The following is a 143375-nucleotide window of genomic DNA, read 5'->3' on the forward strand; positions in this document are numbered from 1 at the left end:
AGAAAGAAAGAAAGAAAGAAAGAAAGAAAGAAAGAAAGAAAGAAAAGAAAAGGAAAAAAGAAAAAAAGAAAAATGTCCTTCTGTAGCACAGCACCATGTACAATGAGTCAATGAGTGTGTGCTGATGGGATAAAACCTTTTTTTTTTTTTTTTTTTTTGAGACAAGATGTCTACACAGCTTGGTCTGGAACTCACTAAGAGCTTCCCTGTCTCTGCTTCCTAAGTGCTCGGATGTTTTTTTCTATCTGTTTTAGGAAATTAGAATAATAACAAACAAATTCAAATATAGTGAAAGGAGTTAATAACTGTAAGACAAAAATTCATGAAATTGGAGGAAAAGTACAACAGAAAAAAAAAACAAAAAAAAAAAAAAACTAAGCCAGAGTCTATAAAGGTATTTAAACATACCCTTAGAGGCTCTGGGTTTTTTGTTTGTTTGGTTGGTTGGTTGGTTTTGTGGCAGTCATAAAACTGCGTATATCCTTCCTGTAAATCCTTCCCAGCCGCCAGCTATCAGAAAGTCACTGAAGTGAACAAGTGTGCGTGCCGTCGAGTAAGGGGCAGTCTCATTATAGAGCCAGGAGAAGTAGCCAGAGAAAGAGCAAGTCTATGTGGTTGATACATTGACGGTGTTAGTCTGAGTGTTTGCATTATGGTTAGTGGGGTCAGAGGGCACGGGGTGGCAGGGGACCACTCCTGGACTGTGCCTTGGCAGCTGGGGCTGGAAAAAGCTAGCTAGTGGACTCTGAAAGCCTTCAATCTCTCTCAAGATGAGATCTGCCCATACGTTGTAATAAAGCCCTTCAAAGCTCAGGGTCCTATTACTCCAGCGTCCTGTGACGCTGACAAACACCAACGTATTTCTCTGAAGGAACAACTCACTAAGAAAAACAAGATGGAGGCTGCATTATACACTACGATTTTGTCCAAGAGAGTAAAGGAGGCCAAGGAAAACTGCCAGGAACAGATTGCCAAGCGACACAGGCGGTCCTAGTTTAGAGCCTCGACTTGTAAATCCAGTCAGAAATAAGAATTCTTAAGAGCAACAAAGAAGCAGTCAGGTCTTGAAAACCCATAGAGGGACTGGAGGGATGGCTCAGAGGGGAAGTAGAGCTTGCAGTGCCACAGTGAGGACTTGAACTCAAATCCTCACTGTAAATCTGTAACCCAGTGCTTGAGAGTGCAGAGAGGAGGCTCCCTGGCTTTTTAGCCTAGCAAGCAAATCCAGCAAGCTCCAGGATCACTGGGAGGCCCTATCTCAAATCGGCAGTAGAGAAAGACATCCACTTTAGACCTCTGGCCTCTGCGTGTGGGTATACACACAAGGGGACACACCACACACATGGGCAAGTGAATGCTCCAATCCAATGCATGCATATAACACACAAACACACACACACACACACACACACACACACAATACCTTTCAATTCACAAATTTCAGGCACATTTATTAAAATGTATCAGATATTTTAAAATGAGAGGCTTTGTAAATTCTGTGCCAATAAATTTGAATATTAAAGCCATAATGAAAAACTCTGGAAATATAACAAAATTAGCTTTGAAAAAGATTTTAAAGATATTGAATCAATGGATTTTTTAAAAAAAATCTTTCCCCCAAATAAAATTCTAAGCACAGATGGCCTCATTGGCAGCTTCTACCAACCCGATGTGCAGGGGCGAAGATGAAAATCTGTGTGGGTTTGAGTTTTGTTTTTGGGGCGGGGGGAACGTTTTTTAATGTTTTGGAGAGCGAGTCTCTCTTCTCTGTAGCTTAGGCTGACCTAAATTTTACTGCTTCTGCTTCCTGAATACTAGGATTTTGAACGTATGCTACCATTTCCAGTTCAGAACTTATTGAATACAAAATGTTTACTAGTGTCAAAGCACATAACAATATCAAAAGGCATTACACAACCCTTCAGGGGCTCCTAGACAATGCGGGCAGTAAAAATGTTAAGCCAAGGGCTAGGGTTATATGAAACATGTGACTGATACTTTGAAAGTCAGAGATCACCACTTGCATGATCTGTGTAACAAGCATCTTTGGAATGAATCTGCTCTCTAAAGTACAACTCAGATCTACACAGCACATATATGAAGCACAAATAGTACTTTTCTAGGTTGTGTGTGTAAAATTATTAAAATGTCATGGGGCCTTTTATCAGTCATTTTTCTGTTGCTGTGATAGAATACTATTACAAAAGAAAAGCAATTTAAAGAAGAATTGGTTTTGGTTTATGGTTTCTGAGGACCTGAGTCTGTAACAGGCAGACATGGTGGCAGAAGCAGGGAGCTGAGAGATCACATCTTAACCTCACACAGGAAGCACAGGAAACTGAAAGTGGAATGAGGCTATACACGTTCCCTCAAAACAGAAACAAAAACAACAACAGTAACAAAACCTAACTAACCAAAACCAAGCCAAACAAAAAATTGAAACAACCAAAACAGAGAATAACATGAACATCTGCCCAGGTGGCAGTGGCCGTGCCTTTTAATCCCAGCGCTCCCACCGGGGAGGCAGAGACAGGTAAATCTCCGAGTTAGAAGCCAGCCTGGTCTTCAGAGTGAGTTCTAGGACAGTCAGGACTAAGCAGAGGAATCCTGTCTTGAAAAAACAAACAAACAAACAAAGAATTAAAAGAATGATAACACGAACAGTGAAGATTTTAAGTATTCTTGGAAACAATGTATACAATTATAAATATAAAACAGATCATATTCGAAACTATCTTTAAGAAGCTATCTAAAAGCGGGGCAGTGGTAGCACATGCCTATGATCCCAGCACTCTGGGAGGCAGAGGCAGGTGGATTTCTGAGTTCAAGGCCAGCCTGGTCTACAGAGTCAGCTCCAGGACAGCCAGGGCTATATAAAAACCAAATCCAAAAAACAAAAAACAAAAAACCAAAAACCAAAAAAATAAAGCTATCTAAAGAGAAGAACTATGACGTGGTACAACCATGACTGGATAAAAAGAGTACATGAGAAACATGAGAAAGCAACAGAAAAAGGCTGAGTGCCTGCCTAGCCTACAAGACCTTAGCATACGTTGGATGTGGTAGTGTGACTATACTTCTAGCACTGAGGAGGTAAAGGCTATGTATAGAGCTTGAGGCCAGCCTGGGATACTGGAGACCTTGTGTCCCAGTTTTGTTTCTGGATCAAATACCCTGTCAGAAACAATTTTGAGGGAGAAAGGATTTATTCAGCTCCAAGTTATGGTTCACCATTATTGGGACGCCAAGGCAGGAACTTGAGTGGCTAGTCACACCCACAGCTGAGAGCAGATGTGGAAACTAAGGCACCCACAGCCTGAACCAGTCCAAAGCTGAGCTTGCTAAAGCTGACTGGTGTGCTTGTGAATCTATGAACAGGACTGTGTGGATGGTGTGACATTTATGTGGGTGACTGAAGTCCTTGGAGAATCATCTCCCTTTAGGTTTGTTTGGGGTTGTAGTTGTTGTTGTTGTTGTTGTAGCAAGTACACTGTCACTGAGATGCCCCAGCATTTATTTTCCCCTGGGAATATTTCTGGTCCTCTGGTTTCTAATGTGTCTCTCTCCAACCTATTCTACTTGCTGCTTAAATTTGCTACAGAACTCAGTGCACTTAAGAACAGCTTTGTTTGCTGTTTACCTGTCACCCATCCCTCCACCTCTCCACCCCCTCCTTCTTCCCTCTCTCCCCTCCATCCCTACATCCTGTTAATCTTTTCATCTCTCAAAATCCCTTCCATCCCTCCATCCCCCATCCCTCCATCCTTCATCCCCCCATCCTTCATCCCTCCATCCTCCATCCTTCCATCCTTCATCCCCCCATCCTTCATCCCTCCATCCTTCATCCCTCCATCCCCCATCCCTCCATCCTTCATCCCCCCATCCTTCATCCCTCCATCCTTCATCCCTCCATCCTTCATCCCTCCATCCCCCATCCCTCCATCCTTCATCCCCCCATCCTTCATCCCCCCATCCTTCATCCCTCCATCCTTAATCCCTCCATCCTTAATCCCTCCATCCTTCATCCCCCCATCCTTCATCCCACCATCCTTCATCCCTCCATCCTTCATCCCCCCATCCTTCATCCCTCCATCCTTCATCCCCCATCCTTCATCCCTCCATCCTTCATCCCCCATCCTTCATCCCCCATCCTTCATCCCTCCATCCTTCATCCCTCCATCCTTAATCCCTCCATCCTTTATCCCTCCATCCCTCCATCCTCTATCCTTCATCCTTCATCCCTCCATCCTTCATCCCTCCATCCTTCATCCCTCCATCCTTTATCCCTCCATCCCTCCATCCTCTATCCTTCATCCTTCATCCCTCCATCCTTCATCCCCCATCCTTCATCCCTCCATCCTTCATCCCTCCATCCTTAATCCCTCCATCCTTTATCCCTCCATCCCTCCATCCTCTATCCTTCATCCTTCATCCCTCCATCCTTCATCCCTCCATCCTTCATCCCTCCATCCTTTATCCCTCCATCCCTCCATCCTCTATCCTTCATCCTTCATCCCTCCATCCTTCATCCCTCCATCCTTCATCCCTCCATCCCCCATCCCTCCATCCTTCATCCCCCCATCCTTCATCCCTCCATCCTTAATCCCTCCATCCTTCATCCCTCCATCCTTCATCCCTCCATCCTTCATCCCCCCATCCTTCATCCCCCCATCCTTCATCCCCCATCCTTCATCCCCCATCCTTCATCCCTCCATCCTTCATCCCTCCATCCTTAATCCCTCCATCCTTTATCCCTCCATCCCTCCATCCTCTATCCTTCATCCTTCATCCCTCCATCCTTCATCCCTCCATCCTTCATCCCTCCATCCCTCCTTCCTTCATCCCTCCATCCTTCATCCCTCCATCCTTCATCCCTCCATCCTTCATCCCCCCATCCTTCATCCCCCCATCCTTTATCCCTCCATCCTTCATCCCTCCATCCTTCATCCCTCCATCCTTCATCCCTCCATCCTTTATCCCTCCATCCTTCATCCCCCCATCCTTCATCCCCCCATCCTTCATCCCTCCATCCTTAATCCCTCCATCCTTCATCCCTCCATCCTTCATCCCCCCATCCTCCATCCCTCCATCCTTCATCCCCCCATCCTTCATCCCTCCATCCTTCATCCCCCATCCTTCATCCCTCCATCCTTCATCCCCCCATCCTTCATCCCCCCATCCTTCATCCCCCCATCCTTCATCCCTCCATCCTTCATCCCCCCATCCTTCATCCCCCCATCCTTCATCCCCCCATCCTTAATCCCTCCATCCTTCATCCCTCCATCCTTCATCCCTCCATCCTTCATCCCCCCATCCTTCATCCCTCCATCCTTCATCCCCCATCCTTCATCCCCCATCCTTCATCCCTCCATCCTTCATCCCTCCATCCTTAATCCCTCCATCCTTTATCCCTCCATCCCTCCATCCTCTATCCTTCATCCTTCATCCTTCATCCCTCCATCCTTCATCCCTCCATCCCTCCCTCCTTCATCCTCCATCCTTCATCCCTCCATCCTTAATCCCTCCATCCTTAATCCCCCCATCCCTCCATCCTCTATCCTTCATCCTTCATCCCTCCATCCTTCATCCCTCCATCCTTCATCCCTCCATCCCTCCCTCCTTCATCCTCCATCCTTCATCCCTCCATCCTTAATCCCTCCATCCTTAATCCCTCCATCCCTCCATCCTCTATCCTTCATCCTTCATCCCTCCATCCTTCATCCCTCCATCCCTCCCTCCTTCATCCTCCATCCTTCATCCCTCCATCCCCCCATCCTTCCATCCTTCCATCCTCCATCCTTCCATCCTCCATCCTTCATCTCTCCCTCCTTCATTCCTCCATCCCCTCATCCTTCCATCCTTCCATCCTCCATCTCTTCATCCTCCATCTCTCCATCCTTCCATCCTCCATCTCTCCATCCTTCATCCCTCCATCCTTCATCCTTCCATTCCTCTTTCCATCATCCCCTCCATTTCTATCATGACTTTCCCCTTGATTTGCTTTTATCATGGTATTTTATGGAAGAAGCAGAAAAATAAAATAAGACACTGGGGGTGTAGGTCAGTGTTCCAGAACTTCCGAGTATGTGTGAGGCCTTGACTTCAGTACGACACTAAAAAAATAAGCAAATAGAAAGTTTTTGAAAGATTTATTTAAATTTTTTAATTGATTTTGTGTGCATGGGTATTTTGCCTGCATGTATGACATGTGTGCCTGGTGCTGGTGGAGGCCAGAAGAGAGGGATCCTAGGAGACTTACAGATAGTTATGCTAGAATTGCCTAAATCCTCTGGAAGAGCAACCAATGCTTTTAACTGCTGAGCAATCTCTCTAGCCCCTTATTTTTGTTTGTTTGTTTGTTTGTTTTACATTTTTAGATTTATTTATTTATTGTTAGTGAGTGTCCAGAAGAGGGAGGGCATCAGATCCCATTACAGATGGTTGTGAGCCACCATCATGCTTCCTGGGAATTGAATTCAGAATCTCTAGAAGAACAGACAGTGTTCATAAACACTGAGCAATCTCTCCAGCCCGTTCATTTGTTTTAATTGTGTGTGTGTGTGTGTGTGTGTGTGTGTGTGTACACGCAAGAGGGAGCACACGTGCACGCATTGAGCACAAGTGCCTACAAAGGCCAGAAGCGCTGGATTCCTCCAGAGCTGGAGCTGTGAGCCACTTAAGGTGGGTGATAGGATTGGACTCTGGTCTTCTGTAAGAGCAGTACATGTTTTTAATGTCTGCAGTATATCAGGAGTGGTGACACACACTTTCAATCCCAACACTGAAGAGCCTGAGGCAGGAGAATTGAGGACAGCCCACCTGGGCCAAGGCAGCCTGAGAGATCAAACAGGATCCTGTGTATTGCTACTTCCCTTGTTGCTTTGACACAAAATCTGACCAAAGCAACTTAAGGGAGGGAAGATGGGTTTTGGCTCGCTGCTCAGAGGGAAGTCCATCCTGCTGAGGGAGGGAGGAAGGCACTGAAGCAGTAAGATGAAGCTATTGGCTGCGATGTGCCCATATCAGCAGACAGGGGCTGTTGGAAATCTGTGCTCAGCTCAGAAAAGAGCTCAGACATCTGTTTCTCCTTATCAGTCCTGGACCCCAGTCTATGGAAGGATATTGTTCACAATTATAGTAAATCTTCTCATCTCAGCTTAACTAACCTATATCACAGGCATACCCAGAGACTTGTCTTCTAGATGATTCTAGAGCCTGCCAAGTTAACTACATTAATCATCACACCATCTTAAACAAAACAAAACATAAATTTTCAATTTGTGATTGATTTTTCACCCCCAGAACTAGGGACTGGAGCCAGGCCTTACACCCACTGGGTAAGCTCTCTACCTCTGGGACTTGATTCTGTGGTTGACTGAATCCGTGGATGCAGAAGCAGCAGATGTGGAGAGCTGATGTGATCATGAACATGTCAAATGACTGCCTGTGTCTGTGGTTTGTTCTTATTTATGACTGGGAATTGTGGGTTGGACATAAACTGTCTCCAAAGGCTCGTGTCCTCGGTGGAGCTTGGTCCCAGGTGGTCAGAGGGCTGTAAGTTCACCAGCTGAGCAATCCAGCAGTCCACAGTAGGAGGGGCTCGTGAGGAAGTAGGTCACTGGGACCACAAAGGGTCTGTGTGGTTCTAGATCTCTCTGCTCTGCCTTTCCTCCTGACCCACTTGTGATGGGCATCTTTGCCCACCACACGCTTTGATGCTGTCCCTCTCTTCAAGGCCAAAGTGTTGGAGCAGGATGTTCAGGAGACAAAATAACTCCCCCTTCTCTGATATTTTGTTAAAGTGATGGAAAGCCCTGAGGCACTAGATGTGCCTCTTTTGTTTGCCTATTTTCCTTTGTAGGGACACCAAGAAACCCCCTAATTTGTGTCTGCTCTGAATAAAATGCAATGGACATTTTTGCACACAGCTTCCTGGGCACTTTTCTTGTGTTATTTTCAGGTTTCTGCATCTTGGACAGCAGGGGGTGGCAGTGAGCCAACAAATAGTCACCCAGAGAGCTCAGGGCTCAGATTTTCCCAGGAGGAAGCAGGTATCAGTGGTCCAACATCTTCTCAGTTCTGAAACTTAGGAAGAATTAACTACACAAATATGAAGGCATTTTTGACAACTATAAAATTTTTAAGTAATGTTCTTTTTTGTTATTGTTGTTTTTGGTTTTTTTTTTTTTTTTTTTTTTTTTTTTTTTGGTTTTAGTTTTTTGAGACAGGGTTTCTCTGTGTAGCACTGGCTGTCCTGGAACTCACTCCATAGACCAAGCTGGCTTCAAACTCAAAGATACACTTGCCTTTGCCTCCACAGTGCTGGGATTAAAGGCATGCACTACCATGCCTGGCTTAATTTATTCTTTGAAAATTCCAGCCGGGCGGTGGTGGCGCACGCCTGTAATCCCAGCACTCTGGGAGGCAGAGGCGGGCAGATTTCTGAATTCGAGGCCAGCCTGGTCTATAGAGTGAGTTCCAGGACAGCCAGGACAGCTAGGGCTACACAGAGAAACCCTGTCTCGAAAAAACCAAATCCAAAAAACCAAATATATATTATATATATATTTATATAATATATAATATATATATATATATAATACATATATATATATATAAAATAAAATAAAAAAGAAACTTCCATACATATATAGAACATATTTTGATTATATCCACCTACACTTCCTGATCCAACTCCTCCAAACAACCCCTTACCCTCATCATGCCTCCTCCCAACTTCATGTCGGTAATGTCATGTGTGTCATCCCTCCCCTCCCCCAACTTCCTCACCCCTATCTCTCACCCACTGAGTTTAGTAGTGCTACCTTTAAGCTCACTGAAGCTCACTCAGCATCCAACAAGCCAATAGCTCCTCAGTTCAGGGTGGGTCCTCAGGAGCGCCACCCCTGCTCATCCTATGCTGGGATGTTGAGCTGGTGGATCTTACACGGGTAATCACAGCTGCTGTGGGTCCATGTGTGCAAAAGCCATGACATGTCATAGCTCTTCTCTGCATTCTCCAGCACTGCACTTTTATTTTTCTGACCCCACTTTTGAGATGTTCCCCGAGGCCTGGATGTGGGGAGGTTGATATAAAGAAATGACCATTGACAACTGAACGCTCACAGTTACCATTGCTGGATACTTGGCCGTTTTCTTTATCTTTCATTTGCACTTATACTGAATCCCTCTCTGAGCTTTGTTTCTTCAGGCTGCCCTTCCTTTTGTCATGAGTCTGTGCAGCAGGAGAGCGCTCACGTGGGTAGATGCATGAGTTCTCTATGCAGGCCTCTGGATTCTCAAGTGCTTTGCCCACCTGGCTGTGTCTAACAATCAGAGAATAATCTATGCCTAAACCCGAAGGTCCACATTACTCTTGGATTTTTCTTTTCCTCTTGAGACAGAGTCTCCTTAGGTAGCCCTGGCTTGCCTGGAATTTGCTATGTAGAACAGGTTGGCCTTGAACTCATGGACATCACCCTGCCTCTGCTCCTCTGGAATGCTGGGACTAAAGACATGAACCACCATACCTGGCTACCCTTTGTATTTTTAAGCATATGCAGCCAAAAATTTTTTTTCCCAATGATCGAGTCTATCTCCAGTGTTTGGCCTGGGTACACCTACTCACACTACTGTTACACTTCCAGAATGGCACACCCTACAAAGTATCACCTTCGGAGACATCATGACTTTTCTGATGTGTGGACCCTTGATGGCTTGGGTAGCTCCATGGTTATTTTTAAAGAGAATAAGAGGAGCTGACCTCTTGATTTGCATAATTGTGTGTTGTTTCTGGCACAAGAGGGCAGTGAACCATTTACTTTCCAGGATCACAGAAAGTGCTTACAGAAAGACTAGCTGGTGGTGGGTAATAATTACCAGTGACTGTGCATGAAGTGTTTTGTCCTTGGTTGGAAGGACCCACCCCCAATCAGCCAGGACATGAGAACAGACAAGTGGATACCTGTGAAGTCCTCAGGTCCCAGAGCAGCACATTGTCCAGCTGGGCTCTGTGTAGCTCTGTGCCAGTGAGCACCTCCCTTACTTATAGAGGCTGCCCATGCACCCCTCTGGAGTTTTCAACTATGCTATACTGGGATTACTCAGATGAAAGGCCTGGGTTTGTTTGGGTTGCTCGGGTGTTTCTTACATCAGATCTTCTTCGGGGCTTTGTGTCCTGCCACTCCTGATGCCAGAGACTAAGAAGCTATTAAGATGGCTTCAAAAAAAAAAAAAGATGACTTCAGCTGCAGAGAAGAAGACCTGGAGCCAGTGGGTTTGACAGCAGGAGTGGAGCACAGCCTGTGGCCTCCAGAATCATCCCAACCTCAGAGTCTAGACTCCAGAAGACTTCTGAATCTAGGAGACCTGGGGATTTGCCATTTGAACATGTTCACCAGAAGGGGGTGCTGTGCAGCCAAGCTTGGAAGCAGCTGTTCTGTGTGCCTGGTCCTTGTGTTAGGGGCTCCCTAAAGGTGTCTTCAAGACTGGGGATTCAGGTGGTTCCCACAGAAATAGTCAGGAGATCATCCTGACTGATGTATTCTGGGGAGCTGCATCTAGGCTGAGAGGTGGTCTGGGGAAATGAAGCAGAGACAAAAACATCAGAGCTAGGGACACAACTGCCATTTGTTCTGACCCCCTCCCCCACTGTCCCTTCTACCTACTGTGTTCCTGCAGGAGTGCACAGCAGAGCACTTCCTTCCGTGCTCTCTCCACCCTTGAGCAAGGGCCTGTGCTGTGCTGTGCTGTACTGTGCTATGCTGTGCTGTGCTGTGCTGTACTGTACTGTGCTGTGCTGTGCTGTGCTGTGCTGTACTGTGCTGTGCTATGCTATACTGTGCTGTGCTGTGCTGTGCTGTGCTGTACTGTGCTGTGCTGTGCTGTGCTGTGCTATGGTGTACTGTGCTATGCTGTGCTGTGCTGTGCTATGGTGTACTGTGCTATGCTGTGCTGTGCTGTGCTGTGCTATCGTGTGCTGTGTTGTGCTGTGCTGTGCTGTGCTGTGCTGTGCTATGGTGTACTGTGCTGTGCTGTGCTGTGCTGTGCTGTGCTGTGCTGTGCTGTGCTGTGCTATGGTGTACTGTGCTGTGCTGTGCTGTGCTGTGCTGTGCTGTGCTATGGTGTACTGTGCTGTGCTGTGCTGTGCTGTGCTGTGCTGCTTTCCATCTGAGATCTGGCAGATCTTCCGCGGTGCAGCCTCCCTACCCACCCTAAATCCAGTGGGAACACCAACACTGGCAGCTTCTTCCTCTCAGCTGGACAGCAGCCCCAATGCCCAGGGTGAGAGGATGTGGCGGGTATGAGCTGGGGAAACCCTGTGGAGTTCTCTTCATCAGTCACAGCTGCTGTTATTAAAAGCAAAACAAAAACAATGTGGGGTATGGTGGTGCACACCTCTAATCTCAGCACTGAGGAGGCAGAGGCAGACAGATCTCTGAGTTCAAGGCCAGCCTGGTCTAAAGAGTGAGTTCTAGGACAGCCAGGGCTACACAGAGACATCCTGTTTCAAAATAACAACTAAACCCCTCCTGTAATACCTAAACATCAGAAACCATTACTTGTGTTTTTAAGATTTTTTTGGCCTGAGATTTGAAGACATCTGTCCTGTGAAGACTCCATCTTCTTAAGATAACACACGGTCAGAAATACAGTTAACAAGGAAACAGTGCCAAGGAGTCAGGAGACAATGCTTACTGCTGTCTGGGGCAAAGGGCCAGTCTGTGGCCTGGGCAGGGAGAGTCCTGTCAGGAGACTGGGGCAAGACTAGGTGGTAGCTGAGCAGGATAGACATGGGAGAGCTCAGAGGAAGGTCGGGTGAGGAAGACCAGAGGCTGCATCTCCATGAGGCAGAACCTCATGGAGGCCATGATGGTAACAGCCAAAGCTCGGAAGCACTGAGGTATCCTTCAGTAGGTGGTGAAGTATACATTCTGTTCCATCCAGACAATGGAAGGGTGTTCAATAATGAGCTACTGAGTCAGGAAAAGACATAGGAAACACATTACTGGAAAGCACCAGAGTTCTATTCCGAGTACCCACATGTCAGCTCACAACTTTCTATAACTTCAGCTCCAGGGGATCTGGTGTCTTCTTCTGGCTTCCTCTTCCATGCCCACTTCATGCATCTGAGGTACAGATGGACATACATGCAGGCATAACACCTACCCATACACATGAAAAAAAATCCTGAAAATAAAAGGATGAATACATTTCTAGGCAGAGCACAACGGCACACACCTTTAATTCTAGCACAGAGACAGGCCAGTCTTTGTGAGTTCAAGGCCAACCTGATCTACATAATGAGTTGTAAGCCAGGCAGGGAGGGCTATATAGTGAGACCCTTTCTAACATAAACAAACAAACAAACAAAACAAATACTGAGAGCAGCCAGACTGAAAATGTTATGCTGTAGGCTCCTATCCATGGCATTCTGGAAAAGCTAAGTCTGTGGAGACAGAAGGAAAAAAAACAGGTGATGTTGTCAGGGGATGGATGTTGAGAGAGAGGGCAGGGTCTTAAAATGGTCTTCCAGGCCATTCTGCATGTGTCAGGTCCAGACACTAGGCACCGAAAGCAACATAGGCTGTGGGCTGGCCATGGGTCCAATGGTGACTCCATAGGTTTGTGGTTTAACAAAGATACCGCTCTAGTGCCAATCCTGATAGAGGGACTTGTGTGTGTGTGTGTGTGTGTGGTGTACTAGGGGTGGGGAGCATTTGGGAAATCTTTCTACTTGATGCTTAGTTTTTCTGTGAGACTGAAAGGTTTGTTTTTGTAAACTAAGCCTATGACTGGGCTAGGAATGTGGTAGAGTGCTAGTAACCCAGCATCCACAAAGCCCTGCTTTGAACCCCTAGCACCACATACACCAGGAGTGCTCATACCCCTAGTCCCAGTACTCAAGAGGTAGAGGTAAGGGCATCAGAAGTTCAAAGCCATCCTCCACTATGTTGTGAATTCATGGCTAGGGCCAGCTTGGGATACAAGAGCTCCTGCCTCATTAAAGACAAACAGACAAACAAACAAACAAACAAACAAACGGGCAAATATTACTGAGCCAGGCATGGTGAGACATGACTGTGATCCTGGCACTCTGGGAGAGGAAGCAAGAAGACTGATTGCAGGGTCAAGATCCACTGGATTATATATCAATACTGCCACAAACAAACAAAAAAGTGAAACAAAAAAAAATCAAGCAAGCCAACAATAAGTGTAAAAAAGAACGACAGAATTTGCCTCAAGAGATCAAGGTCAATTGATCTTCACCACCTTCACCTTCAGCACCCACCTTCACTGGGGCTGGAGACTCCTGGCTCACAGCCACCTTGCTTCTACCCTTCCTCACTATAAAAGCCCTTTCTTTCTTTCCTTCTTTCTTTCTTTCTTTCTTTCCTTCCTTCCTTCCTTCTTTCTTTCTTTCTTTCTTCCTTCCTTTCTTTCTTTCCTTCCTTCCTTCCTTCCTTCCTTCCTTCCTTCCTTCCTTCCTTCCTTCCTTCCTTCCTTCTTTCTTTCTTTCTTTCTTTCTTTCTTTCTTCCTTTCCTTTCTTTCTTTCTTTTCTTTCTTGGATTTGGTTTTTTCGAGACAGGGCTTCTCTGTGTAGTCCTGGCTGTCCTGGAACTCACTCTGTAGACCAGGCTGGCCTCGAACTCAGAAATCCACCTGCCTCTGCCTCCCAGAGTGCTGGGATTAAAGGCTTGCGCCACCACCGCCCGGCTAAGCTCTTTCTTTCTTAAGATAGTGTCCTCCCATTTCCCCACCCCAAGACTACCAAGTGGCGATTCGAATATGGGTGTGAGCCCTGAGAGACTACATGACAGAGTGCTGTCAGGCACGTTTCGTCCTGAGACAGTTGTTGGCATGTTGGTCTCAGGCCACCTGACCTGTTACTCCACTTCTGCAATCTCCGTGAAGCCGGCCTGAAGCTATTGCCTCACTGACCAAGGACAAATAAACAGCAGCGGCCACTGCCCAGCACACCATGACAGGTCCTTGGGGATACTGTCCAACCTCAGCTCGGCTGTGCCTGACTCTCGGAGCCGCTTCCTGTTTTGAATATTTTCTGGCAAGTGTAGTCCAGGTTTTATCAAAGAGCACCCTTTCCTTCCCCAGGGACCTCACTTTGCAGCCAAGTGGTACACTGCATAAGTACGCTTGGGACCTAAAGCGGTGTGCATGTTGTTTACAATTCTGAATATTTCATCACGCCGGTTTCTAAAAATAACTTTGTGTGGCATAGGCGTCACTGTGAATTCCTGGAAAAGTGGGTGTTTTCCTGGAGGAGGGAAGGAGGCAGAACAGAGTGGTCAGTACAGACGCAGAAGGCTCCTGCCTGAAAGGCAGAAGCCTCTCTCAGAAGGCTCCTTGGAAAGGAACTGCCCTTCCTACCTCCATGTCAGGGGCAGGACTTCTGCTAGCAGCCAGCAGGGGCTGCAGTCATTTCGGTTTCTCACCTCTGATGTTTCACTGTGGAGAAGCACATCTTCTTTATAACCCCTTTCCCCCAATGCCCTGTGACTTCTCCCAGCTGGGTAAAAGCCACATCTGTCACTCCTGCCAACATTGGCTCACACACCATATCTTCTTCTTGCTTTGGTCCCTCACTATGGAAATTACTATGCCACAGCCAGTGTGGCCATCCAAACCCTCAATATTATTCTGGCTCTGTGCTCAGGAAAACTGCACTGTTTATCAGAGACGGCTACTGTGGTGGTTAAAGTTTTGTTTTGTTTTTTTTTTAATCTATTTTTAAATTACTTTTTTGTGTATATATGTCTACGTATGAGTCTGCCATGGGGGTGCAGGTAACTTTGGGTCCTTTTGAATTAGAGTTGGAGGTGGTTTATGATCTATCTGATGTGGTTCTGGGAACCAAACTGGAGTCTCCAGGAAGAGCAGCAAGTTTTCTAAACTGTTGAGCCATTTCTCCCAGACCCCCTCCCTTAAATTTTTTTATTTTATGTGTGTATGGGTGTTTTGCCTGTATGTATCTATGTATGCACATCACATACAGTGTTTCAGGAAATAATGAAAAAAAAAAAACGGTACCATCCCATAATATACTCAGCTCCTCTCTGCCTGGAGGGCTTGCCGCCTCTAGGCTAGCCCCAGGCAGTGGTCTTCCCAGCCTGCCTCAGAGCCTCTTGTACCTTCTTAGCCATCTACCCCCAGTGGCTAGTAGTCACAAGGCCCCTTAACCCAGTAAATCAAAACTCTAGAAGCTTATAATTAATCAGTCATATTTATATATCAGTACGTTTTCAATTCACAAGATGCCCACACAATAATTTCAGAGCCAGTTGATGATGATACAGCTGCCCACCTAGATTAGACAAGTTACCCTGATCATTCTATCCTTTTATGATATTCATAGCTCCCTGTGGTTATTTAAAGCCACGCGGAATCTGAATCCTCCTCCTCCTCCTCCTCCATCTTCCTTCCTTCTCCTCTCTGTCCTCTCTCTTCCATCTCTAAAAATCCTTGCCCACCTTCCTTTTCCAATGCCCAATCACAGGCTTCTGGTTGCATTAATATTTACATTAATGGGAGGTGGGAATTCTGCTATACTTATGGAGTCCAGAAGAAGGCATTGGATCTTTTGGAACTGGAGTTACAGATGGCCGTGAGCTGTCCCTGGGTACTGAACCCAGATCCTCGAAGATAGTCTAGTGTTCTTAACTCCTGAGTCACCTCTCTAGCCACAATGGTTAATCTTAATTGTCAACTTGACACAGCCTATAATCATCTGAGACCAGAGTCTCAATGAAGAATTTTCGAGGTGGGGCTTGGCTTGTGGGAATGTCTGTGAGGGATGGTCTTAATTGCCTTAGTTGGTATGGGAAGCCCCAGCCTGAAGGTGCAAAGCACAATTTCTTGGTTTGGAGCATTACATATGAATAGAGAAATCAAGCTGAGTGTTAGCCTCACACATCCATTGCTCTCTCCTCATGAGATGGTCTGACTAGATGCCAGAAGCTCATGCTTTGACTCCCTGGCAATGATAGACCATAACCTGAAATTATGAGGTAAAATAAACCATTTCTTTCAAATGCTTTTTGTTTGTTTTTTTAAATGTTTATTTATTTAATGTAAGTACTCTGTAGCTGTCTTCAGACACACCAGAAGAAAGCATCAGATCCCATTACAGAGGGTTGTAAGCCACCATGTGGGTGGTGGGATTTGAACTAGGGACCTTTAGAAGAGCAGTCAATGCTCTTACCCATTGAGCCATCTCTGCAGGCTTTCTTTCTTTCTTTCTTTCTTTCTTTCTTTCTTTCTTTCTTTCTTTCTTTCTTTCTTTCTTTCTTTCTTTCTTTCTTTTTGTTTATTTATTTATTTATTTTTGAGTCAGGGTTTCTCTGTGTAGCCCTGACTGTCCTGGAACTCACTTTGTAGACCAGGCTGGCCTCGAACTCTGAAATCCGCCTGCCTCTGCCTCCCAGAGTGCTGGGATTACAGGTATGTGCCACCACCGCCCGGCTCTGTTTGTTTTTCAAGACAGTTTCTCTCTGTAAGCCTAGGTGGCCTGGATTTACTCTGTAGACCAGGCTGGCTTTGAACTCATGGTCTCTGCCCCCCTACTGCTGGGATTAAAGGCATGCAGCACTACCACCCACCTAGTTTATAGATCTTAACTGGCATTGTTATTTTTGATTCTAGAGTAAGGCAACACTTCACGATAACATAGAACAAGTATGTTAATACTTGTTGGGCTGAAGAGTTGACTTTAAAAAGGGGCTAAAGGAAGCAGAAGAAACAAGACTGAACATGTCAGCTACTTTCCCTGTAATGTAGAGAAGAGAAAAGTTCCCAGGGGCCAGAGAGATGATCCAGCTGGTAAAAATTTTTAGCTGAGTTTGGTTTTGCCTACACCTATGTTTTTGCATCATGTGCTTGCCTGGTGCCCAGGGGGACAAGAAGAGGGTGTCAGATTCATGAACCTGGAGTTCCTGTGATGGGTCTATGTCAGTGGTTCTTGACTTGTGGGTCATGACCTCTTTGGGGGTTTGAAAGACTCTTTCACAGGGGTTACATATCAGATATCTTACATATCAGTATTTACATGATTCATAACTAGCAAAATCACAGTTATGAAGAAGCAAACATTTTATGGTTGGGGGTCACCACAAGATGAGGAACAGTATTAAAGTATCACAGCATTAGGAAGATGGAAAACCACTGCTCTGTGTGCTTCTGGAAATTGAATCTGGCTTCTTTGCAAGAGCATCCACTGCTCCAGTGGATGCTCCAGATCTATCTATCTCGCCAGATCCCCCCCTTTGGGTGCAGCAAACTTTTACTGATAGTATTCAAGAGAGTAGAGAGGGCTCCCTAGGCCCCTCCTATTATGGGGGGTCTGGGATGAAAATTGTGAGGGAGATGTTCAGTGTTGAGGGCAAAGTTGGGACAAGGACTCCTCGGCAACCGAGGGCCTCTCTCTTGCTCTCAGTGACCTTGCTGGGGTGGGAAGTCCAGGGTTTCTTACTCCTTGGAGGCCATGTAGGCCTTTAGGTCCACCACCCTGTTGCTGTAGCCATATTCATTGTCATATCAGGAAATAAACTTTACAAAGTTGTCATTGAGAGCAATGCCAGCCACAGCATCAAAGGTAGAAGAGTGGGAGTGGCTGTTGAAGTTGCAGGAGACAACCTGATCCTTAGTGTAGCCCAGGATGCCCTTTAGTGGGCCTTTGGATGCCTGCTTCACCACCTTCTTGATGTCATCATACTTGGCAAGTTTCTCCAAGAAGCATGTTAGATCTACAATGGATACACTGGTGGTAGGAATATGGAAGGCCATGCCAGTAAGCTAACCATTCAGTTCTGGGATGACCTTGTCCACAACTTTGGCAACACTAGTGGATACAGGGATGATGATCTGGGCAGCCCCACTGCCGTCACACCACAGCTTCCCAGAGGGGACATCCACAGTCTTCTGAGTAGCAGTGATGACATAAACGGTGGTCATGAGCCCTTCCATGATGGATGCCAAAGTTATCATGAATGACCTTGGCCAGAGAGGCTAAGCAGTTGGTGGTGCAGGATGCATTGTTTACAATCTTGAGTGAGTTGTCATATTTCTCATGGTTCACACCCATCACAAACATGGGGGCATCGGCAGAAGGGGTGCGGAGATGATGACCCTTTTGGCCCCACCCTTCAAATGGGCCCCGGGTCTTCTCTGTGGTGGTGAAGATACCAGTAGACTCCACGACATACTCAGCACCAACATCACCCCATTTGATGTTAGTGGGATCTCGCTCCTGGAAGATGGTGATGGGCTTCCCGTTGATGACAAGCTTCCCATCCTCAGCCTTGACTCTGCTGTTGAATTTGCCATGGGTGGAGTCATAGTGGAACATGTAGACCATGTAGTTGAGGTCAATGAAAGGGCTATTGATAGCAACAATCTCTACTTTGCCAAATGCAGGGCAGAAGGAAGCCCTGGTAACCAGGTGCCCAATATGTCTAAATCTGTTCACACTGACCATCACCATCTCGTCTACAGGATGAGGCTGGCACTGCACAAGAAGATGTGGCTGTCTCTGGAACAGGGAGGAGCAGAGAGCCTCTCTCCAGTCCTTTAACTATTTTTACACGTGTATTCCTAGGATAATGCCTTGTGAGCTGAGGTCCTAGGGAAGCAGAACCTACATTAAAGGTCCTGGTAGTGCCTAGCCTTGGTTGAGAACACTTTAGAGATGGAAAGCTGTGGGTCAGAGCCAAAATGACCTCGGGCTATCTTTAGCTCCTTCTAACAGACATTTACTAACCACCTCAAGATCTGTCCTAACATCCTCCTAATTAAAGATAAAACTCTATAGTATATAGAATAGGAATGTATAGATCACCTTGGCTGCCTAGCCTCCCTACCCTCAGGCTCAGAGATTTTAGCCCAACCCCCTCACACCTTACTCTCCACCCTTGTCTTTTGTAAACACATTTATTTATTTTTTTCTTTCTTTTTGGTGACTGTCAAAGTTCTGGTAACCTTGCTTTATCTGGGCACCATAGAGCCAGTAAAGCCATGACCCAGTGTCATGGAAGTCACCCATGAGTTAGGAGTCCAGCAGCAGGGTCACCCATGAGTTAGGAGTCCATATAGAAACCTTGCTTCAAAAACATAATTCATTAATAAACTCTTAATTTGTGGAGAATGTCATTTAGGATAACTCAGTTCTTGGTTTTGGGCTGTTAATGCTCTGCTCTCTTTGGGTTTTTCCAATGTTAGAGATTGAACCCAGATCCTGACACATTAAGGGAAGACATCCACACTGAGCCGCATCCTTAGTCTTTTTTTTTTTTAAGTCTCATGTAACTCAGACTTGAACAGTGGATTGTCCTGCCTCTGCTTTTTCACATCACGCTTCAATTACGTGCTTGAGCCATGACACTTCATTTTTTGTATTACATGCGTGAGCCACGGCACTTCATTTTTTTTATTACATGTATGAGCCATGACATTTCTTTATTCAGGGCTTCCTGCATGCTGGCCAAGCATCTACATTCTGAGCCCCCTAACCCTCCTTTTACTTTTTGACACAAAGCCTCACTAACTTCTGTATTCTGTCCTATTCTCAAACCTACTGAGCGGCTCGGGTACTCAAGATGGCTCCTCAGGTAAAAGCACCTGTCAGTAATGACTCACATTGTGAAAGGAATCAACTCCTTTAAGTCACCCTCCAATCTCAATCAATGAGCATGACATGAATATTCCTGAACATGTGTAATAGATAAATACATTTTAATGAAATGATGATCCTGTCCTGACCTCTAGAGTGTTAGGATTATAGGTGGAGTTGCCACATCCAGTTAACTTTTTAAAGATGTTATTAAGCAGGGTGGTGGTGGTGCAAGCCTGTAATCACAGCACTCTGGGAGGCAGAGGCAGGTGGATTTCTGAGTTTGAGGCCAGCCTGGTCTACAGAGTGAATTCCAGGACAGCCACAGCTATAGAGAAACCCTGTGTGTGTGTGGGGATGTTATTTATTTATTCATTTATTCATTCATTCATTTATTTATTTGTTTGTTTATTTAATGTATATGAGTATTCATGCACTCCATAAGAGGGCATCAGATCCCATTACAGATGTTTGTGAGCCACCATGTGGTTGCTGGGAATTGAACTCGACCTCTGGAAGAGCAGTCAGTGCTCTTAACCGCTGAGTCATCTCTCCAGCCCCAGTTAATTATTTTTTTAAAGAATAAATTACTAGCAGAGTGATGACACATATCTTTAGTCCCAGCACTCAAGAGGCAGGGAGATCTCTGAGTCTGAGGCCAGTCTGCTGTTAGGGAAGGAGGGAGAGGAGAGAGAGGAGGAGAGGAGAGAGGGAAGAGAGGGGGAGAAGGGGGAAAGAGAGAGAGAGAGAGAGAGAGAGAGTGAGTTTGTGTGTGTTCCAGGACAGTCAGGGCTAACAGAGGAACGCTGTTTCAAAAACTAAACCAAAAGAACATATTACTAGCCCGATGTGAACCATGCATATCTCCGAGTTCAAGTCTACATACTGAGTTCTAGGGCAGCCAGGGCTTTAGTGTGAATCCTATCTCAATCGATCAATCGCAACATTTTCTGAATTTTTTAAGCATTCTATTAATGTCTCTATGCGCATGCCCTTGGTACAGAGAAGGTCAGAGGATGACAGCTCATGGGAGCTCGTTCTTTCCTTTTACCATGGGGACTGAGTTTAGGTTGTCAGACTTAGTGACAAGCACCTTTACCTGCTGAGCCATCTCTGTTAAGGCCCGTTTTACTTATGTAATTTATTGAAACAGGGTTTCATGTAGTCCAGGCTAGCCTCAAACTCACTATGTGGGTATGTCTCAGCCTAGAACTGATGCTTCTGGTTCTACATCCCACGTGTGCCTGGCTAGAAGTTAATAGATTATTTGGCATTATTTGCTTACTCATGAATGGAATGTGTCTGAGGTATTGCAGCAGTTGAGGGGCAGATTCATTGAGACTTTCAATGGGGTTGCGGGTAAGTTGGGAAAGTCACTCGGGAACCTTAATTTTTTTTCCAGACTGCTTTCCAAAGACCAGGCAGACCTCAAACTCAGAAATCCACCTGCCTCTGCCTCCCAAATGCTGAGATTAAAGGCTTGTGCCACCACCTCCCATTCCTTTTATTTTTTCTGCCCTGTAACTCAGTTGGCATGCATCTCACCATGTGGACCAGGTTGGCCTCTAATTCAGAGACCCACCTGCCTCTGCCTCCAGAGGGCTGGGATTAAAGGCGTGCTCCACTACAAACAACTGACTCGCTTGACTATTTTTCATTGAATGATCTAAAGAGGTGGACAGCGTTTTTTCTTTAAAAAACAAGTATCTACAGCACCCAGGAGGCAGCCGCAGGGTGAACTCTGTGAGTTCCATGCCAGCCTGGTCTACATGGTGAGTTCCATGACTCCTAGAGCTACATGAACAAATAGTCTAAACCAGGCAGTGGTGGGACATGCCTTTGATCCCAGCACTTTGGAGACAGAGGCAGGTGGACAGCCAGGGCTATACAGAGAGACCCTGTCTCCAAAAAACCCCCAATAAATAAATAAATAAATAAATAAATAGCCTCATACATACATACATAGAAAAAAGGATAAATACAATTCTCTACCTATAACATTCCTAACCCCTTCAAATCCACATCTTTCTTTTTCCTTTTCTCTTTTCTTTCTCTTTCTTTCTTTCCTCTTTTTTTTTTTTTTTTTTTTTTTTTTTTTTTTTTTTTTGGTTGTTTGGAACAGGGTTTCTCTGTGTAGCCCTGGCTGTCCTGGAACTCACTCTGTAGACCAGGCTGGCCTTGAACTCAGAGATCCTCCTACCTCTGCCTCCCAAGGGCTAGGGATTAAAGGCATGCACCACCAACCCAATGCCCAGCAGCTTTTTTTCCTTTTCTTAGTAGACAGGAGTAGAGAATTTCCAGACCATTTTCTTTCCCTTTGTCATTCAGGCACATATGCTGGGTTTTGAACCCAGGACAAGGACTCTATCACCAAGGAGGATCACAGCTTGTTTCCTTCTTGCTAAGTGTGGTAGTATCCCTGTAATTGCAGCACCTGGGGGAGGTGGGGTAAAGGTTTAGTGCTGTAGCTCTGTAGCAAAGAATCTGTTTACTACTCTCAAGGCCCTAGGCTAATCTCTGAGCACTGTAAGAAAGCAAGCTTTCAGTTAAGAGTGATGGTGCAAAACAAAAACAAAAACAAAAACACACAGCAAAAGCTGGGCGGTGGTGGAGCATGCCTTAATCCCAGCACTTGGGAGGCAGAGGCAGGCAGATTTCTGAGTTCGAGGCCAGCCTGGTCTACAGAGTGAGTTCCTGGACAGCCAGGGCTATACAGAGAAACCCTGTCTGGGGGGGGGGGGGGGACAAAAACAAACAAACAAAAAGTGGAGGTGCACACCTTTAATCCCAGCACTTGGGAGGCAGAGGCAGGCAGATTTCTGAGTTCAAGGCCAGCCTGGTCTACAGAGTGAGTTCCAGGACAGCCAGGGCTACACAGAGAAACCTTGTCTCGGAAAACCAACTACCCACCCCCCTGCCCCCACTCTATCTCCCCCCAAAAGAAAAAAAAACATGAAAAAAAAAAGTGATAGAACCACTAGGAAGCTGTGGCAGGAAAATGAAAAGACCAGAGTAGGCTACAAAGTGAATCTGTCTAAAAAAGACGTCCGATTCGGTCTGGTGACATGGCTCAGTGGCAGTGAACTTGCCCAGCATGTACAAGGCCCTGATAGAACCTCAGCACTCCAAACAAAACAAAACGGAAATCAAGGCTGCACAGCTATAATCAAGGCTAGCTTTTGCTACACAGCCACTTCTAGGCCAGCCTAGGTTATGACAGTCTGGGAACTAACAAAACACCAAATGAAATTGACCTGACCCACTGCTGCTAAGATAGCTTCTTTTGAGGTTCACACGCCCTTCTCTATCCCAGAAATGTATTAAGAGGGAATTCCAATCTCCAAGTACAGAGGAGCTAATGGGTAGGACAGGGAGTAGGCACAATCCTCAACACTGGCCCTCCAAAGGTCTCTCCAGTTCCGTTCCTGTCCAAAAATGCCACATCCTTCCTCACATGCAGCCTACCATAGGACTCCCCAACTCGCCATTGGTGCTGCAGTGGAATGCTGGCAAATTTTTTGCTTTGATTTTTTTTTTTAAACAGTTTTATACCGTGCAGCCCAGCGGGGCCACGAAGCAGGGCTGGGACTAGAGTTATACATAAGCACTCTCGGACTGAATTTTTCTTAAAGATGCAACCAAAAAAAAAAAAAAAAAACTATCTGTAAGCGTGCGTAGAGACAGTGAGACCGTGCGTGCTCCCGTCGCTGGCGCTCGCAGGTTCCAGAAGGGATCGGGATACTGTAAGGGTCAACAGAGAGCAGGAGGGGCAAGCTCCACGCCCAAAGCCAGACGCCAGGAGAACCTTGCTGCACGTCCTCACGCCACGCCCACCTCAGAGCCCGCCCACGTCGGCCCACCTCAGCCGGGCTTCAAGACCCGCCCCTCGGCCTCCACATTGCGCCCTCCTCAGATTCCCAAGGCTCCGACTTCGAGCCCGGCCTCCAGCCTCTTCCCTCTCCACCTAGGTCCTAGCTACTCCAGCCTCAGGCACAGACCACGGTCCGCCTCTACACTAGACCTTAAAAACAGCCACCCTCGCGTGCACTCCAGCCTCAGGCCACGCCCCTGCCCCGCGCACGCGCCGCACGTGCCACACGCGCCCCGCGTTCCTCCCCCACCTGCAAGCCCCGCCCCCCAACCAATAGGCTCCGCCGCCGCGTGCGTCCCGCCCCGCCCCGCCCCTTGTCCCTCAGTACCCAGTCCCGTGTCGCCTGGCTTCAGAGCTGAGCGGCGCAGGCTGCCTTGCTACCTCTCAGTGACAGTCTCGCAGGCCTGTCGCAGTTGGGCTTGGACTCCTTTGCCGAGCCACCATGTCGCAGAGCGGGGAGGAGAACCTGCAGGGTGAGGCTGTGGGCCGAGAGGGGCCGCGGAGGCGGCAGGGTCGCGGGCTGGGGTGCGGTGAGTGGAGGCCTGTGTACAGTTCGGTGCGGCCGGCCGGGGCTGGGCGGCGAGCCTCGGTGCATCTTATAGACAAGTCCCTTCACAGGCAGGCCGGGTCTTTCTTTCGTGCTCTGTTGTTCACACTGTCGTAGTTTTGTAGTCTCACAGCCTCTGTAGGTCAGGGAAGCCTCGAACTCTGCGTTCCTCCTTCCTCAGCTTCCCGAGTAGCTCAGGTTTCAGGCCTTTGGCTTTCCCCACGCTTTGGTCAGAGTTGCTTAAGTGAGCTAGAGGTTGCAGGTTGGATTTACAGTGCTTTGATTGAAGTTATTAGTATTTATAACTGTAGTGTCTCTCACTTTTCCCACTTGGTACTGGGGACAGAACCAGACCTGAACGTGCTGGGTAAGTGCTCATTTCCTGAGCGACACTATCCGTTTTCATTTTATGCTTTAAGACATACTGGCTTTGAACTTGGGATCCTTCTGGTTCAGTTTCTAGAGTAGCTGGAATTTGGAATTAACTTTGCCGCCGCACTCCCTGCCTCCAATCTTTACCCCTGGCTTGCTTTGTCACCACTTCTTGATGGAAGAGGAGGATAGGGGGCTTCAGACCTCTGCCAAGTCTTAGAGTTAAAAGATGGGATAGCCACGCACTGGTGGCACAAGCCTTTAATCCTGGCAATCAGGAGGCAGAGGCAGGTGGATTTCTGTAAATTCGAGGCCGACCTGGTCTACAGAGTGAATTGCAGCCAAGTCTACAAAGAGAAAAACAAAGGGGGTGGGGCTGGTGGTGCAGCTCAGTGTGGAAGAGAGCTACAAACCTTCAAAAGGAGGGTAAAATGCTTATAATTCAGTTCAGTAGGCTCACTACAAGCAGTGAAGTGATTGTAGGTTAAAATGGAAGTGTGGCTGGGTGTGGTGACACACCTAAAATCCTATCTTAGGGTGGGGGAAGCTGAGTCTCACACATTCCAGGTTAGCCTGGACTACACAACACCACCAGGCTAGTTAGGGGCTCTGTAGCCAGACCCTGTCTCACAAATAACAAAAGGCTCTCCCCGCACCAGCCTTCACAGACCATTAGCACTGAGTAGACATCTGCTAGTTTTGCAAGGCCACCCTGGGTGCCAGGTGCCATTGCACATTTCTGAGAGCCACCTGGTGTGTCTGAGTGAGTCCTAATCCTAAGGAGCCTAGAACTGCAGGGGGTCCTGTTGACCTTTGGATTCTCTGAAGCAAGAGTTAATTAAGTTATACTAGCATGTAGTAAACATGAGAGGCTTTCTAAACCTTTAAAGCGAATGCTTTAGTGTTATTTTTTATTTCCCCCTGAGGCAGGGTCTCACTCTCAGTGAACTCCCAGAGATCTGCTTGCCTCTGCCTCCTAGTGCTAGTGGGCCACAGTACCCACTTTAGTATGAAGATTTGTTTTTAGATTTTTGCGACGTGGTCGTGGTTTTTCTGTATAGCTCTGGCTGTCCTAGAACTTGTGTAGACTAGGATGTCCAGACAGTAATGAGGTTCGCCTGCCTCTGTGTCCTGGAGTGCTAGACTGGTGTAACACAGAGCATTGTTTGTTGTGTTAACAGTTTTCAGAAAGCTTATATTAAGATGCACTGAGTGAGCTGCATTTATTACCCTAAACAAGATTTTAGTAGGCAGAATTTAATAAGCCTAACACATTACAGAATCTGTATTTTCAAACTACAGCCACATTAAAAAAAAAAAGAAATCTTGTAATTCAGGTTTTTCTCCCTAATGTCAAATGTCAAACAGTTGGAATTTTTTCTTGATAAGTTTTTTTGGTCTTTTCTCTTAAGAGATCAAGTGATGTTTTCTGTAAAGTCACTTTTGTAAAAGCTAGTTGAGATTTTATTTCTGACATTGTTATTAAGATTTCATCTATGGAAGTTTCTGAGTATTCCTGAGAGGTCTCAGTTAACATACAGTCAGTTGACATGCACACCAGACTGCTGAGTCACTGGCAAAATGAGGTTGTCGTTTGACGTTTCAAGGGTTAAGATTTGTGTTCTTCTGTTTTGCTTATTCTATAAAAAGATGGTTACAGTGTGGAAACTCAGGCTAAGGATTTGGGCCATTGTTTGGGGTGTACGTGCAGCTCGGCACTGGCTCACTGTCTAGCTCAGGGTAGGAGGGGTCACTTGAGTCACATGGGGTATCTCAGCTGCCCTATGAAATGTGAATCCCAGCTTGGAGTCCGAGCTGAGGCAGCTTCTCTGTTTGCCGCTTCTTGTTTACTTCTGAGGCAGAGAGCTGTGGAAGCCTTGTTGGTAGGTGGGGTGGCAAATACTCCCCATAGCAACCTCTGGGACCAGTTTTCCTGAAGGTGTTACCCACAGAACTGATTGGTTCTGTTTCCCTTTTACCTCTGATCCATCTTATTGAAAGGTGTTTAGGAGCAGGGCTGGCTTTCTTCTTATGTGGCTTCTGGCATGCAGGGGGAGAGATATGTGCTGTGATACTTCTGTGGAAGCCTTAGTTGCTGCCCTTACCCGAGAGCTCCACTGTATAGAATCAGGGAAGTCTTCACTCAGCTAGCTGTCCTGTCTGCAACTGGTTCTGATGAGTGATTCTTTTGGTATAGGCAAACTGTCAAGGACAGACTTACATGAAGAGAAAACATTGATACACTGCAAATAGTCTGTGAGATCCAGAGGTTGAGTGGAAATAAGAATGACTACTTCAGTTAAGGACATGCCACAGATTGCTCAGTACCAGAGGGATACCTGGAACCACCTGACTGAGGATGTATTAGGCACAGCCTGGTAATAGGCAGAGACAAGTTCACTAGTTGTAGAATCCATCAGGTACCAAGATGATGCAAGCCTGTAATCTCTGTGTTTGGGAGATGGAGGCAGGGAGATCAGGAGTTTAACACCAGCCTGGCTACATGAGACACTGTCAATAAAATGCACATGTGTGTGACTGAAAAGGAAGCCAGTAGTCTGGGTTATGTGCCAGGCAGATTCTATTGAGAACCATTTGCCAACCAAATCTCTTGTTCTCCTAAGTTAACCCAAGAGGCCTTTTAGGTGTTGCCGCAGCAAAGGCTGCTTCTGGAGAAGGCCTGTGTGGTTTGGGGCAGTGCTTCCCTCAGACTTGGTGCCCCTTTGCTTGGCTTTCTTGGACTGTTGCAGCAAGTGCATCATTCTCTGTGACATTATGTTCCTGTTTGGAGGTTGTGTGGGTGCCTGCTCCTTTCTGAGGACTGTAGCTCTTGCTGGATGCTGTCCCTGCTTGAGCTTATCAGCATAATTGCTTGACCCTCTAAGAAGGTGATTCTCCTTCCACAGCCATGATTGAGATGTGGTCTTGAGAATAAGGACCCTGTGTTTCCTCTGCATGGGGTTCTTTCTTTTGGGTGTAGTTATTGTTAGGCATTGACAATCTACAAGTTTGCCTTGGGATATAGAGGGTGATACAGAGAAGGGACTCACCCCCAAGGATGTCTTTATATCAGCAGTTTGGAAAGCAGGCTGGTAGAGCAATCCTCCAATCTCTGTACTCCAGAGTCTGGCTGAGGTAAAAATAACCTCTTTTTAATTAAAACAATTTTTTGAGGTGGTCTTATATATCCTAGGCTGGACTATAACCTAGTAAGTAGCCAAGGATGATGTTAAACTTTTATTCTCAACATCTAGAGCACTAGAATTACAGGCATGCACCATCACACCATTTATGTGGTTCCATAAACCTAAGCCATAAATTAGCATGCTATCCGAACTCCCTAATCAACTGAACTACACTCAGCCCCAAAGATCCAACTTGGATGGATGTCCTAGTTTCACTTCTGACCAACAACAGTTTATGAGAGGAAGGGTTAGGCTTACACTTGTCATTGAGAGGAAGTTGAGGGACCAATTCATTGAAGTTAGGTACATCACATCCACAATCAAGAGCAGAGAGAGCTGAGTGCACCCATGTTGCCTGCTTACTAGTTTTCTGTTTAACAGTATCTGATTTTATTTTATTTTTTTCAATTTTTGGTTTTTTGAGATGGGGTTTCTCTGTGTAATCCTGGCTGTCCTGGAACTCAACTCTGTAGAGCAGGCTGGTCTGGAACAAATTTCACCTGCCTCTGCCTGTCAAGTGCTGGGATTAAAGGAGTGTGTCACCTGACTGCATTATCTGATTTTTAAACTATTTAGAACACCTTGACTAGGGAATGGTACTTCCTTTAAGAGGTTGGATCTTCCAATATCAGTTAACAATCAAGATATGCTCCTATGGATAAACCCATAGGCCAACCTCATCTAAATCATTCCTCTGTAAGACTCACTTCCCTTTTTTTTCTTTTTCTTTTTTGGTTTTATTTTTGGTTTTTTGGAGATGGGGTTTCTCTGTGTAGCCCTGGCTGTCCTGGAACTCACTCTGTAGACTAGGCTGGTCTGGAATTCAGAAATCCGCCTGCCTCTGCCTCCCAAGTGCTGGGATTAAAGGAGTGCTCTACCACCACCTGGTCTCTTGGTTTTTCAATACAGGGTTCTGTGTAGCCTAACTGTCCTGGAACTCACTCTTTGTAGACCTGGCTGGCCTTGAACTCAGAAATCCACCTGCCTCTGCCTCCCAAGTGCTGGGATTAAAGGCGTGCCACCACTGCCTGGAGAAGACTCACTTCCTATAGGCTTGGCAAGATAGCTAAGCAGGCAAAGGTTCTTGCTGCTGAACCTGTTGATCTGAGCTTGGTCCCTAGATATCAACATGGTAGAAGGAGAGAACCAGTTTTGCAACTTCAAATCAAATACTTCAAAAAGCCCTCTTTTCTCAGTTGTTTCTAAGTTGTATTAAGTTGACAAAATCAAGTAGCACAATTACCAACCTGATTTATGGCATGAGATTTTGTCTCCAAAACCAAATGAAGGATTAGAGATAACTCAACAGTTAAGAATACTTGTTCACAACTGTCTGTAACTTCATTTCTAGGGGAGCTGATAGTCTTCTGTCTAACATGGGTACTACGTACATACATGGTACACAAACATATGCTGGGAAAACACTTATGCACATAAAATAAGAGTGAGTTCTGCTTCTGAGGGAACCTGAGTTTCTAGCCGCTCTACACTCAGGGAGACTTGATTTGTATCTTGTTGGTATAACTCAGAAGTGGGAGAGTGGGCTGGAAAACAGAAATGAGAGCTTTGGGGGCCAGCAGCACTGCTTGTTGTCTTGAGGCCTAAATGTATTAAATTACATGAATAAGTTGACTGAGGAAATTCTTTGATGTTAAGTTTTTTTGTTCTTTTTTTTTTTTAATTTTTTTTATTTTTTGGTTTTTGGTTTTTTCAAGACAGGGTTTCTCTGTATAGCCCTGGCTGTCCTGGAACACACTCTAGACCAGGCTGGCCTCGAACTCAGAAATCTGCCTGCCTCTGCCTCCCAGAGTGCTGGGATTACAGGCGTGCACTACCACCGCCCGGCTTTGTTGTTCTTTTAAAAACATTAAAAACATTTAAAAAAAAATTTTTTTTTGAGACAAGGGTACACTCATGTAGCCCAGGCTGGCCTTAAAGTTGCCTTCGACTTCTAAATATTCTATTAGCATTGTAGGTTCATGCTCCCACCATTCTTGCTCGTTTAAAAAGATGGAAGCTTCTACTAAGTAACTGCAGGATGTATGTAAATGAATAGAGTCTTCTCTGTTTTCTAGAACTTACAGTTCCTATTCAGACACTGGTTAATGATAAAGCTTGTTCCCTAGTAAATCATTCCTGGAGCTTTTGGACTCAAGGTTTTTGCACCAGATCATTCTGAATGAGATTGTTTTTCTCTAAGGTGCTTGGGCCTTTTGCAGATTTTGCTGCAAATCTGTGCCCTCTACTCCCCCAAAGATAAGAGTTTCTCTGTAGCTTTTGTTGTCCTGGAACTTACTCTGTAGATTAGGCTGGCCTCAAAATCACAGATCTGCGTAACTCTGCCTCCTGAGTGTGTGCCACCACTGCCAGGATCCCCTGATGATTTTTGAAAGCACTGCTATGACATGAATGCGTCTCTTCAACAATGCTGCCAGTGTGAGAAAAGCAGTCAGGACCCTGCTGTACTGTTAGCCCAGGTGAAGGGTCTGGTGAGGGGAACTGGCCCCTTTACACACAGCATAGAGTTTGGATTTGTCAGCTTCCACAAGTTCGAGAAATAACTTCTCTATAAATTACCCAGCCCGTGGCTTACTGTTACAGCGGTATAGATCAGGACAGATAGTAAGCTCCCTTCATTTTTGGTTGCCCCTTGTACAGTAAGTACAGACACACTGCCTGTTGGCTTAGTTTCTTATACAAGCTCCCAAACTTGGGATTTCCTGAGTGTCTTTTATTAATTAATTAATGTCTTACTTTAATATACTATTGTGTCTGAAATCCTGGTACTCCCAAGTGCTAGAACTGATGGGGTGTATGTATGTATAAGTGAAACATATCTCTTAGCTAGGAGTTTTATCCTGTTACTGAGGTCCATTTTATCCTTAAGGAGCCCCCAAGAATGAGATGACTTACTTGAGACCCAGAATAGCCTCAGACTAGAGTTTGGTAACTAGTAAGTTGTCAGAGGTTAGAAACTTAAGGCACCAGGGAGGGGAGGGATTTGGAGGTTGGGCTATTAGAATATAAGAAAATGTCACCATAGCCCAGCTTTGACCAGAACATCCATGGAGTTTTGGAGTTGGCAACAGGAAGGTGGTGTGTATGCTTTCGTGTGGCAGCTTCTGAACTGTTTTAGAAACTAAGACGCATGTTTTCTTGAGTTCTGAACTCTAGCAAAGTATTAAATCAGAGGGGCTGCAGAGACTTGAACTTGCCTTTCTTGTTTCTGTTTAAGTTTGAAATGGAGCAGACTTGGATAGCCTGTGTACTCTGCTTGTGGCTGGTGTGTGGGGTGCAGCATCCTTGTGGGTTTGGCCTTGAATTTATGGGATTTGGTACTAACCTTAGGAGATATTGTGGGAATATTGAATTCTTGGACTCCCCTGATTTGAGTTTGGAAAATTGGTAGTTAGTGTAGGAAAAACTCTACACTTGGTATTAGGACTCAGTACTGGGAAGAAGACGACATGACCTCAAACTGTGTAAGACACCAGAAAAGATATGGGTAACATTAAGCTTCTTCATAGACTCAAATCTGAACACAAGATTGGCCTAGACAAAGGGGACTGCCATAGCTGGGCCTATACTCTTTAGTAGGCTAGGTTTAGGAGCTCACACTGTTGCCCAGGCTTGTCTTGAACTCACATCATTCCTGCCTTAGTGACTTGGAACGATAGGGATTCTAGGTGAGAGCCATTATCCCTGGCTTCTGGGTATCATCAGACAGTGAAGGGAGGTGCAGCAAAAGACATTAGGCTGGAACTGAAATGGGTGCAGGATTTGCAGATCCCAGAGGGTACTGGGGCTGGTGTGCAGAACAGAGGGGCCCTGGGCTCTGCCCTACCTTCTGAGTCGGTGGTTTGCTTCCTGTGGGCTAGGCCTGTTTCTCTGTGAGGTAGTCTTAGAGGCTAATGAGGAAAATCATGTTTATTTCAAAGTTTGTGTTGTATAATCATGCTTGCTAGCTTAGTGAGAGGTTGTTGGCGGCATAAACTATAAATCCATGATTAATTTCTGGGCCTTTTTTGTCTGATTAATGTGCACATTCTGCATTGAGTACATAGTTGAGGACAGGCTTATTTGTAGTGCTCTGGAAAGCTGTATAGCTGCTTTTGCTTCTAGAGAATATGTGTGTGTTATTTTGCTTTTGAGACTCACTGTGTAACTTTGGCTGACCAGGAACTCTATCTGAGGCTGGCCTCTCAAACTTGGCAACAGTTCTGTTTCTGCCTACTGAATTCTGGGATTGCAGGTATGCCCCATCATACCTGGCTTTTCAAAGTGGGTATTGTTGGTTTTAGAGAAGTTGCACATAGCACATAGAACAGAGTGCAGGCTTTCTGGAACTGTAGCTGAAGGTGGCCCTGAACTCCCGCCTCTACTAGATTATAGGTATGTACCACCATGCACAGCTCCTTTTTCTTTTTTGGGATATGCGTGTGAGGTAGTTTATAAATAGAGATTAAGTGTAGCCCAACTGGCCTTGAACTTGAAACAATCTGGAGATTGGAACTGGGCCCTCTTATACTCTACTTCAACTCTGAATGAAGATCATAAGTGATTCCATTTCTTCCTTAGTTGCATCATCAAATAGTACCGTGTTAGCTGGAATACAGAACAACTCAGTAATTATTACTGTACTTAGTAAAATTATAGTGGCTACAAGATTTGTTTCTTCAGCTTCTCTGGCATGTTCTTTCCAGTCATTTGTCATCTTCACCCTCTTTCTGTTCTGTGTACTATCAATTATTTCATTTTTTTCTTAGTCCTGGCTGCCCTCCGATTTGTATAGAACAGGTTAACTCAAAAGGATTTTTTTCTTTTTCTTTTTCTTTTCTTTTCTTCTTTTTTCTTTTCTTTTCTTTTCTTCTTTTTTCTTTTCTTTTTTCTTTTTTCTTTTCTTTTCTTTTCTCTTCTCTTCTCTTCTCTTCTCTTCCTTTTTTTGGTTTTTTTGAGACAGGGTTTCTCTGTATAGCCTTGGCTGTCCTAGAACTCACTCTGTAGACCAGGCTGGCCTGGAACTCAGAAATCCGCCTGCCTCTGCCTCTGCCTCCCAAGTGCTGGGATTACAGGCTTGCGCCACCACTGCCTGGCTTCAAAAGGATTTTCTATAGGCAAATGGACCTGTAAGTCAAAATAGAGAAGTGATCTTGAGCCAAGAATGAGGCCCATACACACTCTCTTACTCTGCCAAAGAAAGCACCATGGGCCAGTGAGATGGGAGGGGCTTGCTGCCAAGCCTGGCAACTTGAGATCAATCCCCAGGGCCCAAATGATAGGAAGAACCCAACTATTGCAAATTGTTCTGACTTCCATATGTATACTGTGTGTGCATAGGTGCCCACACAAACATTGGATAAATAGAAAGCAAGTAAGCACCACGGGGTAGGAAGCAGAGGCAGTCTGCAGTAATGGCATTCAAATTAGATCCAGGAGAGTGAAAAAGTCAGACTAATAATTGAGGGTTGGCACAGTTAGAACAAACTCATGTTGGGGTTACTTGCAGTCTGTCTGCATGGTTCTTACTTTGTAGCACAAACTGACCTTCAACTTGTCCTCCTGCCTCAGCCTCCTAAATAACTGGGATTATGGGTGTGTACTACCATGCCCTGCTGAAAAATACACATGTATACATACAAACATTTGGCAGTATTGGGGATTGAACCTAGAGCTTTATGATTTTATAAGGCAAGCACACTTTCACTGAGCTATAGCACAAGCCCTTAAATATTTTGATAGACCAAACTAAAAGCAAGCCACAGATGTAACAGTACAAAGAGTTAATTTATTTTTGTGGTGTTGGAGAACCACAAGTGTACTCTGAGAGTTCATTTTTAATGTGTGTTAATGCTGTACTTCTATAGCATAAAGATTTGTGTGAGTACTTGAAAGGTAGATCCCTTTAGAGAATGAAATGTAACCAGAAATTAACTATTTTGTTTTCAAAATTTGCTAATCTGGTTTCTGGTATAAATGCAGAGCAGTAATCAGAAATGTGAATTTTACAGAATCCCAGGGCCATGCGATCCTAAATGTGGGAAGAGCTTGAGTTTAAATCTTTAGGGAGGCATATTAGCCCATGACTGTAGCACCCAGAAGGCTGAGGCAGGGATTGGGCCTCCAGTTTTGGGCTCTGGTAATCACAGGCTTATAGAATACCTGCATGGATGGAATAAAGAGCAAGAGATACTGTAGTGTTTTCGGCCTCAGGAACCTTGCCTATGGGACCTAAAAGACACTAGCAGACCAGAAATGCAGGTGTTTGAAGTGGCATTAAAGTAGGGCCTAGAGCGATGGCTCATATGCCATGTTTGGTGTTTCCTGGGAATGTGAGTGGGCAGGTCTGTCTGTCTGTCTATCTATCTATCTTTGTTTATTGATTGGTATAAGTACTTACTGTGTAGTTCTGGCTAGCCTTGAACTCAGTACTGGGATTAAGTGATCAAGCCCTATGAGTGGACAGATTTCTAACTGCCTGCCCTTTTTGTTCTCTTCAGGTTCCTGGGTAGAACTGCACTTCAGCAATGGGAATGGGAGCAGCATTCCAGCCTCCGTCTCTATTTATAATGGTGACATGGAAAAAATACTGTTGGATGCCCAGCATGAATCTGGGCGAAGTAGCTCCAAGAGTTCTCACTGTGACAGGTAGGTTTTCTGGGTATCTCTTAACAGTGTCGATGTTCCTAATAGATGAATAGTCACAGTGTGCATGTTTTTGTGGGTGGGTTTCCAAGTCTGAGGTGAGACCACAATTGGGAGTAACTCCATTATACAAGGAACCCTGGAGTCTGCCAGGAGGAAGTGATCTAGGGTTCAAGTCTGGAGCGACTATATTAAACTTAGAGACAAATAACAAAGTCGTCCCCCTTTTGAAACTGTTCACTGTGAACACCAAGTCTGAGTAGTTTTGTTCATGCCCCTGTTCATGCTTCTGTTCCTAGGCAGCACTACTAGGGAGAGAATCCAAGGTGTGTGGCTGAGAGTCAGTAGTCAAAGGTCAGATGCTTCCAAGGGCTGTGCTGCCAGTCATGCAGGAGGGTGGGACTTCCCTAGGGAACTGTCTAGCTGGCTCCTAAGTGCTCAGCTCAAAAGGAGGAATTGTTTGGCACTGATCTAGTGATAGGCAAAAGGGAAGAGACATGCTTTGAAGAGTTCTCTCCCCTTAATAAGGTAAGAGCCCCTGCTTGGAATTTATGCTTCTTGTGACACAATTGACATGCTGCTCCATTTTATCCGTTTCTTAATCAAGCCCACCTCGCTCCCAGACACCACAAGATACCAACAGAGCTGAACTAGACACCCACAGCTTTGGCGAGAAAAACAGCACTCTGGTAAGCCATAGATAGGAACATGCTATGAGGTTCAGTACATCATGAGTCTGGTAACTGACTCATACTTGCAACATATGTGAGTCATTGTTCTTAGTTTCTGAGGAAGGGTGTCTCATTAAACATGTAGCTTACCAATTTGGATAGATAACTGGCTAGTGAGCTCCAATGATCCTCCTACCTTTCTTCCAGGCCTGGGATTACAGAAGTGACCCACTGTGCCTGGCATTTTATATGAGAGTTGGATCTGTGTGTTTTATAAGTTTTTATTTATGTTTATGTGTGTGTGTGTTTGTTTGAGAGAATGCCATATGTATGGAGGCATTTTAAACCCCATTTTTTGTATTTTATTTAGACGGGGAATTCCTATTCACCCTGTCTAGCCTGGAACTTTATACAGACTGGTCTTGAACTCACAGAAAGCCACCTGCCTCTGCCCCCTGAGTACCGTGATTAAAGATGTGTGCCAACTTGTCCACTGGTGTTGGGATACTAATGCTTGTGCAGCAAGCACTTTATTTACTGAGCCATCTTCCTACCCACCACTTTCCCTTTTTAATAGAATTTTTAAAAATTTAATTTGTGTGTCTGTATGCTGTGTGCACATGAGTCCAGGTGTCCAGAAGCCAAAGGCATTGGGTCCCCTGGAACTAGAATTTTGGGTAGCAGTCCACCAACAGGTCTGGGTTCTGAGAACTAATCTGAGTCCTCTGAAAGAGCAGCAAGTACTCTTAATCCCTGGTCCATCTCTCCAGCCCCAGACAGGTCATTAAACAAAAAAACAAACTTGTAGACATTAATTCACTGAGGAATCTACTTTGCTAGTGCTAAGGTGGTTACAAATATGTACAGCTATATCTGGCTTATAGTGAGCGTGGGGTTGGGCAAGTATTCTGTAAACTGAGCTTATACCCCAGTCTATGAGCTCACTTTTCTAATATTAACTCAGTAGAAACTAAAGAGCACCTTTAGCATTGTTGTGAGATAAGAGCCTGCTTTAGTCAGTGTTCTATTGCTGTGAAGAGATACCATGACCATAGTAACTCTTAAAGAAAATATTTAACTGGAACTTGTTTATATAGTTTCAGAGGTTTAATCCATTCTAATCATGGTAAGAAACAGAAATGATACTGGGGATGTAGATAAAAGTCCTACGTCTGAATTTGTAGGCAGCAGGAAGAGGGAAAGCTTGGTTTATGCTTTTGAAACCTCTAAGCCTATATATATGCACTGAGACACTCCTCCAACAAGGCCACACCTCCTAATTAATCCCTCCTAAGTAGTAGCATTCCTAGGTGACTAAGCATCGAGATGGTTAAGTCTATGGCTGCCATTCTGTGATTTATCTATAGGGACCTGCCAAGGGCTCCAAACAGCATCCCTATCTGCCACTGATACCGCAAGTACCATCAGTCTTCTGGATCATATTGTCCAAATGGTAGAGCAGCCTGCTCTTTTGAAGAGCTTTCTCCTGCTGCAGCCTTCACTCAAAGCTGGGCCTGGGTAACCAAGGGAGGAATGTGCTATTTCCAGAATTCTAATAGGCTTGCTGCTAAACATTGTGTTCTTGGTGCGGTTTCATCTGAGAAGGAATATTTCAAATGCCTCATACCACTGGACTTATACTTCACTGAGGCAGAAAGCTATTTATTTATTTATTTATTTATTTATTTATTTATTTATTTATTTATTTATTTATTTAGGTTTTTTGAGACAGGGTTTCTCTGTGTAGCCCTGGTTGACCTATAACTCACTCTGTAGACCAGGCTGGCTATTTATTTATTTATTTATTTAGGTTTTTTGAGACAGGGTTTCTCTGTGTAGCCCTGGTTGTCCTATAACTCACTCTGTAGACCAGGCTGGCCTCGAACTCAGAAATCCACCTGCCGCTGCCTCTGCCTCCCAAGTGCTGGGATTAAAGGCGTGTGGCACCATTGCCCGGCTTAAGTAGAAAGCTCTTGAATTTTAGATTTGTTTCCCATTCTCTGTACACATACATGTTACATGTCTAAAGTAGTTAGTTACTACCTCCTGCTCACTTCAGTCAGTAGAACGCCATCAATATAGGGAGTCAGTGTGCTATTTTGTAGAAGAGATAGATGATCAAGATCTCTTCAAATAGAGTCTGTTATTGGGCCTTAGTGGAAACTGAACATTTAACAATGGGCCACCAAGTTACCATGTGACCCGAGCTGCCTACCATGAGCTGGGGGTTATCTGACCCACCTAGTGATTGTGCACAGCAACAATCCACTATTAAATGAAAGTACTCTCTATATATGTGATCAGTTCCACGTAGGTCCTGAAGGCACAAGCAAATTACATGAAGAAGCTGCCAAATGCCCATGGTTTCTACTCCTATTACAATACCATCTGCTGTCAAGTATGCACCTATAGCCTCATGGGGTGATCATTATGATTGGTTGATGGAGGAAGAGTAGGCCCTGGTTTCCCGATGGTTCTACACATTATACAGGCACTATCCAGAAGTGGACAGCTGTGGCATTATATCCACTTTCTGAGACAAACCTGAAAGACACACCAATGAAGAAAAATCTTCATAGTGAGCAGAACTTTGGGCAGTACATGCGGTCATAACATTTTGTTTTGAAGGAAAAATGGTCAGAGAATGTGGGATTGTTCACAGATTCATGAGTCGTAGCTAATAGATTGTCTGGATAGTCAGGGATTTGGAAATCATGACTTGAAGACTGTTGAGAAAGAAATCTGGGGAAGAACTATGTGTATTGATCTCTCCAAATGGACAAAGGATACAAAGATACTTGTGCCATGTAAATACCAAAAGGTTATTTCTACTGAGGAGTATAGTGGATAGGATGACTCATTTTGTGAAGAGTCAGCCTCTTTTCTCAGCCATCTGTGTCATTGCCCACTGGGGCCATGAACAAAATGACCATGGCAGAAGAGATAGGAGTTATGTGTGAACTCAGCAACATGAATTCTATTCATCAAGGCTGATCTGGCTACACCTGCTGCTGGATTCCAGATCTTCCAACAGCAGAGACTAACACTGAGCCCCCAGATATCAGAACTGTTCTCTGGGGTGGCCATTCAGTGACCTAGTGGCAGGTTGACTATACTGAACCACTTTCTCCATGGAAAGGACAATGCTTTGTTCTTAGTGGAGTAGATATTTATTCTAATTGTTGATTTGTCTTAATTGCACATAACGCTTCTGCCAAAATCACCATCTATGGACTTATGGACTTCCTTATCCATTGTATTCTACATAGTATTGTTTCTGATTATGAAACTCACTTCACAGCCAGACAAGTGACAAGTGTGACAGTAGATCCATGAACATGTGTTACCATGTTTCCAACCATCAGGAAGCAGCCAACAAAAAGATGGAATAAACTTTTGAAGACACAGTGCCAATTAGGCATCAGTAGCTGGAGGGCTGGTACAAGGTTCCCTAAAAATGGTATACTCTTTAAATCAGCATCCAATATATGGTACAGTTTCTCTCATAACCAGGATCCATAGGTGTAGAATCAAGGGGTAGAGAAAACAATAGTTCTCCCGATCACCCTTAGTCACCCACTAGGAAATTATTTGCTTCTTGTTCCTAAGACCTTTTCTGCTCTATATGTGCGTGTGCGTGTGCGAGAGAGAGAGAGAGAGAGAGAGAGAGAGAGAGAGAGAGAGAGAGAGAGAGAGAGAGAGAGTGAGTGTTTGTTTTTGGGGGGGGTCAGATGATGCCAAGAGACAAAACAACCATCCATTGGAAATGGAAGCTCAGTTTCTGCCTTAAGTGAACAGGCCAAGAAAGGAATGACAGTTTTAAGAGGGTGATTGATCCAGATTACCAAGGGGAAACATTACCAAGGGGAAATTGGGTTGATTTTTCCACAATGGAGGTAAGAAAGATTATGTCTGGGGTCCAGGAGATCCTTTAGTGATCAGGAGATCTTGGTGTTACCATGTCCTGTGATTAAAGTCGGTGGAAAACTCCAACAATCTAATCTAGGTAGGATGACAAAGGGCAAAGATTGTTCAGGAATGAAGGTATGGGTCACTTCCCTCAGGAAAGGAACTAAGACCTACTGAAGTGCTTGCTGAAAGTGGAGGAAATATATACAAAATGGGTAGTAGATGGAGGTAGTTATAAATATTAGCTACTAGGGTCATGTGACCAGTTGTACAAATGAGGATTGTAATTGTTAAGTGTTTCTGTTGCATTTGTTAAAAATGTGTTTATACAGATTTATGTTTCCTTTACCCAGTTTATCATGTAATGGACTGTCAGTTAAGAGAATATTAATGGTTATCATATCTTAGTTTGAGATATTAAAAGAATATCTGAAGAAGCATTACCACCTAAATGTCTTCATTTATAATGCATTTACAGTTAGTTGTGGGATAGTTAATACCATGTCAGCTGGGGTTCTCTGTTGAGCTTACTGACCTTATCTCTAGTGTGGATGTGGAAAGCTCACCTACTTTAGTTAATATTACTTTTCCATAGTCTGAGGAAGATTATATTGAGAGAAGAAGAGAAGTTGAAAGTATTTTGAAGAAAAACTCAGATTGGATATGGGATTGGTCAAGTCGGCCAGAAAATATTCCCCCCAAGTAAGTGTGTTTTTTAATATTCTCGGTCAAGGTTTTTCCTTTGACAAGGGGACACTGATTGGCAGTTTCTTTCTACCCTAGGGAGTTCCTTTTTAAACACCCAAAGCGCACAGCTACCCTCAGTATGAGAAACACAAGCGTTATGAAGAAAGGGGGCATTTTCTCAGCCGACTTTCTGAAGGTTTTCCTTCCATCTCTGTTACTGTCTCATCTGCTGGCCATTGGCTTGGGGTAAGTGATGTTTCTATGAGTATGGACACCCTATGACAGGGTGGACCTTGGTGATTCTAGGCCCCAGCAATTTATTTCTACATTGTTTATGGAAAGAGAGATGATTTTAGGTTGGTGCATTTTAACAAACTAATTCACAAGTCACTGTTGGGTCAAGTAAAAATCGTGTGCCTTAATGCGTGCATAGGGGTTCTAATGCCGGGCCTCTTTGTGCCACCTCTACAGTGGGTGGGTGATCCTGTGTCTTGGCAGTAATGGAATAATTAAGGCCTTCAGGTTTCTGCTTTTGTATCTAGTTTAGACTAAAACAGACCAGGGAGTACAGCTGTGCATTCTCTAGATGGGACCAGGGCTAAAGAGCAGGTCACCAAAGGGACACTAGGGACTAGGACTCATGTCCTATTCTGTGCTGGCCTCACAGGGATGAGGCTGTGTTTCAGAGCTTCCTGTGTCTACCTCCCGAGTGCTGAGAATACAGATGTCTGCCCACCCAGAGATACATGGTCAAGCACTCTGCCAGCTGAGCTACATCCCTTACTCTTCTCTATGCCTATCCATACTCCCTGTCCACGTTTGGGTGAGAGCACCAGCTATATGAAGACCCTCCATATGAAGACAGTGTTGTGTGGCTGCAGTCTGTTGGAATGATTGGAATGGCTGCCACTGTGGGCTTCTGGACTATGTTAGTTGGGTAGCTGTTCATGTGGTTGATCCCCAGTCTGTTTCATGTTAGATTCTTCCCAGGCTTAGAACTTGATAATGCCATCCCACCTAAGATCTCTTGGCAACTTCCCTTCTTTCATGAACAGTATTTTACTTCAGATAGCTCACTGCCCAGGCTTATTCCTTCCTAGTCCACACAGACCTGGCCAGATAGACTTTCCTGTTTCCTTTCCTAGAGATTGTCATTTCCCACCTTAACTGATTGCAGAGAAGGGAGGCTTCATTACTTATTCGTTGTTTGGACTTTTGAGTTTAGTGGTAATGGACTAACTGGATATGAAGCCAATCTATCCTGCAGCTGTGGCTCATTTGATACACAGAAGGCAATGCAAAATTGTATAGTGATAGAACGTGGGTTTGGTTTGTACTTAGATTTGAACCTGGGACCTTGCACATGGCAGACAGGTACTCCATAATTGAATTTCAACTCCTGTTGTTAATTAATATATTAGTTTCTTTCTTTCTTTCTTTCTTTCTTCTTAACACATTCAGTTTCTTGCACCATTAGGATAATTGAAACAATTAGAATTAAATTTTAAGTAAGAAAAATTAGACCAATATGAAATACATATTAGATCACTAAGAATACTTGATAAAGATTGCAGTCAGTCAGGCTGGAAAGATGGCTCAGTGGTTAGGAACACTGCTTGCTCTTCTGGAGGACTTGGGTTTAATTCCCAGCACATAGACGTAGCTTACAACTGTGTAACTCCAGTTCAAGAGGATCTGACACCCTCACACAGACATACATATAGGCAAACCACCAATGGACATAAAAATAATAAAATCATAAAGAAAATAGAACATTACAGTCATACTTCATCAAGTATAAAGGTGGCTAGTTCCCCTCCAAAAGCTGAAGCCATGGTGGTCTGGCCTTTTGGAGCTGTGTAAAGTCACCTGAGAACTGAGAGACCTGACTGACTGCCATTCCTTTTCTGTCTAGGATCTACATTGGAAGGCGTCTGACAACTTCCACTAGCACCTTCTGATGAAGATTTGGATCTGACTGTTCTCACAGTGAGGATTCATGTCTGCGCTGTGATAATTAACTGAAGAGCTAGCATGATCCTTGGGTGTTTGCACTATGTGTGTTTATTTGTTCTGTAAATGTGGTGTTCCCGATTTAGTGAGACAGAATAGACTCTTATCATGACCTATAATTATACCTATGGGATCAATTAATAAGCATGTCAGACTGATGCCTATTGTAGCATTTACTACTAGTAAATTTCTTTGATTAGATATAAATAGTATAAATAATTTGAATATAGTAGCAATGGTGTATTTAAAGATGAATGATCTGTAATTGTAATCCAGTTAAGACACTATACACTTCAAAAGAATAAGTGATATTAAAATCATTAAAGGGTTTTCCCCAAAGGAAAATTGTGGCCTTATAAATCTATTAGATAGTAGAAAATTAAAGGGTGTGGGTTATCTGTAATGGCCTCTAACTTTGTGAATTAAGTAGCAAGTAGAAGCTAAGGTTACCCACAAACCCCACTTTGCAGTCCCCTCTTCCTGCTTTGCAGGATGAAGGTTCTAGCCTTGCTGTCCACCATTACTGTGGGCAGTCGGTTTTGTTGCAGGCACCTTTGTCACTCTGTTGGATTAAATTCCACTGTTTGTACTTAAATTTTTTGTGCTTTTAAAATCAGCTGTATTGTAAGCAAATCTGTCTACTTTAAAAGACTGGAAATGAAAAACAAAATCTTTGCCAAACCCTTTGAAGAATACTGTATTTGCGTATGCATTAATCAGTATCCAAAGCTTCTGTTAAATCAGGCGTCATCCCAGTCTTCTCTTCTATAGCATGGTTTTAAAGCCTGCCTCCTTGAAATGCTGTATATATTCTGTTGTATTTGTTTCACTGTCCCACACTTAACTCAGGTGTGCTAAAATAAAAGTAACATTTTAACAGTCTTTTGTTTATATTTACGTGATTACTGGATATAGTGTATATCCTTTTCATTTGGAGCAAGATCCTACAAGATGTAATAGTGAAAAACGGGTGTTTTCTTGCTTCAGTAAAGTGTTTTTTGTAAAGGAATGCCCTTTGAAATTAAGTTACATATATTGATACTGATCAATAAAGCAAGTTAAGGGTACTAAAAGCCCAGTCCTTTACCTGATATTCAAAGTCAGTCTGGAGTAGGCTGCTTGAAGCTTAATGGTGGAAACTGCATGTTTGAAAGTAGGTGATAACCGGGCAGTGGTGGCGCATGCTTTTAATCCCAGCACTTGGGAGACAGAGGCAGGCGGATTTCTGACTTCGAGGCCAGCCTGGTCTACAGAGTGAGTTCCAGGACAGCCAGGACTATACAGAGAAACCCTGTCTCTAAAAAACAAAAAACAAACAAACAAACAAAAAAAACAAAAAAGTAGGTGATGAAATTAATGCAGCTAGCTGTGCTCCAGGCAGCCCAGACACAGACACTAAACACTAGATTCCACACTTAGTATTGTACTCTGATGAGTAAAAAAAATAGATGTTCTCATTTTTTCCCCATCAAATGCTCAGTCAGAAATAGCTGTATCCTAAAGAAACTTGGTAGGTATGTCGACTAACAGATTGATGTGATGCTGAGGCCACCTCAGGTTTTTGTTTTTTGTTTTAATGTTTTTTGCCCCAACATGCATAATTGTAATTTAATCATTAAACAAAATTAGACAGGGCTAAATTGTCTATTAAACAGTTGTCCAGGGCTGGAGAGATGGCTCAGGTAGGTTAAGAGCACTGACTGATCTTCTGAAGGTCCTGAGTTCAAATCCCAGCAACCACATGGTAGCTCAAAACCATTTGTAATGAGATCTGATGCCCTCTTCTGGGGTGTCTGAAGACAGCTACAATATACTCATTTACATACAAAATAAAAAATAAATCTTCAAAAAAAAAAAAAAACAGCAGTTGTCCATAGTCTTCAAAGTTGTCAAGCTCATGAGGGACAGACTGGCAAACAAGAGGAGAGAATGCAGTGTGCTTCTAGACACAGGACATAAGAACCAGTAAGGCCAAAAGCTGTGGTTTGAGTGAGACAGTGTTCCACTGACACCATGGAAGCTGAATGTCCTCTGACGCCTGTTTAAGACAAAGTAAACGAAGCCTTTTACTCTCAGTGGTCCTGGGATGTTCAGCAGCAGCAGAACTGCCAGGGACATTTCTGGAAATGTAGGATCTGGTGTATGCTCTGGCCTGAGCTGTGTCCTGAGCTGCTATGGAGAGTGGAGAAGCTCTATGAAGTGATGGGTAGAGAGCTACTTTCTACATAAAACTAGGTTGTCTTAAAAAATCCAAAGCACATTTAAGAAACAATTACATGGGTCAGAAGTAGGACAAGATCTTACCAAACTCCTTTGAAGACCTCCAAAGTCTGTACAGTATTTACTGCCAGTTTAAAATATAAAAACTGTCAGGTGGTAGTGACTGACACCTTTAATCCCAACACCTACCTAGGAGGCAGGGGCAGGCTGGTCTACACAGTTCTAATACAGTAAGAGTTATACAGAGAACCCTGTCTCAAACAAACTTCCCCTCCTGACCCCCCACCCAAACAACAACCAACTAACCAAGCAAAAAGCACATCTTTGCCAGCTGTAGTGGCACCTGCCTGTAATCCCAGTACTTGGAATGTCTAGGTAGCAGGATTGCAAGTTGAAGCCAGCTGTGGGAAACACACCAAGGTCTGGGCGTGTGGCTTGGCTAGCAGATTGTACAGTCACAAAGCCCTGCCTTAGATTCCCAGCATTGCATAAACCATGTGTTCGTTCACACTCAAGAGGTTCAGAGTCATGCTTGTTTTACATAGTTTGAGGCTGGCCTAGGATAAAGAGACTGTAAAAGGGCTTGAGACAGGGACTCCCTATAGCCCTGGCTGTCTTGGAACTTACCATGTAGACAAGGCTAACCTCAAATTCAGAGATCTGCTTGCATCAGGATCGTTGGGATTAAAGGTCTGTGTCACAATGTCCAGCCTTCCTATTCCCCCACCCTCCATTTTTTGAGACAAGCTTTTATTGTAGAGGATCAAACAAACTGATCCTCTCTGAGTTCGAGGCCAGCCTGGTCTACAGAGTGAGTTCCAGGACAGCCAGGGCTACACAGAGAAACCCTGTCTTGAAAAAAAAAAAAAAAAAAAAAAACAAATCCAAAAAACCAAAGGGGGGAAAAAAAAACCTCAAACTGTGATCCTCTTGCCTCAGCCTACAAGTAGAGCATGTATTACAATACTCAATTCAGCCAATACCTGAAAATAAGCACCATAGTAATAGTAGAATTGGGTCAAATGATGGAACATCTGGTCTATATCAATGCCACTACCCCTCAGTCCTGGTTGTGTTCCTCCCAGGGTGGCATCTGGTGTAGGCCCATTGTATGGTGCCCTCCAGTCACAAGAGCCAGGAGTTATGTTCCTCAAGTCATGTCCTGAGGTCTGAGTGGTAGGACAGAGTTCTGTGCCTACACACCTTTGCACCTGAAATACATAAGACTCAAAGTCAGAATATAAGCTTTGCAAAATCAAAAACTTTGAGAAAGTATGTGTAAACTGAACAAGCTGCCTTCAGTCACTCATCAGCTCAGGATTGCTACCAAAGTTTCAATCACTTATTTAGCATATCAAAACAGCCACAAAACTGAAGAGTTAAGAAGCTTTCTTAAGAATAATGCCCCTGTACACCAAGACTTCGATTTTTCACATAACACTTTTCATTACATGACACCACTATTAAGAGTTGTATCCCATCAGTCTGATAGTGCAGGCTCCTGTCTGCTGTGGGCAAATTTAGGTACTAGTTTCCATTTTTGAAGTGTTAGTTTTTTACTTAAAATTTACATAAAATCATTGCGTAGGAGTTGGAGAGATGGCTCAGTGGTTAAGAGCACTGACTGCTCTTCCAAAGGTCCTTAGTTCAAATTCCAGCAACCACATGGTGGCTCACAACTATCTGTAATGAGATCTGAAGCCTTCTGGTGTATCTGAAGACAGATACAGTGTACTTACATATAATAAATACATCTTTAAAAATAAATCATTGTACAAAACCACTTTGGGGAGAACTCCAGACCACATTGACTCTTCCCTGGAGAGATCACCACCCTTTTAACCATTTCCTTGCTGCTTTGTCTCAAAATCTTTCTCTGGGTCTTCTGAGTGACACCTGAGTTTACTCAGAAAATGTGGGTCTTGATGACAGGCCGGGAGCAGGCAGACTGGGTAGGAATGTCAGGAGTATTTTTTTTGTTTTTGAGATAGTCTCTATGTAGTCCAGGCTGTCTTAGAACTTGCTATGTAGACCTAGTTGGCCTCTTAACTGCCTGCACGCCAGTCCATACAAATGCTGCCGAACCCCTAGAACTGCAGCTACCTACACTAACCATGTCCCAGCGTGGCCTGGCAGACGGCCTCCCTCACCCCTAGAATGGAACTTGCCCTTCTGCTTCCCTTGCCAGCACCCTGTGGTGCTACATGCAGAGAACAGCTGCAGTGCAGCACCCTTGGTATTCTCCATCTGCCATGTTCAAGGACAGCTACTGGTCACATTAGCCTGCATAAGAACTTTGACTCTTTAGATTTAAAAGCATGGCGGCTGGGCCAGGGTCTAACAGTACTGGCCTAAAATGGGCGTCAGGCACATAGCAGGTACGTATGTACCATTCGTCCAGTGGGTCACACTGTGGGCAGGGCTCCCACCTGAGGCCCTCAGCTAAGAGCAGTGTGTGACTTCTGGCTAAAAGGCAGTTGTTACACTCAGCTCTGCACAGGAAGACTTTCCAAGTATGGCAGCTGGGCCAGGACCCAAGAACAGCAGAGAACAGCCTCAAGTACCCATCTTCCCACCACTTTGAACAGCAGGGACGACTGTCCCAGGACCATAGGGATCATTTCCACTTGGCATCTGTTTTACTGCAACTGATGAACACAACTCTCAATGGCTTGTCAAATGGCAGACTGATGCATAACTGCGGCAGAAGCACAACTTTAATTTTTTTTTCAAGACAGGGTTTCCCTGGCTGGCCTCATCCAGAGATTCAATTACTTACCTCTCTGCCTTCCAAGTGCTGGGATTAAAGGGGTGTGACACCACTGGGCAGAAAAAATGTAATTAAAAACCTTTGTAAAGACATTTCTTATGTATGATTAGCTTGAGTTTATGTATGTGTATATGTATGCCTAGTACATGCAGGGCACTGAATTCCCTGGAACTGGGAGTTACAGCAGGCTGTGAGCCACACGTGGGTTCTGACAGGTAAATCAGGGTCCTCTGCGAGAGGTGCTCTTAACTGCTGACTCATGACTTCAGCCCTTCTTCTAATTTTTTAATTAATAAAACCTGAGACAGGGTCTCACTTTGTAGTCCTGACTGGAACTCAGGTGATCCAGCAGTCTCTGCCTCTTTTGTGCCGGGACCAAAGGTGTCACCAGGCTTAGGTCCCCCAAACCACAGGGTCTCAAGTAGCCAAAGTTGGCTAAACTTGTGGGAAAGCTAGTACTTCTCCTCCCAAGTATGTGAACTGCATGTAATCAGGCAAAAATACATGTTTAAGTTCTAATGTATAAGGTAGTTGTGGTGACACACACCTTTGATCCCAGTACTCTGGAGGTAGAGGCAGGAGAATCCGGGTTTGAGGCCGACCTAGACTAAATAGAATGCCAAGCTAGCTAGGGCTAGGCCTAGTGAGACCCTGTATCAAAATAAAAAATGCCACATGTATTCCAAACTCAGTGGTGCACTTGGGAGGCGGGAACAGTTAAGATTGCTGTAGTTGACGTTAGCCTCTCCACAGTAATGAGCTCTAGGCCAGTGCCACAGTTAAGACCCGTCTTCCACTCCAGAACAAAATTCACACGCTTTTTTGTCTAGGTTCTCAGCCCAGAAGCAGAGCAATATAAAACATGTGACAGAAACTGGTATCTTAAATGGAACATTCTGGAGAAAGAAATGCTACCAATTCTAAGTTTGAATATAAAAAACAAGACCAATCTAAAATTCACAACTGTAGGATTCTTACCTTACGCTAAACATGGTGGCATGTGCCTGTGAAGAAGGTGCCAGCCTGGGCTATGAAGCCAGCCTTCAGAGTGTCTTGTCAGAAGCAAGCCTTTTTAGCCAACACTGGTGACTGCCATGAGAAGCACCTGTTATGTACACCGCAGCAATGCACAGCCGGCTCTGACAAGACCCTGCAGGCTCAGTCCTGTGATGGAGACAGTGATGCTGTGATCCAAGGGGGCAGCTGAGCTCACAGGACAAACCTACATGCTCCCCTCCTCTCCTGCAGGCTTTGTTGGGAAAAAAATGTGAAGATGGAAAAAGTTGTCTAAATAACGTAAAGTCAGTTAAACATATAAACGTATTGAACTTTTTGGGCAGAACAGATGCACAGGACCAGTCCTGCTGCATTAGGTATCAGAGCTGATGCTTGTATAACTTGGCTTCATCTCTGACACTATAAGCTGCCACAAACAAGAGCCAAGACATTTTTTTTTTTGACTATGTAGTCCTGACTGTCCTCGAACTGTGACCAGGCTGGTCTCAAACTCAAGAGATCCGTCTGCCTTAGCTTCCCTAGTGCTGGTATTAAAGGCATGGGATTAAAAGCTACTTTTCTTTTTAGCAGAATCTCACTTTGTAACCTTGGCTGGCCTGGAAACCACAAAGATGTGTCTGCTCTTGCCTCCTGCCTGTTAGGATTAGGGGCATGTGCAGCCATGCCTGGCAGAGTGCACGTCCTCCGTTTCTAATCAGCGTGAGCCGAGGTGGGTGGCCTCAGTTAGTTCCTGTGTTGGTGAGGCATGCTGCCCTTGCAGATGCCTTGGCAGTCATCAGTGCACCTTCCCATTTCAGCAGACACAGGCCCTGCAGCAGCTCATTAGCTGAATCCCATGGAAACATTAAGTGCTGGTACTTTTTTTTTTTGAGCCAGTTTCTCTGTGTAGCCCAGGCTGGCCTCAAAGTCACAGATCCATCTGCCTACTAAGGCTCAACCAAGTGTTGGTACTTTCACCTTTTTTCCTTTCTCTTTTTAAATTTTCATATTTCTTAAATCTTGATCCCTGATATCCAAAGTGTTTTAAACTCAGCCATAGGTACAGGTGGTATCATCTAGCCCAAGTACAGTGATTTGAGTTCTCTTGATTGAGGTACAGTATAAAATCCAGCACACATATAACTTTAGCAGAATTTTAAAAGTATTTTTAAAAAAGGAAGTGCGTACACCTTAGTTGTGGCAACCCTGGGCCTGCTGTAAGCTAGGCATCAATCTGAGAGCGGCACTTCTGCTGCTCTTTCATGTACTTTTCTTTTTCAGAGGTGGACTCAATTTCGGCTTTTCCAGATGGAGTTTCTACAGAAACCAAGTGGTGATTTGGGATAATTACATTTAGAATCTTAAGTTCTGTACAAACTAGACTATTCTGCTAAAGGAAAAAAAAATTTTAATTTATTCCAAAGTATAAACATCCTGAATAATTTCATTATGTGCAACTGAAACAAATAAAGACCGCAGTGGCATTTGGGTTTAAAAACACTTGACAGTGTGTTGTGTTTATTAAGTAGCTCCACAGAGGGTGTGATGCAGTGGGTGAATAGAGCTGCCTGAGCCTGCTCGGGCATATCCACGCACCATGCATCCATCAGCAGTGGGAGATACAGCCCACTGGGGCTCCAGGACCAGAGAGGAACGTGGGTGGTGGCCACACCACGTCCAGGATAAGGCCCAGGGATGGATGGCAGAGACAGAAGGAAGAGCTGGAGAGAGATTTGATGAGATTTTTGTTTCTCAGATGTTAAGATTGTTTGGTCTATAAACTGGAAAGGAAGGCTCAGACTTAAATAAATACATTTGAGTAATGGCCTTTATTGAGCAGAGTCCACCAATTCAGCTCCAAGTAGCTTTCCCTTCAGCAGGCACTGATCTCTCCTAAGACTCCAGCTGAGACCCTTCTTCTCCTGTGTCTATGAGGGAAGTAGAAGTGCGTCACGTTTCTCAATGGAGAGGACAATGCCTTTTTTTTTTTTGACAGGAAAACAACCGGCTTACGTTTGCAAGACAACACTTGGTCCTCCAGTCAGTTTCCTTAATTAATTTTGTCCTGGAATATATACAAGTTATTGGTGGCAGCTACAGCAATAATGCTCTCCATGGGGTGCCAGGCTGTGTGAAGAATCTTCTTATTGAAGTCCAAACTGTCCACGCTAATCTCATCTTTCTTTCTCTTACCCCCTGTACATACTTTCCGGGGCTTCAAGCTGGCTCGGGGTTTGCTGTTCTCTCTTGAGGCTTCCAGTGTAACATCCCTCCGAGTGTTTCTATCAAACATTCTAAAGAAGTTGTTGTAGGACCCCGTCATAATGGCACTGTTCAGGAGAAAAAAGAGGGGACATTGAGTACTCAGCAGAACTGTGGCAATGGCATGAAGTTTGGACCCTCTACAGGCCCCAATTCCTATAGTATCAGGAAAGAAATGTAGTACAGATTCTCCAGTCAACTTCACTTACTCCAGTGAACTTTCACTGTCTGAGAAAGGAAAGTCATGACTCCATAATTTACATACTTGCTCATCAAGGCTAGAGGGCATGTCGGATCTCCTGCAATGTGACTTACAGGTGATAGTGAGCTGTCTGACATGGGCGTTATAGACGAAGGAAGAGAGAGAAAGTAGAGGCTGACAGGGATGGAGAAGTAGAAAGTAGAAGCAGGGTAGGGGGAAGAAAGGAGGGACGAGGAAGAATGAAGAAAACTCTGTCCAAGTCACTTTTAGTCTAACACTTGGGAGGCAGAGGTAGGCAGATCTCTGCGAGTTTGAGGCCAGCCTGATCTACATAGTGAATTCCAAGACATCCAGGTCTATGTAATAGAGATCTTGTTTCAAAAATACACCCCCCCAAAAAAACCCTTAGTCATAAACTGAGAGTTTACCATAAGCCCTACCTCATTAACAATTAAGTCAAAACTGGTTAATATTCTAGTCACATTTCCCAATGGAGGTTAAGTCAGTTATTAAATGATGTGATTAATTTAATTTCTAAGTTTCTTTCAAAGTTAGGTATGGTGGAGGTGCATATCTGTAATTCCAACATCAAGACATCTGAGGCAGGAGGCTATCATAATTTGATCCATGACTTTGGAAGGGGTCATTTTTATTTTCTATATTTTGGGATGTGTATGTGGTTTGCAAGTTGATCCTAAAATTGGGATTACAGGCATCTGCCATAAACTGAGGATCCCTGCCCCATTCTGTTTTGTGTTTAGGAACAAGATTTCTATAACATAGGCTGGCCTCAAGCTTATATACCAGAGGATGACCCCAAACTCCTGATTTTCCTATAAGTACAGGGAACACAGTTGTGTGTCAACATGCCTATTTATACAGCAAGTTACAGGTCAGCTTGGTTTACAAAATACACAATGCTGTTTCAAAAACAAACAGAAACAATACAAAGGACAGTATATGTGGTCCTTTGACTTCTCTGGCAAGTAAAGACCAACCAACCTCTTCTGTCCTCTCCTTGGAAACCCTCACCCTTTCCTGCTCCTATCCTGACCTTCATGGTCTTGTTGTCTTATAGCTGCATGGCTAGTGGTCTTTACACTACCTAAGTCCTTCAAGCTACTACTTTACTAGGTAGCTGCCTGTAAATATTTTAGCATCTGGTTAACCCTACCTCAAACTCCATACCAAATAAAACTTAGAAAAACCCTGTTACAGCTATTCTTGTTCATTCAAATCTGTTTAAACAAGTGGCTCTAGGGAGAGTGGAGATGAGAACCATGGTTTGGTACACTCTAGAGATAGCACCTAGAATGAGTATGCAGAACCCTGCTTGCAGGAGAGGACTCACTGTTACAGTCCTCTCTGTCTGATTTATCTCCATATGGAATGCAATGCCTATGGGGGCGGGGATGGAGCCAATAGCAAATGCATCAAGAATGGAAAGCAGTGACAAAAAACCGTTTCTCAGGAACAAGTGTTGTGCCATCAGCATGGGTGTGAACTACTGGTGCACTGTAACAATAACAGCAGGTGCCTGCACTGAGATGGGTATCTCCTCAGCTACCCAGCACATGAGCGCAGCAAGAGAATCACGGTAGCACCGGTCAGGTCTGCCTCATCCTCCCAGGGACAGAACAAAACATGGAGCAGGTGCTGTTATTTTTTGCTAAAAAAAAAAAAAAAAAAAAAAAAAGGAGAACACTTATACGCAGAGCTTCATAACAGCAGGCTACCTGGCATTGACAGAGATTGCACCAAAGATGATATTCTACTTCACTGGCACATAAGGGAGAAGCTTATGGGCAAGAAGACGGAGGAAAGGACTGCAGGAAATGAATGGACGTAGCAAACATTCCTAGGAGAACTTTACATATTCTTGGGGATATGCTGCAGTATTTCAGATACAATAAAGACCATTAGCTATAAGTCACCTCTTGAGGTTACATTCGTTATATTCTACAAAGTACCTTCTAGAAAGACAACTCCCACTGTTCCCAAAAAGGCAATCTCTTATCACAGCAGATGGATGTAGCCTCTATGCAGCTGTATTTTGAATAGTAAGATCTTTTTTTGTGTTGCTGGGATTTCAATGTCAAGACCTTTACTGGTTTAGTTGATGCTTTATCACTTAGCTTTCCCTCAGTCCTGTTACTAATCCTGTGATCCTGCTGGTTTAGTTCACTGACACCCAGAGCCTTCTATTACACACATAAACAATTTAGCTGTGCGCTCCCCAGTGGCCAATAAGCAGGTTGGTTGATGTTTCAGTTTTCTGTTTTCTTATCTTTATGTGCAAGATCTTCCCAATATACTGATGTTATCAGAGTGCCATAGGAGGCCGGGCAGTAGCACTGGCCTCACTGCTCCTGTCACTGTATTTCCCATTGTTCATTCCCACTTGTGGTCTTTGTCCTTTTAAAAGTGAACTAGCAGTTGTCATCATTTGTCTTCTTTCCTGAGGCAGGTTCTTATTGTGTGTAAGTCTAACAGAACAGGAGCTCACCTTGTACACCAGGGTGACCTTGAACTCGAGAGACCCTCCTTCTTTGTCTCTTAATTGGTAAGATTTAAAGTATGCACACACCTGGTAGCCATTCTCTCTTAAACTTGTAATTCATATATTATGGGCCATATATATATTATCTCCATGGCCACTACTGTTGTATGTATATATACACTTGTGTGTTGGTACATGTGTCACTAGTTGATCTCATCCTTTTCTCAATCACTCCATTAAAAAAATCTATCACACGTGGGGGTGTTTTGCCTTTTGAGTACACCTGTGCACCAACTTAGGCCAAAGGAGGGCTTCATTCAGCTCTCCCTAGAATCAAACCTCGTTCTTCTGGAAAAACAAAGTGTTTTTAACTGCTGTGTAATTCCTCCAGTTCCTCCACCTTATATTTCTTTCCCCTCAGGCAGGGTCTCTCATTAATGTGGCTGGGCCTGCAGGAAGCCAATGAAGACTAGTAATCTTCCCAGTGTTGGGATTACAGCTGTGCACTGCCAAGCCTGGCTTTTAGGTGGATGCTGGGGCTACAAACTTAGGTCTCATGCTTGCATGGAAAGCACTTTACTGTGCTATCTCCACAGCATGTTTTTTCCTATTCTCTTCAGAGTCAGGGTTTCTCTATGTAGCCCTGGCTGTCCCTCCGCCTCCTCGGTACTGGGACTAAACATGTGTGGGAGAGCTATTCTTTTTATTCTAAAAGTGTTTTATTATTTTGTGTGTGGGCGTGCCTGCACACCATACACAAGCAGGAGCCTAAGGAGAGCATTAGCTCTCAGTGGGGGATGGGAAGTGAACCGGACCCTTGTGCAGGAATGCTGAGTGCTCTTACCTGCTTGCTGAACTATTTTTCCAGTCTCACCACTATTATTTTTAATGTAGTTAAGTTCTGCAATGTTCTTCCTGGTTTCTGAGGCCTTGTGTCAGAAGCTCTTCCATCTCCAGACATTGCAAAGGTGCTCCCCTGGATTTTCCCCATTATTTACTGCAGTGTGGGGAGGACTGTTTTTTTTTTTTTTTTTTGCCTGCCTAGGACAAGTTAAGTTTTGTCTATGGGGTGACAGGCATCAGCTTTACCTGTACTTGGCAGCCATGCGCTTACCTAGACCCCTGTCCTGCTGCATGGCATCCCAGGGTGACTTTCTTCAGCTCTTACTTCAAAGCTTTCACTAGGTGGACTAGGGTTTCCTAGCCCTTGGCATGCATTAGTTCTGTGGGAGCAGGAATAAGCCTGGCTTTGCTTGCTTTCTCTTTCCTCTTGCTATGTGATCTCTCTGACATCTGTCATATCAGCTCATAGATAAAGAGGCTGAATAGATAAAGCTACCTCATCTAGGCCTTCCAGTCTCTAAAACTGTGACCCAAACCAGAGAATAAACCTTTTCTTTATAAAATCACCAGCCTCTAGGATTCTGGTGTTACACAGAACAGTCAGGCAGTTCTTGTGGAGAAATATACTCTCAGCCTCAACACCCACTCTGCAGAGAATATGTTTTCTTTTACTGACCACTTTTAAGATCTATTTTTTGATGTTCTGTAATTTTATGATGATGTGGACAGGTTACCTTTGTACTTATTTTGCTGTGGAGTTCTGTGCTTCCTGGATAAGCTGCTGAAAACATCTGGCCATCACATGTTTGAATTAGGATGTACTAACCACATAGTGGAATATTTAACATAAGTTTAATACAACCTTTCCACAGTCCTAGATTTTTGGGGACTCCTCTCTACTTGGCTGTATCTTCTCTGTACTTTAGATTGTTTTCTTCTTTAAATTTAAAAAATTAATTTATGTGCTAGGGATGTTCTTTCTGCTTGCATGTATGTATATGCGCTATGTACTTGCCTATGGCTCAAGAAAGCCACAAGACCGGTCTTTGATCTCCTAGAACTAGTTCAGATGGTTGTGAACTGCCTGGGAATGGAACTGGGATCCTCTGGAAGAGCAAGCAGCCAGTGGCTCTTAACTATTGCTTCAGACTCAGTACACTGTTGTCATTTTAAGGACAGTCTCTTGGTGTGTAGCTCAGGTCTCAGAGCCCACCGTTGGTGTTACAAACATATGCCAGCATGCCTCCATATTTCTTGACTTTCATGTTCCCCAGCTCTTTAGGCTGTATTCTGGGTAATGTCTCATCTTCCTTGCAGTTCATTAATTCCTAGTAAGACTTGGAGCTGCTGTTTCTTTCATTTCTAAAGTTGTTTGTGCTAGGATTTCTTACAGCATTGCATCAGTCTTATGGTTCTCTGCTCAGCTTTTTGGTCTGTTCTTTAATTTGTAACTATTCCACATATTCTTGTTTTATAATCCGTACTTACTCTTACTACATCTGAACTTTTAAGATGTTATGCCAGGTGTGGTAGTGCACACCTCTAATCCCAGCACTCAAGAAGCTGAGGTAAAAGGATTTTGAGTTCAAGTCCTTCCCAAGCTACAAAACCAAGAATCTGCCAAAAATAAAAGGGGCTAAGGATATAGAACTCTGTTGGTAAAATGTTTTCCTAGAATGCATGAAATCCTGGGCTGGATTCCCTGTACCACATAAATTGGATGAAGTAACACATCAATAATCTTAGCACATGGAAAGTTTAGGCAGGGGTTTAGGTGTTCAAAGCCACCCTCAACTAAATCTTGACTTTGAGGCTAGCCTGGGATATACCAGACTCTGGCAACCCAAGTAAAAATAAACAAAAAGATTCTTAGAAATGTGATTGTTACTATTGCTCGTGAAAGTATTTTCCTGAATATACACGATAAATTCCTTTTGTGAGCATCTTAACTGATTTCACACTGAAGAGAGCTGAGAGCTGGGGAGGGGAAATGGTGATTGAGGCAGTCTTGCATGTTTAACTAGCATGCCAGTTTAGACTTTCAGGACAAACACTGCTGTGCTTGGGCTGCAGTGAGAATCAAGGGCTTCAGGCTGGCAGTAGCTCTGAGGGACTTGTGGGCTTGCCATAAACCTTGAGGCAATGAGTCTGGCATCACTGCCAACTTATCCTGAGACTGGAGGATCCTCTGCTTTTATAGTAGGCAGCCTATATTCCATACCTTCTAAAGGTTCCCAGGTAGAAAGCATTCATGGATCTTTTAAAACTCAATGAAAAACATGAAAGGTTTATCTAAGGGTGCTCAGCTTTATCTCTGAGAGGAAGCATTTAGCTCTTCACTGTGAGGTTTCTCACATCATGCAGCTAGGACAGACCTCAAAGTTCTGCAAGCATTGAAACAGACACACTGTAGGAATGAGCATTTGAGACTGAGGCAGCAATTTTAGTTTGTGCTCAACTATTACTTAAAGAAGCTAATGTAGTTTTTAGGTAGTTCTGAGACAGGGTCATGCTATACAGCCCGAGCTAGATCTCACCTGGTGGTTCTCTTGCCTTATCACCCAAATGCTGTGGTTAAAACTGTGTGTGCTACCATATCCCTAGCTATTTATATTTAAGTGTTTGACAGTGTCTAGTCACTTAAATTCTCAACAGAAATTCTACAAAAAGATGATCTAAGAGAATTTGTTTATATCATCTGAAACATGTCTTCTTATGGGAAGATTTCAAAGAATCTCAGCACCACTAAAAAAACCAATGTGATCTGTACAGGAGATAATGATGCAGCCTGTGGGAAGGCTGTATCCTGTGCGTGCCTTAAACCTCTCTAAACACAGAGGCAAACCGAATGGTAACCTTTTGGACTAGTAAATGACTTGCTGCTTCCTTTTCTTTCACTCATCCGTGTTATCACTCTCTGAGTACTCCATATGTATCATGAAGCACAGTGCACTGTTAGTGAGGAAAGGTATGCTCAGATACCTGGTTTTCTCTGAGATACCTCATGGGACAAATAAAAGGCCTGGAAAACACAGCCCTGTCTGCATCTTGCAACTGACTGAGATCCCTCCCAGTCTGAGGGACCTGCTGGAGATCCTAAGGGAACCAGCACTTCTGGATGCCACGATGCGGTGACACCAACAGCCTCACCTGTCTGAGCCATTCCAGCAGCACTCAAACTTGTCGAAGATGCAGTCATTCTCATACAAGGAGCAGAGCTTGCTTCGTAGGTACTCATGTACCTGGTGGGTCTCAACAGGCCTGCCCTCCATGTTGAGGTCCCATACTTTCACCGACAGATAGTCTCTGGTCATCATGTATCGACCACTGTGACTGAACTTGACATCAGATATAGATGAGATTATTTCTGAGAAAAAGGATCTACTGCTGGGATCTTCTGGCTCTTCAAAAACTGAAAAACAAAGTGAGCACTTTCAGCTACTGTGCTAAATCAGAAGACCACCATCCTAAAATCAGCAGGGGCTTCTCTTTCAGAGACCTCAAAGGGCTCAGTGTCACCCTCACTTCCTTAGCTTTCTGGTTGTCTTCTTCTACCATCAGTATCCATGCAGACTTTGAACCATGTGGGGGCACCCAGTACCTTAGGATGCATGGGAACACGACTGCAACCGCTTGTACCCTCAAGACACTGGGTTGGGAACATGATGTGCTACCTATTTGTCCACATTGCAGTATATGTGGCACAGGAGCACAGTGCTTTGGGCACCTAGGGAAGAGCCTGCTCATCGGTAGGCACAAAGTTTACAGGACTACTAGACTGCTAACAATACAGTGGCCAGTTACACAATGGGACTACTGGACAAGACCAGGCAGCAAAGAAGTTTGCCTTTTGTAGTGAGTGGTCATGTCATGTTGCTCAATGACTTGAGTGACAGAGTGTCACTGCTTCTTCCACAGAACTAGCTGTCTGCAGCTTAACAGCTCAGCCCCCTCCCTTCATCCGGGATCCAGGGCAGAGGGAGGGCTCCACCCAAGGACATTGGATCCCCCAGCTCAGAGCCATGCCCACGTCCTATCATGCTTTAGGCTGGGAGATACATTTCCTTTTCTTAAATCTTCTCTAGGGTTTCTAAAATTCTCCTCTGTGTAGGAGCTTGTGATGGTTGTTGGCTTACATGGGACAGACTATAAGCAAGCTAGAGCCAATATGAAGCATTTACTCAATTAAATTAGTGCTAAGGACAGCTCCTCTTGAAACCTAATGTTGTTTACTGAGGAACACTATCTGGAAGACACAGCTACATAACATGACAGCACTTCATTGCAGAAACTATAACAGAACATTATTCTATGACACGCTTTGGCCTTAGGAGGAGCATTTTCCAGTTGAAGCTCTCCTAGACAGTTGCACATGGTAGCTTTCTAAGATGATTACCAGGACAACATAGACCATGGTATGCTTTGAAGTTGGGTCCCCCATTTTTTTTAACAAACATTTATTTTATGTATGTGAGTACACTGTTGCTGTCTTCAGACATCAGAAGAGGGCATTGGATTCCATTACAGATGTTTGTGAGCCACCATGTGGTTGCTGGGAATTGAACCCGGGACCTCTGGAAGAGCAGTCAGTCTCTTAACCACTGAGCCATTTCTCCACCCCCTTTGAAAAATGCATTTGTTTATTTGGTTTAGGGAGAGAGCTTGCATGTCAAAGTCAGAGGACAATTTTCAAGAGTCAGTTTTCTTCCACCATGTAGGTCCTGGGGATCAAACAAACTCAGGTCACCTGTCTTGGTAGAGACTACCTTTACTGGCTGGGCCATCTCATTGGCCCTAAAAGTTTATTTTTATAATTTTAGGTGTGCACTTGTATGTGGAAGGGGGAATCTCCTGGAACTGGAGAGTTTTTTGCTGTTGAAGCAGTATCTCACTCACTATGTAGCCCTGGCTGAATGTCACTATAAAGACAGTTTGCCTAGAAATCTGCCTGCCTCTGTTTCCAGAGCACTAGGATTAAGGGAGTGGTTTTGCTTGTTTTTGCCATAAAGTTGGCATTATAGACAGTTTGAAGCCACATGAAATGGGTAGTGGAAACCAAACTCAGGTCCTCTGCAAGAGCAGTACACACTTACAGCAGTTGAACCATCTCCCTCCAACCTTTTATCCCCAACCTCTTTTTAAGATGAAGTCTCCTTCTGGCCCTCATATGGTCTTGCCTCAGTTTCCCGAGTAGCTTGACTCCAGGCACATAGCACTGTTTCTGTTTGATACAGACAACAAACGTGGACTGCACTCTGATGGCTATGGCCCAGGTCCTACCACACAAAAGGCTACGATGACAGTGCTCCACTGGATGGACCCAGATCTCAGCTCAGGGTAGAAGAAAGCTGCTGTATCTCAGACTTCTTTATTAGTATAGCCCATGGGGAGCCTCCCATGCTCCAAGCCTGCAGAGGACATGGAGGGCCTCTATCCATACGAACAGGAAATCAAGGGTATTCCCAGAAGACTTACACTTGGCATGCCTGTCACATAGGGCAGAGGAACGCATGTCGCACAGCCTGATAGTCCCCTTGCTGCTGCTGTAGACAAATACATTGCACTGATGTGGGTGGAACTCTGCGGCAGTGATGACTTCTGTCAGCTCCTCCATATTAGCTGGCTTGATGTCCACAATGTCTGGAGCATGATGTTAAGGCACAGTGCTTAGCTGTCCAAGGGAAATTTGATAGAAAACTGTGCAGTGAGGCATAAGGGAGGAGCTGCAGGAGACTGACCATACACATTGCCAGAGAGGAGCCCATAGCGAGGGGCTTCAGGTAGATGCAGGACAGCGGGTAAGATAGAACACACAGAATAACATCGACAATGAAGCCAAGAAGTACCACCTACACATACTTCTATCTATATATCTGTTTAAAAAAACACGGACAGTATCAAATTATAAAATTATTCTGCCTTCCTAATGATTTGACTTTCAGAGCTTGGGTTGCTAGAATAATACATCCACAGCAGGAAGTCAACCATTAATCAGCCAGTGGAAACAAAAGGAAGGGACATTGTAGAAAGTCAACAGACAGATTATCTATCAAGAGAAACAACTAAGAAAAAAAAACAACTATACAACATATGAGTTGTATATCTCATCACTGGATGCCACAATGGAGGAACAGGGACCCATCGGAACTAGAGCCAGCATGAGTCTTAAGCTGCCCAATCAGTGCCAGGGTGCAGTAGAGAGGGAACCCAGCCTAACTCTCATACCCTCAGGTTAAGTAGATGAAAGCTGCTGGGGTTACAGGGTAAATCATCACAGAAATAGTGGAGCCAAGGCTGAGACCTCACAGAAGTAGGTGACAACTGAACACAAGGACAGCAAGGTAGCCTGGGGGCAAGAACAAGTACTGTGACCTATATGGTGACAAGAACCACAGTACCTAGAGTTCCAGTCAGGTAGGAAATGAATAGTTCACTGGAGGGCAAGAGGTGGGAACATATGGCAGTATTAGGAGCTAGAGGTAAGGCAGTGACTGATCCAAGGAGACTCGAGGTTTCTCACAGGAACTTTCAGGCAGAGGTTTGTATCTTTAGGGACACTCAATCGCAAAGAACTTCTGTTGCCACTACTCTAGAAAATACTGCATTCAAAAGGTCAGTGTCTGAGGGACCAGGGTAAAGCTGCTCATGAGAAGTAATTACATAGTAACCAAAGAAACAAGCAGAGACAGCACTTGGTAAAGGATACTGAAGCTTCTATCTGTGATTTCTAAATGCCATAGGTTAATTCTCAGATCATCTGCAGAGAGATATGTTTCATGATCACTATTTACTGAAATGGAATTTATGTGATATGTATGAGCATTTGCAAAAATTCGTCGTGGACTTGCTTCTACCATAAGGTCCATGGGCTTCAATATTGGAACCTAAAAATGGAATGAGAAAGGAATTTAAAACAAAGATCATAATAGCATAAGCGTCCGGTATTTAAACAAGAAAAGGGATAGGTTTTCTATAGCTGCAATACCTCAAACCAAAGGAGAGCTGTCACAGAGTACAGAGTGGAAAGCTGTCTGTTCCCAGCTATTCCTCCTTGATGCCATTACAGAAGTACTATGGTCTTCTTGTTGGAAAAAAGAAGGTAAACTGCTCTAACTAATGTTCTCTAGGTCACCAAAGCATCATGCTCTTGGGTGTTCTCTGGTGGCTACAGTTGAGATTAGACAGTAACTCCTTGTCTTTGTAGCTGAGTTCACAAATCTCTGCTCTCATAGCACTGATTTGATTCATAGCGTCAACTTGTGGGCCACCAACTGGTGGTGGGGTATATGCACATGAAGGGATCAACAGACAGTAATGCAGAGTGTCCTTTGGGCTGAGAAGCATTTACTGAAGCATTTATCTGTGATTCTTAAATGCTGTAGGTTAATTCTCAGAGCATCTGCTGAGATCTGAGATGCAGAGCTGGCTATACAGTCTGAACTGAAGTGCACCTAGTAACCTGGATGGTGTACAGGCCTTGGTGCTACAGTCCCACAGGCTTCTGGGGTATCAGTTGCTAGGTGTGGAGAAAGTGTGGGGAGGGATGGAGGGAAGGAGGGAGGAAGGAAAGGAGGGAGGGAGGGAAGGAGAAACAGAAACAGACAGGGAGAAGGACCTGGACAGAGCACCTGTGCCTGACACAGGCATTAGAGTCAGTCTAAAGGAGCAACACCATGAGACAGAAGAGGAAAAGGCTCCCCATCTCTCTATTATTCAGAGAAGGGAAGCCCAAGGTTCTAGAGAAAGCTAAATAGTACAGTAAATTTTATTGCTGTAATTAGACACCAAGGAACTGAAGGTTTAGAAGAATTTTTCAAATGAGTCTTCTCTAGCCAAATTCTGTAAAAGTGTACCTGGGTAAATGTGTAGTGATGCTGTTCTTATTTTAGCCTAGGTGTAGGTGCTGACTATACCCTGGGGTTTCATAGACCAGAAATGCCAGTTCCACAATATGCAGGTCTAAGATACACACCTGCCATGACCCTCTACTGTTTCCAGCTAACCAAGGTAGCAATCCTAACTGAAAGAGCCCTTTTAATTACATCCCTTTTCATAGAATTAAAATAACAGAAAAAACAATCCTTAAAAGAAGCAGAGACTCCAGTTTGGACTTAGAATATCAGATTGGTGGCCAGTGATTCTGTCCTTACTCTATGCCAACACACTAACCACCTCTCTCACTTGCTTCACTCTGGCCACCATACAGGTTGGTTTTATTCCGGTTAATTCTGTCAACGAGGCCTGGTAAGACCTAAGTTTTCCCAAATAAGCACATGAGCTTATGGTATATGCAGGGGTCTGAATGAGAGAGTCTCAGTGTCTGGGAAGGTTGTGTGTGCAAGTAGGATGAAGTTGGTGGCAGCAGAGGTAAGTAGGAGGTTTCAGAGAACTTGGCAACAACACCTTACAACATGGGAGATTTTAAAATGTGTTCACACTAAATCACAGATGCAATCAAAGTCACTAACTATGCCAGAACTGACCTATGGTATGGAAGAGAACATCTGAGTTCCTATGACTCAGGCATGAACAAGCAGCATCTCTTCCCTGGGCCCAGTAAGAAGTGGTGGAGGAGGAAGGCTGCCTTTGGATCGTTAGCCCAACTCTGCCCACTGTCTTTACAAAGACTTGGCTGTCACCACTATCTAGCTTTTTCAAGAGAATGGGTCAGACTATACATACTCCAACTGCTGGGCCTGAGACATCCTAAAGAAGGCATATCAAAAAGGCTGCCACACTTCAGCAGCACCAGAGAAGGCTATTTTTGAATAACAATACCACATCTTCACTTGGTTAACAGTGTAACAAAGGGTTATATTTCACTGAAAAACCTGTTAGCCACTTCTCAAAACACAGCTGTGCTCTGTTCCTACCCAGGTGCTTTTGTTTGCACTGAGCCCACCACTGAAAGTATCAATGATCAATCCAACAGGTGAAGAATTAAAAAAGACATTAGTGTGCTTAAGAAGAAATGTACTCAAGGGGAATCCTCACCGGGTCCATTGCTAGCGTCTCACCAGTTTACCAGTCATCCTACCTACACTGTGTTACTATACCAGCAAATACTCTGGATTCTACCACAAAAGCTCAACTGGCCTGGGCACTTCTCAACAAAAGCTCTACCAGGAAACCAAAAGTGAGCTTTTCCCTCAGCACCATCTTATGACCTTGGTGACAGTGAAGAATCCCATTTTCAACAAGTACACAGCAACTAAGGTCACTACTATCATTATACATGAGTTAGGAAGGTAAAGCCTGTTACAGTATTCTCAACAGCTGATAGAACTGTTCTCGATTATTTCTGAAAAGTGCTGGAAGGGTTAAAGAAAATGCAGCATATACCCGTAGTGCCGTAATTCTAAATGGGTCTCGAAGTCGTCCATCTTCATCTTTCAAGTTATAACCTTCTGCTCTTTTATCCCGTTCACTTATTTTCCATAATTTAATAGTTTTATCTGAAAATAAAAACCTTATTCTTTATATTAAAAGAAAAAAATCATAAATAACATGTATCACTATTACTTAGCCATTCTAGGAAACTACTGCCTGCCTAAGTTGGTGTCTAAGCTTAGGAGGCTGGGGAGGTGGCTCACTGGGTAAGCGCAGTTGCTTAACAAGCATGAGACTCCATGTTCACATCCCTAGCCATGTCCCTAAAACCTCAGTGCTGTCTGGGGTTATTCAAAGGAATAAGAGACTGATGGTAGAGGACATCCAATGGCTTCCTCTGGCCTTCAGAAGCATGCGTACGTTAAGTATTCACTACATATATGCATATACACCATATACACACATACAAAAACTAAAGATGTAAACAGATATAAAGTAATACTGGTTTTCTATGCAGAATTTGAATTTTCTAGCTATTGTTTTCACTCTAGCTGACAATTCACCTTCTCTAAAGTTTAAAGCAGAAACAACCTCTAGTTATTTTAAAATAAGAATCCATCAAACTAAAATTAAAAATAAATCAAATAGTCATTTACAATTCTCACCATTTGTAGAGAGTAGAAAATGAGCAGCATTCTGTTGCGGTAACCACCTGATTTTATTAATTTTTTCTTCAATTTCTAGACTTTTCAAATAGTCAAACTCTGGCTCATGACTCTGAAAGGTACTGTAAACATTGTACTCTCCCCTAGAGTGAGCGCGGCCTTTATTCTGCAAGGAAACATGATAGCTTCTTTAATGAACTTAAAGCACAAGGCAGATAGGTTTTGACTACTATCAACATGAGCATTAAATGATTACACATTTTTAAGTTAAAAAGGTCTCGACTCAAAAAACTCTTGACGAAGCTGGCATTAATGCACTTGGAAGAATAAAGAACGCGCAAGCCTTTTCTGCACACTTAAAGCTTCTCTGCAGTGGACAAGCAGTTTTGTGGGACATGACTAAGGCTGTCTGTGAATGTGCTCCCCTCTTCCTCCTTTTTGTTTTTAATTGTCAAACTTGTCCCAAGTCCTCTATGCTTACAGTGTAACAAAAGTTTGATGGCCCAAGTCCTACCTCTGGAAGCGCTGCCAGTTAACCTTGGCTACCAGTTCCAGTATGCCAGTACGAAAGAAAATGAGGCAAGACACACAGAGATTTAATGAGGCCATATCAGGGGAAGCAGAGAAGTCTAATGGCTAAAAGCTTATTTTTGGTACTGGTACAAGTTTTAAATTTTAATAGAGGGGGAAAAGCCTGAATCAAAGCGCAAGAGGTATGTGCAGTCTGGCTGTCTTAGTCAGGGTGTTTTTATCTAGTAATTTCCATTCTGGTTCCTACTGCTTCAAGAGACGGACTGGCTCTCAGGAGATGCTGGATTCTGCTCCATGGTGCTGCCTTGCTTGCCCTGTGGATGATTGCACATGTCGGGGTATAGTACTGCTAGCTCTGCTGTTCCCGGAATCCAAGGATAAAGACAATGACTTATCACTGTGATTTAAACTTTACTGTGTGTATGTACACATGGAAGCAGATAAACCAAAGGAAAGTAGTCAAATACAAGTGACCCAGAGATGCTATATTCTCACTCTTTACACCTGCCTTATGGACCCACATAAGACAGGAATGCTTTTTAACAAAAAAATTTTTCTAATTGTCTACTGCAATAAATAGGATAAAGGCATCGTCAGCTTAGGAATACTCACAGGGAGAAGATTTCTTCCTTATCTACCAAGGTAGTTCTTGAAAAAATATTCTACCTAATTACTGCAACAGGACTGAGTGCTAAAGAAAATTGGATACTGAAACTATGCTTCCTTTCTGGTAAGTAGTGTGTGCAGCATGTAGTGATGACATTTGACTGTGGACTGTAAAGCACTGACCTCTTGTTCCCGTTGGAAAATAACAACTCTGCCACCTTTGTCTCCTGTTGCAAGAAGGTCTCCAGAGTAGTTAAACTCAACGGTGGAGATGATGTCGGCTGTCAATAGAAGATAGAGTCAATCATAACTGATGTTTTTGTGAGGAGCAAAAGATGAACACATAAACTTTCTCTCCAGATAAACATTCCATGAAAAATGCATATACTTCTTATCTGCTTTATGGATCTAAGAACCCACCAGTACATGGGAATTCTGAGAGTCTGATTTCACTGATTCAATCAATTTACCTCATGTTCCTGTCATATATAAGTTATCTAGACTTGGATACTTTAATTTGCAAAGTAGGATAAGAATTTAGAAAAATAATTTTTAAAGGAAAACAACACAAAACACCCTAGTTGGCTTTAGAAGAATGTTACCTAACTTTAAGCTGCATATGTCAACTTTTAAAATAAATGATATTTTTTAATATGTACGAATGTTTGCCTGTGGGCATGTTTGTGTGCCACATGTACCCTAAAACAGCAAAAAAGGGCACCACATCCTCTGGGACTGGAATTAAAATAGTTGTGAACCTCCACGGAGGTACTAGAAACTGAGCCTAGGTTTTCTGCAAGAGAAGTTAGTATTCTTTAACCATTGATTCACCTCTCCAGTTCCCTAAATTTGATTCTTACACAGAAGTAATAATAGGACTATAGAAATATGAATAATATTCATATAGAAACTTTTGCTAGCCTCTGTACAACACTACAGACCATGGTCACCCTGTTCAAGATTGACAAACTGCAAGGCTTAGGGCTCTTTCTCAGCCCCAAGGTGTAGGAATAGCCTTTGCAGAAAATAAATGATGTGCATGCCACCCCAGGGAAAGACAATGGGGGGGAGGGGGTGTCAGGGTGGTATGCTCCATGCCTGTGAGTGGGAAAAGCTGCCATATTTCCAGATAAAAATCTAGGATAAACTCTGGAGGATAGCGTTATGCATTTCAACTCTGCCACCTGCTGCCTGAATAAGAACAAGGCTCAGATACTCTGAGGCACTATGGCATATCCTATGGACTAAAGCTGCAGTTAATTTGCCAATAAGGTCAGCTGATTCTACTGTGAGAATGGATGATAACTCTGCACTTAGGTGGACACTGTAAACAAACACCATCTGTCTTGCACCATCCCCCCCTACATTCCCCCACCCCCGCCATAGAGCTAAGGTGATAAGCAATTATTCTTCAAAGTAAAAAGGGTGTTGTCCTGTAAATTTATTAGAGTAAATGAGCACAACTGTATATTAAAGTCATTGCCAGGAAAGCCAAGTCTGGTATAGTTGCCATGAGGCCAGCGAGGTTGCAGACTAATTTCTGTGCTTCCTATACTAGCCACTGAAGTTGGATGTTTGGAAAGAGAAATACTATACAGCTTTTCAGGTCAGAATCATCTGTCAACTTGACAAAAAACTAGAATTACCAGACAAAAGAGGACCTCAAACTAAAATCACTCAACAGACTGTCCTGTGGCCATTCTTTGCAGTATTTTCTATCTCTTTTTTTTGGGGGGGGGGCAGGGAGGTAAGGCCAAAGAGGTTGGATTAGAGAGGTGGGTGTTTGACAAGGTCTCTTTATGTAGACCAGGCTGACCTTGAGATCTGCCAGACTCTGGCTCCCAAGTGCTGGGATTAAAGGTTTGTGCCACTACCTGCTGAAGCATTTTCTTAATTGCTAATTGATATTCAAGGACACAGCTCACAGTTGGCCTAGGCTGTATAAGAAAGGTAGCAGAGCAAGCTAGAGGGAGTAAACAAATAAGCAGCTTCCTTCCAAGGTCTCAGTCATTTCTAGCCCTCCTTGTTCCCACCCTGGTTTCTTTCAATAACCTGTAAGCTGAAATGAGCCCTTTCTTCAAGTTTCATTTGGTCACGGTGTTTATCACAACATCTGAAAGGCAGACTAGAACACAATTATAAGCACTTTCTCTACCAGTTAAGTTTCTCTGTGTAGCCCTGGCTATCCTGGAGCTCACTCTGTAGACCAGACAGGTTTCTAACTCAGATCCATATGCCTCTGCCTCCCTAGTGCTGGGACTAAAGGTGTGCACCATCATCACCCAGCAACTAGATGCAATTCTTAAGGGATCTTAAGGGCTGTGATGTTTGATGATGAGATCAAACTGTGCTCTGCTGCAACAAATTCCATTTTATAAGCAGCATTTTATTCTACTGTGAGAATGGATGATGACTGCACTTAGGTGGACACTGTAAACAAACACCATCTGTCTGGCACCATTACCCCCTCTTCCTCTCACACACACACAGAGCTAGGGTGATAAGAAATTATTCTTCAAAGTAAAATCCTTCAAAATCTTCAAAGTCCTGTAAATTTATTAAAGCGAATGAGCACAAGTGTATATTAAAGTCACTGTCAGAAAGTCTGATATGTCTAGACTGGGAAAAAGGTGTAGCTCCCTCAAATGAAACCTTACTGAGGTAGGCACCTAACACTGATATGATGGCCCTACCAACCTGCTATCTGACCACCTGAGGTATGATTCAAGGCACCAAACAGAAAACTCCTGAGTGTCTCAGGGATTTCAGCTTGGTTTGATCTGTGGTGTAACCTGCTCTGGCTGCTACCTGTTCTCAAGCTAGTACTCTTGTCTGGACCTGATACTCTTCCCATACATTTATCTGGATCTGGTCTTGTCCTTAGTCCCTCCAGCTCCCCACACCTCACTTCTGCAGCTAAACTGGCAGCATCTCCAGGAGGCTCCCCATTGGCTTTGCCCTCCTCTCCACTTGCTTTTGTTTCTCAGGCTTCTTTTAATTCCTTTAGTTCTACTGGGGCCTCTTTAACCCCTGTAGCCATTCTGTAACCTACATATATGTACAGTTATTACTAGATGATCTGTAATGCATGATTTGAGCAATAGTATTAGTAACTAATGACACAAACTAAAGAACCAGTGTTTGCCTTAGTTGGCTGACAAGGAAAGGACTACCTGGCAAATTGCAACCAATGAAACTACTATGCCTTGTGAATTTGTTATTCAATAAACTCTGACACAGTGGAAAGGCAGAAATGCATCTGCCTGTGTTTCTGACAGAGCCACTCTTAACAATGCACAAGAACACTAATCAAATAGTTGCCAGAAGATTTCTGAAGACAGCTCAGAGTTGGCACGACTGTCTTTGGTATTGCTTGCCCCATTAAGGGGTCTCCTTTCCTCAAAAGGCCTCAGTTGGATGTGGCATATGGACTAGACTATGTCCCCCGACACTTTTTTGAGAGAGGGTCTCATGTAGTTCAGACTGTCTGTGAATTCCTGATCTTCTTGCCTCCACTAAGAGCTGGGATTAAAGGCGTGAGCTTCCATGCCCAGCTGAGCTACTTTTACTAGCAACACCTACCCACCCCCCACCCTGAAACCTCATGTGTATTAGACAAGTGCTATTTAGCCACACTCCAATCTATCACCCTAGAATTACCCAAAATAACTAAATATGCTTGGATGAAACTAAAACTTTCTTTACTGGCACCAAGAGACTAGATCTATGTTATTTATACTCAGAGGATATACAATATTATATAATTAATAGTGTTTTAGCTGTCACTGATTTTCAGATTAATTAAACTGAATCTTTTGAAAGAGGAACTCCTAGGCCTATCAGTGCTGAGAAATAATCTTCATTAAGTCACAAATTATGTTTCACTCTAAAGTTGGAAATGTTCTTTAACTGTTTAAATGTGAACAAACTGTTAAATCAGTAAAATTTAAATGATTGACATCAATTCATTATGATACCTTTTTACAATGGTAGACTGAAACTAAAAGCATAAAAATGGGTGTTAATGTGAGGTAGTGGTTTGGCTGACACAGAAAGACTTGCTGGATATTTAGATGACTTTATTGCAGACAATTCCAGTTAATTTTGAGCAACTTCAGACTTGAAGCCACTTCTCTGCCCTAAGGCCAAATAGCTCCAATTAGGGGAACATTCCCTGGGTCCATCCCATTTCACGTTCCTGTGAAGCTGGGTGATGGGCTAACACCCCCACCCTGACTCCAGGATACCTCTCAGAGATGCCAAAGCAAGAATGCAGAAGATATACAGTTCTCCAAGACCACTTGCTCACAGAACGGTCTTCACAGTGGCCCTACTTTTAAAACAAAAGCCACAACTCAGGATCTACAGATGTAAGAAAAGTCAACTAAACAGACACTTAGAAGAAAACAAATGTCCACTAATAAAGGATCAATAGTGACCACTAACATCTTTAGCCCTGTTGTCTACTAACAGCACTTATTGTGCTAGTGTTATGGTAAGGTCTGCCTGAGAGGCAGCTATTGTTATCCCTACCTGACTGAGAAGGCACTTTTACCTGAAATGTAAGCAGCCTAAAAACAGCAAGGCGCAAGGGCAGAACAGCTGGAAGATGGGTTTCAGTGGCCCATGGCCCAGTTGACAGTTCTAAGGTAAGAGAGAAAAGAAGAGTATCAGAGGGTGAGGACCAGAGTCTCCTAGGTGCAAAGGTCTGCAGGCCAAAGGGCTGATGAGCCTGCTACAACCCAGGCACAGGTGCAGGACAAGGACATGTACACAGAGCAAGAAAGACTCCAACCACACACAAGAAAGCAGAGCTAATAGTCACACAAAGTTTGAGGGAGATGGATGAATGCTAACCATCCTTAAAACTTTAAGAAAAGGGGCTGGAGAGATGGCTCAGTGGTTAAGAGCACTGACTGCTCTTCCAGAAGTCCTGAGTTCAAATCCCAGTAACCACATGGTGGCTCACAACCATCTACAGTGTGATCTGATGCCCTCTTCTGGTGTGTCTGAAGATAGCTACAGTGTACTCATATAAATAAGATAAATAAATCTTTAAAAAAAAAACTTTAAGAAAAAAACAATTTCAACTTAAGATTCTATACCAAGTCAAGTTTTAATTAAGGATGAAGAAGGTATAAACAAATGCTAACCAAGTACCCTGAGGGCAACTTAAATGTCCACTCAGGACAACAGATATACAAGTTATGTAATCATTACAAAAAAACCCCCCAAACCAACAAAAAACACAGGCCAATGAAAATGACCAAGTAACTAGTATCCAAAATCAGGATGAAAAGCAGAAGCACATACTAATAGTGCTAACATCATTTATATCAAATTCAAAACCAGGATGATTGATTATGTAGGGTGTGGGGCTGGAGAGATAGCTCAGTGGTTAAGAACACTAACTGCTCTTCCAGAGGTCCCGAGTTAAATTCCCAGCAACCACATGGTGGCTCACAACTATCTGTAATGGGATCTGATGTCCTCTTCTGATGTGTCTGAAGACAGCTACAGTGTACTCATATACATAAAATAAATCTTAAAAAAAAAAAAAAAAGAAAATCCTATTAGCGAGGCCAGAGCTGGGGTGGAGCCATGATGGAGAGAGGAAAGTCTTGTTTGTGGTCACTCTGTAGCATGGCTATACTGCAGATGCTCCTGCTGTATGGTCACTGCTGCATGCCTGGGCCTAAGCCACTGTGCACATCTATCATGCTCCTGAGACCTGTTTACCCCAGCTGGCAATCTAGATTCTTCAGCCCATTAGTTGTACTCATCCAATGAGACTTCACTCCCCACATTGCAACCTCCACCTTCTCCAAGGTTCTCTGTACCTCTTTATTCTGAAACTGAGCAACACCTGGAAGCCATTAACCTAGCTTCTCCAGCCCTACTCACCTATGCTCAGATTTCCTTCAACCCTTGGATGTTCTTCCACAACTGCTCCTACTTCCTCTGTCACTGACTACATTATACCTTTGCTGACTTCAAACTACCACTGGCACACTAGCCATCCACTGTGTTGCAGATTCACTTAAAAAATGTTGCCCCTGCAACTTTCCCCTAATCTTCTGCAGCAATATTCTTATCCTGCTCAAGAACTTGGTCCTATGATGACCCATGAAGGACCAAACATACCCTCTCTTGTTTTTCATTGATCTTTGAAACTCCAGTGGAGAATGCTTAATTAGACAGGTGCCTGATCTCTACTGGATTTGCCAGATATCATGGCCAAGAATTTCTTAATTCCTTCTCATCTGAAGGCCCTTTACTCTCAAGTCTTTCCTGAGCAGCTCTTGACTATACTGCTCAGAGCTTGCTCACTAAAGTCCAGTCAAGCCTTGTCAACCATCAGCAGATAAACTGTCTCTGACTTGTGAACATGCAAGCAGCAGGCCGAGGAGAGGACACTCACTTCATACTCCACAGCATGTATCGAGGCAAACACATGATGCAGAGACTTATAGGACAGATAATTATAATAAAGAATCCCTAGGAAAAAAAGTCATCTGAACATTGGCACTTCTTCACATGCAAACATTTGTAAGACAAAAATCACTACAGATCCACAATGCAGAATATTAGCTGCTTTTCAGTGATGCAGAGTTTATTGGGGGTATTAGGTAAGCCAGGAAATGCCTACATATTCTGGGATAGTCATAGAAGACTGGGACTGGGACAGAACATTGCACAGAAAAATAAAAATATTCTACTAACAGATGCGTGTACACAGAGTTCCTATGTGGTATTTATTTGGGGTAAAGGGCAGGGAATCTCATATTACCCTGCCTCAGCCTCCCAAATGCTGGGATTACAAGAGTACATCAGCCAGGCTAATTTTGTCTTTTTTAAATAAAAAAGTTATTTTATTGTATGTATAGGTGTTCTGCTTGCATGTATGTACTATGTGCATGCTTGAGGAGTCCACAAGAAGGTGTTGGAAACCCTGGAACTGAAGTTAAAGGCAGTTGTGAGCTGCCATGTGGATGCTGGGAATTGAAACGAGGTCCTTTGGAAGGTCTATGCTCTGAATCACTGAATCATCTCTCCCAGACAATTCTAAGTTTGCCTTTTGATCATCCAAAGGCAAATGTTATCTTTGCTCAAAAGCCAGACATAAACGGAGACAATAGCTGGTCAAGGTGATGCTTACAAGTAATCCTGTAAACAGGACTGAGGAGGGTTCAATATAAACCTTGGCTCCATGAGACCTTGACTCAAAGAACAAAAGAAAACAACCCCTAACACAAAACAACAGAAGTATAATCCTCCATCAAGTAATTTTAAAAGGCAAACCAACTAGGTGAGACATGTTTATAGGAACACTGTAATCTCAAAGCACCCAAAATCGAGTTTCTTTAAATTGTGACTAGACTATATTAAAAACAAAAACAAAGAGCTCTAGAGATGATGTTCTGCGACACTACAATCAGTTTTGAATTATATTCTATCAGTTGACAGAAGAAATGCTTGAGCTATATTACTGTAAAACAGGAAAGTAACAAGGGACTACATTTTAGTTTTTGTTATAGGAACAAATAAAATTTTAAGGAAATTATACCAGAGGAGGGCAAAGGTAGCTTAACAAATAGAAACGACTCAATGTAACATTATATTATGAAAGTTAAAGGACAAAAGCCAGTCATGACCAATGCAGACAGCACACCTGACAAATCCAGAACCTTTTCATAGTAACAATAAACTGAAAATAGAAGGAAACTTCTCCAAACTGTTAAACAACTTCTACAAAACCACAGAAGAGGTTAAAGTCTGAAGACTCTTCTAAGATCAGAAACAAGGATGTGTAGGTACTCTGGTCATGTCTAGTACATATTTTCCCAAAGATGCGGGCCAAGGCCAACTAGGCAAGAAAAAGAAACTGTTCGCAGATGAGACTGTAGTGTTTACAATCTTAAAACCATCAGGGCTAATAATTCAGCTAAGATTCAGGACGCCAAGCCAATGCAAAGTCCACTTCATGTCTATAAAGTAGTAATGAGCAATCCCAAAACAACAATGACAAAAAATTTCTATTTACTATACGATTAACAAAGAAATGTAAGACGTATACACTGAAATATAATGGTATTGTAAGATAACAATAAAGAACAAAATTAAAAGACTCAAGTGTTATTTCAAAATTCACTAAAAAAAGTACAAAAATCAACATGAGACTTGCACAAAGACAGACATATAGTCTTATATTTTGGACAACCAAAATGATGAATTTGGACACATAATATAGAAGTCATGCATATTATAAAACAATTTTATATGAAATAAATTTATATTTATATTTATTTATCTGTCTTTTTTAAAGACAGGGTTTCTCTGTGTAGCTGACTGCCCTGAAACTTGCCCTGTAGGCTAGGCTGGCCTTGAACTCAAGAGATCCACCTGCGCAAGCCCCCAGAGTGTTGGGAGAGGCAAACGCGTATGCCACCACCACCCAGCTTAAAACAAATTCTTAAAATATCTCAAAGCCTTAAAAACCAAAGTTATAAAATTCATTGAAGAAAACAAGCTAGCTAAGAGGACGTCTCATTGGATAAAATGCTTGCCTTGTAACCATGACAGTCTGGGTTCAAGTCCCAGAACCCAGATAAAGCTGAAGAGAACTGACTCCACAAAATTGCCTTAGCATGTGTACTCCCACCATACCCAAACACACACACACAAATACCCCCCCCCCCCCAAAAAAAGGGGCTGGAGAGATGGTTCAGTGGTTAAGAGTACTAGCTGCTGTTCAGAGGACCTGGGTTCAATTCCCAGCACAAACATGGCAGCTTACAACTGTCTCTAGTTTCAGGGGATCTAACACCCTCACATAGACATAGATGCAGGCAAAACACCAACCAATGCACATAAAATAGATGAATAGATAAATAAATCAGAAAAGAAAAATGAATGAAGCCAGGTGTGGCGGCACACACCTTTAATCCCAGCACATGAGAGGCAGAGGCTGGTGGATCTCTGCATATTGGAGGTCATCCTCATCTACCTGATCTACGTAAGTTCCAGGATAGCCAGGCTACTTGGTGATAAACTGTCTCAAAAAACAAACAAACAAAACACTAGGAAGAAACCTCAGTCCTAACACAACACACCCGGGAGATAAAGGATCAGGAGATGGGGAGATCGGAAGATCGGGAGATCGGGAGAGAGGTCATTAAAACTAGGCAAAGTATTTGAACACATAATTTTCAAAGTTATGCCAGTGCTTAATAAACATAGGAAACAGCACTCAATAAATGATCACTAGGGAACTACAAATCAAAACCATGAAATACTTCACAACAATCAAAATAGTTAAAATTAGACAATTAACAAAGACTGGTGAGATGTTGAGAGAAATTGGAACCAATACATATTCACGACGAGAAGTAAACAATTGTTTTAGAAAACAGTTGGGCAAATAATAAAAAACGTCGAACATAGTCAACGACCAAACAAGTCCATGTCTAGGTATATGTCAAGAGAGTTAAAAATACATGTCTAACTGGGTGGTGGTGGCGCATGCCTGTAATCCCAGCACTCTGGGAGGCAGAGGCAGGTGGATTTCTGAGTTCGAGGCCAGCCTGGTCTACAGAGTGAGTTCCAGGACAGCCAGGGCTACACAGAGAAACCCTGTCTTGGAAAAAACCAACTCTAAGGAAAAAGAAAAGAAATATAAACTATATACATAAAATCTTTCCCTGTATAGAGTTTGTAGCCATCATAGCCATCTTTTGTGTGTTTATTTGTTTGAAATGTGTTTTCTCTATGTAGCCCTGGCTATGCTGGAACATTCTTTGTAGACCAACCAGGTAGGCCTGGAACTAAGAGTACCGAGATTAAAGATGCACACAACTGACCTAGCTGAAACTAAATGATACCTTTTGGGGGAGTAGTCCTCACTACTGGCTTTGAACACTCATTACTCGTTCCCTCTTCTCCCTCCACCCCAGCTATATAACTCATTGTATATTTTATGCTTAGAAATTCCCATTTCTGTAGGTTTTCCTGTTCTTTAATACATAAAATCATGTGAGATGTAGCTTTTCACATCTGTCTCCTTTTGCTTAGTAGTATTCTCAAGGTTCATCCCTATTCTAGGGTACATCCCTTTTCTAGTAAACAGTAGTCAAATGTTTTGTCCCTTCTCTCCTTCCACCATGTAGGGCCTGGAGATTGAACTAAGGTTATCCAAAACTTGGTAGCAAATGCCCCTACCTACTGAATCATCTTACTATCTCCTTAGAAATTCTTTCAGTAAGTTTGACACCAGTCATGGCAAATCTATCTACTTTGCTAGCCAGCAAAGGAATGGTACTGCCTCCTAACACCTGTGGTCTTAAGATGTGAGTAGTTATAAGCTGGCTAATGGATGCCAAATTACTTTGGAATCATGAAGTTCAGTGTGGACAATGACATCAACATTCTTACTATACTCTTGAACATTAAGCATGTATTTTCTACATATGTAACATCCTGCCAGAGCAGATCCCAGCCCATGTAGGATTACTTCAGCCAGAGTAATCTCTGCTTTTTAAACATGTTTCACCATACAACTTTGAACTCTCACTGTTTTTGTACTGACCTATACCTTCATTTTCTTCTCCCATTTACTTTCTCTGACCTATCACCCAGGCCATGCTCAAATGTTCCTGCTACAAGTCTTCCCATGTTTTCTACTTTGCCTTGCTCCTCTCACACATCAACTGTGCCATGTCACCCACACTCACAACTCAGTACAGGAAGTCTGTACTGAGTCAGTCTAGGAAGACTCATAACTGACTCCCTGCAAGCCCCCCTCAACATAGTATCCAATTAGCTACCTAGTAAGTGCTCACAATTTAGGACCACATGTTTGTAGGGCAATGCCACTGCTCCTATGCTAGCTAACAATATTTGTAGTTGAGGAGTCATATACATCACTCACTTTTCTTCAGGAAAGTCTATCTGTAGGTGCTGGGATAGTAAGTAGTTTAGATCTGTAATCCTAGCACCAGGAAGGTGGGGGCAAGATCTCAAAATGGAAGCCAGTCTGGGTTCCTTGTCCCAAAACATCAAGGTCCTGTATTCAGTTTCAAGCACATTGAAATTAAAAATTCAAGTCCTCTTCACTCTCTCTTTGCTGTACTTTGGACACAGCCAGATTACCATAATGATCCTGTGATTTTCTTATCTATATAATAAAGTCATCATTTTGAGAACCAAAGAGAAACATCTCAGAATTTCAGGATGGACCTTTAAACCGGATTATATTAGCAACACAAGGCTGCTCATCTTTCCCAACTGCTTGTTTCTTATTCTTCATCTTTATTAACATTCACTAGGAATATATCTAACCTGGAAAGACTCATCTGTACATTACATGTTGAAGTATGTTTAAACATACATGCAGGAACTCAAAGCTCTGTTGAAACTGAAGAAATTGTACAAGAGGTAAGTTTGCCAACTGATATCAATTATACAAAACACATTAGTTTTTATCAAACTTCAGGTAAAAAAATTACCAATCTTCATTTATCATTTACCTTAGAAAGAAGTTACTTTTAACTAGTACATTCAGTATATCAACATCTCAATCTCAAACTGCTTTTAAGTAATATATCTATTTGAAAACAAAATTTTAACAAGAATAACAAGTTCTAAAAAACAGTGTAACAAAAAGTATGTTGAGAGCTCATACTTTCAAAGCCCTCATCTGATTCTGCCATAAAATGGTTAAGTCTGAAGGAAGCACTGATACTGCAAGCAGGGACAGTGGATGAACAGTATACTCCTACTTTATACACGGAATCCCTAGACTGAGCAGAGTATGCCTGGCAGGAGTGCAGCAGGGGGAGAAGAGAATGCTCACCGGCACAAGGGTCTGACTGGGGATAATGAAAACCTATGAGGTGAAGGGAGCCGAAATGAGTACACACGCTCGAGATCCAGCAACTCACCAGGCAGACTTGAGACCGGCCTGGTCTATACAGTGAGAGCTTGATTTGGGAAAAACAAACCACCACCACCCACCAAAGTGATAATTTAGCTCAAGACAGAGGCACACACCCACAGTTCCAGCTTCTTGGGTGGCTGAGGCAAGATCATTGGCTAACAACATCTGTAGTGAGGAGACCTGAGGCCAACTTGGGCAATCAGCAAGAGCTTTCTCAAAATAAAAAAAAGCCTAAGGATATAGCTCAGTAGAATGTTTGCCTTTTATGTCTAAGGCCCTGTGTTCAATCTCTACTATCTGAAGAAAATAAATGAAATGACAATGTATACAGTGCTTATTTTCTCACCCACAATTCTCCCCCTTTACAGAAGGGGTCAAGGTCTATTACCCAGACCACAGAAAGCTAATCAAAAACATTTTCATGATGTATACTGATTAAAAAAAAAAAACTGTTAAATTTTGACTTTTTAAAAAGTGATTTTATTTATTTATTTATTTATTTATTTATTTATTTATTTATTTATTTATTTATTTATTTATTGTAAAACTCAGAAATCCACCTGCCCCTGCCTCCCAAGTGCTGGGATTAAAGGCGTGCGCCACCACTACCCGCTAGATTTATTTTTATTTCATGTACATTAGTGTTTAGCATGGATATCTCTGTGAGGGTATTGGAGCCCTTGGAACTGAAGTTACAGACAGTCGTGAGCTGCCATGTGAGTGCTGGGAATTGAACCCTGGTCCTTTGGAAGAGCAGCCAGTGCTCTTAACCACTGAGCCATCTCTCCAGCCCTGATTTTTTTTTTAAATAAAATGTAAGTAAACTGAAAACAGGCTAAACATTTTCTTAGTGTCTGTTTCAAATGAATGTCATCATTTTAATACCTGAATTCACCAGGATTCTAAGCAGAGGGGACACTATTTCAAGAATCATCTCAGACATCTTAATGCTTTTGACAACTGCCTCACATCCTTTCTGATACAATACACAGTGGCACAGTCCATGTGGGGAAACATTTGGCACTGAATGGGGCCAAAGTTAACAAGATAGGAGATATGGGGAAAATGCAGGGAAAGGTACAGAGAAGGTGATCCTAGACAGTCTGCTCAAACAGAAACTGTGCACTGACTGACCAACTCAGGCAGGGGCAAGCTCCGCACCATTGTATGACAAATTGCTGCTGTGGACAAGGATTTACAGGCATGCTACTGAAAAATTACACAGAGACTTCAACTCTTAACTGTTAGCTTTTATTTCTTAAAGAAATCCAAACAAGACCAAATGTTGAATTAATTAGGTATTAATATGGGGACCTGCATTATTCCTATCACTACATTGCTACTAGTGTTTTTACTGTCAAATCCATAAGGTATATCAAGATGTGACAAATGACCAGGACTTTAATACAGGTTCCTACATACAACAGCAACAGAACTGAGAGGTTCTGTTTATATTTAAGTGTTTATGGTAGGTGTTTATGATTGTACAGACTCATAGGTGTGTTATTATCTTGCTTCAATAATGACTGTTATTTGGGGTTTTAAATCTAGACCTCTGTACTAAATGAGCTTTTATAAACAGCTATTTTATTCTAGATACCCAGAGCAGGCCAATTAAAAATAAAATCTTATTTTAAACAGGCCAAAGAACCAGTCTAAAGAGTTTACAAAAGCCACTATGCCTTGGAAGAGTAGACTGTTAACACCCAAGAGCTTCACTAAGAGTTCACCAGAGATCTGCCACCTTTTGGCTATTACAAACAATCTCTGATTCTTCTGGCTGGTCTTTTCCTCCTTATTATAAAACAAAAGGCACCTTGGTGTGCAACAAAATGAAAGAGATATAGAATAAAAGCAAAAGACCTCTTCAATGGGAACCCCATCATCATCACCACAGGTTAAAACTGCAGTAGCTTCCTGACCTTGGCATTTACCACCATTCACACTGCCCACTGCTTGGCAAGTGCTGTCACTCAGCATATCATGCTGCTTTCACCAGGTAGGAAGCATGACTCAGCTCTCGGCTTCACTGCCCTCAGAGGCAATTAGGTTTCCTTGTTCTATAATTGCAAAGCATCTCTTGGTGAAATGCTGGCACATTTCTGTAGGCTTCTTACATATGGAATCACGGGGTCTCATGCATTTTACTTATTTGCTCCTCTATTATTTTATTATTATTACTTTATAATAATAATAAATAAATACATACATACATACACACAAACAAACAACAGGGTAAAGTATAGTCCTGGTTGTCCTGAGCTCTCTGTGTAGATCAGGCCGACCTTGAACTCAGTGAACTGTCTGCCTTTGCTCCCCTAAAGTTCTGGGATTAAAGACATGTGCTACCCGAGCCTGACTAGGGACTCATTTCTTCAGATAGATGTCAAACTGCCCTCTAAAACATAAGTGAAGAGAGACTCTAGAATGCTAAGTGAAATGAATTCTTACCATTTGTACAGCTACTGATATGTGACTACTTCTCAGTGATGGATGTCTAAAGGCTGGCAGATGGATAGACAAGTCTGTACTATGGCCATCACTTGTAGCACCAAGTATAGTCAGTTTGATGGATGAGGTCACCTATATACAAAATTCTATGCAGCTACCAAGGATGGACTGGAACAGATGAAGGTGACCAAGCACATCTGAGTCAGATCATGGGTATAACATTACCTGGACAGAATTCCTGACTGGAACACCTACAGCTCTACAGTATTCACAAGTGACCCACTCACTCTTCCTGGGAATCAAGTTCCTCACATGTGAAAATGACATTAAGACAGCAGTTTTAGTTCAACTGTTGTGACCAGGTGCTAAGAAGCCATACACAAAGCTTCCTGGTAAGGAACATCAAATCATATAGTAACAGGCAAACCACAAACAGAATTTAGGAGTTCATGAGAGGAGCTGATGTTTGGGAAAAAAGAATAAAATCATACAATATTAACAGACAAATACAAAGGCTGGCCGAGAACACACACTGTTAATTACAAGTGGGGCCTAGGAGGGATTCCAGGACCGTCAGAGAACCAGGAGAGTCTTTGTTTTTCAGCTTCCCTGCAGCTCTACCATTTGGTTTTCTATTAATAACACTGTATTTTTGTGTTCTGGGACAAAAACAATAAAATCTAGCCAGACAAAAGGGTGTGGCTGGTCTTTAAACTTGCCTTCTCCTGGTTATTCCACTGTTAGTAGCTTCCTGCACAGCCATGGTCTTCAATGCTTGGTTTGCGGGACCTTCAGGAACCCTTGGAGGACCCCAGGGTCAAAGCTGTGTTGACAGTGTCACATATATGCAATCTACTGTATCAGTATTGTCCTCTGTGTGTAGAGGTCACAAGCAGCCCAGCACCATGGTGTAGCAGCACCCCTCAAGTCCTGCAGAACATCCATGTGGCAAAGAGTCAGTTTTCCTTGGAACTGTCCTTGATAAACACTGGAATCACTGACTTTCACTGACTTGCTCCTCATTCTGTAGCTAGGCCTTTCTGTGTCCTCACAAAGCCTGTCTGTTGTTTCTCTGCACACAGCTGTCTCCAGGAAGGCACTTCAATGCCACTGTCTTCACAGAACACTATCTTCTTTTGGAATGGCTTACCATACTGGTCATTCAGACTTTGACATGTTGTAGAGGCGTCTTTCTTTTCTTTTCTCTTTCTTTTCTTTTCTCTTTTCCTTTCCTTTCCTTTTTCCTTTCCTTTCCTTTTTCCTTTCCTTTCCTTTTTCCTTTCCCCTTTCCTTTTTCCTTTCCTTTTTTCTTTCTTTTCTTTTCTTTTCTTTTCTTTTCTTTTCTTTTCTTTTCTTTCTTTCTTTCTTTCTTTCTTTCTTTCTTTCTTTCTTTCTTTCTTTCTTTCTTTCTTTCTTTCTTTCAAATGAGAAGAGGAGCGAGTTTCTTACTTAAGAGGAAATTATGAATAAAATATGTTGTCAATAAGATGAACCGGGGGTTGGAGAGATGGCTCAGTGGCTACGAACACTGACTGCTCTTCCAGAAGTCCTGAGTTCAATTCTCAGCAACCACCTGATGGCTCACAACCATCTGTAATGGGAACTGACGCCCTCTTCTGGTGTCTGAAGACAGCTACAGTGTACTCATATACATAGAATCCGGGTTTTTAAGAACACATTAGACCTTGGGGAGCCTACATCTACTGCTGCTGTTGAACAGTTATCCACTAAGAAATTTCTGAGGAGATCAATGGTGGCATTAACAAACACAATTTTCTTGAGTCAAACAACGATCTTTAAAAATCAGAACAGCTCTATCCACAGATACTACCACAAGAGTAAGAACTACTAAGCCTGTCCTCACATGGCATAAGAGTTGTCTGACAGGAGGGAGGGGGTGGTGCATACCTTTAATACCTGTACCCAAGAGGCAGAGCCAGCAAAAATATTACAAAAAGAGAATATCCCTCATGAGAATGGATAAAAAAAATTGATTATATGGGGACATATTAAAGAAGGAAAATAGGTTAAATATTTTTAAGTGAATCCAATTTATCACTATATTAATATACTAAAAAAAAAAAAATCCCAAAAGATGCAGAAGTGTCTGAAAACATTCCAAATATATCCACAGTAGAAAATTTCAGCAAAGGCTGGGTAGTGGCGGCAAATGCCTTTAAATCCCCCAACTAGCAAGGCAGAGGCAGGCTGATCTCTTTGAGGTCAAGGCTAGTCCAGTCTACAGAGCTAGTTTCACAACAGCCCAGGCTACACAAAGACACACCCCTAACCCCACCAAATACCTGATGGCCCAGATTCCAAGGAGCATTTAAAGAACCCTTGACTAAGGAGCAAGCATCCATCCTTCCCTGGAAAGAGTAATAATGGCTTCTGCTTGAGGCCAAATTTGCTTTATTCATTTCAACAAAGCAAGAGACCCAAACTAGGAACAGATCTAAAGATCAGCTTCATCTTAATAAGCCGTTTAAAGGAACTGCTAAGTGTAAGGCAATAGCACTCTTCACCAAACCTGTTTCAGAAAAAAAAAAAGTTTTCATTAAAAGAGCAGTATATAGAATAAGTTAAAGTAAAAAAATTGAAAATTAAGCTGTACTAATTTCAAATAAAATAAGTAGTGATAGGTCTAAGTCACACAGACAGAAGTTCTAAAGTTCTAAAAGTCCTTAGGTAGGACTACTGAGAGTCAGGATTTACAGTGTGGCTAGCAGAGTACACCGTAAAGGTGACTACAGCAGCAGCAGGCCTGCTCATTTTGATGAGCTACAGCTGCTATCCTTCCACCAAGTAGGTCTGAGGTCAGCAGATATAGGTTGGCTCACATCTCTGCACAATGCCTTCCTATGTGTCCTGCTTTTCTGTACTCTGACTGGCATTAATCTGAAGAAACAGGCATGACACAGGACCTTAGCAAACAATGTCACACCAAATGAAAAGGCAGTGTAGAGGCAAAGCCTGAATTATTTACCATTTGGCCCTTTGTTGAAAAGTGTACAAATTCCTTAGAGTTTGACTTTTTCCCTAGAACCTGTGCTCCCCTACCTGTAGCCATTCTGTAAAGGCCAGAGTGACCTTCACATAGTTCCAATGTTGCCGCCACTAAGGCTCATAATCACTAAGCACAACTCAAAGCCTTTGGCATGAGATTCAAAGGCTCTAGCATTTTTACTAGCTGGGCTGGCCTCTTGCTTCTCAGCACATCCCTGCCTGCCAAAGTTGTGTTCTCTTTTCAGAAAGCCATACTTCTTATACCTCTCTTCAAACCACCCTTTACCTCAAATGTTCCCCCTTCCCTTCTTGTTATGTCCTGACTTTCTCCTCTCCATCCCTACCCTCCTCTGTGCAGTGATCATTCCTCTCCAGTTCTTCATACATCCTAGACTTAGCAGGGATGCAATGCAACACCTTACCCACTGACTGAATTTCATTTCTTCAGTGAACTGTGGTACTTCTTTAGCCCCACAGCACTCTTCCTTTTCTCTGCCTACCACAGCAGCACAGGGTCTGCTCCTCTATGTTATACCCTAGGTACCAGATCCTGTGTCCCTGCTTGCCAAAACTTTTCAGCTTCTCTGGAATTTCATCAACTCTCTAATGGTTATATAGATGAAGTGCTCACTTTCTGGACAGGGAAACAGAAGTAATCTATTCAGTTGATACAAAGCTAGTAAGAAGGTGAAACACGGTTTGTATCCACATCTCTGCACAATGTCTTTCCATGTATCCTGCCTACTCTGATCGGCATCAACCTAAAGACACAAGCTTAACACAAGACATAGACAGTCCAGAGTCCAAGGCCAAGTGAAGAGCAGCTAGACTAAAGATCTACCAACAAGCTGCAATGTGATGGAACAAGAAGGATCGGTGGAGTGTTGAGAATAGACAGGAAACGAAAAGAATAATCTAGAACAGGAAGAAATAGGAGCAATGATGCAAAGATGGCGACACTCACAGGTTAACAGTGAAAAAAATCAAGATGCCAGGCCCAGAAGACAGGATTCACTAACTGCAGAGGTAAAGATGAATCTATACTTAAACATAGCTAAAATCAAACATTTCAAGTTGGTTATTTAACATTCAGATCAGTACTTTAATTGGTAACAAGAGTACTATTACCACCCCTCCCCCATCACAAATTTTTTAATGTGATTTCTAGACAATCAAGGCTCAGAAAGGGCCTTTGTAACTGGTAATTGCTAGATACAGTCTGAACCCACGATCTCCGTTCAAAAAAAAAATCTTCACATCAAGGACTAAAACCAGTATTCAATTCATGCTATGGACAATCTTATGAACAACACAATTATGTAACTGTGACCTTGGTCATAGACCCAACTTTAAAGATGCAAGTAGCTGACTCAGTAAAGATGAAGAACTACAGGGATCTTGGGAGAGGCAATGTCTGATCCCTCCTTCCAAGCTGAGTTCCATTGCAAACTTTTATGACTGGATTACTTGCTTCATCCATGGATTAAAGTATCTCATTGCTTCCCTGAGATACTTTCCTCCAGGCTTTTTATCAATGAAAATGCTGCAACAGAGTGGAGAACTCATATTGGAAATAATTCAACTAACCAAACAGGTTGTGCCGGTGAGACTTCTAAAAAGGGGGATGGGATGTGGAGAAAGACCCATGATAAGCACCAAAGTCCATTTTTTGTTATGTGGAATCAATCCTGACACATATAGACTGATTAAGTGTTCCTTCCCTGATACCTTATTCTCTACATTTTACTGTCTCTGAAATGAGATATTATCTTATGCTCAATGAAACAGTTACCTCTTGACTTCAGCCCAACTTCCCTTCATTTTGTTACCTTTTGGGGTTTGTTTCTTTGAAAACACCATGTGACCCCTAAGGAGAGATTACAGATTGAACTTTTTATTTATGCCAGATCACCCAGCCTGCTAGGTCACTTTTATAACCCTGAAGATTCACTATGGAGTTAAGCACATAGACTGTTAGTCTATTTCCTTTGTATTGGAGAAAAAGATTAAAGTTGAATTCAAAGCAATAAACTACTTCATGGATTAAAAGTATTATGTTAGGGCTGGCAAGATGGCTCAGTGGAGAGGCACTTGCTACCAAACCTGGTGAACCAAGGTCAATCCTTGGAAGCCATGTGGACCATTCCCCTAAATTGTCTTTGATACCTGTTCTCCAAATATAAAGGCAAAAAAAAAAAAAAAAAAAAAAAAAAAAAAAGGAAAAACATGAAACAAAGAAAACAGGTTATCCAATCCCATGTGATCAATCCTAAACACAAATACATGGGCGACATTACTAAAGAAAAAGAGGTCTGAGAGATTGTCGGGGATTGGAATTGGAAGGGGATGAAGGTGTTAGAAATAATGTAAATTGCCGGGCAGTGGTGGCACATGCCTTTGATCCCAGCACCTGGGAGGCAGAGGCAGGTGGACCTCTGAGTTCGAGGCCAGCCTGGTCTACAGAGTGAGTTCCTGGACAGCCAGGGCTATACAGAGAAACCCTGTCTCGAAAAACAACAACAACAACAACAACAACAAAAAGAGTAAACGAAGAAAAAATTACTACAACAAAATAATTAAACAAAAGGATGAGGCATTTAAAATTTCAAGGTCTGAAATGAAGGAAGCAGATGTTATCCCCCTGGTTGATCTTTTGATTAAAACCACCAAGATCAACACAAGACTCTCTTTTACTAGTTTCCCCATTTCTTCTGGGGGGTTGGGGGGAACCAAAACCAATAAACACAAAAAAGAGGATCTGAGGTTCCCTGCCAGTGAGCTGACTATAAGTTATTGTTACACAGGGCTCCAGTTTGAGTTTTCTATGATGCCTACTTTTTAAGTTTCAAAAAATGACAGAACACTTGAACTCTTATTACTGCCCTTATTTTATCTGATACACCCCCCCCCCCCCCTTTTTAAAAAGAGAGTGGGCCTTAGGAATTTTTTTTTTAAAAGATTTACTTATTTTATTTATATGAGTACATTGTAGCTTTCTTCAGACATACCAGAAGAGGGCATCAGATCTTATTATGGATGGTTGTGAGCCACCATGTGGTTGCTGGGAATTGAGCTCAGGACCTTTGGAAGAGCAGTCAGTGATCTTCACCACTGAGCCATTTCTCCAGCTCCGGAATTTTTTTTTAAAAGATTTATCTATGTATATGAGTACACTGTTGCTGTCTTCGGACACACCAGAGGAGGGCATCAGATCTTATTACAGATGGCTGTGAGCCACCATGTGGTTGCTGGAAACTGAACTCAGGACCTCTGGAAAAGCAGACAATGTTTTTAACCACTGTGCCATCTTTCTAGCCCAAACATTCCTTTTATTTATTTTTTTTTTTTTTGGTTTTTTCAAGTCAGGATTTCTCTGTATAGCCCTGGCTGTCCTGGAAATCACTCTGTAGACCAGGCTGGCCTCGAACTCAAGTCCGCCTGCCTCTGCCTCCCAAGTGCTGGGATTAAAGGCATGCACCATCACCACCTGGACCAGACATTCCTTTTTAAGGCATGCCATTTTCCTATGTTTTCAAAGTGTTAAGTCCAATTGCTAGTGGTACAATCTCTCCTAACTGACAGCTGGCTCCTACAAGGTGCTTCCCCAGGGCTGGCTAAAACTGGTTACTAGAGCAGTAAAGCATGCAGAGACAGGGAGCATAATTTCACACACTCTCTCCTCTAGTGTAACTATAGAGCTGAGCTGACCACTCTCTGGTACCTTGTTTATGCATCTGAAACTGGGATGAACAGCCTTTCAGATGGGTAAAGACTGAATTAACTGGCACAGGTAGTGAGTGCCTCTGCACAATTTCTGGAACATAAAGTACCCAGTAATGTTAAGTATCACTGCTTTTTGGCTTTTGGCTGTCCAAGGCCTAGGAAAGGGAGGTGACAGTCAGCTTTAAGGACTCAGTCTACCAAGCACAAACATACAAAAGGTTGTAATGTCAAGCAATGTTCATTAGCAGAAAGCATGTTCAGGGACAGAGAGCAGAGGCTGGTTGGCAGGTCACTGCACATCACAAAATCTTCCAAAATAAAGCAGTGAGTGAACATTCTTAAGCCCAGTACTTGTAAGTCTCCTGGCTTTGCCATTTTTATTCTTGAGTCTTTGTCTACTTTCCAACAGGGGATAGAGAGCCAATCACTACAGTCAGTCAGCCACCTGTACATCTGGGCATCAGCAGAACAATTACTAATCTTCCTGGGAGCCCAGCTTGCCCCATTTGCAGGTATATAGGACTCACCGACCACACAATGAAACCACGACTTTCAGCAGAAGAGCTGACCAGACTCAGAGCAAAATCTAATTCTTATATACACAAAAATAATGCATCAAACTGTACATAGTTCAATATTGCATCAGGGGTTATTAGATTAAAAACATGAAACTCAAATAGAAACAAAGGCCCTTTCCATCCTGCTCTGCCTGCCCCATCTATCTGCACCCTGCCTTCTGTCCCCTAGGCTCTCCAAGTAGTGCTTGCCAGGTCAGAAGACCCCAGACTCAATCTCTAGGACACATCTGACTGCCTATGCCCAGGACTGCAGAAAGACAAAACAGGAGTAGGGCTGCATGGAATTTTGCAGAGCTGAACAAAAAGCCTCACAAGCTACAAGTTTCAACACATAAATTTTGCCATACCTTAAGATCTCAAATCCAAGCATCAGCACATGAAATAAACCCATTGAAATGCCACCTCCTAATTATCTCTCACCAACATTTCTTCTTCAAGTTTGAGTTTGAGTAAGACTGGTGTAGTGATTCTTGTTGGTACAAGTCCTAGTTGCCAATGACTGCCTTTGCATTTTTAAACCATTATTGATAAATCAAACAATATCACAACTCTATCTGACAAAATGATGGACTAATAAATAATGGATTAAGAAGTATGTGAGTTAAAACAGAAAGCTGTGAATGCATACAGTTAAAAAGAAAAATACAGGTAATCACATAATATATTATACATACACATACAAAAGACTTGTGAAATAAAATTTTAAATGTACTCAAAGTTTTACTTAAAACGGGTTTAAAAAAAAAAAAAACGACAAAAAGCCTGGGCAGTGATGGAGCATGCATTTAATTCCAGCACCCAGGGAAGCAGAGGCAGGCAGGATCTCTGAGTTCAAGGCCAGCCTGGTCTACAGAGCCAGGGCTACACAGAGAAACCTTATCTTGAAACAAAACAAAAACAGATAAAAACAAAACAAAAAAATGCAACACAACAACAACAACAACAATAAAATCCCACAAGAAGTTCTAATCAGTTTGCCACAAGCAACAAAATATTTCTGTTGTGGTTTTAAGGGAAAGAATGGTATTTTCCGAAGTATAAAGTTGGTTTGAATTCATTTAATTGATCAATAAAACACAGACCAAATCACAAAGAAACCGAAATTAAGGCAGACTAACCTTCCTACCACTATTATCACAAGGAGGGTGAATCAGAGGAGTAAGGCTGACCTGTCACCTACTTGGCACAAGAAAAATGAAACACAGTAATACATTTTATGCCAATACAGAAGAAATAAAATCAATAAACTACACCACATAAAAGTCACCTGGCTTCAATCCCAAACCATGTACCTCTGCAAATTTTGGAGAGCAGTTTCACAGGCCAAGAAGACCTGGTTTTGTCTCCTGGGACCACAGACCTCCAGATGTTCTCAAGGGTCATGAGTCAAACCAGACACTTCCAGAAGAGACAGGGTGAAGGAGGGAACAAGAAGCAGAAACAAGACATCTGGGAGAGACTGCTGGTAATGAAGAAGGTGGGTGAGTGAACAGACTTCTTTTAAAAGAAAGTGAAAGGCCCACGATTATCAGACTCACAAATTACAATGGCTCTAATATAATATGCTAATGTCAAATCTCTAAGACTAAATTCCACAGTCTTCAGGCTCTCCTAGTGCCTTGTCTACTTACCCACAGCCATGACACATTTAAACTGTGATTAGGGGAAAGACAAAGCAAAAGACTGAAGTTTCGAGGTTCAGAAATAGTCTTACGGAAAGCAGGGTTTTAATGCAGTGCTTGCCAATAAGTTCAGAATTTGGGAGGTGGAAGCAGCAGGATCAAGAATTTGAGGCATAGCAGCTCAAGCTTTTAATCAGACCTGTTCTATAGAAAAACCCTAACTCAGAAATAAATAGTTCAAGGCCAGCCTCAGCTACATAGTCTGTGGCCAATCTGAGCTACATGAAACTCTTGTCTCAAAAAACCAAAAATAAATGAGTAAAATTTAAGGGGGGTGATGAGAGGCTTATCAGGCAAAGTCATTTGCTGTCAAGCCTGATGACCCAAGTTCCATCCCTGTGACTCACAGGGTAAAAAGAATCAACTTGGACAAGTTGTCCTCTAACCTCTACGTGTAAGGGGGCCATGAACAGGCCTATGCTTGCACACACACACACACACAAAGTGTTTGAAATCTCAGCACTTAACTGGATGGGGCAGAGAGAATTTAATGCCTGGGCTACAACACCAAGAACCTTTTGCAACCAACCAATAAGTCTAAAACAAAACAAAAAAGTAAGACTACAGTCTGGAAAAGTGACTTTAAAGAGCAGCGAGTGGAGTTGGAGAAAACAGTCAGTAAAAACAACAGCTTCTGGACAAAGTAGGTTCCTCTTGCTCAACACCAAGAGGTGGAGATCTAGGGCTGTCCGACGTCTACCTGGCCAAAGACAGCACCCCTAGGCCCACAAGCAGGGCACCCAGGAGCACTCAGCACTCTATCCCATCCCGAGTCCAGTCTCACACAGCATGGGCCCCCAGAGACTGATAACCCTGCATGGTTCTCCTTCCTCCTTATACAGGGGCTGGGAAATGAAAACCCATGAGCCCCTTTTATACTGCATGGGACCCCACATTAGTGTCTGGGACCTGATCTGCCCACAGGGCCTCAAGACCAACTGCCATGACCCCCCCTTCCACAACAAATGGACCTCACCTCACTCTGTGGTACCAACTCCTAGCGGAATCCCGGGGTCACTGCCGGAGACCAGTATCTCCAGTCTGTCTCACTCCGTACAGACTCTGGTGAGATTTGCACTTAAGACAGTTGTACACTCCAGACGCCAAAGACCTGTGGCCACATCTTCCTTACATGGCTTGACACCTTTGCCCCGGCTTACCTTCTTACAGACCCTCGAGGCCAGCGTCCATAGTCGTCTCCCCACATCCTCCCGAGGCTGGCCTCCACGGCCATCTGCCTACCGACCCCCGAGGCCGGCGTCCATGGCCATCTCCCCACAGCCTCCCCAGGCTAGCGTCCACCGCCGTCTCCCCAACAGACCCCCGAAGCGGGACTCAGCCGCAGTCTCTCCCCATGCCGGCGTCCACAGCCGGCTCCCTACGGACGCCCCTCCCTCTCTTCAGTGGCTGACCGAGGGTCTCACGGGACAACGCCGGTCAGGCGGGCAAAGGCGGCCGCGTCCGGACCGGCGGCTGAGCGTGACCTTGCGCCCGGGGCTCGGGGGTCGGTCGGGCCTCACCTTCCGCCACGTCCTCGTCGACAGCGCCCTTCACCTGCGAGAAGCACCACTGGAAGTCGTTGCCGCCCGCCGGGCAGCCGCCGCCTCCGGCTCCTGCAACAGAGCGCGCCGTCAGGCCGGCCCCGCCCCGCCCCACCACCGTCCGTCCGCCCGCCCGCTCGCGCACGGCCCTCACCTGCCATGGCGCGGGCGGGACGCGCCCAGCTGAGCGCGGCCGACCGAGGCGCTCCGAGCGCTCAGCCCCGGCCGCCACCGCCGCTGCCGCCACCGCCGCCGCCGCCGGGGAGGGAATTTTTTCCCTTTTCAAAATGGCGCCCAATGCCCGTCGCCCCGCCGGATGACGTCATCCCCCTCCGCCTCCTCCGACGGTCAGTGCCGCGGGGGCTGCCGGGGGCGCACCGTGCGCCGACTGCGTCTGCGCGAGCTGTCTCGAGGTTGGACCTGCGTAGCCGCTCTGGTCCGTGAAAGAGTGTCTTGGAATAGTCCTCCAGCTGCTATAGGCGGCCTTCTCGAGTCGTGTAAGGGTTAGGACGCGACGCCCTCTGCGTTCTTAAGGCCTCAGACTCTCTTCTGCGTCCGGCTCGACTGGATGCTCGAAGGCCTGGACCCTTCCTACAGCTGGGCCAACGGGAACACGGAACCTCTGTGGATCTGCCAATAGAGAGCTCTCGGCCGTGGGCAGGCGGGGTCTCTGAACCCCGGAGCACCTGGACCCCAGCACCTGCGTGCGTAATTTTGCCCATCATCCAGGCTTGCTTGCCCCCAGTCTCTTTGACCTTAGCTTCTGAGCACTGATCTCATCAGAGTGCTACTTTAGCCCTAGGGAACCGTTCTCGACGTTTGCTTTATTTGTGGGTGTGTTTTTCTAGCGTGAAGAGGAATTATTCGTTCGTAGGCTTGACGTATCCGAAATCACTATGAAGTTGGCAGTGAGCGTACTGCACCGCTAGAGGGCAGTTATTCCAAGCCAGAGCGCTCTCCACTTCACAAATGCTGTTCTGCCTGTTAGCAAGTGCCGTTTCTGTTCTCAGTCTTGGTTGAAATGTTGCTTGTATAGAGGTGATGCGTCCTGGTGGAGTTCACTCTTCGGTGGAGAAGAGACAATAAGAAAAACCTGGGGAGAGTCAAGAGGAGTAAAGTTAAATACAGCATAGAAGCAGGGGAAGGAGATTGGAGCAGTTGGTATCTTAAGGAGAGCAATCGAAGGAGATAAGTCTCATGCTGAAGTCATGGGCGGCTGCTAGAAGTGGGAACAGCCAGTGCACACGCAGGTCCACCCTGACCTTTTCTTTTCGATGTTTTAATTTATTTTTGATTCAATTGCACACACTCCTTTACAAGCATGGAGCACACCTAGCTTACTAACGTGTTTAAAGAGCAGCAAGAAGCTGTGGGGAGAATAGAGTGGCCAAGGAAGGCTAGTTATAATAGTGGAGGCAAGGTGGTCAGGGACAGAGCAGAATGCTGTTTTCAGGGGGTGAACTCTGCAGAGAGGGCCGGCCGTGGCCAAGAGTTGAGGAAAGTCATGATGCAATCATGCCTTCCAGCAGCATCGGATGCAGTTGTTTCTGAAAGAACTGTCTTCAAGTTTAGTAGGACGATACAATGGCTGCAGATGTCTGGGCCTATGAGAGTAATGGAGAAGAGTAAGAGGCATATGGGGTAGTGAGGGCATAGGAGTGTCACCTTGGTGGCGCTCCAGAGCATCAGGGGAGTTAAGAGCCTGTGCATAGTTCTGGGAGGACTTATTGGGAGGAGCTTGAGGAAGGGATTCCAAGCCTGGGAAGAAGCCTTCTGAGACTGTTTGTAGAACTGGGGTCTAACTTAAGTTTATTCAGACTCCATGTAGGCATGGGTATCACTAGTAATGCCAGGGTTGCTAAATATTCCTTTCTGCCTAATTGTAGCTGCATGTTTAAGATACATAGCTAGATAGCAATGATTAAAACACTTCCCACTGTCACAGATGTGTGACTGTGTGCCCTGGGATGCTTCTTTATGAAGAATGGCAGACTGAGTGAACAGAACTGTAAGTAGCTGCCCTAATAAATAGTGACAGGCAGCATATTTGGCTTACACTTCCACATTATAGTCCGTCATTGAAGGCCGTCGTGCAGGAACTCAAGCAGGGCAGGATCCTGGAAGCAGGAGCTGATGCAGGTCATGGAAGTGGGCTGCTTACTGGCTTGCTCCTCATGGCTTGCTCAGCCGCTTTCTTACAGAACCCAGGACCACCAGGCCAGAGGTGGCTCCACCCATAATAGTCTGGATCCCTCCCCATTAATCACTAATTAAAATATTTGCCCTCAGCCAGATCTGAGGGAGGCATTTTCTCCATTGAGGTACTCTCCTTGAAGATGACTCTACCCTGTGTCAAGTTGACATGAAATGAACCAGCATAGGCCAAATTTAACTTTTTTAAAATTTATGCACATTTCTCCCCAGGCTAGAAGAGGGTGTTGGATCCTCTAGTATTAGAGTTATAGGCAGTTGGGAGCTGCCTGACATAGGTGCTCGGAACCAAACTAGGGACCTGTGGAAGAGAAGTAAGTGCTCTTATCCACTGAGCGGTCTTGGCCTCGTCACTTTCTGTTGCTTACTCTAATGTGGAGTAGGATAGTACCTGCCTTTGTTCTCCACCTCCACTCTAGCCCTACTTTTCTTCTTTATTGTCCTCCTCTTTAAGGATGTGGTTCTGTCCTTGTAAAGGCATGCACCACCACCGCCCGGCGCCTTCTGTGATCTTAAGGTCTCCATAGCAACTGTTAGTAACTAATGAAACAAATATTGTGTGTCTGTTGAGTGAGACTGATCTAGTCTTTGTGCACAGGAGCTCAGAGTCCATTAGGAGCAGGTTATCTTTGAGCCATCTCTACTATGTAAGCAGGTTGACAGGAAGGAGTCCATGGGAACTCAGCATGGGGTGGGGTTTTGGGCTTTAGCCAGAAAGGTGGGTGTTGAGTCTGTTGGGTAGTGTCTGTGAGCTTGATGGGTCACAGGGTTTGAAGAGGGGGTGAGGGAATAGCGATGGTGCGTGTTATCCAACCTCAGGTGTGGAAAGTTCAATGGCATTGGTGCGGGAGTGGAGTGGGTGTCATTTGGATGAGACTCCCTCTTGGGAGTGCTGACAGTCATGGCCTTCCTCCAGGTTGGGTTGTAGAAACTTGCTTGACTCATGTAGCTGTATACCAGCACTAACTTCAGTCTAAGCTCCCATCCTAATTCAGACTTTGGGGCTTCTTGGGACTGGACAGGAACCTAGGGAGGAGGGCAGAGGAGCACAGAGGAGCCCTGGGGACCGAGGGGTAGGGGTCCTGGGGCAAGTATATGCTTGCTGGAGTTGCTGGTCCAGTTGCCAGCTTCCTTGCCTGAATTCCTGAGCTTGCTTTTGGCCAGATCTACTGACACTTATAGAATTTCTAGGGTGTCACCCACCGTATCAGAAGCAGATGTATTACCTAATATGTATCCATTGGGTGTGGTAGATGTATGCCATTGGCAAGTCAGAGACCACTGAAAGGCTTAGAGTGTGAATCAGGCACTTAGTGCTAAGCTCTTCTCATACCCTAGATCCTCTCTAGGAATAAAGTCTCAGCACAAACTTCTTAACCCTCAGGATCCACAAGTCCTGGTGTCGGGGAAAAGCTCTGACCTTACCACTTACCTGCATCATTAGCTCAGGGACTCTCAAGGTGGTGGCGTTTACCTATGGGCAAGCATCTGCCCCATTCTTGTGCTGCCCTCTGGCTTCCATGGTGCTGTTCCTCCTGTGTCTGAAAGGAAGGCAAAAGTAGGAGCAAAGGTCAGAGGCTGCTGGCCTTGCTGGAGTAGTGAGGTGCAGCTGGTTTGCTCATCCCAAGCCAAAACTGCATGTTCAGACTTTTCTCTGTTCCACATTTTAGAGCAACACAGTGGGCTTTTAATTAGGAGCAGAATACACACTTCATCACGTCCATGCACAGAAGGTCTCAGAGGCTGGCCTAGAAGCTTGGGAACACTTTCCCTCTCTAACTTGATAGATACCTGGCATTTCTTTTCTTATTTAAAAGAAACATTGTCAGCTATTTGTTGTTTTTTAGTCATTTTAAAGTGAGAGAGAAAAAAAACCCACTTGCTCATTTTAAGTGTTTTTCTGAAAAATAATTCACAGATGGGGATAAGTTCATTTCAAGAATAGAAATACAGCTTACCAATATTCCACAATATGGCTTTGTTCTCTAAATTATAAAGTCAAGGCAGCTCCAGAGCAGTGCAGAGCTGAAATGGCGACAGAAGCCATGGAACTGGAGACACAGGCCCAGCTCAGCAACTTGCAATTTTTCTTCACTGGGAACCTATTTGAACTTAAATTATGCACAATAAATGTCAAATCTTTCCCCATTTATCTTAGTAACTGAGGAATCCTGTATATTGGGGAAAGCTCTTTGTACATCAAAGCTTCTTAACAATGTGAGTTGTCTCATCTTCTTGTGGGAGGAAATGTCAGCTTGATTGATGTGAGCTGAGGAGTGAGGGCTTCTCTGAGGAGAGCCTCAGTGCACAGGCTCCTCTCTCCTGCCGCAACTCTGATTGCTTGCTCTGTGGAAAGCCTTTTTAGGGCAGCCCTTTCATATTAGCAACTGCCATCTACCCATGAGTCACCTTTAGAAACAGGCCACCATGAGGATCAGAACCCCCACAAAGCCAGGTGACTCATTACAGCTGAGGATCCTACACTTCAATAAAAAATAGCAAGGAAGGGATAGATATGCAAGAACATGTTTTTCAACAGGCCCCATGTCCTGTCCTCTGAGCCCTTAGAACTAACACAGTGGGTGCCCAAGAGCTTGGTCTTGTGAACTTGACAGTGGTATCTGGGACTTACCCTAATGTGTCCGGCTGGAGCAGCACCCCAGCTCCCCATACAGAAGCCAGGTGATTATAGAAGGTGTCACCCTAGTGGCCAAGGCTAGGAGCCCAACTGTCGAGAATTACAGCTGTGCCACCAGATTGGAAGTCTCTCCTCTCTCCCACCTTCTCTTTTCCTCTTCCACCCTCTTTTTATTTATTAGAGTCTCATGTGGGCCAGTCTGACCTCGGACTCTATGTAGTTCAGGTTGACATTGAACTCCTGACCCTACCTGCCTCTGACTTTCTAGTGCTGTGATTACAGGTGTACTCTACCACACAGGTATATGCTAACTCATGAATGTGTGCCACCTGTGCCTCTCTAGCTTATCCAAACTAGTTTCTTCATCACCAAGAGTTAGGAGTGACAGTTCCTAGCCTTGAGCATAAGGAGTTAGGAGGGCCCCACAAAGTAAACCAAAATTCTATGCAAGTCTTAGTTGTGGCTTCAGTGAGTTATTTGTTACTGAGTTTCAGAGAGGTAGGAATCATTTATGGTTCCCAGTCTGTACATACATATACATACAAACATACATACAAATGTGTTTGTGTGTGTGTCTGTGTGTGTGTGTCTCCAGAGAAGGAAGTACCAGCCCTTGTAGTAGCTTCACTAGGCACAAAGCTGGCAGCAGGTGCTTTCTTCATTGGGGAGCTGCTGCCCTCTGCTGGACAAGACAGGGGAAGCAACTCAGTGATCACTCTGAAAGTCTTGGAAGACACCAAAGAGAATGCTTGGAATTATGTGCTCACAAAAGCATTCTGGGAAGAGAAATTCCTTGAGATCAGAGGCTGAGCCCTGCCCATATAAACTGGCAGAATTTTTACACACTAGCACACCTACTGTAAGACCTTGGACAGAAACCTTGTATCTTAGCCTTTTGAGTGGGGGTAAAGTCATTAGGATGCATTTGAGCTATACATATGCCCTACCCCTGACCTTTGGCCTTGACCTCACTTGCTGTCAGATCAGGGGGAATGGGAGAAGGACAAGGGAGAGCAGGAAAGAAAAGTGAGTGGCGCAGGGCAGGTGTGTGTGTGTGTGTGTGTACAAGTCTGCATTTCTTGCCAGATGACCTGGCCCAGCAACCCTCACAAAGCACAGTAGAGCTCTACTATCTGGCATTCTTTGGAAAGTGCAGGGCTGCCTCTGCGGCATGGCTAATTGTTCTGTGTCTGGTTCAAGGATGAGACTTTTGTGCTCAGGTCTTCATAGGAGACTCAACTTCGGTCAGGCATCTTGTTTATGGCTGTAAAATTTTGGTAAAACATCTATGTCCTGAGAAAAACTTATCCTATTGCACTCCTTGAGGCTTATTACTATTTTGATATAGCAATCAAGTCTCAACTTAGAGGAGAAGGCAAAGTGTCCCTGTACTGTGTGAAACAGGAAACTTAGACTGACTAAGACTCTTGATCTGAACACATACATGGCTGTGCCTGCTTTAGGTCTGAGGTGTTCTGGTTCCTCCCCGGCAGAAGCTAAGCCCACAGGTTGTTTTGGGAGACATAGGCCATCAGGCAGCTTCTGCTGTGGCTTCTCTCTGAGCTGCAATGTCTAGCTGACCCTTCTTTAATGATTCTTGTCTCCTTTCAGCCTTTCTGTTAACCATATACTGGAGTCACCTTAAGATCCCAACATCTGTCTGCTACTATTAGTGAAATTTCCCATGATTCTTCACAAGATATGAGGACTCCTCCAAACCTTACCTAGATGCTGAAGCCAGCTAGGGAATCTCAGGCCCCTTACACTATAGTATCCTACAGTTTTTTGTATAGGGCTGAGTCCAGTGGGCTTTTCCCTGTCCACTTCAGCATATCCATTGGTGCATCCTTGTTCAGCCCGTGTTTAGGGGAGCTAAACTTTGTGAGTTTAGGGGAAACTTTGTGAGTGTAATTTTTGATGTTACCAGGAGACTGACTCTCGAAGCAAACTAACTTCCTGATTATTTGGCTCTTAAATTTCTGTCTATCTTCTACAATATTCTCTGAGCCGTAGGTGCAGGACTGTTTTGTACATGTAGCCACTGGGACTGGGCTTCACAACTTTGCATTTTGATTGGTCATAGTTTTCCATAGACTCCATTTCCTGCAAGAGAAGTTCCTTGATGATGGGTGAAGACTGTACTTATGGGTATAAGCATAGACAAATGCTTAGATTATTATTAGGATTATGGTGGTTTAGTAAATTTGATTATAGATTTTCTTCTAATATCTATAACTTCACTAGTGCTGAGTTGTTAGCTAGGTTTCCAGTACCACGCATCATTTTCTTCCTTTTGAATTGGTCTGAAGTCCAGCTAGAGAGCTGTTGGTTACCACCAAGGTATGCGCACCACTGCTGCACCCTTAGGGGTATGGGGCCATGCTGGTCATCATGGTGGTTCCTAGTGTCACAGCTGGGTGTACTGTTGGTTACTTCCCTCCTTGGAAGCTTACATGGCTTCCTTCTTTTTTTGCCGGGGGTGGGGGGGGGGGTGGGGGGGTGGGGGGGGGGGTGGTGGTTGTCGAGACAGGGTTCTCTGTGTAGCCCTGGCTAACTCTGCCTCCCAAGTGCTGGGATAAAAGGCATGCACCACCACTGCCCAGTGCTTGCATGGCTTCTTGTACAGTGGAAGGTATCTCTCAGAGATGGGACATTTACATTTTAGAGAAATCTAGCTTAGTTTTTCTTCCACAAACTATGATTGGGCTTTGGTATTGAGTCTAAAAACCCATTGCCAAGCTTGATGTCACATGAAAGTCTCTCTTAATTTTTTTTTTTTTTAAGAAATCTTATATGTTTATTATGCTTTTGCCTTTAGGTCTATAATCCATCTGAGCTATGTTTGAGAAGTGACCTTCTGTGTCTAAGTTATGTGGTTTTGGCTTGTGGACATTGGGCATTTCAGCAACTTTGTGGGATAGACTTTCTTCGCACTGGTGTTATGTCTCAGCTCCTTTGTCAGAGATCTGTTGAACCTCATGTATGCCTGTTTCCCTACTGGCTCCTCTACGCCATTGATTTTAGTTATTTTTTCAAATATAATGCTGTTTTGCCTTCTGTTACCATATGAACTTAGTTGATGTTAGTTAGTGTTGCTCCTCTGACAGTGCTGTTTTGATGATTCTGGACTTCTGATGTTAATTCTTCTGATGCTTATGCACGGTTATAATGCTGGTACACAGGAAAGAAATCAACTTTTATGTGGTGACTCTGTCCAGCAGCCTGGCTGCAATCACTTACATCTTCCAGGAGGTATTTTTTTGCTGGAATTTGTTTGTTGGAATTTTCTGCATAGACAATGAGCTAATGAGAGTAAAGACTTGTTTGTTTCCTTTGTTGATCTATATACATTTTATTTCCTTTCTTGTTTTCTTTCATGTCCTGTTGGCTAGAACTTTTTCTGTGATGCCGAGTAGGAGTGGCGACGTGGGCACCGCAGCCTTGTCCTTCTTAATCTCAAGTGGAAAGAGTCTACATTTTTCACCACTAAGAAAGAAGGCAAGTAGAGCCGGGCAGTGGTGGCACACACCTGTAATCCCAGCACTCTGGGAGGCAGGGGCAGGCGGATTTCTGAGTTCGAGGCCAGCCTGGTCTACAGAGTGAGTTCCAGGACAGCCAGGGCTATACAGAGAAACCCTGTCTCGAACCCCCCCCCCCCCCAAAAAAAAATCCAAGAAAGAAGGCAAATTTGATTTTACTGTTCTTTCTTAATTTGGGAGAATTATGCCCTCCTAGAATTTTACTAAGTTACTATAAAATTATCCCTTCTTTAAAATCAGTTTGCAAGACTGTTCTCCAGAGTCAGCAGTGGAGACATTTCTAGAGCCATCTCTTTCTCATCGTTCTGTAGATGCTGTCCTTGCTCCTGGGCCCTATATATGCCCTTTGTGCTAGCCCCTCTTCTCCATTCCCAACTATACAGTCTCCACTGCATGAGTCTTTCCAAGGCCTTTCCCCCATTTTGGTAAAGTGGCCAGACCACTAATGATTTGGAATGTGATATAATCAACCCGTTGTTTTGTTTTGTTTAGGACACATTTTCCTTTATGAAGCAGAGTTAAACAACCAACCTGGTCAGGCCAGTTCTCCATTGCTTGTCTCATCGGACTCATCGCCACTGTATGCTGCACCTTAGAGGCTTAGATCCTGCTGGAAAAAATACCACATGAATTTTCACTGGCAGATGTGTTACCTGAACACTGAAGAGTCCCTGCCAGAACCTCTGCTGTGAGCAGTCTGAAAGCTGGCTCCAGGTGGGCCAGGCTCCAGCCCTCAGAGTAACTCAAGTGTTCTACCTGCTGTGTTATCTGGATGACCACTAAGTGCAGCTCTGTGCCTTCGGACCAGCACTAACAAGAATGTATCGCTTCATCCCTCCAGCAAGACTGTTGCCAGGATCTCCAGCATCCTTTCTTTCTTCTGGACCATCGTGTCCCCAACCTAGTGGTCCTTATCCAGGCCCTACTGTACGAGTCCCTGGCCCCACAAGGCCATATGTTACAACAAATGTGCCCTTTTCAGAGCTACGTAGGCCAAATAGCGCACCCACAGATCCAGCTGGTCCTTTAGGTACACAGGGATCCATGTCTTCTGGACCTTGGGCACCAGGAATGGGAGGACAGCATCCTAATGTGCCATGTCTGTTTCCAGGGCCATCCCCGACTCCTCCTCTTCCCGTGTCTGGAGCACCCCCTGTTACATGGGTCACAGTGCCACCGGGAGCCTGGGAACCACCAGCACCGTATCCTACTCATGAAGCATCATATCCCACCCCAGGACTCCAACCTTCTCCAAATAATCCTTACCAACTGCCTCCAGGACTGTCTGGTGCTTCACCAATGCCTGGTAGCCTCCATAAAATGAATGAAATCCCAGGTGGCTCCCCTTCTGATTCATCCAACCCGGAGAGCACCTTGGAGACCCCTGAACAAAAGAAACACCTGAAGCTCGACAACAAATCTATCAAGAGGAGACGTTCCAAGAAGAAGAGCAAGCGAGTAACCTGGGGAGACATCAAGACTTTAACTCATAAAGCTGAGATCTTGGGGAAGCAACAGGGACACAATACTACTGACCCCAAGATGATGCTGTTATGTTTAATGACTATGTTACATGTTAATTCTCAGCATGAAAGTGAAGGGTCCAAATGACTTTTGTCAAGGAGGGTAAAAGGCACACCTGTAATAAGCAGTTTAATGTTGTTTTCCAAAACAAACAAACAAACAAACAAATACAAGCAAGAAAAAAACACCCACAACCAGTCAACTTGTTTTGTTCTGGGTTTTGTCCAACTGTGCATCTTAGGGGTGTGTGTGTGTGTGTGTATGTGTGTGCGTGCGCGCGCGCGTGTGCATGCGTGTGTGTATGGGGGTGGGTACATTCAAGGGAGTTAGGTCCTCAGGGTTTACTAGTGTGCCAGCAGCAACAAATTCTGGCCTCCTTTAGATGCAGAAGACACAGAGACAATAACAGCTAAAGGCTTGGCAGGAGACTTGGTTTCCCATTAGGATCTGTCCCTTCACTCCACATGAGCGGTCAGGGTTGGCAGTGAAGACCAGGCCTACACCACTGAACATTGTGACACATCAGGAATGAAGCTTTCCCCGAAGGGCTCTTCTGGGGTGTGTGTGCTGGGTCAGCCTCCCAGACCCTTACCCTGGACTCTCCTCTAGCTTAACCAAGTTTCCTTGGTTGGGGTGTCAGGGTTCTGGAGTCTCCTGGCATAGCCAGAGTCGCATCAGGGAGGCTAGTCTCTTCAGATGCACATCTTCTGGGTGGCGTGGGCTGGTGGCCTCAGGTGTTGATACATACGAGCTTGAGAAGGAAAATACAGAACATTGCTGGAAACAGGCATCTCCAGCAGTGGTGGAAGAGACTCACCACAGGGTGGCAGTCTTGTACCTCATTTTAAGGGAAGTTTTTTCCAATGTAACAATTTTTGTTACATTTTTTAAAAAACTAATTTGTCTGCCAGATGAACAGGAGTCCTGAGTGAGACACGGTGCTTCTGGGATTCCTTAGGGTTCTGGGGCTTCCTCCTCTCCATCCTTTCCCTGCCATCTTCTTTAATTTCCATTATTTTAGGGGTGAGTCATGTGGCTGTCCCCTACAAGAAAAAAGGGAACAAGATGCTCACTTGGATGCTGAGACTTTGTGCTGAGCTGGGAAAGGCCACACAGTTCTGCACTGGGAACCAAATGGGACACTGGGCCAGTCCCTGATGCTGTGGCCTCTAAGGAAACACTGCTAACAGGAATCTGACTTCTGGAGTTCTTAGATAGAAATTTACCATTATTTCCCAAAAGGCCTTGTGACAAAAGGTTTAGAAGTTCTCTATCATGTTGGTGCTAGAGAGCCTGTCTGTTAAGAGGGAACAAATTGTGGGGATCGGGGCTTGGACAGTTCACAATGCCCTGTGCTCCAGCTCCAGGGAATCCAGGGCCTCTGGCTTCTACGGGCATCTGGACTCAAGTATATACTCATACGCACAGACTTATGTGTATACATGACACATATATACATGACTACATGTGTATACATGACTACAAATAAGAATTTTCAAAGTTACAGGCTAGGGCTGTAGTTTGGTTGTTCGAGTGCTTGCTTAGCATTCACGAGACCCTGAGTTTGATCTCCTCATCACATACACCAGGCATGATGTTGCACATCTGTAATCCAAGCAGTCTTTTGGAAATGGGAGGATCAGGAGTTCAAAGCCATCCTGTGCTGCATAGGGAGTTGGAGACCCTTGGGTTACATGAGACCGTGCAAACAGACAAAGCAGGCGTAGTTCATAGAGCTGATGGAGCTGCAGGTATACCTAGTGCCTTCTGAGCACTCCACAGTCCTCAACACCCCACCACTGTGCAGAGCAGCAGGTATAGGCCTGGATCCTTCACCATGACCAAAACTGGGTATGAGGAAGTCCTGAGGACCTGGGACGTCTTATAACCTGAGGTAGTACCAGATGACTAATTACTGGGCAAAGCCACAATGGGCAAGCACTGTCTAGATTGGAGTGACTAATAGAGACACTGAAGGAATGAGAAGGGAGACCCAGAGTAAGGAAGATTTTCATTTCAGGTGGAGCAGTGGGGGCCCTCTGCTCTTACCGGGTGGGTTGGACTGCGCCCTGGGTCTCTCTTCCCCTCTCACAGTCACCTGGTTCTTAGGCCAGTTTTTTGGTTTCCTGGATTTTTTCCTATACATCTGACCTCTAGGAAGCTCTGATTATCAAAACAGGCTTCTTGTATCTGTAGCCTCAGGCTGAGTATTTCCAAGCCTGGAACAACCTTGTACTTCAAAGGGGGATATTGGGGAGTGTCTGTGGGGTATAGACAAGGATATGGCCTGGCTGCATCGGAATATATGATTGTTAGTTCAGAATGAGTCCCCATCCTTTAGGTCTCTGCCCAGGGCTGCCAGAGACCTGGGCTGGGTGGTGCTTGAAGCAAGCAGGAGCAAAACCATTGCTCAGCCCAACATCATAAGTCTATTATCCTGCCCACCATGTCTAGTCTATTGTTTGCTCAGGAAATTGTTTATTTTGAGGTAGTCTTGTATGAGGGAGCCATGGGGACCTGAACATATCAGGGATCATGGAGACCTGATCTCCCCAAGACTGACCATTGGGCCTAGCTGCGTGGAAGGGTCACAGATGCTCTGTCCCTCAGGGCAGCAGGGCCAGTGTGGGTTAGCTTCACACTTGCTGCGTTGAAGAATGAATGTCCTGTTCTTAAGCCCAGAACCATAAAGCTCCAGGCTACCTCTTATGACCCTTCAGTACCTGGTCACTCTGAATCCTAGCCCATGTGGATGTCCTCTTTTGGTTGTGGATTGGTTGACTTTTTAGATACCCTTCCAGCATGCTTCTGGGAATCCTCTCCACCCCCAGGCGGGTCACTTGTCCCCTAGTGTGTCCTTACTATACTGTCCAACAGTGAATCTGACATCCCCATCTTTCTTAGGGCTGCAAATGGTGGCAGAACATAAGGGCAGACCCTTTGGGAATCCTGGGCCAGAAGCTGTCCTGGGAACTGAGCAAGACCCTTTCTGAGTGACTGGCCAGATCACCTGACTTACCCCGGGTTAGATGTGAACAGCTGCAAAGTCTTTAACTAGAAATAAGCAGTGTTCTTGGCATAGGGACACATGATCCGCCTCCTCTCTGGGTGTTATTACAGTCTGAGTAGCCTTCCTCTAACAGACTATTTTAAGGAACACGATTCCATAATCCACTAAATTGTACTAACCTCTGGGTTACCTGATGCTTTAGATGTACACACTTGGAATGGGCTTCTGGACATCCCTACCCCTACATCTGAAGAGTCACATCCCTTTAGCTTGGGGCTCATTTTGTGTTTTGTGTTGAACATTGTAATACTTGTCATTTCAAACTAATATATCAGAGTCAGGGGAGAATAATTTACTTGGAAATCCGAGCCTCCATAAATAAAATAAGTAAGCGCACACGCCGAGCACTTTGAGTACGTTCACAGAGTTCTGAGGTGGAATGCCAGCCTAGGGCTGGGCATGCTCTCCTTACTATTAGTTGACAACACAGGACTCATGCTGACCTGTACTGGAAGGAGAGGATTTCTCAAGGCCCCACACCATCCCCGCCCTCCCTTGTAGACCTTGTGGTTGATGGCAGTGGTGCTTGCCTCTGACTTTAGGGAGGGATGAGAGATCCAGGACTGGTGTGGGGTGTGGAAGCTTCCTGGGCTGTGTTAATGGCGCCTCTAGGGCTGCCATGAAGGAAACATTGCCAGGAGAAAATTCACGCTTGGCTTTGGCTCCCTTGCTCAGCAGAGCCTAGTCACACCCTGGAGTGCACAGTCTCCTCTGTTCTATTGTAGCAGAGACACACAATGTCCTGGAGAGCTTTGCAGAGCACTGCTTTTACTCCACAAGAACTTGCTCACCTACTGTCTTACGAACGAAAAAGAAGGCAGCCAGCATGGTGGCTCATATTAACCTGGCACTTGGGAGGCTGAGGCAGGAGGATGGTGAGTTCCAGGCCAACTTGGGCTACACCTTGGGACTGTCTCAAAATAAGCAAAACTAAAGAAAGACCTTATCAGTGACAGAGTTAAGGAGTATATTATATATCACAAAACCCCGACATTTAAAAAGAAAGAACTAAGTAGTTTTCTTCCTTATGACTGTCAGCGGCAGGCCACACCCAGATGTCTGTTATAAGTGTATCCGGTTATCCCTTAGTGTTCTGATTCAGTCATCATCCCCAGCCGTACTCTTAGACAAGGTGCTCAGGTTCTGAGAGCCTCAGTTCCAGGCTCCCATCCCTGGGCAGGTCTGTGCCTAGTGTTCCTTCTCAGCCTGGAACCTGCAACTCTGGCTTATTTATTTTTTTGATTTTGTGCAGAGATTAAGCCCAGGGCCAGCTTTTTATAGCAGAAGGGAATCTTCCAGGATTTCTCAAGTGCTAGGTAAGCACTCTTCACTGAGCTACCACACCCTGTCCTTGACTCTGACCTTTTGTGCTGTGTTGGGGCTGAAACCCAGGGTCTTGACTACACTTGTTGTTTTTGGTTATTTTTACTTTTCTCATTGCTATGATAAAATGCCTGAACAAAGCAATTTGCGGAAGGCCAACTTTGTTCTGGCTTGGTCACTGGGATCCAAAGGCTTGTCTTCACGTTTGTCCAGTGAGCTTTCTCACCTGCTGAGCTATCTCAACAGTCCTTGTCAGGGGCCTTAAAAATACTGCTTCTTAGGTTTGGCGTCTCATTTCAGCACTTTGGAAGCAGGCACAGGAGGAACAGAAATTCAAGGTATTCCTTGGCTGCAGAGCAAATCCAAAACTAGCCTGAGCTATGTGAGGCACCCTCTCCCTCCCCCCCACAGACACACACAAACACACAGACACACACATACAGACACACACACACACACACACACACACACACACACGCACACGCGCACGCGCGCGCGCACACACACACACACACACACACACACACACACACACACACACGGTTTCTGATCTGAAGTTGTGAGTGTAAATAATCATGGACATGATGGACCAGGGAACCAGGAAGCTTCCAGAAAGCCGCCTGCCAAATGCATTCTGCCTTCTTGTGCCCCTTCCTCCCAGGGTTCTACAGGGAATGGCTTCTTGTTTGTCACCATAAATTAAGCATGCTAATTTTGGGCAGCATTAACATGCTCATCAGCTCTGACTTTTAAAATATTTAAGTTCACAGCAGTTCAATTTTCCCCCTCAAATGGACTAAGAACCGGCGTTGATTTATTCAGCCTATTCAATATAATTGTGAGGTAAGGTTTTAAATGCAGCCTATTAACACTTTTAATAGGGTGAAAAAAAGAAACTTTCAACTGAGATAAAATTCCGGCATAATAATAAAAGCAATTATGAAGGCTTTAGGAGGCGAAGGGTCAATGCTAGGCCTTATGTGAATGAGACTGGAGGTTTAAATGGTACACATGGATTTACGTCACCTGAGATTACTCACTAGGGGAAGCAGCAATGCTATTCTCTCTAGCTAACATTATGAATTTGCTTTACACTTTTCTGGGGTTCTAGAATGGTGGAGAACCAACTTGCTTTTTAGTCAGTACATCCCAAGAACCTGCCTCAGAGCAGAAGGCTAACCCTCCTGTGTTACTCACTTCCTGCCTTTGAGATTCCTCAGTGCCCAAGAGCTGCTGAGGAGACTCGAGTCTACGTGTTCTCCAGATGACCTTGGACCACAGGCTGGGAACATGCGGTCTCAAGGAGCTGGAGGGTCCCATGAAGAAACTGCATGCTGGGAAAGTTCTGTGTGCAGCTCAGTGTGTGCTGCTAGCTGAACACAGCTGTTGAGGACCTGAAATGTGACTCCCGAGACCAAGTTAAACACTGCATTTTATTTAGCAGTAATTAATTTGAATCTAAACGTGGTGGCCATATGTAGCTAGGGTTAGTACTAGAAAATACAGTTTTAGTGGGAGGCTTGAAGTGGACCTCTCTTTATAGAACTGCATGAAACCTCCAGAGCATCTGGTCTGGTTTCTCCTTTTAATGAAGACCTAGGCTACCACTTTGCATGCTGGGAAAATTGTCTGCCCTGAAGGGCCACAGAGATGCTACGGCCATTCATTGAGTGATGGCCATCTCTTTGTAGTGGCAAGTCCACCTTTGACCACCCCGCTCTTTGATTCTTACAACGTACCAGCTTTCTGTTATTCCACTGATGTACATTTAATATCATATTTGTTTAATAATTATGAACAAATGATAGGTTGAAGTTACGACGTTCCCAACAAGTGCTTGTACTGAAGCTTGCTGACCAGCAGGTGGCGCTGTTGAGAGGAGATGGTCTCAGGAGGATGTTGATTCTGTCAGAGCTGGATATATTGGGTCCTAATGATTAGGAGGTGGGGCCTGGCTGGAGGAAGACGTTTGATGGGTGGTGGCTTTGAAGGGTGTACTTTGCCCTTGGTCCCTTTTGTGCTATCTTTCTCTTTATTGGCCACTGTGAGCTGAGCCGCTCTGCTTTACCCCACATGACCCACCATGAGGTTCTGACTGACCATAGTCTAGGAACGATGGAGACAAGAGAGCACAGATTGAACCGTTTGAACCTGAGAGTCCAAACAAACTTTTCTTCCTTTAAGTTGTTTATTGAAGATATTTTGTCACAGTGACAAAAGTCCAACTAATAAACCATAATTCTGGCGACTTATGACCCCATTTGTTCTTAGCTTCTTTACAATCCGGAGCCGTCTCTTCCCAGGCTCTCGCAGCAATACAGCACACATGTTGGTGAGGGAGGTCCCTGCAGGTGTCAGACAGGGCGGTGAATCCTGGGAAGAAATTAGACTGAAAACACATTGCAGATTGACTTCATCAACCTGGATCAGACTTCAGGGTGTCAAATAACAGGTGGTTTATTCCCAATGTATTTAAGCCCAGTATAATTTGGATAAAAGCTTCCTGGTGTAATACAGTCCCTGGTGCATAAGGAGGTATAATTACACTAAAAAATCAACTCAGGTACGGTATTTATGACATTTCTTCCAAGAAGATGGGTTCTAGAGATAGGCTGTCTATACCAGCAGGGGCCTGAGAGTCTGGCCTGGTCTTGGTCATACAGATAGCAGAGAGATCACTTTGCTTATTAACCACCTCTCGTCCTGGTTGTGGGAGCTTGATATGGCCTGTCTGAACAGATGACACGGGTCACCAGGGTATTGATTACTTCCAGTTCTCAGCCTTCTGGATAGAAGAACAGGCTTCACATCTTTCCCATTGCTTACTTAACATTCCTGGGTTTTCTGGAGATCTATGGATGAAGGTTTTTTGTTCTAAGCTCTCAACAAGGCAGGGCTTGGACTCCATCATGTGCAGTTCCAGGACTCTAAGGACCTTAGAGGCATCGGGCAGTTTTTCATAAAAACGGTCATGGTTGAGGAGTCCATAGTTTTCCTGTGGGAACAGAAGTCCTTTCTCTGGTACACACCACCCAGCAGTCTATCTTCCAGGTTCATTCACACATCAGGATTTCTTTTTAAGGTGCACAGTGTTACATTGCATGGGTAGGGCCAGGTCCACAGTTATACATAGGCCTGCGTGTTTGTGTCATACTGACACAGGATCCTCAGCACAGTAGTATCGAGAGACTGAGCCTTGGGGAGGCAGCTAGGCCACAAGGACCAGGGCCTCGTGAGTATGGTTTGTGCCCTTGCAAGAGAGGTCTCATCCATCCTTTGAAACTCACTTGCGTCTTCTACCATGTGAAGTCAAGAGAGAAGCAGACGGCAGGCCCACTGTGTGCTGAACACACAGTGTGTGTGGGTGACGTAAATTTATGGTGTTTTCTTACAGCATCCTGAGCAGATCGAAGCAGCACAGTGTTATCTATTCACCTGTCACTCACCGTGGGCTCTGCAAGACGGTGCTGTAAGCAAGGCTTACACATATGTAATTCAGTCTCTGCTTTCAATCCTCTCATGTTTTTTCTTCTTCAGAATTAGGAATTTGAAACAAGGGTCACGTTCAAACCAAGCAGATGCTCTAACCACTGTGCAACACCCCTGCCCTGCTACTTTCAATTTAACCAGGAATGGAATTTCCACATCATAAAGTAATTGTGTTTTCAAAGTGTGTGTGTGTGTGTGTATGCACATGTGCTCACATGACACGTGTAGAGAGGCCAGGAGCTGACAGTAGGTATTTTCCTCTATTGCATTCCACCTTATTTTTTGAGACAAGGTCACTCTCACTGATTGGCTAGATCAGCAGGCCCCCTATCCCCAGGGATCTTCCCATCTTCAGTCCCTGAACTGGGGTCTCAGATGTGTGTCACCGTGGGTGACTTTATGTGGGTGCTGGGGCTGTGAACTTGGGTTCCTAATGTTTGTGTAGCAAACACTTTACCCACTGAGCCACCGCCCAAAACCCGTTTTGAATTTTCTGAAGGGTCATGTCATTTTTCCACCCTGGCTGTACGTCTTACTTGGCCAGCAGGGCACAGGTTTTTTTTTTTTTTTTTTCCCATTCTACCTTTTGGCAGTGACCATCTGACAGTGGGAGGAAGTACCTCGCTGTGGTTCTGGTTGGCATTCCTCTGGCAGCTGGTGGTCTGGGATGTCTTCCATGCACTCATTTGCCACGTGTGCACCTTCTTCCACAAATGGTATAGTTTTTTTTAAAAAAAGTTTTATTTATTTATTTTTTATATGAGTACACTGTTGATGTCTTCAGACATACCAGAAGGGAGGATCAGATTCCATTACAGATGGTTGTGAGCCACCATGTGGTTGCTGGGACTTGAACTCAGGACCTCTGGAAGAGCAATCACTGCTCTTCCCTACTGAACCATCTCTCCAGCCCCCAATAAATGGTTTGTTTACATCCCTTTCCCTGTATTTTGAATTGGCCCATTGATTATTTACAAACATTGTAGTATTTTTTTTTACCTGCAAGGAACTAGGGCTGGGATTACTAATTCAGGTCAGGAAACATCCAGAGAGGCCAGGCCAGGGACTGTGTAGGGTGACTAGTTAAACAGGAGTTTGGATAACCAGCTGAGGGCTAATGAGATCAGGGCCCCCTGGCTGTCAGCAGAGAGCATCTCAAGCCATCCCAAGCTTCATGATTCAACTCTGCTGATGGAATGGGTTCATTAGTGTCCTTTAACTGCCGGGAAGATCAAAACCCAGCCTAATTATTTATAGAACTGCACTCTCCCCCCCCCTCCATGAAAACGGCAAGCTTTTATAAACTGGCATGAGAAGCATCTGCGTGAAGATAGAGCAGAGGTGATTTGGTGGAATCGGCCAGATCAACCAAGCATTCTCAGACTCACCCAAAGGTGGTGTGCCTAGGTTGGTGGTGTCATGAAGGTGGGGGACACCTAAAGTGCGTGATCCCTGGTCTTTTCTTAATCAGGGGGAGAGACTAGGGAGCTAACACCAGCTCCAGGAGCAGGATTTAATGAGGGGAGAAAAGGGCAAGAATTAATGCGGAGGTCAGCAAAAGACACGGAATCGCCTGGAATTTCTAATGAGCCCCAGTGTCCAGATCTGCTCTGCTCAGGAGTACTCGACAATTAGGGATCACAGGTGGGCAACTTGGCAAGAAATAACAACCCCAGCGTTTATGTAACTCTTGACAATTGACAAAGCCTTTGCACATACTCGCTTGGTTCCTGGCCAAACCTTTACACAGGGACCCTTGGCCTGGAGCCCAGGAGCTGGGTGGTCAGACCTTGGTGATGCCTCAGTATGTCATGTCCAGTTCTTATGACCTTACCAAGCCTCATGCTGTCACAAACAAGATGAGTTGAGCTCACTCTAGGCCACCTGAAGAGTGAGAGGTAGAACCACGGCCTTCTCCTAGGTCCTCCCCATTCTCCTCACCCCTAAGTGCACTGAGGGTAACTGGTTAGACTCCGCTGGCCACATCTAGTTGTTACCTTCAGATATCAGTAGGATGTGGTGATTGGGAAGGCTCTGCTGGCCACAGAGCGTCCAGGCAGGTGGGAGTAGATCAGGGTATTGATCCTTTTGTCATCCACACTGACTGTCTAGCAGGTGGGTGCTGCAGTCTCTCCTAAGTACCATCCCAGCAGAACTCAGTATTGTGTCATGCTTGCTGGAGCATGTATACTGACAGGAACATAGGAAGGTGCCAGTTCCAGAGAGCCCTGGAATGACAGGTGGGGCCCCCCAGAAACCAAGGCCGATACAGGAAAACTCTCTGATAGGAGTCTTCTTCAGCATGGGTTAAAATGTCTGTCAATATGGGGCTGGGCACCTCCAGCTTGTACACTGGTTCTTCATTTGGCTAGGCCTCTGATGACTGTCTAGCATGTAGTGGGACATCCCATCTGCCTGGGATGCAGAGTGACCTGTCTGGCATTTGGTGTTTTACAAGAGCAAACGAGCAAGGGTGGTGGCCTAGTTAGGGTTTCCATGGTTGTGAAGAGACTCCATGATCAAGGCAACCCTTATAAAAGATAACGTTTAATTGGGCCCCGGCTTACAGGCCCATTATCACCAAGGTGGGAGCGTCGCAGCATCTAGGCAGGCATGGTATGGGAGGAGCTGAGAGGTCTACATCTTGATCTGAAGGCTGGCAGGTGAAGACTGACTTCCAGGCCTCTAGGAGGAAGGTCTGTCAAAGTGTATCCCAACAGTGACATACTCCCTCCAACAAGGCCACACCTCCTAATAATGCCACTCCCTGGGCCAAACATATTCAAACCGCTATAGGTGGCTTTTTGCTAACCCTAGAGCATAGGATGACATTGCCCAAGTAAAGGTGACTAGGCCCTCCTTTACCTGACCCCCTGCTCCACCTTCTCAGGAGTTCCTTCTTGACCTCTAACCTGGGCTCATTTTCCTATTGTGTAGCTGATTCATTCCCAGAAGTGCAAGAACTGTATCCTTGGATATTATTGGCAGTTTCTAAATTTTTTTCTTATTGTAAAACTTGCTCACATTTTACTGTCAGGTGACAGGGAAAGTAGGGTCATTCAGAGACTTGGGGAAAAGGAGAGAAAAGGAGCTCTCAGATTGGCCAGTCCCTGACTTGGTTCCTGTGGCTGGGGTGTGAGTGAGAATTCACCAACTAGTCAACTGACAAGTTCACTCTGCTTCCACCCACTGACTGCTTATGGGGAGGCAAGGTGAAGGTGAGAGCAGGGTGTGTGTGTGTGTGTGTGTGTGTGTGTGTGTTTGGGTAGATGCTGGTAAGGCTCTGTCCCCTTATTCATCTGCCTCAGCCCTGCAGGCCCTGAGGTAAGGCATGGTGCATGGTTCTTGGTATTTAAGCTCCTACAGTTTTGCAAGGGTCCTGTGTGGGCCAGGGAGCTGGCCTGGCCTGGCCCCTGTGTGACATGGAGTTCTGCCCTTGGGGGGGTCTTTAAGGAGGGGCTCCTCAGGAGTTGGCCAGCTCCACTGAAGGAGATAGGAGAAGTAGAACTGTTTTCTCTCATGGTAACAGGGGCAGTGTCCCAAGTAGAGACTACAAGCTTCTCCGAGACTCTCCGCAGACTCTCCGCAGGGTCTACCCCAAGGCAGAGACCCACAGTGTCAATTTGTCATCTGCTGGAAATCAAAGATAGTTGTTTCCGTGTTGCTTGAAAAGGATCTTGTGGCTGTCTTGGGTTTCTGGGGAAGTCCAAGGTGGGGAGAGGGTCCCATGGGGTATTGGGGGATCGGGGACAGTGAACTTCAGGCCTGTTTCACCACAGCCTCAATGCTGGTAAAGCCCTGTGCTTTCTGCCCTCAGTAGGGAGGATCAGTGCTGTTCTTGTACATTTTAATGTTTCGAGACAGGTCTTTTGTAGCCCAGGATGACCTTGAATTTCTGATCCTCCTGCCTGTTCCTTCTTGGTGCTGTGCTTACAGGCATAAGCTACCATCCGTAGTTGAAGTGATTTGGAGGATCAGTCTAGAACGTCATGCACAGTGGGCAAGCACTTTACCAATTGAGTGGCATCCCCAGCCTGAGGTGGCGGTTTATAATCATTTTCTCAAGACCAAACCCAGTTCTCTAACACTTCACAGACTCCAAGAGCGTAGCCGAATGAGGCCGGGCCCTTTTTCAGGGTCCCCCAGGTGTGGACCTACCGTGAAAGTGTCCCTACCATGCGACACTTTCTCAAGGATGTAAATTGAACATATCCTTGGAAACAGCTTTCAGTTTCAGAAGGGATGTATCATATTATAAGAAATGGAGACCAGGAAAATACCAAGAGACTGGTAAAATTTGCTTCTAGTTCCCCAGAGACAGCTGCTGCTCTGCCTGTCAAGTGGAGATTTAAGTCATCCGCAAGCACCCGGTGTGAAGAATGTGGTTGTTTCATGGCGCTCGTGGGCTACCATCCGAGGATCAGTTTCCGAAGCGGAACTGTGGGCCAAGAGCAGATTCTATCTGGGAATATCAGTCCTCGGGGAATCTCATCATCTCAGTGTAAAGCAAGATTTGGCCACCAGCCCTGAGACTCCGACCTCCAGGTGCTCAGTGGGGATAGACAGTCCTGATTTGTTACAAGTTGAATCCTGAATCACGTGATGCACAAGGACCGCCCCCTCCCCCCCCAAATCAACCTGTTCCTAAGGATGCAGTGACCACCATGTAGTTGGGACTGGGCAGAATGATCAATACCTCAGGTTCGAGAATTGTCCCTGGAAAGACAAGTGTCATGAGGCAGGGGACAGGGGAAGGGAAGCCTTACCCAGACGGTTTCCATGGATACAGTTTAAGGGACTCCAAATCCTCCTATACAATAACAAGCGTATTTAAGGTACAATGGCTCCTGGGACAGAACCCCTTCCCTGCCCCAGGATGTTGAAATACACAGGGTTACATCTGTGATTAGGTATTTAGGCTACCCTTTATAAACTGCTAATCCTATAGTGTCTAATCTTTACAGATGTTTTTGTGAATGTCCATTCTTCCTAAAAAACAAAGCAAAAACAATTTTAACAGACATAGATTTAAAGCAATACATTGCCAGAGGAAATAATCCTTAAACCAGAATTTAGATTGAATCCATTTCATGAGATCGCATCACGAGATTCCTTTGCCCACTCTTACTCTTTCTTTCCTGAACAGTATCTTTTAGATGTGGCTGGAGGTAGAGTTTATCCTCCTGGTGTTTAGTCTACTGTTCCTTAGACGGGATCTTAGACCTGGCAGCCAGGGCCAGGGCTCTCCTAATGCAGAACATTCTGTTATTATAAAGCTCTCAGCGAGATTCTCATGGCCTCATTCACATCTTTATCCTCATATATTGTATTGCCTTGCACGTGGCCCAGTTTGCTGAGCCCTGCAGCACAGTAATAGCATTTTCAAATTCCACTCAGCCTCTGGCTTGATGCTACAAACAGCGAGCCTGCCTGCTGCTTTGACCTGAGTCCATTCTACTTAAATTTAGCCTTAATTTTTAACCAAAATGTGTTTAGAAAAGTGCACTGTGTTCTAAGGCAGAAGACAATGTCTTAGAGCCTTAACCAGCCAGTGTCCTTCCAGGGGAACTAACCTCTTCAGAGTCTGCCTGTAGCGTCTGTGAGGCCTGGGTCTATTTTATTTGGTTGGGGCTTCTCTTGTTCTTTGATGCATTAGTATCGTCTGTTCCCCAGCTCCACCTTTCTAGAATGTTCTTTTGCCTTTTTCCTGTGTCCAGCCTCTCATTTTTTCTTCTCTTACCCCCTCTCTCTCATTCTTACTCTGACTTCCTCATTTTGATGGACTGTGTTTTCTAGAGCTTTCTGAATACATATGTACAGCAGGTAAGCTGGTGGATGCTTCTGTGTGCATTCTTCAACCATCACAGCTGGAGTTGGTCCAGATGTGGGATGCTAGACTGAAATCACCTATTGTTAAGTGTGGTGCTTTGAATATGCTTGACCCAAGGAATAGTGCTATTAGGAGGTGTGGCCTTGTTGGAAAAAGTGTGTCACTGTAGGGGTGGGCTTTGATACCCTCCTCCTAGCCACATGGGAGACAGTCTTCTCCAGTTTGCCTTTGGAACAAGATGTAGAGCTCTCAGCTCCTTCTGCGCTATGCCTGCCTGGATGCTGCCATGTTCCTATCTCGATGACAATGGACTGAACTTCTGAACCTGTAAGTCAGCCACAAAAATATGTTGTCCTTTATAAGAGTTTCCTTGGCCATGGTGTCTCTTCACAGCAGTAAAACTGTAACTAAGACAGTAAGGGAAGGGCTGTGAGGGCAGGTGTCTGCAGAGGAAAGCCCCTCCTGGGCCCTGCTCTATGCTGCTTGCTGCCTCTGCCACTGTTCTTTTCATGGAAAGCAGTTGCTGTACTGTGGCACGAGCGAGTGCATGAGAAATGTGATTATTTTCATTTTTTGTTGCCTGTATTTGGGGGGGTTCATAAGTGGGCAGTCCTTCAGACGAGGTCTTCTGAGGGGCAGTGGATGAGTGGCAGATGCCTCCATGATCCCCAAGTACCTGATGGGTAATTCCAGTTTGCCTTGACACGTGCTGTTTCTCAAGAGCATCTGTTTTAGGGCAGCACATGTGATCAGCTGAGACCAAACACCCCTGGTGGACAGAAATCGGAGGCTGGGGAGTAGAATGGTTTCCTTTTGTTTCCAGTGGCCGACTCACAGATAGCTCAAGAGATAGATGCACGGAGGTAGCAAGACCCAGGTTTTCTCAGGAAAACCCTTTTCATACTTCTTCTGCATGGGGCAGCAGCCATGCCAGGAGCCACTCGGTCACAAATGTGATGGGGTATATGGTAGACGGTGGCTGGCCCCAGGCTGGACAGTCAGTCTATGGCTCCACTCTGGTCAGGCTGCCTAACTCTTGCTGCTTTGATATAGGCGAGATGGGAAGCTTGCACCTTCCTTCCTTCCTTCCTTCCTTCCTTCCTTCCTTCCTTCCTTCCTTCCTTCCTTCCTTCCTTCCTCCCTCCCTCCCTCCCCCCCCCCCCCCTCTCTCTCTCTCTCTTTCTTTCTTTCTTTCTTCTCTCTCTCTCTCTCTCTCTCTCTCTCTCTCTCTCTCTCTCTCTCTCTCTCTCTTGTCAACTTGACACAAGCTAGAGACCTCTGGGAAGAAGGAACCATTAAATGAGAATATAATATGTCTCCATCAAACTGGCCTGGTAGGAAAGTCTATGGATGATTTCTTGATTGGTGTTTGATGTGGGAGAGCCCTGTACACTGTGAGCAGTACCAGCCCTTGGTGGCTGGTCCTGGGTTGTTATTAAAAACCAAACCGAGAAAATCATGGAGAGCATTCCTTCACGGCCTCTGCTTCAGCTCCTGCCTTGAGATTCTGCCCTGACTGCTCTTCACGATGGATTATAAACTATAGTGAATCTCTTCCCCATGGTCTTGGAATGTCTAGGACTAGTGCATTAGTGCGCAATAGTTTGTGTGCGTGCGTGCACATATGTGATGTTGCACGTGCACACGTGAGTGTGTATGCATGCAGGCATGTGGAAGTCAGAGAATGACATTAGGTATCTTCAACTGTTCTCTACCCTGTTATCTGAGACAGGTGAAGGGCAGAGGCAGCTGTCACTTGGACCTGCAGCTCCTTGGACCTGCAGCTCACCAGATTGGCTAAGCTGGCTAGCTAGAAGGCCCTGGACTCCTGCCTCTGCCTTGCCAGGCATGCAGTAGCACTGGACTGTTTACCAGTAGCACTGGACTGTTTACCAGTAGCACTGGACTGTTTATGTGGGTTCCAGGGATTGAACTCACATCTCAAGCTTGTTGTGTGGTGGCTGACCTATGTCTGCAGCCCAAGCTGGTGTGTTTTGAGATCCCTGAATCTACACATGCCATCAGTTCAGACACCGGGGTCCTGAGTGTGGCCAGAATGTCCCTGTGCTTGCTGAGTGTTACTCTTGGGGTGTACTTGTAGCCAAGCAAGTGTGTGACTGACCTCACAGTGTGGAGGATGGTGACCAGGGAGCCGCATCCTCTCCCCTCCCGCCCTGCAGTGGGGTGGCGTTCGCCACGATTCTGCTTGAGACATTTTTCTTTCCAAAACAAGAGTGATAGCTGCCTCCACCCCCTCATTTTCTCAGGTACAAGACACATTCCTAATTGATCTTCCCCTATGGTTTGAGCATTTGTGTGCAGCGTGCATGTCTGAAAGCCTGACTATGCTTCCTATGGTAAATAGGCTTTTCTTCCAAAACACCCCTCCCCCCCCAGCCTGCCACACCTCCAGGTGCCAGAGGGGAAGAAAGGCGAGCTCACCCACTGCACCCGGATTCCTAGGAGAGCGAGACACCTAGCTTCAAGAGGTATTATTGTTTCTCCCCAGGACAGGTCCTGCTGGAAGAAGCTGGATGTGACCTTCCTTGGTCTCCTCAGAGCCTGAGGAAGGGTAGTGTGGCTACCTCAGCTCATTCCACCTCCAGTCTAACAGGACAGCCATGATTCAGTGTGATATCTAGGTTCCTGGAGCATGCCCTACTTCTGATGGAAGGTAAAAGGGAAGCAGATCTACTCCAGTCCATGTATTGCTTGCATTTTGTTTTTATTTATTTTAAAAATTTATTTTAGACATGGTCTTGCTATGTAGCTCAGGACGACCACAAACTCAAGATATTACTGCTCCAGCCTCCCTAGTGCTGTGAGTAACCAGAAGCCACACCAATGTCCGGGTGGTGTTACCTGCTCCCCATATTGGGCTCTGTGGAGACTTTTTTTCCTCAGCTGCCCATGCCTGATAACCTCATTGGGGGAGAAAGTAATTACATTTAAATATAAGTGCAGGGTTCAGGGTCATGCATATAAAACCTTTCCTGGAATGGGTCACGGTGATAGGGTGGTGTTGAGGTCCCAGGTCCGAAGCCCTGGCTGTGTCAGGAGGACTCACGGGTGCCTTTCAGGGGTGGGCAATGGCAGAGCAGTGATGCTGTGATATCCCCTTGTGTCAGGGCAGGTGTGCCTGGAGGTCAGAATGTCACAGCTGGGCCATGTCCCTTTTTATCTTCTCTTCCTCCAGCCTGCTCTAATTGACAGCCCTTGTCTCCCTTCACAGGCCATCACAGTTTCTGGGACTTGGCCTTCTTGATTCCCAACACCTGACAAAACCTCTCTTGCCTGGATTGCTCTCTCTGTGGCTCTCAATGCCCACTGCTGACCCGGAGTCACCTGACAAGCAGATGGTGGAGTAGATGTTTCTGTGACTGGCAGCTGGAGAAGTTCTGCATCAACTCTTTTCCTTCCACTTGGGAAAACATCAGGTAGCAACAGTAGAGTCATGCATGTGAGTGTCAGGACAGGCTTGCCTGGGAGGAAGGAGCAGGGAGGCTGAGGAGAACATTCAGAGCCACCAGCTCCAAGTGGAGAGTGGAGAATCTATTGAACCATCAGCAGATTACACTTGTCAGAGTTGGAAACTTCCTCGAGGCTTGGTGAAGACAACAAGTCCTAGGCTCTGGGAGAGAGGAGGAATGTGGCACTTGGACATCTGTGCCTGTGTTCATCCCAGACCTGCCAAAAGCTGAGGATGGTGCTGGGGTGGCTGGGTGGCTGTCACCATCTGACAGTGATGGGGTCATGTGTTGGCCTGACTGATTAGAGCCACTTTGTAACATTGCTGTAGCTTGTACCAACTGTCAATATTAACAGCACACAAACACTGATGTAGGTAACTCTGCTGGGAGTCTGCATTATAGGATGAAATACCTGTGCTTGCAGCTGGTATCTGTCCCAGGATCCTGAGCAGAGATTGGTACAGGGAGACCCTAGCACCAAGAATGGAACACTGCAGGAGTTAGGGGCAAAAAGTAAGCTTTAGAAAAATGTACTGACCAGGTTCTTCTTTCCTAGAATCAAGGAAAAAGCCCCTCTAAATGTGGACTTGCCTGAATAGCCATATACTCATGCTGGAAAGACTATGATAAATTCATATTCCACTTCTACCGAGGGCTCCCTGGGGAAGGTGAGAGGCCGTCTAGGGCTGAAGGGACAAGCATTAGAAGAGAGAAGAGGGTGGTGCCGGTGAGACAGTAGGGAAGAGAAAGCTGGGCTTAAAGTCTGTATCATGCAGACACACAGATTTGTTTTGCCAGATGATACATCCATGGACATATATATGAAGACATTTAAAAACGTACACTGCCTTCGGATTGTATATCCTGATTATTCGACTGTAAAGCCAAGGCCTGTGCTCGGCTGGGAGAAGAAGGCTGATTATTACTCCTGGGCCCAGAGAGTGTCTTCTGGCTTCTCTGCATCATGCATCTCCTGGCTGCAGCTGCAACCGTGCTCTCATCTTGCAGAGTCTTTGACTGACTGGCCATGCATGCTGTAGACTGTTGCTGCTCCTGGGTTTAAGGAGCTGGTCTGCGAGACTCCCCACTCGGGACCAGAGGAGAGGGGCTGCGTGAGCACCAGAGGGAGGGTGAACATGCTGCTGCTGAGGACGCCCTCCGAGGCCATGGTGGGAGTAGCGGCTGCCCCAGCCCCCGGGAGGGTTGTTCAAGGCTTTGGAAGCAGAGGGCAGAATTCCATTTTTCCTGGACTATGTTGTGCACTGCTTTTGAAGTAGAGGGTGACAGTGGAACGAGGCAAAGACAGAAAGTTGGCTTCCGTTCCCCGATGCTTAAGTGAAAACTTATGAAAGGATAAGCTACACAACACAAAACAAAACATCTTCCATTTCCTGGTAATTAAATGTTTAAGCATTTAGATCATCCATATCTTATTACGCTTATCAAATCGCGAGTAGCCTTAAGGCTGTAAAAAACACGTGTCTCTCAAGCTTCCCAGATGTTTCATGGCTATGCAATGGCAAATCTCAAGTTGTCAATTAAACCCTCGCGGTGGAACAGCACCACGAACGCAAACGTTAACTGCAGCATGCTGTAAGGCCTAGCCGCATCAGGGTCTCCATTATTAAGAAAGTAAATCTTCCTCTGCTACAGTAAAGACATAACTACTATGTATCTTTTTTTCTGGGGGAAAAAAAAAACCTGATGTGGGAAGATGGCCTCTAGAGATTGCCTGTCAAACACCCTTGAAGAAACATCTCTGTGTTATCGCAATAAGCATTCTCTAAGTGGAGCACCAGCTGAAGCTGCTGTGTTAAATGCATCGCGCACCCTCTTTCCCATGCTGAATTAAGGCCTCGCTTTCAGGAGCAGACTTAGCTTGTCAATGTGAAACTGCCTGAGGCTGCCACAGGGAAGCCAGGAGAAGAGGAGTGAGAATCCCAGGAAACCCAAAGAGGAGGAGGAGGGTGCTTCATCACCCAGCAGTCTGAGAACCAACTCAAACTCAGAACAGCCTTCGGTGGCCACAGTGGAGCAGGGCCGCTGCTGTGGGGTTGGTAGCACCCCCCTGCCAGCCTTTGCTGCCTCCTCTTTTTCAGTAGGGAGGACGGGGAGACATGCAACAGCTGGCACCTGTTGGCAAAGCCCCACCACTTCCACACAAAGGAAGGAAAGTTAAGATGACTTCTCCAGTCTCTCATTTGAAGCACTGAACCTCTGGTGTGGAAGGAAAGATGAAACAGTTGATGTTTGCAGGCAGTGGTGCAGGAGCAGCTGCCGGGTAACAAATTGTCCCCATGCACAGCCACTATTTTATGATGCTTTTTGGTTTACAAGGGTGGAGATGTGCACAAGGACCCGTGGGACTGGAGGTCTCCACTGCACCATGTCTGAGCTGGGAAGACGTGAAGTCTGATAAAAGGCCCCACATGATTCTCTCATTGGGAGGGATGCTCTCAGTGTCTCAAGGGTAACCGGGGCATTGAACAAGATGGCAGAAACATCATCTCATGGGACCCAGGGCCAGAGGTCACCCTTTCCCCTCTGTAATGGGGACTGCGCCAGTCTGTCCTTAGACTGTTTTTTCAGGAAACACAGCTGCAGTTTTCATAAGCAGCACCAGTGACCTAGAAGCCTCAGGGTCTCTTCTGCTGTTGTGGGAGGCAGTGTTAGGGGACCTCAGGATCAATGCCTGACCAGAACTTTACTGGATCTGGGGGCTCCAGTGAAGGCATTGGTGGAATACGGGAGAGTAACTTTTTTGGAGGTTTAAGTGAGATAGTAGCTTATGGAACCTTTACTTGCCTCTTCCCATAAATGGCTTCATAAATGGAGGTCAGCTCATAGCATAGAGCCTTGAACTTGATGAGTTTGTGGTCCACGTATCTCAAAGGAAGGAAATGACTGTGCCAGCTGAGCCTGACTGGGTGCGACGGGGAAACTCAGAACAGAGAATGGAGAGCTGAACATGGCAGAATTGTGCAAACTGTCTCTGGTGCTGGCTGACGAGTTACCTCACCTAAGGTCACCCCACATGACTGGGAGAATATGCACACATATAGCACAGAGGTCTTCGTCGAGGTTAATGGGCTTCATCCTTGCCCCGGATGGCCTGCCAATCAAAGCAGATGTGGCATGGTGTGCCCCAGCCAACATCAACGTTGCAAATAGTTGAGTGAGCCTCAGGATACCACAGGGGTGGGAATAGAGCACCTGCGCCGGCCTCTGTACAGACTCCACCTCGCCCCGTGGGCTGTGAGTCAGCATCCGTGGGAGCTGGGAGCATCCATGGCTGGCTGTGATCTAGTGTTACACAGGGCCAAGGGACGGTTCAGGCTCGTCATGGTCTAGCTTTGAGGGGTGGCAGGGGAGGTCGTGAGGCTGAGGGATGCTCTGAAGAGGAGCTTGTGTTAAGCCTATGGCTGAGCTCTGTCCGCTTGCAGCATGATCACAGCGCCTCTATGCCTCTGAGGGCAGATGCCACATGGGGACAGGGACACACACACACACACACACATACACACACACAGAGAGAGAGAGAGAGAGAGAGAGAGAGAGAGACAGACAGAGAGATCAGAGCAGGAGGCTTTAAAGGTGTGCAGTGAGCATGGATACCAGGGCAGTGCGCACAGGCTAGAAGTTCAATGACCGGAGGGTTCCCCAAGATAAGCATGCGCTGTTCCATTCGCAGACAGGGGACTATTAAACACACAGGATGTGGAGTGCCCAAGGCTATCCACTGTGGAAAGGACAGCACACAGAAGGCAGGCTGCCCCTCCCTGCACTGGCCTCACCTCCTGGGCTCCTGGTCTGTGAGTGCGCTGAGAGCTGAGGTGCTCAGGTCAGGGCAGGGTTTGCCGTTCTTCTGAGACCACAGTCCAACCCTTTCCAGACCTTCCTGATGACATCACCACTTGTGCACTTGCATGTGCACAGCTGTGGACTTTGCTCAGGAGTAGATCACGTCTGAAGAGGTGAGAGAAGACTGGAGCAGGAGGGGAAGCCCCTGCTGCCGCAAAGTGTGTATGTGTGTGTGTGTGTGTGTGTATGCTTGTGCACACTTGTGCATGCGCATGTGTTCACAACACAGAAATGTCCAGAAAACTTGGGTCTCTTGATTATGGACTCTTACTGAATACAGAAAAGGGTGGCCAGATCCTAGCTTCTCACCCTCAGTTGCTTCACAGAGAACAGAGAGCCCGAACCCTGCTGCCAAGCCTCTCTGTGACAGTTGGAGGTAGGGAGGAACCGCATTGCGCAGGCGCAGGAGTGTCTGGGAGCTGTTCCCCGGGTGCCTTTCCTCTAAGAGTGAGCTCGGGAAGGCCAGTGTGTGACAGGGAGAGGTACAGGTTCAGAAAGCCCGTGCCCTCCGGCAGATGAGCTGCCTTTTATAAACTTGGCCTTCTTGCTAACTCACTTTACCAAAGCTCATAAATCCCCAGGGAAAAGGCCAAGGAGGGAGGTGCTGGCGCCAGCGCTAAGTCGTGCTCAACTCAGTTACAAATGGGACTCACTGTGGCTCTGCGCCTCGAGACCGCTGGTTTCCCAACAGGGTCACTTCTGGGAAACACTGGAACAAAGACGTGGTCCCATGGTGGGCACTGCCTGTATGGCTCACAGTTCCATGGGAAAAGCACTGTACATATATGGCGCCATCTGCACGTCTTCTCTGGTCACCCTCTCTGGGGCGATGGATCAGTTGGCAAAGGGCCTGCTGCACAAGCCAGAGGGCCCACGTTTAAATCCCCCGGGAATTTATGTAAAGAATTAGGCAGAGTGGTGTGTGCCTGTAACCCCAACACTTTAGAGGGGAGAAGACTCTGAAACTCAGCGGTAAGACAGCCGTGTGGGTGACCCTCAGGTTCAGTGAGAGAGCCTGCCTCAGAGCATGAAGGGAGAGAACGATGGAGAAGAGATACCACAGCTACTTCTGAGCTTTTATATACCTACATAGGAGCACACCTCCACTAGCAGATACTTCACACACACACACACACACACACACACACACACACACACACACACACACCAGAGAAAAGAAACTGGGTGGGTAGATTTCTTATGATTGAGTTAGTTATGAATATATCCTGGATGTAATTCCTTTCTCAGAAGTGCTGTATGTGAACATTTCCTTGCATTTTGTGATTACCTTTCTCTATTGTTCTATGCCTTTAAATTACTGTTTTGTTATTTTATGTGCATGAGTGTTTTGCTACATGTATGTGCCCGCAAAGGCCAGAAGAGAACGTTGGATCCCATGGACCTGGAGTTTTTGTGATTGTGAGCTGCCGTGTGAGTGCTTGGAATTGAGCCTAGGTCCTCTGGAAGAGCAGCCAGTGCTGCGACCTGGTGGGCCATATCATTAGTGTCTCTTATGTGCCTTTAAAAATTAGATATTCCTAACTTTATTTTGTACCATCCACCAACTTCTTCTGGATTAGAAGTTTGGGGTCAGCCAGGCGGTGGCGCACGCCTGTAATCCCAGCACTCTGGGAGGCAGAGACAGGCAGATTTCTGAGTTCGAGGCCAGCCTGGTCTACAGAGTAAGTTCTAGGACAGCCAGGGCTACACAGAGAAACCCTGTCTCAAAAAAAAAAAAAAAATTGGGGGTCTTTTTTAAGAACTGTTTGCTAACTTAAAAGAGTATATTTTTCTCCTGTATTCTTTTGAAAGTTTTTTGTTGTTGTTGTTGCTGTTTTATTTGTTTGGTTTGGTTTTTTGAGACAGGGTTTCTGTGTGTAGCCCTGTCAGACCTGGAACTTACTTTGCAGACCAGGTTGGCCTCAAACTCACAGAGAGTGAGTGTCTCTGCCACCACAGTGTTGGGATTAAAGGCATGAGCCACCATGCCTGGCTAAAAGTTTTATAGTTTCTAATTTAAGTCTATGACCCAATTTTACTTTTTGATTTTATTTTGTACTTATTTACTTTTTTATTTTATTTATTTATTTCGACATTTAATTTGTCTAGTGTGAATGTGTGAGCATGTATGGGGTTGGTCGCTGCTCCTCAGTCTGAGCCATCTTTCCTGCCCTTGGTTTTGTAGAAAATGTAAAGCAGGTTGAGTCGCATAGTTTTATTCTTGTGAGCGTGTATATGGAGAGGGTCTAATTGTTCCAGAAACATCTGCTGAGAAGATTATCCTTTGGCCTTTTGTCATAGATTAATTGAACGTCTTTGTGCTGGTCTGTTTCTGGATTGATCTGTGTCTTTCACAGCATTGACATCATTTTAATCCTCATGGCTTCGTGGTAAGTCAGTCAGACAGAGTCTGGCAACACACGGCTGCCCACTTTGTTTACTTGTTCAAAATTTTTCCTTACCATAATACATCTTTTTGTATAGCACCAGTATGCCTGTAAGGTCTGTAAGTCTACAGGAAGCAGTGCTGGGAATTTATCTGGGGATGTGTTAAATTTACAGGTCACTTTAGGGAGAGTTGGCATCTTAACTAAATTCAGGTTCCAAGCCATGGGCTGTGGGCATACTTTCCAATTTATTTAGGTCTTCTTTGATTTCTTTCACAAGAATTTTATAGTTCTTGGCATATAGATCTTTTATTTATTTTGCTAGATTTATGCTGACCTATTTCATTTTCCTGAGCTATAGCACCTTCTCTCAGGCCCCTCCACCTGGTCTCTGGCCAGAAAGCCAGCATTTCCATCTCCTTGTGATATTAAATATGCTCTTGGTTGGGTGTGCCTCAGACAGTGTGGGGACTGTGGCCTATGCCACCCAGTGGGACTGGCATTTCCATGGTGGCAGAGGGATGAATGGCAGCCCTGGCCATCTGGCCTCAGGCTGTGAGTCTGGTTTTTTTGTTTTGTTTTTTTTGGTTTTTTGTTTTGTTTTGTTTTTTCAAGACAGGGTTTCTCTGTGTAGCCCTGGCTGTCCTGGAACTCACTTTGTAGACTAGGCTGGCCTCAACTCAGAAATCTGCCTGCCTCTGCCTCCCAAGTGCTGGGTGGCTGAGAGTCTTGATTGGCTGAACTTGCTGTTTAGCTGGGCATTTGGGCCACCATAAGACTACCTCTGGAGATGGGAGGAATAAGGTAGGATGCTCACTGACGTGTAGACTGTTGCATCTTTGATCTCTGCCATCACGACCAGGGTTTCTGTGTTTACCAGGCTTTGGGCTGTTGCTCTGTCAGCTGTGCTGAGGGTTTAGCTGTGGTCAGTGGGACAAATGGTGTCGTTAGCTGCTCCCAACAGGAGGCAGAAGTTTCTCAAGTTTCACCACTGTATAGAACTCTCACATTTACCACTATTTTGGATGCTAACTTTCACCCTTCCTGTCTTAGTGTTCTACTGCTGTGAGCTGACACCATGACCAAGGCAATTCATAAAAAATACAACATTTAACTGGGGCTTGCTTAGAGGTTCATCAAGGTGGGAACATGGCAGTGTCCAGGCAGGCATGCTTCAGGAGGAGCTGAGAATTCTACATCTTCATCTGAAGGTCCCTGGAAGAGGACTGGCTTCCAGGCAGTTAGCTGGAGGATAGTAAAGGCCACACCCATAGTGACACACCCACTCCAACATGACCACACCTTCAGATAGCTCCACTCCCTGGGCCAACCATATTCGAACCACCATACTTCCTTTATGCATTTTTGAGTCAGAATCTTGTTATGTAGCCCAGGCTATCCTCAAACTCGTGGTCCACCCACCTCTGTCTCCCAGAATGGAAGATATGAACCACCATACCCAGTTTGACTGAATTTCTTTTACAAGAAAGATTTTTGCAAGCTTGATTTCCACCAAGCATTATAGGTTTGCAAGCTTGATTTCCACCAAGCATTACAGGTTTGCAAGCTTGATTTCCACCAAGCGTTATAGGCAAAGTACATATGCCCTTGTCCACTACTGTTAGTCATGTCTCTTTGCCCCCAGCTTCCTCTGAACTTGCAGCCAGAAGCAGTAGGCTTCTCCTGCAGCATCCATAGCCCTGCTCCACTTGGGCTCAGCAGGCTCCAGGATGCTCCTGCACTAGAGATGCACGGCTATAGGGCAGGCTGCCTCTGTGATACTCTGCAGCCCAAGCCTGCTGCTGCCTTCCCAGCCTCTGACTTGTCTGTCTCCATGGTTTTAGCTACCCTGTCCTTGAGCTTCTCTCTACCTGCTATGTTTCCATTCTAACAATGTGAATTGAAAGACTAGGGGTGTTATGCTAATGTCTTTTTCTGAACTGAGGTGTGGACCTCAAGAGATGCAAGCGTTGGCCTTGTGAATGGCAGAGGACGATTCCTAAACTTCTAATAGGAGCAGAATCAGCCTGTGAAGAACAGAATTCAGAACCAAGGCCCCAAGAGACTCAATTACCAAGTGATATTTCCTATTCTCTCTTCGCAACATCATCACTGCCTGGGAACGCATGGATTTCATTAAGAGATTCTGAACGTTGGATGGGGCTGCTCTGGGAGTCCCTCAGAGTGGTGGGAAGGGCTGGTAAAGGGGCTCTGTAGAGACCAGCTGATGACGGGCAGGGCCTGCAGGCTGTCCAGCTGATGCTGGCCATCTTCCAAGTCTTGTGGAAGGCCTCAAGTAGTAGCTGAAGTGAGATGTGTCTGTGTCCTCCAGCCCTGGTCCAATATTTTCACTTCCTTCTCTTCCCTCAGCCTTGGATGTGGCTTAGAGCCAGCATCAGGACCCATCAGGCTCCTTGGGGCCTTCACATTGTATAATTGCATACTGGATCTAGGCTGGGGGAGTTCTGGAGCCATCATTCAGGCCCTCACAATGCAGTGAGCATTTAGCAGGTACCTACACCCCACCATCCTTGACCATTGGGAAATTTCTGACCACCTGCCGAGGACCAGGTTGGTGCTAAGACACTGAAGACTAAACTTTGATCTGGAGAGTATTTCATTCTCTGAGAGAATGCCACAGACATCCTAAGCATTTGATCCTAGTTCTAAAAACCCATATCAGAACCATTTATAGCGGAGTGGTTTGAATAAGAATGGCCTCCACCGGCTCATACATTTGTATAAATGTTACTTTTATTTCCTCAGATGAAGTGATGAGATGAGAGCTGTAGCCAAGCGGTGCTTCTCTGTTCTAACTATCCCTAGGCCCAAACCTGGAAGCCTCTAACCTCCACAGCACCTAATTTCCCAAAGCTGGCTGATTTAATCCAGCTTCTCTTGGCTTCTGTCTGACTTGCTCTGCCTGGCCTCATACTAAGTTTGTCAATATGTTCTAATCTTCTGGCTCCTTCTCATTCTACGGCTCCTTCTGTCTCCACCTGTGTTTAGCTTGTTCTCTCTATAACCTATCTCTGTAAAACTGCCATATACACACACTGTGTGCCACACTTTACGCCCCCGACTCTTTTTTTTATTTTTTTAATTTTTTCAATTTTTTAAAAATTTTTTTTATTCGATATATTTTTTATTTACATTTCAAGAGATTTCCCCCTTTCTAGCCCCCCATTCCCCGAAAGTCCCATAAGCCCCCTTCTTTCCCCCTGTCCTCCCACCCACCCCCTTCCACTTCCCCATTCTGGTTTTGCCCTATACTGCTTCACTGAGTCTTTCCAGAACAAGGGGCCACTCCTCCGTTCTTCTTGTACCTCATTTGATGTGTGGATTATGTTTTGGGTATTCCAGTTTTCTAGGTTAATATCCACTTATTAGTGAGTGCATACCATGATTTACCTTTTGAGTCTGGGTTACCTCACTTAGTATGATGTTCTCCAGCTCCATCCATTTGCCTAAGAATTTCATGAATTCATTGTTTCTAATGGCTGAATAGTACTCCATTGTGTATATATGCCACATTTTTTGCATCCACTCTTCTGTTGAGGGATACCTGGGTTCTTTCCAGCTTCTGGCAATTATAAATAGGGCTGCTATGAACATAGTGGAGCATGTATCCTTATTACATGCTGGGGAATCTTCTGGGTATATGCCCAGGAGTGGTATAGCAGGATCTTCTGGAAGTGAGGTGCCCAGGTTTCGGAGGAACCGCCAGACTGATTTCCAGAGTGGTTGTACCAATTTGCAACCCCACCAGCAGTGGAGGAGTGTTCCTCTTTCTCCACATCCTCACCAACACCTGCTGTCTCCTGTATTTTTAATCTTAGCCATTCTGACTGGTATAAGGTGAAATCTCAAGGTTGTTTTGATTTGCATTTCCCTAATGACTAATGAAGTTGAGCATTTTTTAAGATGCTTCTCCGCCATCCGAAGTTCTTCAGGTGAGAATTCTTTGTTTAACTCTGTACCCCATTTTTTAATAGGGTTGTTTGGTTTTCTGGAGTCTAACTTCTTGAGTTCTTTATATATATTGGATATGAGCCCTCTATCCGATGTAGGATTGGTGAAGATCTTTTCCCAATTTGTTGGTTGCCGGTTTGTCCTTTTGATGGTGTCCTTTGTCTTACAGAAACTTTGTAATTTTATGAGGTCCCATTTGTCAATTCTTGATCTTAGAGCATACGCTATTGGTGTTCTGTTCAGAAACTTTCTCCCTGTACCGATGACCTCAAGGGTCTTTCCCAGTTTCTTTTCTATTAGCTTCAGTGTCTGGCTTTATGTGGAGGTCCTTGATCCATTTGGATTTGAGTTTAGTACAAGGAGACAAGGATGGATCAATTCGCATTCTTCTGCAAGCTGACCTCCAGTTGAACCAGCACCATTTGTTGAAAAGGCTATCTTTTTTCCATTGGATGTTTTCAGCCCCTTTGTCGAGGATCAAGTGGCCATAGGTGTGTGGGTTCATTTCTGGATCTTCAATCCTGTTCCATTGATCTGCCTGCCTGTCACTGTACCAATACCATGCAGTTTTTAACACTATTGCTCTGTAGTATTGCTTGAGGTCAGGGATACTGATTACCCCAGAATTTCTTTTGTTGCTGAGAATAGTTTTAGCTATCCTGGGTTTTTTGTTATTCCAGATGAATTTTAGAATTGCTCTTTCTCAAAGAAAGTTTCTGAACAGAACACCAATAGTGTGTGAAGAATTGAGTTGGGATTTTGATGGGTATTGCATTGAATCTGTATATTGCTTTTGGCAAAATGGCCATTTTAACTATATTGATCCTGATGATCCATGAGCATGGGAGGTTTTCCCATTTTTTGAGGTCTTCTTCCATTTCCTTCTTCAGAGTCTTGAAGTTCTTGTCATACAGATCTTTCACATGTTTGGTAAGAGTCACCCCAAGGTACTTTATACTGTTTGTGGCTATTGTGAAGGGGGTCATTTCCCTAATTTCTTTCTCAGCCTGCTTATCCTTTGAGTATAGGAAGACCACTGATTTGCTTGAGTTGATTTTATAACCTGCCACTTTGCTGAAGTTGTTTATCAGCTGTAGGAGTTCTCTAGTGGAGTTTTTTGGGTCACTTAGGTAGACTATCATGTCATCTGCAAATAATGATAGTTTGACTTCTTCCTTTCCAATTTGTATCCCTTTGACCTCCTTATGTTGTCGAATTGCCCGAGCTAGTACCTCAAGTACAATATTGAAAAGATAAGGAGAAAGGGGTAAGCCCCCGACTCTTAAGTAGCCTCCCCTTCCTATGCTGTTTTGTGCTGTGTGAGTTATGTATATCTTGTCTATGACTCATTTTGCCAAATCTTTCTCTGATTCATCACTTTATCTGCTCCTTAATGTCACTTTCAAACATGGCTGCTTCTTTCTACAGACTAATATTACCTTCTTTGTTAGGGATTAAAGGTATGTACTAAGGGTGTATCTGTATTCCAGCCAGATCATATGTTTGGATGTGAAGCCACGTTGCTGCATTAAAATTCCTCTACACATTTTAATGGCTATTTGAGGAAGATTAGAAGTGTGGCCTTGTTGGATTAAGTTTGACCTTATTGGAGAAAGTATGTCACTGGGGGTGGTTTCAAAAGCCCACACCTGGATTTATCTGTCTGTCCGTCTGTCTGTTGGGGTCTCTCTCTCTCTCTCTCTCTCCCCCCCCCTCCCTGCCTGCAGATCAGGATGTTACTTTTAGCTAACAGTACTATGAATACCACCATGCTCCTGCCAGGATGCCAGGATGCCTCCCTATGATGGTAATGGACGAACCTCTGAAACTGTAAGCAAGCCCCAACTAAATGCTTTCTTTCATAAGAGTTGCTTTGGTCATGGTGTCTCTTTACAACAACAGAAAACTGGCTATGACATGTGGTGAACACAAATACAGATTCTGTTCTATCTCCCCTTATTCTAATACAGCAGGGTTCAAATGAAGCCAGAGCTCTGGCATCCCTCCCCAGATGGCTGTCCACTCAGGGCATGACTTTGCTGCCCCAGTTAGAGGGGCATCTCTGACCTTTGACCTCCTTCCCTTGCCTATGATCTGTAGCTCCATGTGTCTATCGCTCATGGTCAGAGTGGGAAGGAGGCTGGTCCCCAGCTATGGTCTGAGCTCTCAAGTGCTTCTAGCTTCCTGCCTTTGGTAAGGACGAGGGCTGTCCTGAGCTGTCCTTGGAGGATGGTGACCCTGTTGTGCTTCATGGCTGGCTGGAAGGAGGCTAAGCAGCCAGTGTCTCAGAGTGGCTGCCCTGGGTGGAGACTTTTCAGAAGTTCTCTGCTATGATAGAGATGTCTGGAAGTCTGCTCTGTAATTACTGGGACAGTTCAAATCCCACTCTTCACTCTTTGGTGAGACTGGCACTGACCTTTGACCTGGTCTGTGAGTTCAGGAGGAAAATCAAAGTTTAAGAAGTTCCAGCTCTTGCTCCAGCCCTTCACCAAGAGGAACTCCAGGCAAGGCAGAAGCAGGGCTGGACCACCTAAGTTATCCTTTGCCATCTTTGCTTTCTTTGTCCGAATACGTGCTTTTTCTTGTTGTCTAGCTGTTTAAAAGTGGCCAGTAGCACTAGTCCCTCCTAAATGTGTCATGGTCTCTGTCTCTTGAAAGTGACAATGTCTTCCCAGGGAATCTGAATGCTGTTACTTTCCATAATGAAATTAACAGTAAGCTAACAGACAGCCATATGTAGATCACTGCCGAGCAGATCCATAGATCTTCCCGCAGAGCCAGGACCCGGCTGGAGCTGGTGCATTGTCTTTGGTATTAATGTCTTTGCTCTCATCCTACATCTTGTTGGTGACTTGGACTGTCTGAACTCTGTCGGTTCGTGGATACTTGCTTTCATCGTGAGTTTGTTGACTGTGAGCTGGGCAGATTGTGTCTTGATCTTCAGGGGGGAGCACCCTGGATGGAGACTGCCCTATTGCCTTCTCCACCATCCCCGCAATACACTAGTGGGGTCTGGTTCCCTCACTCTCTGTTTTTTTTAACCTTCTCTCCATACTCTTTCTTCTCAGTTATCTAGTCCATCTCTGTCTGTCTAAGGGTGACATTGGGTGTGTGGGATTAGCCTGATAGCAGGTGCTTTGTGGACTTAGGGGTCATTTTTTCCTGTCATCCTGCTGGGGAGTTTGGGTTGTATAGGTGGAGTGTCTGGACACCATTGTGGACTGGGGAGCCTCCTCCTAAGGCTCTGTACAGAGGGAGCCTGTTTGTCACTGAGGAGTGATGTCTGCAGAATGAAGAAAGCAGGGACTCCGACCCTGCTCTCCCATGCAGGGATGGTCTCCTCTGATGTCCTCTGAGGCAGTGGGCTCTAGATTTGCTCTGTGTTCCCAGTATCTGGATGAACTGGGTCTTGAAGGGATGTGTCTCAGGGCTGTGGGTATAAGGAAGTAAGTTTGAAGGAGGGAATAAGAAATGAAAGTTCAGACTCACCTTTATTGCAAAAACAGACTTTACTTTTCCTGACAGGGCCTCCCAATGGTTTGGCTATATTGCAACTGGATGCGAAACCCCAGAGGGCTCTGTAACCAGAGTGTGAGAGATTGCAAAATATAAAGTCTATGTGTGTGTGTGTGTGTGTGTGTGTGTGTGTGAGAGAGAGAGAGAGAGAGAGAGAGAGAGAGAGAGAGAGAGAGAGAGAGAGAAAGAGAGAGTGAGATGGGGGATGGAGTTGAAGCTAAGGAAGGATGGAGAGTTTGTTTGGGGCAGAAGAGAAGCAAGCTGTTTTCTAGATAAGTTGTTTTCTGCAGGGGTAGGGATTGGTCTGTTACATGCTTTGTTTTTGTTTTTATAACTACAGGCTGTCTGGAGACATGGTCAGCTGCCCTTCTTTCTAAAGCCTCCAGGAGTTGTACAAGTAACTGGCTTCCAGGGACTTTGGGGTCTTGCTTTAAGGGGGGGGGTGGGCTGGGGATCTTCCTCTAGTCAGGGCTTGCGGTGTATCTGCTTTATCTGCCGTATCTGGGGACCTCTAGTTACTAGCACATAGCTTTGCACTGCAGTTTCCCTGCATAGCGCATAGCACACCCTTTCTCTGCCTCAGTGTGTGTCTGCTGGGGCACAGGCACCCAGGATCCAAGCTGCATTCGTACAGCAGCCTGGCAGCATGGCTTTAAATCACAAATCTCAGCTGGCTCAGTTTTTTCCTCCATAGACTTATAGACTCTTTGCTGTCTGTCTTTCTTTTCCCTTTCTTATTTCTCTGGCTTCTCATTATTTTTCTGCCACGACTTGAAAAGATAAGAGGCTTTAGGACCAGGGAGCTGCTGCAGTCCCAGACTGAGAGCATATCTTTGGACAGTTACCCAACAGCTTCTCCCTACCCAGGAGACAGAGCTCCTCTGATGAGGAAGCTCACTGAACCTGGCTGCTGTAGTTGTGGGAAAATGCCAATTGATGAAGGCCCTACTGTGCTCTCCCTTTCATGGAAGGGATAACGGAGGCACAGAGTGACCACAGAGTCTGGATTCTAGTTAGATTGCCAACTGCCTACATTGTCTGCCTCAAGAATGTCTTCTTCTTCATGGAAGATGCCCAGCCTGGGTAGTCAGAGAGCTGCCCAGGATGGGAGCAGCCCAGGTGGCTGGGGCATCTCATCTTCCTCCGCAGCGACCTCATCTTGGTTGACAGCCAAAACAATAGTAATACTTTGGGGGCTGCTCAAAGGAACACTTCTAGTAGCTGGAAGCCCATGTAACTTTGGTGGACCAAGTTTCTTGGATTTGGGAGTTCCCACCTAATCCTGTGGGAGGGTAAATTTAAGGTGCACTCCGGCCCACATATTCTGGTCCCTAGCCTGACATTGGCACTAAGAGTTTCATGGGCTAGAATCCATGGAGGAGAGTGTTGAGTTGAAGGAGCCCATGCAGCATCCAGTTTGTGAGGGGAAGGGTAGCATGCCGCTCTTCCCACCAATGCTGCACTGGAGAAGTCTGCTTTTGTGGCTATGGCTTCTGGCTGCCTCCTGTGGCCACCCATGTTTTGCATAGAGGGATACCTGATGGGTCTTGACAGTGTTGTTTTAATATGGTGTCATTGGAATACACAGAATTTCCAATCACTTGGTCCTGGGAAGCTCAAGACTCCTTACTACTCACTCATGAACAATGGGGAGGAGGGAGATGAGGGGGAGGAGAGAGAGATCAAATTGCTTATAAAAGAAAGTAGCAGTTACTATGAGTACTGCTGTTAATACTGACCAGTGGTACAAAGACCATGGGAAAAGTGCAGATGCCCACGTGGGACCAGGATAGCTTCTCCTGTTGAGTTCCATGTCATCTTCTTCAGAAGTATAATAATCATTGTCAACACACCGTGCTGGTGGTTCCCACAGCAGGAGAGGAAGGTCACAGAAGCTTCTCTCCCTGCGTGAGTGCTGCTTTTGTGGCTATCACCCTAGGCAGCGTGGGCAGTACTGGGCTGCACAGCCTTGCTGTTTTTCTTCTTTTCGATTATTATTTTATGTGTGAGTGTTTTGCCTGAATATATTGTGCACCACATATGTCCTTGGTGCCAGTGGAGGCCAGAAGAGGGTTTTGGATTCTTTTGGGACTGGAGTTACAGTTGTGTGAGCTGCTATGTGGGTGCTGGGAATTGGAACCAGGTCATTTTTAAGAGTAACCAGTTCTCTAAACCAGCTGAGCCATCTCTTGAGTCCCATGCTTTTATTTTTTTCTTTTAGTTTTTTTTTTTTTTTTTGGATTTGGTTTTTTTAGAGACAGGGTTTCTCTGTATAGCTCTGGCTGTCCTGAAACTCACTCTGTAGACCAGGCTGGCCTCGAACTCAGAAATCTGCCTGCCTCTGCCTCCCAGAGTGCTGGGATTGCAGGTGGGATTACCACCACTGCCTGGCTCCCATGTTTTTCTTAATGATTTTTATCTGAACAAGGGATTGGCAGAGAAAGTCCTAATTCGGGCTTTCTTTTGGTCAGATGTTTCCTTCAAATGAGCAATGGGAACTTGTTAATTTGAGGAAAGGAGCCAACTGCTTTCTTCTTCTTCTTCTTCTTTTTTTGCCCATGATGAATTTTGAGCTTTCAGGCAAAAATTAGACTTACAGTATCTACCGCAGCAAGTACAAAGGCTGCTCAGTGCTTAGTGACCTTTCTGGCTAAATCATTCGTGAGTTAATAAACATTAAGCCAAACGGAAGCAAGTTCAAAACAGACATGATGCATCCACACAAAACCACAGTCCTCACCTCAAATGATGAATACAAGGGCAGGACAGACAGGGCAGGAACGATCCACTAATACTGTGTTGAAGTCTACCATGACATTTAATAAGTTAGCCTGTTGGGAGGGGTAGCGTGTGTCAGAGAGCATCCACAGCTGTCTAAGGGCTCTGGAACACCCATCCCTCCCTAAGCTTGTGTATACATGAGGCTGCTATGCTTAAAAAATGGCAGACGCTGTGGCAGGAACTCGAGGCAGAATCAGGGGGCTGCTTACTGTCTGGTTCCTTGGCACATGTTCAGCGTGCTAAAAAATATATTTTCATGTACATTGGTGTTTTGCCTGGATTTATGTCTGTATGACGGTGTCAGATCCCCTGAAACTAGAGTTACAGACACTTATGAGCTGCTATGGGTGCTGGGAACTGAACTCAGGTCCTCTGGAAGAGCAGCCAGTGCTCTTAACTGCTGAGACTCCATTTTCCTCAGCTTCATTTATTATACATCCCAGGTCCACTGCCCAGGAGGGCGCAGTCTACAGTGGACTGGACCCTCAAGCACCAATCAGTAACCAGGAAAATGCCCTGAGACATATGCATAGGCTAATTTGATGGAGGTAATTCTTCAGTTGAAAACCTCTTCCTAGATATGTTTAGGTCTGTGTCAAGTTGACAGACTTAACAGAGGGGAAGGATGAAAGGCTCAGAGGGTAAAGCACTTGCCTGATGATCCAAGTTCAATCTCCAGAACCCATAAATGGTGGAAGAAGGCATTCAACATTTGTTCATGTGCTCTCTTCAACAATATACACATGCAATAACAATAATAGTAATAATAAAACTAAGTGCAGCTCAAATAGCACGTCATGAAAGATGAGTTGTTAAAGAGGTCCACCATCTCCCTCCCCCCCTTTTAAAAAAATGATTTAGTTATTTTATGAGTATCAACACTGTCACTCTTTTCAGACACACCAGAAGAGGGCACCCAATCCCATTACAGATGGTGGTAAGCCACCATGTGGTTGCTGGGAATTAAACTCAGGACTTCTGGAGGAACAGTCAGATACTCTGGCTGTATCTTCAGCCCCAGTCTACCATCTCTTAAGGTCCATGCCTCAGTTCAGATGAACCCATTAGCACAACATCCTGTGCCTTTCAATTCACATTTTTAGAAAGGAAACATAGCAGGCAGAGAGACGCTCAAGGGCAGGGTATGCTAAAACCATGGAGACAGACAAGTCAGAGGCTGGGAAGGCAGCAGCAGGCTTGGGCTGCAGAGCACCACAGAGACTCTACTCATTGAGGCTCTACTCACTGAGGCTCTACTCACTGAGGCATTTCCCCAGCTTGATTTCATACTGTTAAACAAAGTTTCAAGATTAATCTATTAGCAAGGTTGTAGTGATACATGCCTTTAATCCTAGCACTTGAAGGCAGAGGCAGGTAGATCTCTGTGAATTCGAGGCCAGCCTGGTCTACAGAGAGTTCCAGGATAGCCAAGACTACACAGAGAAACCATGTTTCAAAAAACAGAAAAAAAAAAAAAACCAGATCAATGAATCTCTCAATGAAATTAATTATTTGGCTGCATGTATAAGTGAATGCAGGCATATGCATGCCATGGTGCATAGACAGAGGGCAGAGGACAAAGTTCAAAGGTCAGTCCTCGCTTTCTACCTCGTTGAAGCAAGGTGTCTCTTGTTTCTGCCTCTGGGCAGTATATTCCAGACTTGCTGGCTTGTGAACTTCCATCTGGTCTTTCTATCTCCACCTGCTATCCTGGAGTAGAAGTGCTAGTGTTACAGGCTACTAGCCATATCTAGCCTTTTACACGGGTTTGGTGTACTGAACTGAATTCACAATCTTCTGTGTCATCTTACCTACTGAACCATTTCTCTGCCCACCAAATTAATGTCTTCTTCACTACCACCACCACCACCACCACCACCACCACCACCACCATCATATATCATCATCATCATCATCACCATCACCAGTCACCACTACCACAACATCATCATCTTTACCACCATTGTTGTCATTGTCGTTATCATCATCATTCTGAGACAAGGTGGCCTTGCTGTCCTGGAACTCAACTGTGTAAACCAAGCTGGCTTTAAATTCATAACAATCAGCCTGCCTCTGCCTCTGGAGTTCATGTTACCACATCAAGACTATTTTGATCAACGAAAAAGTTATCTCTGCTGAGGTCTAATCATGCATGGCAATACTTCCCTTCTTCCAACTCATGATGTACTGAGGCTTAACGGAGGCCCAGCCTGTGGACCTTCTGTCTGTCGAGTGCTCTCTGTCACTTCACTGGGTTTTCTCTGTTTATGGTTCTTGGCTCTTAGTAAGCATCGTCTTCACTTTGCTTCTCCCTCAGCCTCACTGAGCCTACTGCTCAGTGTCTGCCTGCGTCTGCATCTGGCTCTTTCGTCTGCACACCTGGGAGATTTATTTGTGCTGCTGCGTTGCCTGCAGCTCCTTGCTTTTCATCCTAACCAGTTCTCTGCTCTGAAACCCACAGCTGTGTTAATTAGGGCCTGAGTCTGGTCTTCATGATGCCAGAGTTTTGGCCCTTATAGATGAAATCGTGGTAACCTTTTGCACACAAAGGCTCTGCACGTACACATGTTTGACCCTCTGGCAGATCAGTCAGAACTGAACTGCTGAGTCATACACTAGATGGTGAGACATAAATATTGCTGGGTAAGAGAGTGGAGATTGCCAAGAAACTACTGAATAACTAGGTGGTACAAATTTGCAATCCACCTGAGGCAGAAGCAGGAGGATTGCTGTAAGTTCAAGGCTAATGGCTTCCAGTCCAAGCATTGTCAAATGGAATTCCATAAAATTGAAAATCTTCTGAACAGCAAAGGAAACAACCAACAGAGCAAAGAAACATCGTAGATATTGGGGAAAATGTTTTTCTGCTACTGAAAGGGGATTGATACCCAAAATATACCAAGAACCCAGAAATATACCAGAAAGTTAATGATCAAAGAATAAAGAATCTAATCAACAAATGAGCAAATGATCTAAACAGATATTAACCAAAAGAAAAAAATGGAGATGGGACAGCAGAGATGGCTCAGAGACAACCCAGGAAGCTCTTGGTGGGCAGACATGAGCTCAAATGCCCAGAACCCACATACAACTAGATGCAGTCGTGCATGTATCTTTAACACCAATGATCCTATGTGGAGGTGGAAGGCAGAGAGGATTTCGAGAGCTCTTGGGCTAGTTAGCCTGACATATGCAGCAGAAAAAAAGAAAAAGAAAAGAGAGAGCCTGTCTCATAATAGACAGAATGTGCGGACAAACCCTGAGGCAGTTCTCTGACTCGTACACCTGTGCTCTTATGCACAAATGTGCATACATCCTTGTAAACACACACACACACACACACACACACACACACACACACGGATTTAAAAAAAGAAGTACAGATGGTCAATAAGTATATGAAAACTACTCAACATCCTTAGTCATTAAGTGAAAGCTAGTCAAACTTACATTAGAATCCACCTCACTTCACTCAGAATGGCTGCCGGCAAGAAAGCAAATAACAATCAGTGATGGTGAGGATGTGGGGGAAAGCCACTCGTATGCACCGTGTAATGTCATGTCATATCATGCAATGTAATGTCAGTTCAGCCACCATAGAAATTAGTGTGAAGTTCCTCAAAACACTGAAAATAGCTGTTGTATAATCCAGTTCCACTTCAAGAAGTGAAGGGAGTGGAATCAGCATGCAAAACAGATACACGCCTTCACATGCTTATCAAAGTTCTATGAACAAGAGACAGGCTATGTAACTGCCCTAGTTCACATCAGTGGGTGAGTGGATACAGAAAATGTGGTACATATACAAAATGGAGTATTATGCAGCCACCAAGAGCAGAAACACGTAGGCAGGAAAACAGAACCAAAGAGCAAGAGGGAGGGAATGAGAATCACAGGGTGGGTGAGAATAATCAAAACAGTATTTGCATATATAGAAACATCACTATGAAACCCATTAATTTGTACAATGAACATGAATTAGTATCTAAAATAATGAAGGTATGTTCTGGTTGTGATGAGATAGTTTCATTTTCTTCAAATTTGGGTCAAAGAAACGATTTTCTTGACTTCAGAACTCGGCTGCCCGCCAGTCAGGAGAGACTCACCGCCATCTTGATCCCGGGCTCCAGAGATCGGTCAGACTGAGGTACACAAACATAATCCTAGGCCCAACACCGCAGGGGTCTGAGCCAGACGGGCGTTGGCCTGCACCCAGGCCCTGGGCTGTTCGAGTGGCCATCGGGGCGCCAACCCAGCCAGGAGTTTTTTTTTTGCCCCGGCCGGTGCACGCGCCGCCATTTTGCCTACAGGAGCCAGAGTGCTCGGGAGGGCAGAGACTGCTAACAAGCGTAGCCTGAGGCTAACAAAACGGGGGTCTAGGCCCCAAAAGGCACAGGACTGACCCCAAGAACTGGGCGGCTTGGTGGGCCATCTGTGTGTCAACCCGCCCAGGAGGTTATTAGCACAACAGACTCTCCCGGTGCTTTCGCGGAGCGCGGACGCGCACGCCCGCCATCCGGGTCACCTGGCGGACCCAAATAACAGACATAGCCCTAGGGGAACTTTGCTCGGACCTTGGCCTCCCAGGCGTTTGCCTGGACTCAGGGCCCAGGCGACAAGGCTAACCTAGGGTGCACCAGCCCGGTTGGGGAAATCGGCTGCCCAGCGGAGTGAGCGGAGCACAGGGGAGGTCACAGCAACATTCACCTTCGGAGCTCCCTGGGGGTGCACACGGGTTCCACCTGGTCCACAGACACAATCTGGGGCAAGGCCTCAGGCAGAAGCCCCCAGCTCAACTCTCTCCGCTTCAGATCAGCCTGGGTGGCCGCCACATCTCCAGGTCCCTCAAGAGGCTAGTGGGGGCTTCCGGGCGGCCAGCTGGGAGAAGTCGGTGTGCTCCAATAAATCCTGCGGGCCCCAGCGGGAGCCTTCAGGTGCCTGCTTCGGGATCTGAACAGCCTGGACAACAGCACCCTGTCTATAGGCAGTGCAGAGTGTAAGCTGTGCACCAGAGGCCAACGGGGAAGGGGCAGCTTGCACTGGTGAGTCCAGCACTGACAAGACCAAGTAACACCAGTGAGAGCTAGATGGCAAAAGGCAAACGCAGAAACGTCACTAACAGAAATCAAGGCAATATGGCAACATCTGAACCAAATTCTCCTCTACCAGCAAGTCCTGGATACCCCATCACACCAGTAAAACAAGATTTGGATTTAAAATCACTGGTCATGATGCTGGTACAGGAACACATGAAGGACATTGAGGAGAAAATGGATCAAAAGTTAGAAGCCCTTGCAAGGGAAACACAAAAATCATTGAAAGAAATCCAGGAGAATACAAAAGCCAACAAGGAGGAAATGCAAAAAACACTTAAAGAAATACAGGAGAACTTTGCTCAACAGGCTGAGGTCATGAAAGACGAAACACAAAAATCTCTTAAAGAAATACAGGAGAACTTTGGTCAACAGGCTGAGCTCATGAAAGAGGAAACACAAAAATCTCTTAAAGAATTACAGGAAAACACAAACATGCAAGGGAAGGAGCTAAGCAAAACCATCCAGGATCTAAAATCAGAAGTAGAAACAACTAAGAAAACTCAAAGGGAGACAACTTTGGAGATAGAAAGCCTTGGGAAGAAATCAGGGGACAGAGATGCAAATATCAACAACAGAATACAAGAGATAGAAGAAAGAATCTCAGATGCTGAAGATTCCATAGAAACCATGGACTCAACAGTTAAAGAAAATGCAAAGTGCAAAAAGCTTGTAACCCAAAATATCCAGGAAATCCAGGACACAATGAGAAGACCAAACCTAAGGATTATAGGCATAGATGAGAGTGAAGATTTACAACTTAAAGGGCCAGCAAATATCTTCAATAAAATTATGGAAGAAAACTTCCCTAACCTAAAGAGAGAGATGCCCATGAATATACAAGAAGCCTACAGAACTCCAAACAGACTGGACCAGAACAGAAATACTTCCCGTCACATAATAATCAAAACACCAAATGTTCTAAACAAAGAAAGAATACTAAAAGCAGTAAGAGAAAAAGGCCAAGTAACATATAAAGGAAGACCTATCAGAATCACAGCAGACTTTTCACCTGAGACTATGAAGGCTAGAAGGTCCTGGGCAGATCTCATGCAGACTCTAAGAGAACACAAATGCCAACCAAAACTACTATATCCAGCAAAACTCTCAATCACCATAGATGGAGAAACTAAGATATTTCACGACAAAACCAAGTTCACCCAATATCTATCCACAAACCCAGCCCTAAAAAGGATAATAGGAGGACAACACCAATACAAGGAGGGAAACTCCACCCTGAAAAAAGCAAGATAGTAACCTTTCATCAAACCCAAATAAATTAAGCAATCAAATTTAAAAAATAACGTCAAAAATGATAGGAAGTAACAATCACTATTCCTTAATATCTCTTAACATCAATGGACTCAATGCCCCAATAAAAAGACACAGACTAACTGACTGGATACGTAAACAGGACCCTACATTTTGCTGCTTACAGGAAACACACCTCAGGGTCAAAGACAAACACTACCTTAGAGTAAAAGGCTGGAAGACAATTTTACAAGCAAATGGTCTCAGGAAACAAGCTGGAGTAGCCATTTTAATATCAGATAAAATTGACTTTCAACCCAAAGTCATCAAAAGAGACTCTGAGGGACACTTCTTGCTGGTCAAAGGAAAAATACAACAAGAAGAACTCTCAATCCTGAACATCTATGCTCCAAATGCAAGGGCACCCTCTTTCATAAAAGAAACTTTATTAAAACTCAAAGCACACATTGCACCTAACACAATAATTGTGGGTGACTTCAACACTGCACTTTCCTCAATGGACCGATCAGGAAAACAGAAACTAAACAAGGACACAATGAAACTAATTGAAGCTTTGGACCAATTAGATTTAACTGATATATATAGAACATTCTATCCTAAAACAAAAGAATATACCTTTTTTTCAGCACCTCATGGTACCTTCTCCAAAATCGACCATATAATTGGTCACAAGACAGACCTCAACAAATATAAAAAGATAGAACTAATCCCATGCCTCCTATCTGATCACTATGGAATAAAAGTGGTCTTCAATAGCAACAGAAACAACAGAAAACCCACAAACACGTGGAGATTGAACAATACTCTACTCAATGACACCTTGGTCAAGGAAGAAATAAAGAAAGAAATTAAAGACTTTTTAGAACACAATGAAAATGAAAACACAACATACCCAAATCTATGGGACACAATGAAAGCAGTGCTAAGAGGAAAACTCATAGCCCTGAGTGCCTCCAAAAAGAAAATGGAGAGAGCATACATTACCAACTTAATGACACACCTGAAAGCCCTAGAACAAAAAGAAGCTATTTCACCCAGGAGGAGTAGAAGGCAGGAAATCATCAAACTCAGGGCCGAAATCAATCAAGTAGAAACAAAGAGAACCATACAAAAAATCAACAAAACTAGGAGCTGGTTCTTTGAGAAAATCAACAAGATAGATAAACCCTTAGCCAGACTGACCAAAGGGCACAGAGAAAGTATCCAAATTAACAAACTTAGAAATGAAAAGGGAGACATAACAACGGAAACTGAGGAAATCCAAAAAATCATCAGATCCTACTACAAGAGCCTGTACTCAACACAACTGGAGAATCTGGAGGAAATGGACAATTTCCTTGACAGATACCAAATACCAAAATTAAATCAGGACCAACTAGACCATCTAAACAGTCCCATAAAGCCTAAAGAAATAGAAGGAGTCATAGAAAGTCTTCCAACCAAAAAAAGCACAGGACCAGATGGTTTCAGTGCAGAATTCTACCAGACCTTCAAAGAAGAGTTAACACCAATACTCTTCAAACTATTCCACAAAATAGAAACAGAAGGAACACTACCCAATTCCTTCTACGAAGCCACAATTACGCTGATACCAAAGCCACACAAAGATCCAACAAAGAAAGAGAACTTCAGACCAATTTCCCTTATGAACATCGATGCAAAAATACTCAACAAAATTCTTGCCAACCGAATCCAAGAACACATCAAAACGATCATCCACCATGATCAAGTAGGCTTTATCCCGGGAATGCAGGGTTGGTTCAATATACGGAAATCCATCAATACAATCCACTACATAAACAAACTCAAAGAACAAAACCACATGGTCATTTCATTGGATGCTGAAAAAGCATTTGACAAAATTCAGCATCCCTTCATGCTTAAAGTCTTGGAGAGAACAGGAATTCAAGGCCCATACCTAAACATAGTAAAAGCAATATACAGCAAACCGGTAGCCAGCATCAAACTAAACGGAGAGAAACTTGAAGCAATCCCACTGAAATCAGGGACCAGACAAGGCTGCCCCCTTTCTCCTTATCTTTTCAATATTGTACTTGAGGTACTAGCTCGGGCAATTCGACAACATAAGGAGGTCAAAGGGATACAAATTGGAAAGGAGGAAGTCAAACTATCATTATTTGCAGACGACATGATCGTCTACCTAAGTGACCCAAAGAACTCCACTAGAGAGCTCCTACAGCTGATAAACAACTTCAGCAAAGTGGCAGGTTACAAAATCAACTCAAGCAAATCAGTGGCCTTCCTATACTCAAAGGATAAGCAGGTTGAGAAAGAAATTAGGGAAATGACCCCCTTCACAATAGCCACAAACAGTATAAAGTATCTTGGGGTGACTCTTACCAAACATGCGAAAGATCTGTATAGCAAGAACTTCAAGACTCTGAAGAAGGAAATGGAAGAAGACCTCAAAAAATGGGAAAACCTCCCATGCTCATGGATCGGTAGAATCAATATAGTTAAAATGACCATTTTGCCTAAAGCACTATACAGATTCAATGCAATACCCATCAAAATCCCAACTCAATTCTTCACAGAGTTAGAAAGAGCAATTATCAAATTCATCTGGAACAACAAAAAACCCAGGATAGCTAAAACTATTCTCAGCAACAAAAGAAAATCTGGGGGAATCAGTATCCCTGACCTCAAGCAATACTACAGAGCAATAGTGTTAAAAACTGCATGGTATTGGTACAGTGACAGGCAGGAGGATCAATGGAACAGGATTGAAGATCCAGAAATGAACCCACACACCTATGGCCACTTGATCCTCGACAAAGAGGCTGAAAACATCCAATGGAAAAAAGATAGCCTTTTCAACAAATGGTGCTGGTTCAACTGGAGGGCAGCATGCAGAAGAATGCGAATTGATCCATCCTTGTCTCCTTGTACTAAGCTCAAATCCAAATGGATCAAGGACCTCCACATAAAGCCAGACACTCTGAAGCTAATAGAAAAGAAACTGGGGAAGACCCTTGAGGACATCGGTACAGGGAGAAAGTTTCTGAACAGAACACCAATAGCGTATGCTCTAAGAGCAAGAATTGACAAATGGGACCTCATAAGGTTACAGAGTTTCTGTAAGGCAAAGGACACCATCAAGAGGACAGATCGGCAACCAACAAATTGGGAAAAGATCTTCACCAATCCTACATCAGATAGAGGGCTAATATCCAATATATATAAAGAACTCAAGAAGTTAGACTCCAGAAAACCGAACAACCCTATTAAAAAATGGGGTACAGAGTTAAACAAAGAATTCTCACCTGAAGAACTTCGGATGGCGGAGAAGCATCTTAAAAAATGCTCCACTTCATTAGTCATTAGGGAAATGCAAATCAAAACAACCCTAAGATTTCATCTTACACCAGTCAGAATGGCTAAGATTAAAAATTCAGGAGACAGCAGGTGTTGGAGAGGGTGCGGAGAAAGAGGAACACTCCTCCACTGCTGGTGGGGTTGCAAATTGGTACAACCACTCTGGAAAGCAGTCTGGCGGTTCCTCCGAAAACTGGGCACCTCACTTCCAGAAGATCCTGCTATACCACTCCTGGGCATATACCCAGAGGATTCCCCACCATGTAATAAGGATACATGCTCTACTATGTTCATAGCAGCCCTATTTATAATTGCCAGATGCTGGAAAGAACCCAGGTATCCCTCAACAGAAGAGTGGATACAAAAAATGTGGTATATCTACACAATGGAGTACTATTCAGCCATTAGAAACAATGAATTCATGAAATTCTTAGGCAAATGGATGGAGCTAGAGAACATCATACTAAGTGAGGTAACCCAGACTCAAAAGGTGAATCATGGTATGCACTCACTAATAAGTGGTTATTAACCTAGAAAACTGGAATACCCAAAACATAATCCACACATCAAATGAGATACAAGAAGAAAGCAGGAGTGGTCCCTGGTTCTGGAAAGACTCAGTGAAACAGTATTTGGCAAAACCAGAACGGGGAACTGGGAAGGGGTGGGAGGGAGGACAGGGGAAAAGAAGGGGGCTTACGGG

General features: G+C 44.7%; 4 protein-coding genes and 1 pseudogene across 6 annotated transcripts; 3 read left to right on the forward strand and 2 right to left on the reverse strand.

Moving 5' to 3' along the window:
- Nucleotides 1-17482: 17482 nt before the first annotated feature.
- Nucleotides 17483-18497, reverse strand: LOC127678690 (glyceraldehyde-3-phosphate dehydrogenase-like; annotated as a pseudogene).
- A 5317-nt stretch (nt 18498-23814) lies between these two features.
- On the forward strand, nt 23815-42401 carry Bnip3 (BCL2 interacting protein 3). Its single transcript, XM_052196336.1, has 6 exons — nt 23815-23966; nt 34095-34242; nt 34847-34928; nt 39415-39521; nt 39603-39752; nt 41422-42401. Exons 1-6 carry the CDS (start codon nt 23936-23938, stop codon nt 41465-41467), a joined length of 564 nt encoding a protein of 187 aa, XP_052052296.1. The 5' UTR covers nt 23815-23935; the 3' UTR covers nt 41468-42401.
- Nucleotides 42402-49315: 6914 nt separating this feature from the next.
- On the reverse strand, nt 49316-89638 carry Ppp2r2d (protein phosphatase 2 regulatory subunit Bdelta). Of its 3 annotated transcripts, XM_052196349.1 has the most exons (9): nt 89515-89638; nt 89340-89432; nt 64628-64725; nt 63308-63473; nt 62655-62767; nt 60019-60196; nt 58788-58952; nt 56463-56724; nt 49316-49835 (listed from the first exon to the last, which is right to left on the reverse strand). In XM_052196349.1, exons 1-9 carry the CDS (start codon nt 89519-89521, stop codon nt 49556-49558), a joined length of 1362 nt encoding a protein of 453 aa, XP_052052309.1. In that variant the 5' UTR covers nt 89522-89638; the 3' UTR covers nt 49316-49555. The 3 variants fall into 3 exon arrangements, with proteins under 3 accessions (XP_052052309.1, XP_052052317.1, XP_052052326.1); XM_052196357.1 differs by lacking the exons at nt 63308-63473; nt 89340-89432; nt 89515-89638; XM_052196366.1 differs by lacking the exons at nt 62655-62767; nt 63308-63473; nt 64628-64725; nt 89515-89638 and having other exon boundaries at nt 89340-89408.
- LOC127694739 (uncharacterized) lies at nt 89496-98339 on the forward strand. The gene is made up of 3 exons (XM_052196389.1): nt 89496-89707; nt 97602-97707; nt 98241-98339. Exons 1-3 carry the CDS (start codon nt 89520-89522, stop codon nt 98268-98270), a joined length of 324 nt encoding a protein of 107 aa, XP_052052349.1. The 5' UTR covers nt 89496-89519; the 3' UTR covers nt 98271-98339.
- A 216-nt stretch (nt 98340-98555) lies between these two features.
- Nucleotides 98556-99459, forward strand: LOC127694731 (MAPK-interacting and spindle-stabilizing protein-like). Its single transcript, XM_052196376.1, has 2 exons — nt 98556-98778; nt 98860-99459. Exons 1-2 carry the CDS (start codon nt 98568-98570, stop codon nt 99357-99359), a joined length of 711 nt encoding a protein of 236 aa, XP_052052336.1. The 5' UTR covers nt 98556-98567; the 3' UTR covers nt 99360-99459.
- Nucleotides 99460-143375: the final 43916 nt, after the last annotated feature.

This window comes from Apodemus sylvaticus, chromosome 1 (genome assembly GCF_947179515.1).
Source record: "Apodemus sylvaticus chromosome 1, mApoSyl1.1, whole genome shotgun sequence".
Taxonomy (NCBI): Eukaryota; Metazoa; Chordata; class Mammalia; order Rodentia; family Muridae; genus Apodemus; species Apodemus sylvaticus.

What these genes read in the sequence shown, in the direction of transcription:
- Bnip3 (XM_052196336.1), top strand. Translation starts at nt 23,936, where the DNA reads ATGTCGCAGAGCGGGGAGGAGAACCTGCAGG. An exon ending in CGGGGAGGAGAACCTGCAGG is followed by an intron (nt 23,967 to 34,094) that starts GTGAGGCTGTGG and finishes TGTTCTCTTCAG; the next exon opens with GTTCCTGGGTAGAACTGCAC. An exon ending in GCGAGAAAAACAGCACTCTG is followed by an intron (nt 34,929 to 39,414) that starts GTAAGCCATAGA and finishes ACTTTTCCATAG; the next exon opens with TCTGAGGAAGATTATATTGA.
- LOC127694739 (XM_052196389.1), top strand. Translation starts at nt 89,520, where the DNA reads ATGGCGCGGGCGGGACGCGCCCAGCTGAGCGCGGCCGACCGAGGCGCT. An exon ending in CCCCTCCGCCTCCTCCGACG is followed by an intron (nt 89,708 to 97,601) that starts GTCAGTGCCGCG and finishes CCTGTTGGCTAG; the next exon opens with AACTTTTTCTGTGATGCCGA. An exon ending in TTTCACCACTAAGAAAGAAG is followed by an intron (nt 97,708 to 98,240) that starts GCAAGTAGAGCC and finishes TGTTTTGTTTAG; the next exon opens with GACACATTTTCCTTTATGAA.
- Ppp2r2d (XM_052196349.1), bottom strand. An exon ending in CGACGAGGACGTGGCGGAAG is followed by an intron (nt 64,726 to 89,339) that starts GTGAGGCCCGAC and finishes TTCTATTGACAG; the next exon opens with CCGACATCATCTCCACCGTT. An exon ending in TTAGAATTACGGCACTACGG is followed by an intron (nt 60,197 to 62,654) that starts GTATATGCTGCA and finishes TTCCATTTTTAG; the next exon opens with GTTCCAATATTGAAGCCCAT.
- LOC127694731 (XM_052196376.1), top strand. Translation starts at nt 98,568, where the DNA reads ATGTATCGCTTCATCCCTCCAGCAAGACTGTTGCCAGGATCTCCAGCA. An exon ending in AGATCCAGCTGGTCCTTTAG is followed by an intron (nt 98,779 to 98,859) that starts GTACACAGGGAT and finishes GTCTGTTTCCAG; the next exon opens with GGCCATCCCCGACTCCTCCT.